The 144,179-nt window shown below is 37.9% G+C and overlaps 2 protein-coding genes across 4 annotated transcripts; both read right to left on the bottom strand.

Moving 5' to 3' along the window:
* Positions 1–18,158: 18,158 nt before the first annotated feature.
* Positions 18,159–74,624, bottom strand: tgfb2 (transforming growth factor, beta 2). The gene is made up of 7 exons (XM_067399896.1): positions 73,552–74,624; positions 41,816–41,979; positions 35,279–35,411; positions 31,129–31,239; positions 28,704–28,872; positions 21,346–21,499; positions 18,159–21,187 (listed from the first exon to the last, which is right to left on the bottom strand). The coding sequence occupies exons 1-7, from the start codon at positions 73,895–73,897 to the stop codon at positions 21,029–21,031; spliced, it is 1,236 nt and encodes a 411-aa protein (XP_067255997.1). The 5' UTR covers positions 73,898–74,624; the 3' UTR covers positions 18,159–21,028.
* A 4,218-nt stretch (positions 74,625–78,842) lies between these two features.
* rrp15 (ribosomal RNA processing 15 homolog) lies at positions 78,843–85,569 on the bottom strand. Of its 3 annotated transcripts, none has more exons than XM_067391817.1 (5): positions 85,431–85,569; positions 84,520–84,815; positions 83,861–83,958; positions 83,567–83,753; positions 78,843–79,261 (listed from the first exon to the last, which is right to left on the bottom strand). In XM_067391817.1, the coding sequence occupies exons 1-5, from the start codon at positions 85,477–85,479 to the stop codon at positions 79,100–79,102; spliced, it is 792 nt and encodes a 263-aa protein (XP_067247918.1). In that variant the 5' UTR covers positions 85,480–85,569; the 3' UTR covers positions 78,843–79,099. The 3 variants fall into 3 exon arrangements, with proteins under 3 accessions (XP_067247918.1, XP_067247909.1, XP_067247927.1); XM_067391808.1 differs by having other exon boundaries at positions 78,843–79,264; XM_067391826.1 differs by having other exon boundaries at positions 78,843–79,264; positions 84,520–84,819; positions 85,431–85,532.
* Positions 85,570–144,179: the final 58,610 nt, after the last annotated feature.

Genomic DNA, 144,179 nt, shown 5'->3' on the forward strand with positions numbered 1-144,179 from the left:
CTTCATGAGGTAATTGGTGCTGCTAACAGAGCTCTTGAAACTCCACCCTCTTTGTAGGAGCAGCAGCTCATTTGTGTTTAAAGGTACACACACAAAAACGGAGCATTTTTGCTCACCCTCAAAAAGTGACAAATTTAACATGCTATAAAAAATTATCTGTGGGGTATTTTGAGCTAAAACTTCTCATACACACTCTGGGGACATCAGAGACTTGTTTTACATCTTGTAAAAGTGGCATTATATGACCCCTTTAAATAGGGTTTAGTACTAACTAAGGCATAGTAAATCATTCAGATTACTAGTTTTATGCAAACAAGTTTAACATATTGTTACACATTAAGTCAGTTGATGAAATGTGGAGTCCTCAACTGTTATAGAGTATGTTGTGATGGTAAGCGGGCTACAAGTCCAGAATACTGTTAGTAGAACTGACATGAATGATCAGCATACACCCAAAACACATTGAGCTTCTCTTCTCTGTACCTCCAGTGAGAAGCTGGGTCACTTCCAGGAGCTGCTGAGTTTTAATTGTTATTTTATACTGTGGTGGGTCATATTTTATATGTAAAGCTGGAATGCTCCACAGGGATCCTAAACTTCCCCTCGCTCAGCGGCAGGCAAGGTTTCTCACAGCAGCAGAGAGACATTGAGTTCCCACACTGAAATGCATCTAATGCACCTCCTAATGTAGAGTATTCAAGAGAGCAGAGCTCTCATATGTCAGTGTGTAGCACTGTACAGATAATCTCACAACAATGATTATACAGTGCTCAGCATAAATGAGTACACCCCCTTTGAAAAGTAACATTTTAAACAATATCTCAATGAACACAAAAACAATCTCCAAAATGTTCACAAGACTAAGTTTTATAAGACATCTGTTTAACTTATAACATGAAAGTAAGGTTTATAATATAACTTAGAGAACAAAATTTTTGGTTTTACTCAAATTAGGGTGATGCAAAAATGAGAACACCCCACTGAGAGGCTCTGGAGCAAAGCTAAATTTTATACTACAAATGTCTAATTTAACAAGAATTCAACCACATTTGAGTCTAATTATTCATTACCCAGGTGTCCAGCAGAAAGTTGACTATAAAAGGGTGTTAAAACCCTCTTCCCATGTCATGCTGTCAGCAATGGCACCACATGAAAGACAAATGTCACAAGACCTGAGAAAGAAAATACTTTCTTTACACCAGAAAGGTAAAGGCTACAAGAAGATCAGCAAAGCTGATCTTTACTTATCAGTCAGAATACTGTATCAAAAGTGGTACAAAAATGTAAAAAATTTGGAACTGCAACCATCTCACAGAGACGTCCAGGTCTTCCACGGAAGTTAACACCTCAACAGGAGCGTCTTCTGATGAGAAGGGTTGAAGAGAATCGGCATGCAGTTATCTAAAGAAGAAGAAAGCTAAACTGGGGTGACTATTTCCCATGACACAGTACAGCGTACACTGCAGAGGAATGGCATGCATGGGTGCCGTCCACAAAAGAAGCTCTTCTAAAGCCCAGGCACAAAAAAGAGTTTGCCAGGGCTCATGCTGACAAAGATGAAGACTACTGGGACTCTGGAGTGATGAGACCAAGATAAATGTTTTTGGAACTGATGGCTTCAAAACTGCATGGCGTCACAAAGGTGAGGAATACAAAAAAAATGCATGCTGCCTACAATGAAACATGGTGATGGCAGTGTCCTTATGTGGGGCTGCATGAGTGCTGCTGGTGTCGGGGAGCTGCATTTCATTGATGGCCTCATGAATTCACAGATGTACTGCTCTATACTGAAAGAGAAGATGCTACCATCACTCCGTGCCCTTGGTCGTCGTGCACTTTTCCAACATGACAATGATCCTAAACACACATCTAAGGCCACTGTTGGATTTCTGAAGAAGAACAGGGTGAAATTGATTCAGTGGCTCCTGATCTGAACCGAACCGAACACCTATGAGGAATTCTGAAGAGACAAGTTGAGCATCACTCTCCATCCAGCATCCAGTCTCTAAAAGAGCATATTTTTGAAGAATGGAAAAAAAATGATGTTGCAAAATGTCACTAACTTGTTCATTCCATGCCTAGAAGACTTGGTGCTGTCATTAAAAATCATGGAGGCCATACAATGTACTAGATGTAGTAGTTTTTGTTGTGGGGTGTACTAATTTTTGCATCACCCTAATTTGAGTAAAACTGAAAAATGTGTAATCTAAGTTATATTATTAACCTTACTTTCATGCTATAAGTTAAACAGATGTTATATTAAACTTAGTCTTGTCAAACTGTTTTTGTGTTCATTGAGATATAATGTTACTTTACAAAGGGGGTGTACTCATTTACGCTGAGCACTGTACTTTCAGACGTAATAGCAACACTTTTGGTGATTTTTCTAATCCAGACTGCATTTTTCATCATTATGTGTGTGATAAATATAATAAGGGTTGTGCAACCTAGGTTAATATTTTGTAGCCTAGTAGCTTTGTGATCTCTGGGATGACATGAACATGCTCTTCTCAGAATTTAATTTGGAACGCATTTTGTGGTGTTTCTACTTTTGACCAGCAAACAAAAATCTGTTCTAAAAACGTTGTGCAAACGTTCCTATTAAATTATGAAAATTAATGTCTGAACATAAAGACTTCCAGTTCCCTTTTCGAGTGGAACTGTCAGGAAATGAACACGGAGAGAGGATCCAAGTGCAAGTAAAACAATATTTATTGACAGAATACGCTGTACAATAACTTCACTCCAAATGGGCAGTCGTTGCAGTGACAGAGACGTGCTGAAGCGATGGCGTGCAGAGACAGATGAACAGGGTGGCGCAGGGCTGCAACGGGTATCAGAAACCAAGGAATAATCCAACCCAGATGCGGGCACAAGACGAAAGTCCAGGGGCCTCATGTACAAAGACTTGCGTTGAATTCATTCTAAAACATTGCGTACGGACAAAGCTGAAAATGTGCGTACGCACAAAAAAACCCAGATGTATGAATCTCTGCGTACGAAAAATCCCACGCATATTCTCTTTGTACATCCCAATTAACGTAAAATTGAGCGCACATGCACGAGCACAACACCCCACCCAGTCTCCTCCCTTAATTAAATCTATTTAAATATGTTAATGAGTCCACTTGGGCAAAAGAAAGTAGTAAGAAAATGGCTAAAGCAAGCGGCAAGAAACGAAACTTTACAGAAAGTGAATTGGAGGTGCTACTATCAGAGGTAGAAACGAGAAAAAATATTTTATTTGGAACTTTGTCCTCCGGAATTAATAACAAAAGGGAAAAAATATGAGTGGGAGAGTTTGGCTGATGCCGTCAATGCGGTGGGATCTGAAAGTCGCACTGTAAATGATCTTAAAAAGAAATGGTCTGATATAAAGGTGGACGTTAAACGGAGAACTGCTGCGCACCGACAAAGTGTGGGCAGAACAGGCGGTGGTAAAGGGGTCGATGAACTTACACCCTTTGAGCAGAGAGTTGCCTCTATTATAGGTGACACTTTACTCTCTGGAGTAGTATCTGCTGCTGTGGGAGACTCGGATTTACTGCAGGACTGCCACGAAGGTAACCAATTTCCATTTGTTTCTACTTTGGTACAAATACCTTAACAATTTAATTTTCAAATGCATGCAATGTAGCGGACCAAAAGTACACCAGAGATTTTACGTATCCATTGCATTTATGGCAATGCGTGTACCCATTAATAAGGAACAGACTCAAATCACCGTTAACATGTGCCTGTGTTTATTTAGACTCATATGGTGCAACAGCCGGAACATCCACTGGCACGCACTCGGAATCCGCCCCTCCTGAGCAGCCAGCGCCCACTGTGGCCAGCGTCTCCAGTGTTTCTGGAGTTTCCGGTGCTCCCCCCAGTGCTGAGGCCCGTCCGTCTGGCCGCGTCTTGACGCATGCAGTTCTGGAGTCACAACAGCAAATCGTTATGGCCATTGGAGAAATTAACAGTCACCTGAAAAATATCACTGACGCACTCACAGACATAAGCCACTCATTAAAGGAATTGGTCAAAAAATGAACTTCGTCTCCAGTTACCATTTATATTGTCGCAATCACATGTTGACGGGCCTGAATGGCTTGTTGGTTGGGCTGCACATACATTGGTCCTGGGTCAGGGTCATCTGGCGGTGCTGCCACCTCACCAAGTGGTATGCCATGCCTGTGCGCAACATTGTGCAGCACACCACAGGCCAGCACAATGCGGCATAACTTGTCAGGGCGGTATAACAGCATCCCCCCAGTCCTGTCAAGGCAGCGCCACCGACATTTCAGCTGCCCAATCGCCCGCTCTACAACTGACCGAGTGCGAGAATGGGCATCATTGTATCTGCGCTCTCGGTCAGTTTGTGGGTTGGTGAGGGGGGTTAACAGCCACGTCTTTAGTGGATAACCGCGGTCTCCTGAAGGGTTGTTGAATAATTAAATGCAAATAAATAAAAATAAAAAAGTACTATTAGATAGAACCATAACTTTAAATGCATCACTCACCAAGAAGCCACCCATCGCGCACCCTGCCAGCTTGGAGCCTCATCCCAACCATGCTGTTGGTTAGGATGTATGAATCATGGGTTGACCCAGGCCACCTTGCCACAATATTTGTTAGGCGCATTTGTGCATCACATATTATCTGCACATTTATTGAATGGAAATGTTTCCGATTCACATATGCAAATTCATCTTCAGATGGCGCCTTTATAGCAATGTGTGTGCAGTCGATCGCTCCGATTACATTAGGGAAAACGGCTATCGCTGCAAATTGCGTTTTAATGTTTGGCTGGTCAACTGCATCATATGGGAACCTTATATACCTGGTAGACATGCCGATGATCCCATCCCATACAGCTGGCATTGCGTGGCTCAAAGACGACTGGTTTATTCCTGAGCGGTCTGCCAGTTCCCTTTGGAAAGAACCAGTTGCAAGGAAACCAAGTGTTGTCAGCACCTGTAAGGGAACGGGTATTGCGTGGCTCCTCGCTGTCTCTCTCTCTAGATTCGGACCCAACTCAGCACAGAGTTCCAAGAGGATAGCCCTTGGAAATCTGAAACGGCTGATAAGCCAGCCATCATCCTGGGCCAGAAAATCATTGTGGTCCCTAAAAACTCGTTCTCTTCGGATTCTGCCATTAGCAATATCCTCTAATAAGGCCAAAGCTGCCATTGCCATAGACTAAGGGTTGTATCAATTTGCACATGCTTTTATATGTTCTTACTTAATTGCATAATTGATAGAATATTCCCATAAGGCTTGTGTGACAATATATGTCAATTATTTTATAAATTGCAAATTAATAGCAATGCTTCCCACAGGTGGTGGGTGCGATAGACTTGTAGAACAATTCATTGTGTAATGTTTGCAACTTCCCTTCATTGCCTGTAAGAGTCGCCAACGGACAAAAACAATGAGAAATGTACGTACGCCAGACATGAAATTGGCATGGAGAAACGCACATTTTCGCGTTAATTTCAGTGTTAGTACATCCGACCGTGAGCGTGAAAGCTGGCGTACGCAAAGTTTTTGTGCGTACGCAAAGTTGATACATGAGGCCCCAGAACTCCAGGAAATCAGGAAGTGAACACAGAAACACGACACCTGGGCAGCCTGCAACGAACTGACAAAGACACCATGTAGACACGCACGAGATATAGCAAACACAGAACAAGACACGTCTGGCAGCACATCACAATCAAACAGGTGGGTGACGCCCATACAATCAGTAACCACAGGCAACACACACCACAACCACACGAGGGCGAGTAAGTGAACCCATGAACCGTGACAGTACCCCCTCTCCTACGAGTGCCTCCTGGCACTCCCAGGAGAGCCTACCTGTTGATAATGATCAATAAGAGAGTGATCCAGGATGTCCCTGGCAGGAACCCAACTCCTCTCTTCCGGACCGTAAGCTTCCCAGTCCACCAAGTACTGGAATCCGTGTCCCCTCCGCCTAGCGTCCAAGATACGACAGACCGAATAAATAGGTTCCCCATCTACGAGTCGCAGCGGGGGAGGAACCGGAACCGGCGGATTAATGTTAGAATGAAAAACAGGTTTAATTTAAGGCACGTGAAAGACAGGATGAATTCTTCAAAGTGCCCTCTAGGGGTGTTAAAAGCAGTCTTCCACTCATCCCCCTCCCTAATGCAAATAATAAGCATTGCGCAGGTCCAATTTCGTGAATAGAGATGCGGCCTGCCCGTTCAAAGGCAGAAGACATCAACGGCAAAGGATAAGTATTCTTTACCGTGATGTTGTTCAGTCCTCTGTAATCAATGCACGGCCGCAGGGACCCATCCTTCTTACCCACGAAAAAAAACCCTGCCCCCACGAGAGACGAGAAAGGGCAGATGATCCCAGCTGCCAGAGAATCAGAAATATATTTCTCCATGACCTCCCTTTCTGGACTAAAAAGTGAATATAACTTACCTTTGGAAGACCCTGGAACTAAGAAGCAGCCCCGGACTTACTGAACACTTCCTTCAGGTCGTGGTACTCCTGGGGCACATTTGACAGGTTCACTGACTCCTCCTGCAACACAGAATGAGACACAGAAGAACAAGCAGACAACAAACAAGACGCATGACAGTGCTGACTCCACTCCGCCACGGATCCCTGGCCCCACTCGATCCTGGGCTTGTGTTCCATCAGCCATGGATGCCCCAGGACGATGGGATGATGAACAGATCTGGACAGGTAAAATGACAGAAGTTCAGTATGATTACCGGAAATGATGACGATTATGGACTCCGTGGCTTGTGTGATGGTGGGTAATTTCTGTCCGTTGAGAGCGAAAACAGATATGGCGCGATCCAGAGGGCGAATAGGAATGTGCAATCGTGTTGCCAGATCCCACTCCATAATGCTTCCTTCAGCGCCCAAGTCGACCAGAGCCTGGCAGATGTGATGTCCCGATACCCACTGCAGTCTCACCAGGAGGAGCGTCGCAGATGAGGATTTATCCAAGGCTAGACCGCCCGACAGTAACCTCGGTCCTACTGCCGGACCTTTGTCTTTTACTGGGCAGTCTTTAAGAAAATGTCCAGCTCCACCACAGTACAAACAAAGTCCTTTCTCCCTCCAGTGTGTCCTCTCCTCTCGGGAGAGCCGAGCTCTCCCCACCTGCATGGGCTCAGGATCGAACGGGGGACCGACCGTGTTCTCTCCGCTGATCCCCACGGCAACCAGTTCCTTGAGACACGCTACAGGCTTCCTGCGTTCAGCGCGTTTGCGCAAACGGCCATCCACTCGCAGCGCGAGCTCAATCAGTCCGTTAAGAGTGGTGGGTAGATCCAGTGAATAAATTTCTTGTTGAACATGGTCGGCCAGCCACTCGCCTCATCTCCTGCGACAGGGACTGGAACGAGGAGCAGCATGGTTGGTTGTTTTCCCACACCGCCGTTCCCCATAACGCCGCTCGTCCAGTCAATAACGTCACAACCAACGCTACTTTAGACTCCTCAGAAGAGAACGTGTTAGGTTGCAGAGAGAAATAAATAGAGCATTTAGACAAAAAAGCTCTACAAGCATCAGGTTCTCCACCATACCTCTCAGGTGCAGGAATACAAGGTTCTTGTTGCGTGCTGGCGGATGTGTGGGGAAAAGACGGTGGGGCTGGCGCAGTGGGAGATGAAAGATGTAATACCTGGGTCGAGAACTCGGCCACCTGCGCCACCAACGCTTGCACGGCACGAGCAGTAGCCATCACCTGCTCGTTCTGCTGATCCATCCATTGAGCGCTCTCACTCAAAAACTCCTGAAGATTCGATGAACTTGCTGGATCCATTCTAGGTCAGTTCGTTCTGTCAGGAAATGAACACGGAGAGAGGATCCAAGTGCAAGTAAAACAATATTGACAGAATACGCTGTACAATAACTTCACTCCAAATGGGCAGTCACTGCAGTGACAGAGATGTGCTGAAACGATGGCGTGCAGAGACAGATGATCAGGGTGGCGCAGGGCTGCAACGGGTATCAGAAACCAAGGAATAATCCAACCCAGACGCGGGCACAAGACGAAAGTCCAGAACTCCAGGAAATCAGGAAGTGAACACAGAAACACGACACCTGGGCAGCCTGCAACGAACTGACAAAGACACCATGTAGACACGCACGAGATATAGCAAACACAGAACAAGACACGGCTGGCAGCACATCACAATCAAACAGGTGGGTGACGCCCATACAATCAGTAACCACAGGCAACACACACCACAACCACATGAGGGCGAGTAAGTGAACCCATGAACCGTGACAGGAACTCAACACTTGACGCAATGGGAACAATTCTGAGTAAGTTGGTGTCTGAAGCACGTGATGGAAACGGCAATCTTGATTGGCCAAAAGCGTATCAGGTGATGTAGTGTCAGCACATCACCGAGGTCATAAATAGACACCTGAAACACACATCAAAAGCTTCTTTGTCTTCAGGATGCCGTTTGTTTGCATGTGTGGGAATTCGTGTTCTGTGAAAAACAGAAAAAAAGAAAAACAGAAAGGAAAAGTCGAGTTCATCCATCAAATCTTCATTAACTGACAGCAGCTTCAATGTAAACATGCGCTGGCTGGACACATTTAACCGTTGCATTCGCATTTCACGTCCTTTGCAGTTTCTTGCGCATGACATGGTATTTGAGTCGCGCATAGAATACAAAACTGATGGGAGCAGCTCCGGTGGAGAATAGTGACTGGATCTAAAACCTTCAGATGACACACAGCTCATATCTCCCTCGCTGTAAGTTACGGAAAGTGAAACCACACACACAAAACCCTTAAGCATAGTGGCTCTCTCACACTGTATGATGTGACAGACAACTAGTTGTCGAGTCCTGTTCCGTTCATACAGCACAAATTTTGCAGTTTTGAGTCCTGGGAATTTACGGGTATGAGTTCATTTATAGAATGCGGTTGTCACTCCCATAAATAACCATATTGTGTGTGAACATAACCGTATTAAGCACTCAAATACAGGACTGACAACCGTATTCTGTAGCTGTGTGAACGTGACCTTTGTGTCATCTGCTTGGGAGTGGAGCCGATTGCCTTCATTGTGAGAAACTCGCTTTGAGAAAGCTCCACTCACATCTGTCTCTCTTCGTGAGTGACAGGAGTCAGGGCAGGAACACATCAAGCCGACGGTCAACCGTCAGGCAGTTTTTGTTCATCGGCCTACTAAGTTTTCTCAGTGTATTCTGCACTGTCGGCTGAAGTTAGTCCTTGTTGGCTTTTTTTTTCTCGGCCGATTCGACATGTTAATTCGCCGTCGGGGCTCGTCTGGCCATCTGATCATTCTGATTGTCTGTTTTGCTACTGCCGCCTGCTGGTTCAGAAAGGCATTTCATCTCACGCAGGCGCAGAACGGACACGCTACTTGGCCGTCGGCTGTCGAGCGTCTGTTTGGTGTGTCAGGGCAACTTTGGACCTAGACGCTGCCGATGTGAGCCAACCCCGCAGTCTGCTTTCGTCGCCACTAGTTGGTGTGTTCCTGCCTTTATGCGCCTGTGCCCCGTGGTTCGAGTCTCATGTCTGCTGGGGCTGCGTGGCGGCTTAATTCATGGGATTCACAGATGGATCTGGTTGATGAGTTTGAGACAGGCTTTCTCTTGCTCATTCGCCAGAATCTGAGGGCCGCATTCTGGATCTGGAAGCTCGCCTAGCAATTTCTTCCAATCCAGATGAGGACCTTTCGGTCAACTGTGGTTCTGAGAAGCTGGGTGGCGACCCAGATGCTGTAAGTGCCACCCATACATCAAATTGTGTGTTTGAAGAACTTATAGAAGTGGTTAACTGTGCACTAGACAAGTTTAAATTAGAATGGTCAGATGAGAAAAAGGAGGTTAGGAGAAGTAAGCTGGATGATTGCTTCATCTCTAGTGGGCAAAGTCAGCAGCTTCGTAGGAGCCATTCTTCCCGGGCCTCCCTACTGAAGTATTGAGGTCTTGGGGCAACCCATACTTGGCAGGAATTACACTATGCACACTATGGCTATTCTGCAGGTGTACCAGGCCGACCTGCTCAATAACCTGGACTCCAGTGAAACTATTGACCCTGAGATATCCGCCGAGCTACATACCTTGCCCTCTGTGCCAATAAGCAGACGGCCTGCTCCATTGGCCATGTAATGGCTGCTATGTTTGCCACAGAGTGGCATCTGTGGCTCAACCTGTCTGGCATCGGGGGAAAGAAAGCCTTTCTTCTGGAAGCCACAGTTTTGCAATTGGGCCTGTTTGATGGAGCAGTCAGTGCTGTCGTTGACAGGTTCCAGGCAGCCAAAAAGCAATCGGCAGCATTCAGGCAGTTCCTGCCTTTCCAGAGCCAGGAGCCGGAATCTTCCTCAAGCCAAACCTGGTCGACTCTTCTCTGGTTCATTTCTTCAGTTGAGTCTGTTGAGGTAAGATGTCTGCGGGTAAAACCATGAGCACACTGGAGAGCCACTTTATAGTAGAAAATGAAGTTGTGCTTTTGATGAAATAAGACACTAACACTGTTTTTACTGTTTAATACTGTAAAGCTGCTTGCTTTTAAAAGCAATTTATTCAATAAAGTACTATATAAATAAAAGTGACATGACTTTACTGGAGTGGGAATTTGCAGAGTGCTAACATTCCCATGTTGCTATGATCAGATGCTTTCTTATGCTTTCTATAAAAAAAATCTTGCTGTTTTCTCATTTTTGTTGTGGTTATTTTGTTATTGAAAGGAAAGCACGCAGAACATATTTACATATTCATCTAAATGCCACTCTCAGCAGAGCAGGTGGTGTTGTTCGCTAACAGCATAACGCTGCTTAGATATTTCAAACTTCGTTTTACCCCTACACGAAGAGCGAAAAAGAACTTTGTTGAGTATATCGGGGCTTTAACACAGATGTTCTTCAAGAATGAATTTCCGCAAACAAATGCATACAAGTTTGGAATAAAGAGCATCTAAAGCATCTTCTGTTGCAGAGTCAGTTTTTCTAGCTCATAACTGCTTTTTCTGATGTGGAAATGCATACAACAGTTCCAGACTGAGCACCGTGTTTGTGAAATAGTCACTAATGACTGCAGCACGTCACCTTTTTTTCCCAGAGGGATTGATACAGACCACCCCATCTCCTCACTTAGCCTCGAGTATGTGCTATAAATACATCCCTCACCCTTTTCCAGCTGTGTTTGTCCTCTTTCCTCCCACGATTTAGGATGTATATGATATGACCATATATGTGTGCGAGGGTTACGAGGGTCCTTAGTTCAGTGGGGGGCCCGGAGTCTGGCCCCGTCGCCAGGCAGACCGGCGCTGCAGGGATTGAATGTCCACAGATCTCTTCCTGCCTCTCTCTATCATGACATCTCCAAGACGCCTGTCAAACTCAAGGGAAGGGCGGGCGGAGGAGCACTTTGTACTCGGATTCTCTGCGATGCTTCACTTGGACTGCCTTCGTGCCCCTTTTCAGTGCTAACACAAAGAGTTACTAATCCGCAGCTCAAAGGAGCTGGCTTTCCTGTGTAATTACAGATGCAATACAAGCCTCTGTCTGCAGGGCAATTACTGCTGACACACATGAGACAGGCCAAGAGTGCTAGAGACAGATGTCAACACGGCATCAAAGGAATTCTTTGCATTTTCATACAAACATTTGAGACAAGAGGAATGATGCTTTCCTCTTATTTTTTTTCTATCTGCATGAATGGACACACAAACAGCTTTTGACAAGTAGTCCCAAAATTCCTCTGTGTGCTAATGGGGTCCCTGCATGGTTTAGTGCTGACATCACCGCTCAAAATGCTTCTTGCTAATTTCATATTGTTGTGTGCAGCCAGCTGCGGCTGAATTACTGAATCTCCAAATCATTCAGATCTCAAGGGACCAGAGACCCTTTCACCTCGAACCTCTCCTGCTGGATTACAAGAGCTTTTTGTGTGTGTGTGCCTGCACATGAGCACTTGACGGAATGAAAGCAGAGAGCAAGGAGTTGGTGAGAGAGAGAAACTTAGACAAAGAGATAAAATAAAAAAAAAGTGTTTTTGTTTTCTACAAGAGTGTGAAACTGCTTTTTTTCAATCCCAATTAGGTCTCTTCTTACAATATGATGAAGACCTGAAATGCACTCTATGTAAAAGTATGTGAACACAAACATTTCTGGCTATGCAAGCTCAATTTTTGTGCATTGTTCAATTCGTAATGTAATGCCAGTCTCTGGCATTTGCGTATTAGCAACTATTTTTCCTTGTGTAAAAGAAGTATCCCTTTTAGGGGCCTTTTATTTGATTAATAATATCTGCAAGTACAGATCTTTTTTTTTTTTTTTAAATATACTTTTAAGATTTAATAAGTGCACATTCAGTACAATTGATTGCACTTTTGGGTTGGCATGGAGAAACAGTTTGTAGAGAATCCTGCTGAGCAAGTTATATCTAGCTACCTGAATAAAAACAATCTAGTTTAATGGCAATTGCAATTTGAAAGGATTGAGAAATAAGATACAAGACCTTCATGAATGGTTGTAAAACAGCACTGTGCACTTGCATAGTGTCAGTGAACCACTTCTATCTGCGTTTGCATACTAGCATAAAGTATGTTTTGGCTTTAGGCCTACTTATTTAGCTTGGTCAATTTAAGTTTGCTTCAAAAGATGGAAAATCTTGGTTTATGCTTCTTTATGCCAGGTTATCTTGAAACATCCAGCTAACTATGTAAGCCTCATTTAAATAAAGGGACCTTGGACTAAAGATTCATGTGCGAGTCCAAAACAAACACGAAGCCACAGCTGAGCTAGTTGCACATCAGTTCTATGTTGCTGGGATGAGTGAGAGTCAGCGTATTAGCAAACAAGATTTATAGCATGAGGAATCAATGTCCTTGATCTTGTGAAATAACTTAAAAACATACTGTGACTTTTAGTACCAAAAATGTTCTAATTAATCCAAGAAGGACATTTACTGAAAATAATCTGCAAAAACATCTTGTCCCAAACCTTTTGCCATCATTTATCTGTGGAGTAGACAGTTGAACAGGATTAAGAAAGGACTTTAAAACTGGGACTGTTGTTGAACTTGAAGGACTGATTGTTTTAGGAATTTGTCACAATGTGATGCAGCTTTAAAAAAGAGGCTGTTATTAAAGGATCACAAACCCAAAGACTGTTTGTGAAAGTAATGAAGCTCTGTTGCTTATTTCACATGTGAGGAGAGCATTTATGTAGAAGTCTTAAAGGCACAGCAGCCTAAATAATGTTTTTTTTTGGCATTACACACTATAATTCAACCTCAAGGAAAAATCGAATAAGAAAATATAGGAAAAACATGTTTACTGTCTCCTGCGTTATCCCCATCTCAGGAAATGAATGTCATATTTTACAATGTGTTGCAAACCATTTTTTAGAATAGTTTTATATATTTTTTTATTACAACAACAAAAAAAAACATTAACAAATGATAATAAAAAAGACAAAACAATAAAATAAATACAGCAATAATAATAAAACCCATTACAAATACAGTATAAGCCTACGTTTACACTACAACGATGTACTAAAAAATGGAAAAGTTTTGCGTTTTTCAAGTACAGATGACAACGTTGTCAAAACGATCCCCGTTCACACAGATCCGTGAATATTATTAAAAATACTGTATTATGCTGACCAGCCAGCAGTTGGCAATGTCACTTTGTAAAGAAAAACTATGTGTCTATAGACCGAACATGTAATATGCATGCGCATTGCGTCACTATTTTTTTTTTACAAATTTTTTCACAAAGTTTACACGGATATGATAATAGTATCGGTTCAAAAACTTATTTTCAAAGGTTTGAATTTTCAGGCCTCCAAAATGCCGTTGTTGAGTAACGATTGGTCTGTGTATCTGTTGGATTGAATTTGGTTTGTCTCTGTTTCCTGTTCTATTTCCTTGTTTGCATTTATTGCCATAGTTGGTCATTGTTTGATTAAATTGTAACACGTTTCTTGATTCTTTGATTGGTTTGAGTTTGTAGATATAGTCCTGGATTTCAGTTGTTCTTGGTCTGATCTCATCTATACAGTGGTAGTTTGGTTTCCCATGTTTGTGTTCATAGATTTCTTGAAAAGTGTAATTTTGAGTTTATTCTGATTAAAAGTTACTGATTGTGCTCTTTATTTATGTGTTTGCAACCCATTGTGTGACAATTAACCTCTTTAATTGTTTATACACTCTGCCTACCATCAAGGTTTTCTAAAAAATCAAACACTTTCCAAACAAACCAAAAGCTTATTTGTCATAAAATAAGTAATCTATAAGTAAATATATAATCTAGGTAATGTTTAGCTTCTACCAAACAAAGAGTTAACAACAATCCTTCATTTTTGGTCATTTTAAAATTCAGAAGATAGATTTGCAATATGTGCAGCTTAACAAATATTTTGACTTATTATCATTATTTTTAACCAGAAAAAGTCCCACATATAATGGAGTACATTTTGCAACCTAATTTTCACAATTGTGTCCTATGTCAGAGTTTGTTCGGCTTTGTTTGATTATGAAAGACTCTAGTGAAGTTCCAAGATGGCATCCGAATGAAAAAAGTCGACACCAGACCCAAGAACTTGGTAAAAACCAGCAATTTTCACACAGCCTATATGTGTGACATCATCCGTTTGCAGAGCATTTATCTGCAGAATGTTGAGTTGAGTCTTAATCAATCCGAACCTAATTCCAGATTGACAGTCTCCAGAGCTTTCTGCTGCTCGAGTCCTAAATAAGGAACCACAAACTCTCGGCTAATGAGCCTGGCAAGACTCCAGAGTTGAAGGGCCACTGGGAGGATATACAGTATCAGAGCATCGTCAGAATAAGCTCAAGGTTTTTGTACTGTAGTTTATGTCTGCTTGCTCATGGCACATCTAAATTAAATAAACAAATGGAGTAAATGGAGATGAAATGTTTAGGGTTTCATCATAAGGCAGTGTAATAGTCTGTTTATGTTCACAGAGGATTTTCCTTTTAAGATTTGAAAAAGTTTATATACACCGATCAGGCATAACACTATGAGCACTGACAGGTGAAGTGAATAACACTGATTATCTCTTCATCACGGCACCTGTTAGTGGGTGGATATATTAGGCAGCAAGTGAACATTTGTCCTCAAAGTTGATGTGTTAGAAGTAGGAAAAATGGTTTTGAGTGAGTTTGACAAGGGCCAAATTGTGATGGCGAGACGACTGGGTCAGAGCATCTCCAAAACTGCAGCTCTTGTGGGGTGTTCCTGGTCTGCAGTGGTCAGTTTCTATCAAAAGCGGTCTAAGGAATGAACAGTATTGAACCGGTGACAGGGTCATGGGCGGCCAAGACTCATTGATGCACACGTGGGGAGCGAAGGCTGGCCCGTGTGGTCTGATCTAACAGACGAGCTACTCTAGCTCAAATTGCTCAAGAAGTTAATGCTGGTTCTGATAGAAAGGTGTCAGAATACACAGTGCGTCAGTTTGTTGCATATGGAGCTGCATAGCTGCAGACCAGTCAGGGTGTCCATGCTGACCCCTGTGGCACCAACAGTGGACATGTGAGCATCAGAACTGGACCACGGAGCAATGGAAGAAGGTGGCCTGGTCTGATGAATCACGTTTTCTTTTACATCACATGAATGGCCGGATGGAGCAAGCCAGTGGAGGCAGTGTGATGCTTTGGGCAATGTTCTGCTGGGAAACATTGGGTCCTGGCATCCATGTGGATGTTACTTTGACACGTACCACCTACCTAAGCATTGTTGCAGACCATGTACACCCTTTCATGGAAACAGTATTCCCTGATGGCTGTGGCCTCTTTCAGCAGGATAATGCTCCTGACACAAAGCAAAAATGGTTCAGGAATAGTTTGAGGAGCACAACAACAAGTTTGAGGTGTTGACTTGGCCCCAGATCTCAATCCAATCGAGCATCTGTGGGATGTGCTGAACAAACAAGTCTGATCCATGGAGGCTCCACCTCACAACTTACAGGACTTAAAGGATCTGCTGCTAACATCTTGGTACAGATCCCACAGCACACCTTCAGGGGTCTACTGGAGTCCATCCCTGGACAGGTCAAGGCTATTTTGGCAGCATATATATACATCATAACGTAATTTACGTCATGCAGTTAGATGATCTTAAAAGTCCATGCTGATTATGTCAGAGATGACAGAGAGAATGATTCATTCCAGTGTCTGTTTCGCTTTAAAACACAAACTCTCTGTCATATTCTGTCATTATATCTGAAGAGCGTGAGCCCTCCCGCATCGCGCTGCTCCTGTCTGAAAGGAACGTCGAAACATCCCACCGATGTATGGCCATGATATGAAAACTATGTTTCTCGGCTGGATGAAGCAAACCAACTTCTTGCTATGAAACTCATTTAAACCTTGGCAATTTGATAGGGGTGTGACGAGACGGGTATCTCACGAGACTCGAGATTGAGTTCACGAGACGAGACGAGACGAGACAAGACAAGATTTTTACACACTATTTTTAAGAAATCCTCAATGGCGAAATACATATTCTGCAGGTGTATTTGAAATGTTTTAACTCATCATCTTGTAATGAATGTCATTCAGTTCTACTTGAGTATGAATTGCAGTAAAACACAACAATACTCAAGTACTGTAAAAGGTTTTGCCACAAACTCAACTGACTGACTTCTCTTCTGTATGATTTCAGTCACTTCAGACCTTACTGTACATGATTTATGAGCTTCTACAACTTTTGACCTCCTAACTGAACTCCTTTCCACAAACTGATCATAAAAACAGTATTAATAAAAATGGTAACACTTTACAATAAGGTCTCATTTATTAACATTAACATATTAACCAACATCAACTAACAATGAGCAATATATTTGCTACAGTATGTATTAATCTTTGTTTACCGGTATGTTAGTTAATAAAAATAGTCATTCATTGTAAGAATATGATAGTTCACAGTGCATTAACTAATGTTAACAAATGAAACCTTTGTTTGTGCTTAATAAGATTAAGAGAAAACTGTTATTCGTTTTTATAGTAACACTTTACAATAAGTGCAACCGCAAATAAAACTCAATATTCAAAGTGCAAACACAATTTTTTCTTTGATACAGAGATGGTTACAACTACACTGCCCAGCCTAAAATAGCTTTCAAATTGAGAGATATTTGCATGCATCATGGAGCCGCTTTGAAAATGCGGGGTATTGAAATCACGTTTGATCGCGCATACTCTTTAAATATGGAGCGGCGGCAACTGTTATACAACTGAAATAAATGTGTTTTTATTTAACACAAAGCAAAAGGACAGTGGAGGCGTAATGTAAATGTAGCGGTGGCATATTCTTTCCTAATCATCCTAACACTCTGTTGAACATTAATCCATAGGACGCGAAAGAGAACTCGCGTGCGCTGTGAGGAAATTTGTGTGTACTTCGAAGCGCGTACACGGAGAACTGCGTCACACCGCGCAAATACTCTCTGACAGATTCACACAAAAATTATTTCAACATGCCCATCTTAGCGAGTATCCTAACAAACATAGTAGGTTATGTCTTAGGAGAAAAACAAGACAGACAATGCATATGTATCAGTATCAGTGTACTGGATCTTTGAATTATGCCTTAAAGGTACAGCAGTCTAATATTCCTACTCTCTGTGTTTTAAAGGTGCCCTAGAATTAAAAATTGAATTTATCTTGGCATAGTTAAATAATAAGAGTTCAGTACATGGAAATGACATACAGTGAGTCTCAAACTCCATTGTTTCCTCCTTCTTATATAAATCTCATTTGTTTAAAAGACCTCCGAAGAACAGGCGAATCTCAACATAACACCGACTGTTACGTAACAGTCAGGATCATTAATATGGATGCTCCCAATATTTGCATATGCCAGCCCATGTTCAAGGCATTACACAAGGGCAGCCAGTATTAACGTCTGGATGTGCACAGCTGAATCATCAGACTAGGTAAGCAAGCAAGAACAATAGCGAAAAATGGCAGATGGAGCAATAATAACTGACATGATCCATGATAACATGATATTTTTAGTGATATTTGTAAATTGTCTTTCTAAATGTTTCGTTAGCATGTTGCTAATGTACTGTTAAATGTGGTTAAAGTTACCATCGTTTCTTACTGTATTCACGGAGACAAGAGCCATCGCTATTTTCATTTTTAAACACTTGCAGTCTGTATAATTCATAAACACAACTTCATTCTTTATAAATCTCTCCAACAGTGTAGCATTAGCCGTTAGCCACAGAGCACAGCCTCAAATTCATTCAGAATCAAATGTAAACATCCAAATAAATACAATACTCCGAGCAATTAAAGGGGCCGCAGCCTGAATCTGTGCATTTGTAATGATGCCCCAAAATAGGCAGTTAAAAAAATTTATTAAAAAAAATCTATGGGGTATTTTGAGCTGAAACTTCACAGACACATTCAGGGGACACCTAAGACTTATATTACATCTTGTGAAAGAACGTTCGATGGCACCTTTAATGTTAATCAAACAACAAAGCACTAAGAAATCACTCTTGACTGAATAGCTTTTGTAACTTCAACAATGTTTTATCTTTATTTAATTATTCAAAGAAGTTTATATGAAGTGTTATTTTATATTTGATTACTTTATTCTATTTCTGTATCTGAAAGCTGTAAAGCATTATTTATTTTATTAGTATCTTAGCTCTCATGTATTTATTTGTGCTGTTTCTTGTAGTTAGATTGTTTTTATTTTATTTTTTATTTGTTTATATAACTTTTCTCTATGCAAATTAATTTTTTTAATAAGTATTTAACTTGTCTAATTGAAAACTAAAGCAAATTATCATTCCAAGGAGAGCACACACACACACACACACACACACACACCATCCCTTGTCACTTAAATAATTTATTTACCACTAGAGCACCACAACAGTAATGTGTTACAATACATCATAGTGGGTCAACAATATCGACATCATCATCATCATCATAGACAACAATAACAATAAACAGCTCTAGTGTGACAATGCTGGTGTCTCCTTCTGCTTCCTGTGTCTGCAGGAAGTCCACTGGCATTCTTGCCCTAATACAAATAAAATAAGTGTCACCTAAAAATCCTGGGCGTGAGTGGACGTTTCTCTTTTTCTCTTCTCTAATTCTGGTTAAGATAAGGACTTAAAAGGTGAACCTCCACCTGGAAGCCACTCACATCATCAGCTCATGTTATGTGGGTGAAGCTATAACTACGAATAAAAACCAGCAAACAATAGTTACAAATAATAAAACAAAACAAAACAAAAAAATGTAGAAATAAAATAGTCAGTGCAATTCTTCATAACAAAGGATCACTTTCTCTGAGAGAAAACAAAATCACAAATTCAGGAAGACACTTTGAGATGTGTTTAAAACATTTCTCCATGAAAACGCTGCTGCAGTGCATTTGTCAAGCTGGCCTCTGCACAACATGTTCAAAAGGATGAACTGGGGTTACTGTCTCTCACTTACATGACCTGTCCGTTACATGTCTGTTCACATTCTTCAAATCCTTTCATCAAAATCTCACTTTACTGACACAACTCTTCTCACATCAATAGCTACGTTTACATGCGAGACATTACTTCTCACGTCCTCCCAACTGGTCAGACTCGGAGCATTTAAAAAAAGCTCTTTCTATTTAGACATCATCGAGGCAAAAATATGACAACTTTACTCATTATAAGCCTGGTTTTGATTGGAATATATGTAATGCACACGAATGTAAACGAATATGTGAATCGGATTGCAACGTTCAGAATCTGAAATTGGATCGGATTCAATGAACTGACGAAAAATAGCGCATGTAAACATACCTATTGTGAATTACCCACCATCGCCTCAGTCTCTGTACCATTCTGATGACATCACTTCCTTTCAACACTGTTGCACCCGCTCTGTAATAAGGGACCAAGGGATGAATTCAGGAAGTTGCCACTTTTGCGTGCTTTATTTCAGCACAAAACCAGCGTGTTATTCACTAACCACCCGTATTCCAGTTTAACCAGGCACTATATGCTCTGGTATAGCTCTGTGTGGTTTTCTCAAACGCCTCCTTTTTGCACACTAGCATAAACGTCTAGTTGTTTTTCTCTTTTAGATCAATTAATGTCATGCTGGAACAAAGCTTCTTGCTTAGCAATGTCGACATGTTTATATCTAGCTATCTGCATGATGAAACATTTGGCTTGATGGCACAGACATTTGATAGAAACTGCCACAATAATGTAAGAATGTGCAATGGTTTTGCTTGCAATGTGTTGGCCAAGCATTCGCGACTGCAGTTGCAGTTGTACTTGTGTAGAGAATGTTTCTGACCTAAATGACTGTTCGCAATGGAACAAAAACGTCCTTGGCTGCTTGGAGCAACATGACTTGTTGGTCTTGGCCTTTTTTACACCATGTAAGGTGGTAAAACTATGTCTTTCTGAGGCACGCATTAACTTTAAAAATATTTCATCTTTCAGTCGCCAACTCTACCCCCTTGCAAAAACCGTTTATTCGTGCCAAACTTGGAGTTCATTTGCAACAGCTACACAGTTTGCGACAAACGCTTGCCAGAAGTTTCCAGCTCTTCACCGGTATTGGTGAACAATATCATGGGTTTTAAATATTATCAAATAGTCAAGCAAACAATATCTGAATTATTGAGGGAAACAAAATCAACAACAACAATGACCAAAAAAAAAAAAAAAAGTGTTTGTTTGAAATAAATGGAACAAGGGATTTTTCTTCCGCTTGCTTCACATATAAACACCTATAACATACTTCCAGTGTTTGCCAAACTCACATCCATAGAGTGATGAGTGGGTGACGTGACACATGCCGACAGTTCACACATCCACACACCATTCAGATGTGTGTTTTTACGTATCATCTTGGTTTTTGAGAGTTTTTGATGGTCTGTACTTGTTGTAGGAACTATTCTGTAGGAAGTACCTTGACACCCTGCCCAGCTTGTTTGTGATTGGGTTTAAATTATTGTATGTTTGTTCGTGTGAATGTGTGTTCTCGGAAATGGAGTTAATCGGTTCCTAGCTGCACTTGCAGGACTTGACAATCATGTTGGAGAGCTGCTCGATTTTGGGGTTTTTGCCGATGTAGTAGAGGATTGTGAGGGGTTCCAGATCCTGAGACACACAGCAAGGAGATGCAGACGCTTCTGGATTAATGGTGTTATAGAGGCCAAGGATCTGAAACGGGACATGAAATGCAGTTATTCAAACTATTTATAATTCAACTTTTGTCTTCAGCACTTAGTAGCTTTACATCTACAGTAGAATCATTCCAGCTCATTCCAACCAAGCACAAGGTAATAAACGATAAAGGTTTTTGTCCTACGGTGTCTTACATTGCTGTGCTGAGTGTCTGCGCTCCACAGATACGGACAGGCTCCTGCACAGAAGTTGGCGTTGTAACCTTTCGGTTCGTGGATCCACCTCCAGCCCAGATCCTTCTTGAAGTCGATGTAGAGAGAGCGTAAACAGCAGTTGTCCTGCACATTTCTGTGGGATGATAAATAGAACTGATGTTTAACCCAATGGCTTGAGGGCCAGAGAAGTTTGGCATGCAAAAATTATTAAAACGGCATATTCTTTCAAATATAAATAATCAATTATAAGCTTAAAATGAGAGGGAAAAAAAAAAACACTTTTCGACAGAAATAACAGCAGTAGAGTTCTCTATACCTCTATGCATATGTTCACAAGACTAGTTTTACATGAATAGATTGGCCACCGTTGTATCCCACAGTAAATTTTGTAGAGGCATTGATTTTTTGTTCTACAAATGCATTTGTAGCACATGTACAATAGTGGTATATGTTAAATGTCAATCATTCAGAATAAAATGAGGCAAGTAAAGCCTTTAAATTTAATTTCAGTTATTGAACTTGAATTTAAAATGGAATTACATTTAAAGAAAATCATATAGCTGCTCAAAATTTAGTTTTTAATAATACATTTGATTTGACTTTTTAAAGTATTTATAAAGTCATAATTGCAAGATATAAAGTCATAATTGCGAGATATAAAGTCAGAATTGTGAGATATAAAGTCAGAATTGCATGATATAAAGTCAGAATTGCGAGATATAAAGTCAGAATTGCAAGATATACAGTCAGAATTGAGAGTTATAAAGTCATAATTGCGAGATATAAAGTCAGAATTGCGAGATATAAAGTCAGAATTGCATGATATAAAGTCAGAATTGAGTTATAAAGTCATAATTGCAAGATATAAAGTCAGAATTGCGAGATATAAAGTCAGAATTGCGAGATATAAAGTCAGAATTGCATGATATAAAGTCAGAATTGAGTTATAAAGTCATAATTGCAAGATATAAAGTCAGAATTGCATGATATAAAGTCAGAATTGTGAGATATAAAGTCAGAATTGCGAGATATAAAGTCAGAATTGCATGATATAAAGTCAGAATTGCGAGATATAAAGTCAGAATTGCATGATATAAAGTCATAATTGCATGATATAAAGTCAGAATTGTGAGATATAAAGTCAGAATTGAGAGTTATAAAGTCATAATTGCGAGATATAAAGTCAGAATTGCGAGATATAAAGTCAGAATTGCATGATATAAAGTCAGAATTGCGAGATATAAAGTCATAATTGCATGATATAAAGTCATAATTGCATGATATAAAGTTAGAATTGCATGATATAAAGTCATAATTGCATGATATAAAGTCAGAATTGCATGATATAAAGTCATAATTGCATGATATAAAGTCATAATTGCATGATATAAAGTCATAATTGCATGATATAAAGTCATAATTGCATGATATAAAGTCAGAATTGCATGATATAAAGTCATAATTGCATGATATAAAGTCAGAATTGTGAGATATAAAGTCAGAATTGAGAGTTATAAAGTCATAATTGCGAGATATAAAGTCAGAATTGCGAGATATAAAGTCAGAATTGCATGATATAAAGTCAGAATTGCGAGATATAAAGTCAGAATTGCGAGATATAAAGTCATAATTGCATGATATAAAGTCAGAATTGCATGATATAAAGTCATAATTGCATGATATAAAGTCATAATTGCGAGATATAAAGTCATAATTGCGAGATATAAAGTCAGAATTGCGAGATATAAAGTCAGAATTGCATGATATAAAGTCAGAATTGCGAGATATAAAGTCATAATTGCGAGATATAAAGTCAGAATTGCGAGATATAAAGTCAGAATTGCGAGATATAAAGTCAGAATTGCATGATATAAAGTCATAATTGCGAGATATAAAGTCTGAATTGCAAGATATAAAGTCAGAATTGCAAGATATAAAGTCAGAATTGCGAGATATAAAGTCAGAATTGCGAGATATAAAGTCAGAATTGCGAGATATAAAGTCATAATTGCGAGATATAAAGTCATAATTGCGAGATATAAAGTCAGAATTGCGAGATATAAAGTCTGAATTGCGAGATATAAAGTCAGAATTGCGAGATATAAAGTCATAATTGAGAGTTATAAAGTCATAATTGCGAGATATAAAGTCAGAATTGCGAGATATAAAGTCAGAATTGTGAGATATAAAGTCAGAATTGCGAGATATAAAGTCTGAATTGCATGATATAAAGTCAGAATTGCGAGATATAAAGTCAGAATTGCATGATATAAAGTCAGAATTGCGAGATATAAAGTCTGAATTGCAAGATATAAAGTCAGAATTGCAAGATATAAAGTCAGAATTGCAAGATATAAAGTCAGAATTGCGAGATATAAAGTCAGAATTGCGAGATATAAAGTCATAATTGCGAGATATAAAGTCATAATTGCGAGATATAAAGTCAGAATTGCGAGATATAAAGTCAGAATTGCGAGATATAAAGTCAGAATTGCAAGATATAAAGTCAGAATTGCGAGATATAAAGTAATAATTGCGAGATATAAAGTCTGAATTGCGAGATATAAAGTCAGAATTGCGAGATATAAAGTCAGAATTGCGAGATATAAAGTCATAATTGCGAGATATAAAGTCTGAATTGCGAGATATAAAGTCAGAATTGCGAGATATAAAGTCAGAATTGCGAGATATAAAGTCAGAATTGCGAGATATAAAGTCAGAATTGCGAGATATAAAGTCAGAATTGCGAGATATAAAGTCTGAATTGCGAGATATAAAGTCAGAATTGCGAGATATAAAGTCAGAATTGCGAGATATAAAGTCAGAATTGCGAGATATAAAGTCAGAATTGCGAGATATAAAGTCAGAATTGCGAGATATAAAGTCAGAATTGCGAGATATAAAGTCTGAATTGCGAGATATAAAGTCTGAATTGTGAGATATAAAGTCTGAATTGCGAGATATAAAGTCATAATTGCGAGATATAAAGTCAGAATTGCGAGATATAAAGTCAGAATTGCGAGATATAAAGTCAGAATTGCGAGATATAAAGTCAGAATTGCGAGATATAAAGTCAGAATTGCGAGATAAAAAGTCAGAATTGCGAGATAAAAAGTAAGAATTGCATGATATAAAGTCAGAATTGCGAGATATAAAGTCAGAATTGCATGATACAAAGTCAGAATTGTGACATATAAAGTCATAATTGCGAGATATAAAGTCATAATTGCGAGATATAAAGTCAGAATTGCGAGATATAAAGTCAGAATTGCATGATACAAAGTCAGAATTGTGACATATAAAGTCATAATTGCGAGATATAAAGTCATAATTGCGAGATATAAAGTCAGAATTGCGAGATATAAAGTCTGAATTGCGAGATATAAAGTCAGAATTGCGAGATATAAAGTCAGAATTGCGAGATATAAAGTCATAATTGCGAGATATAAAGTCTGAATTGCGAGATATAAAGTCAGAATTGCGAGATATAAAGTCAGAATTGCGAGATATAAAGTCTGAATTGCGAGATATAAAGTCAGAATTGCGAGATATAAAGTCAGAATTGCGAGATATAAAGTCAGAATTGCGAGATATAAAGTCAGAATTGCGAGATATAAAGTCAGAATTGCGAGATATAAAGTCAGAATTGCGAGATATAAAGTCAGAATTGCGAGATAAAAAGTAAGAATTGCATGATATAAAGTCAGAATTGCGAGATATAAAGTCAGAATTGCATGATACAAAGTCAGAATTGTGACATATAAAGTCAGAATTGCGAGATATAAAGTCATAATTGCGAGATATAAAGTCAGAATTGCGAGATATAAAGTCAGAATTGCATGATACAAAGTCAGAATTGTGACATATAAAGTCATAATTGCGAGATATAAAGTCATAATTGCGAGATATAAAGTCAGAATTGCGAGATATAAAGTCTGAATTGCGAGATATAAAGTCAGAATTGCGAGATATAAAGTCAGAATTGCGAGATATAAAGTCATAATTGCGAGATATAAAGTCTGAATTGCGAGATATAAAGTCAGAATTGCGAGATATAAAGTCAGAATTGCGAGATATAAAGTCAGAATTGCGAGATATAAAGTCATAATTGCGAGATATAAAGTCTGAATTGCGAGATATAAAGTCTGAATTGCGAGATATAAAGTCAGAATTGCGAGATATAAAGTCAGAATTGCGAGATATAAAGTCATAATTGCGAGATATAAAGTCTGAATTGCGAGATATAAAGTCATAATTGCGAGATATAAAGTCAGAATTGCGAGATATAAAGTCAGAATTGCGAGATATAAAGTCAGAATTGCGAGATAAAAAGTAAGAATTGCATGATACAAAGTCAGAATTGTGACATATAAAGTCATAATTGCGAGATATAAAGTCATAATTGCGAGATATAAAGTCATAATTGCGAGATATAAAGTCAGAATTGCGAGATATAAAGTCAGAATTGCGAGATATAAAGTCAGAATTGCATGATACAAAGTCAGAATTGTGACATATAAAGTCATAATTGCGAGATATAAAGTCATAATTGCGAGATATAAAGTCAGAATTGCGAGATATAAAGTCAGAATTGCAAGATATTAAGTCAGAATTGCGAGATACAAAGTCAGAATTGTGACATATAAAGTCATAATTGCAAGATATAAAGTCAGAATTGCGAGATATAAAGTCAGAATTGCATGATACAAAGTCAGAATTGCGAGATATAAAGTCATAATTGCGAGATATAAAGTCAGAATTGCACGATATAAAGTCATAATTGCGAGATATAAAGTCATAATTGCGAGATATAAAGTCAGAATTGCGAGATATAAAGTCAGAATTGCATGATATAAAGTCAGAATTGCGAGATATAAAGTCAGAATTGCAAGATATAAAGTCATAATTGCGAGATAAAAAGTAAGAATTGCATGATATAAAGTCAGAATTGCGAGATATAAAGTCAGAATTGCATGATACAAAGTCAGAATTGTGACATATAAAGTCATAATTGCGAGATATAAAGTCATAATTGCGAGATATAAAGTCAGAATTGCGAGATATAAAGTCAGAATTGCAAGATATAAAGTCAGAATTGCGAGATACAAAGTCAGAATTGTGACATATAAAGTCATAATTGCAAGATATAAAGTCAGAATTGCGAGATATAAAGTCAGAATTGCATGATACAAAGTCAGAATTGCGAGATATAAAGTCAGAATTGCGAGATATAAAGTCAGAATTGCGAGATATAAAGTCATAATTGCGAGATATAAAGTCTGAATTGCGAGATATAAAGTCTGAATTGCGAGATATAAAGTCAGAATTGCGAGATATAAAGTCAGAATTGCGAGATATAAAGTCAGAATTGCGAGATATAAAGTCTGAATTGCGAGATATAAAGTCAGAATTGCGAGATATAAAGTCAGAATTGCGAGATATAAAGTCAGAATTGCGAGATATAAAGTCAGAATTGCGAGATATAAAGTCAGAATTGCGAGATAAAAAGTAAGAATTGCGAGATATAAAGTCAGAATTGCGAGATATAAAGTCAGAATTGCATGATACAAAGTCAGAATTGTGACATATAAAGTCATAATTGCGAGATATAAAGTCATAATTGCGAGATATAAAGTCAGAATTGCGAGATATAAAGTCAGAATTGCGAGATATAAAGTCATAATTGCGAGATATAAAGTCAGAATTGCGAGATATAAAGTCATAATTGCAAGATATAAAGTCAGAATTGCGAGATACAAAGTCAGAATTGTGACATATAAAGTCATAATTGCAAGATATAAAGTCAGAATTGCGAGATATAAAGTCATAATTGCGAGATATAAAGTCTGAATTGCGAGATATAAAGTCATAATTGCAAGATATAAAGTCAGAATTGCGAGATACAAAGTCAGAATTGTGACATATAAAGTCATAATTGCATGATACAAAGTCAGAATTGCGAGATATAAAGTCATAATTGCGAGATATAAAGTCAGAATTGCACGATATAAAGTCATAATTGCGAGATATAAAGTCAGAATTGCGAGATATAAAGTCAGAATTGCGAGATATAAAGTCAGAATTGCAAGATATAAAGTCAGAATTGAGAGATATAAAGTCAGAATTGCAAGATATAAAGTCAGAATTGCATGATATAAAGTCAGAATTGCATGATATAAAGTCAGAATTGAGAGATATAAAGTCAGAATTGCATGATTTAAAGTCAGAATTGCATGATATAAAGTCATAATTGCGAATTATAAAGTAAAAAAGACGCAATTGCGAATTTATATCACGTAATTCTGACTTTTTAACTCACAATTGTGAGTTTAAATCTTGCAATTCTGAGAAATAAAGTCTGAATTGTAATATAAAAAGTTGCAGTTACCTATAATATTTTTATTTATTTAGTGGCAGAAACAAGCTTCCATAAAAACCTGTAACAGTGTTCTTCCCTCATATTTAAAATATTTGAAAAAAATATTGCTAAATGAGTATTGGATTAATGTAATTTCACTGTGACTAAATCAATTCTAATTCACAAACATTTAAAACATTAATAGACATTTAAAATATTGATGACTCATTCTGCGCTACAGTTTTCTGACCAATCAAATGCTTGGATGAGAATGCCCTTCCCCCTAATATAACCTGCAACTGACTAGAAAGTAGCAAATAATGGTTCACAGCTGTGATGTGTTTACCGTCGACTCGCTATAAAAAAAGAGAAAAAGGATGAGTCCTTGGAGACGTCCCACCCAAACCCTCTATTCCAATAGAAATTTGTCAATACAGGAAATAATTTTTTTTTTTTTTTCTTTTCAAGTGATTTCTTAAAATTTTGAATTCTGGCCAACACTGAAAATCAGATCAATCCACTTTCCATTTTCAATGTCGATTTTTCTCTTTATGATTTGGACAGAAATGTCTGATAGTTTCTCAGCTTGTTAATACTGGATGTTATCATGGAAGTTATGTCACGATATGTCAGGAAGTATAAAATTAACAGCACATTCGTATAACATGATCGTGACAGCAATGGGCTTGACGAGAGAGAATACAGATGATTTTTATTAAAAGACAATCGAGCCACATTAGCTTTAATCTAACAGTGAAAAGTTTTCCAGTTCATTGATTAAGTTCAGTCTGCTTTGATAGGTGGTCCAGTCTGCTTTGATATGTGGCCCAGCGATTGCATAATCCTGGACTGACATCTGGCAATGACAGATGAGCATCTATGGAGACACCAGAAGCACTGTGCTGTTTTAAACACTGTTGTGCTTCAGATACAGACTCTGGGGAAAAGCTCAGTTTAGCTGTTTATGAAAAGGTCCTACCTGGAGCAGAAGGCTGCGTCCAGAGCTCGTTTCTGTCGGTGGCTCTTGTGTTGGGACTCCAGACGGTACGATGGAAGCAGCATCAGCAGCAGGTGTGGAGACTGGCCACTGTGACGGCGCTTTTTAAACATCTTCAGATCCCCTCCGTGCACAAAGCTGTCATCTATGCCTGTAAACCGGGCAGAAATCAGACAGAAATCAACCAATTATACAGGGCATTCCTGCAGCTCAATCAGTAGAGTATGGTGCTGGAAACGTCATGGGTTTGATTCCCAGGGAATGGCATGAACTAGTAAATTGTATACAGTGACAAAACATGAACTGAGTCATTTATTTAAGTTGCATTTTTAGATTGGTGTAATTGAGAATCATGGTTCTGTTAATATTCTCCATAGAAACAATTAAAAGAAACAATTGTGTTTAATATTACTTTTGCTGTTGCAGGACACATCATGGTTATAGTTTTACTGATTGCTGAAATTATTGTAGATTTTATTCATTTGTCTGTTGTTTTTTGATTTTTTAGAAGATACATACAAAAACCATGATGCATATTTCAAAAGACATCACCACTAAGGTATTTTAAAGTTGTCTTTATTTATACTATAGTAAATTAAATGAATCATTCACTAACAAAATATTTTCGTTTATAGCCTTTATTTATGGTAAAATTAAGTGGTAAAAAAAAAAAAAAAAAAACAAAAATATATATATATATATATATATATATATATATATATATATATATATATATATACATGTGTGTGTACATATGTATATGTATATGTACACACAAACACACACACACACACACACACACACACACACACACACACACATGCATGTATATATTTTAACAAAAATATAATCTTTCTTCATCTCTCTTAATCTTTCCAAGTCTTTATTTATACTACAGTAAATTAAATTAATCATTCACTGAAAAAATATTCTAGTTTTATCCTAACTGAACTTTCTACTGTTATATTATAGCTTTTGTTTATGTTAAAATTAAGTGGTAAAAGCAAAAAAAAAAAATATATATATACACACACACACACACACACACACACACACGCATGTATATATTTTAACAAAAATATAATATATTTATAAATGTTATGAAAAATTATTTTACATTTTTTTATTTTAAATTTTACATTATTATAAACATTTCTTATATTATATTTCTACATATTTATATATACATAATAAATATACACAAAACACACACACACATATCATGTGAACGCAAACTTTTATTTTGGATGTGATTAATGGCAATTAATTGTTTGATAGCACTAATATTAAGTAATTTTTTGGCTTGTGTCTAAAGCAAACAGTGAATGACTGTTTATGTCTTTGCGGAAATAAATATTTTGAATTAACATTAAATCAAAATGTAAAATTTGAACAAACCATAAATATAATTTAAAGTAAAATGTCTGTAACAAATTAAGAGTATTTTTTTAAGTAAGTAAAAGTTTTTTTTTTTTTTTTTTTCAGTGTATCTTGAATGCAATGTCAATTTGGATAAAATCTGCGAAATCAGATCTCCCAAATGCATAAATGTAAATCTATACAAAAACAGTTAACCAGGAGAGGTGACATTTTTATAAAAAAACATAAAGCTGTAAAAACATAAAACTGCTGTAAGTGTAGTTGTTAATATTACATTTTTTTCAGTATTCTTTAATGCACACAACATATGGAGTATTTCAGGAACATTAGATGATATTAATAATCATTAAGAGGTGCATTAAAACTCCTCAAACCATGATCTGACTAATTTGTAATCAGGATCTAGAAAGGTCCGTGAGCCGGGACTCAAACTCGGATCGCCCGAAGTGCAACCGCGCTATATGTCGGAGTGCTGCCCACGAGGCTACTGGCTCCGACTTGTCAAAACATTATTTAAATAATAGTAATATTAATAATAATAGTCAAGGAGAAGAATCAACATGTGTCTAGCAAACATAAAAACTTGTTCAATACCGTTGAAAAAAGCAGTATCTGACTCGAATCTGGAAGCTAGACAAAGGGTGGAAACTTTAAACAATTTCAAATATAAGCTAGTTTTCATTTGTGTCACATGTTTTGGTCAATACATAATTCCCATGTCTTCAGTTATGTTGTTTCATAGTTTTGATGACTTTATAGATTATGCCTATTTGTCACATTTTATAATAATAATAATGATTTGGAGTGGTTTTTAAGCATCCTTTTGCTTTGAATTTATTCGGGAGGATTCAGGCCTCAGTCAGACCCACTTCTTTCTGACAAAAAGTAAATATATATCTGATGGACTCTATGAAGAAATAAAAACATTTTTTTCCCCCACTTTTCTTTTCTTTTTCTCCAAGACACACACACACACAGCCCTAACACACAAACTAACACACTCACTCGCACCCCCACCCAAAGCCACCTGCAAAGCGTGTCTCCAGCTCCTCGCTCTTGTTGGGGATGATGTAATTATTTGACGGCACAAATGTGCAGCAGGGACAGTGCAGGCTGATCTTGAATCCATTGTTTCTGTCTGGTGGGAGAGAAAAACAGTGAAAAAACCCCACATGCACAGCAAGGTCAGATAATCTACAGCAGATAAATGAGCTCATCTCTGGATCGGGCCCCTGATTTGAGTGAGTTAGGCTGAGATAGCCCACTCCCATGATCCCTCAGGAGTCACACACCGTCACTGCTGTCTCTCAGCTCCAGCATTCATCATAGCCACTCTAGTAATGCTGAATATCTCCCGCTGTAGCCTCTGCTGTGCGGATGTCTATCGCTCTCCTGCGTAATGTGATGGAGAACCGCTGGGCTCCAACTGTTATGAGCTCATGTATGCTGACGATGATCCTACACCATCATGATTTCTTTTGCCCAGGCCTGTTATTATTGCTACTCTCTTGCACTTTGAAAAGCTATGGTGAAAACTCACTAAACTTTGCATGCATTGAGGATGTGATTTTTTTGAAGACTATGAAAGTACATTTTACAGGGAAATATTATTACTACTTCAAAATGTCATGTTTAATTCAATGTGTTACTTAGCATTTCTTTGTAATTATTTGTGAATTTTAGCAATTTATAAGTGAAAATAGTTTAAAAGTAAATTCTACTTCTTTCAACTTCTTTCAGAAGAACACAATCGGAGATATATTTAAATGTATTCTGCCTCTTCCAAGCTATATAATGGCAGTGAATGGGGGGTGGGGGGTTAAAGCAAAAAAAAAAAAAAGCAAAAATCCATCCATCATAAAAGTAATCCATACGGCTCCAGGGGGTTAATTAAGGCCTTCTGAAGCAAAGCGATGCGTTTGTGTAAAAACATTTTTAAAAATCCATATTTAAAGTGCCCCTATTATGGATTTTTGAAAATGACCTTTCATGCAGTGTGTAATGTAGCTGTATGTGAACGTAAACAGACCGCAAAGCTGTAAAGCTAAAAAAGAAAGTTATTGTCTCTCAAAATAAAGAGTCGACTCTGAACCTCTTAAATGAGTTTTTACTTCGAATCCCATTTCGCGAAATTCACACGTCAATAGTTCACACATTTGCATAATGCCCGCCTTTGATCTACGTGGACATCCCATGAAAACTTGAACCCTCTCAAGCGCTGTAGCTCATTCGTGTGGATAACATGTCGACAAAACGCTGTGCTCTGCGCTGCGAAAGGAAATTCGGTTTATTTTCACTTCCAAAGGATGAGGCTGTGAAGAGTTAAAGAGTGGTTAAAGATGGTTCAGTATCCATTTTATTTGGACCAACTTCCTGCGCAGAATCACAAACTGTAGTGTGATTAATTATTGATGCACATTATTTTATACAGAGTGTTCAAAATACTAGCTATATTGTGCATGTCTGCGGCTAACAGGCTAACTCATGTTATCACTGTCTTACTGATATACTTCTGCTAATCAGCTGTGGGCCACTATTACCTAAAACTGTGTCCATTAATGCAGATTGTCTTTCATTCTTACTACTATGAGTAACGATAAAAGATGGAGCAAGATTCGTTTTACAAAGTTTAATAGTCATTCATGTTAGTTCTTGGCTAAAGTATGCTCTGTTATTGACACAGATACAGTTCCCACACGTGCACCGCAATAAACTAGAAATATACACATCGGTTTGTTGATGGACATACACTTGTTAATGCTGATGGTGAGGAATTACAGTTGCAACATCTCATGATCAACGTCAAACTGAGAAACGTCCTGCTCAAGTCGTCCTTGCGTTGGATGATCAGGTTGAATAACTAGTTCTTCTAATATTTCATCATCGGTTTCGCGCTAGGAGTGATATGGTAAAATCGACACCATCGCTACTATCTTTACAGTGTGTACAATCGCTGAGCTTTAGGAAGGTCTGGAGCTGTAAGCGGTAGACCAATCACAACAAACTGGGCCATCTGACCAATCAGAGCAAAGCAGGCTCGCAGAAAGGAGGGATTTAGAGAAACTGAAGCATCGAACAAGTCGTTTGAGAATCACTGAAAAATGTGGTGATGTGCAATGTATATTATGAGAAAATGGAAGCGTTTTTTTGACCTTTGATGCACGTAAACCTGTTATAGGAGACCTCCAAAACAAAATTAAGAACCTTTAAAATAACACGATAGAGGGACTTTAAAACTTTATTAACTATAATAACCAGCTTCAGGCAGACAACCATACATAGCGTTTTGCAGCGGAAGAGTGATCTCTGACCCGACGCATGACGTAATGAGGAAGGTGGAAGCACAGAGGATAGAGCAAAACAAATCTCCGGTCACGAATTAGACATCCAAAACGAGAATTTTTCAAGAGAGGATTTCGATATCAGAGAAGAGGAGCTTGAGTTTGTTGCAAAGCCCTATTTGTTTAAATCGCGAAAGGCCAACCAGGTGTGTCTCATACGTTCTGAAAAGTGAAGCTGCGGGCTCTTTGATCGCCCCCTGGTGTCTGGATGCAGTACAGGTCATAAACCCCGCCCTCTCAATGCAGTCGAATGAGACATCAGTGAAAACTTAAAAATAAATTCTGCTTCAAATAAAACTTTCTGAAAGATAGTTTTGGTCATTTAAGGTAGTTATCACGCTGATATATATTCAATTGTTTGTTTTTGTGATAATTTAGATTTTAGCTAGCTATTTGATGCTATAAAAACGGGGCGTGTCGTCATGATTTGCAGTTGATTGACAGCTTGTCTGAGGACTGTCGGAGCTTCGAGGGGAGAGTAAAGATGTATTAACTAACTGTTAATTTTCGATTTCTTTGTTATTTAACACCAACAAACTGAGTTGTTCAGCAGTAAACTGTACTAACCGACCTACAGGATCTGACGGATCACTGAACTTTTTTTCTGTAAAATCAAATGTGGGCGTTATAAGCTAATTAATAAATGTTATTAGTTAAAATATCACACCTGAAGTTAACCATGTCGGGAAAAAGCAGGTGATCGTTATCTGGCAGTTACTTATTATTTTTATGGGTATGAAATAATAATTAGCAGGACAAAACTAAGGATAGCTTACTCTAATTACAGCAATCGATCTCCTGTAACGTTAGTTTAAACCCTTTATTTAAAATGGCAGGACCGTTTCTGACGATTTAGAGTTGTATCTAGTGGCATATTATATTGATTTTATCTACTGAATTTGCTGTTTCAAAAATATTATTGCTCTAGAAACAGAATAGCCTGTTATTTTATAGGTAGACTTTTAAATTGTGTATAATTTTTATAGTCTATTTAAAACACATGAATGATGACGCAGTCGTCTGGGCAGAAGTTTGATACCGCGACTCCGCCTCTGGCTCCACTGACGATTCCTTCTGCGCATGCCCAGGCTCCAAGCTTTTTTTTTTGTTGACGTATTGCGTAACGTGTCAGCGTCCATTCTTCGGCCCATTTCGGCTTCAGTTCATTACAATGGAAGGAAGCGGCGTCGCGTCGTCCATCTTTTTTTACAGTCTATGGTCTAAACTTACGATACGCCAACATCCTACCTCATACATCGCGTCACGGGTTACTCTTGTGACGCAAGTCGACTTGCACAGTATGCGTACGGTCGTCTGCCGGAAGCTAGTTATTTTAGATAATAAAGTTTTAAACATGGATATTTTTCTTACAAAATCCCATTGCTTCACTTCAGAAGGTATGGATTACTTGGATAGCTTGTGAGAGCCAGGATAGTTTTAAATATATCTCTGATTGTGTTTGTCTGAAAGAAGAACTAAAAGTAAAACTATTCATTTTATTATTACAAAGTCCACTTTTTAAAAGTGTACTTAAGTTGACAAACAAAGTGTACTCTCTTTAAGTGGCCTTTTATTTCATTCATACTGTATATTATAGCACACTACAAGTGCACATTCAATACAATTAAGCACACTTCGTTTTCACAAGGGACACACCCATGAGTACAAGATGAGTCATCAAAATTTTTGGTCGAGAAAGATTGACTTTTTTTGTCAATGTTTTGGAGAAAACTACCATTAATGTTCAATTTTGGTTTCATTAGGTCTTTAAGTTGGTAGGACTTGTACATAAATATACACAAGACATTAGTAGTAAAACACTCTGACACTCTTTACCTCTGTGCAGCAGCCACTCACTGACGGCCTCCGTCACGTCGAACGACAGCCACTCCCCCTCCATACGGGTGCGCACCACCTTGCTGTCAATGTAGCGCTGTGTGGGTGATGTGAGCTCTTTATGACCTAAAATCTAAAGAAACAGGAAACGCATCAGCATCGGTCGACCACAGACCGCAAACACTGTCATCGATGTGCCAGCCCCCGTTCACCCCGTATAAAGCGGTACCCTGTCCAGTGCCTCAACAGCAGTTCTCTTCCTCCCATTGGAAGCTCCCTGATTGATTAGCCAGGCCTGGGAAATGCTTGGAGAGGCTGTGGTGGCGGAAACAGATGCTGGACAGGGTGCACTGTTATTCCTCTGTCCTTCGTGGCTGCGTGTTTACATTGGACAGCGCAGCTCTTAATGCGTAAAACACTGCTTCAGCTGCAACGCTGCAACGGCTCAGCTTCCTTCCATCAAGCCGCGGAGGTGAACGTGGGATGGAGAGGCTCAGACGGAGGCCAAAACGGAGATACTAATTGTAGGATCCTTAGACCGGAGCTACAGGGGTCTGCTGTCCATAAACCAGGCTTTTGGGCCAATTTGGAATCTAGTTACACAACTGCTGATATGGAGATAAATCTTCACGCTGAACTGCAATAACACTTGATTGGTTTAACAGGAGAGCTGAATCACTAAGATATGAGCGATCTATTCATTTATTGTAAAATACACTGCCGTAAGATTTGGTTTCAAAAGAAATTAATACTTTTATTCAGCAAGGATGCATAAAAAGTGACAGTAAGGACATTTATAATGTCACAAAAGATTTGTATTTGAAATAAATGCTATTCCCTTAAAGAATCTTGAAAAACGTGTCACGTTTTCCACAAAAATATGAAGCATCACAACTGTTTTCAACATTGATAATAAGAAATGTTTCTCGAGCAGCAAATCAGCATATTGTTTTTATTTTAAATTGTACATTTTAACAATATTACTGTTTTTACTACATTTTGGCTTAAATAAATGCAGCCTTGGTGACTTTCTTACTGGCCTGAAACTTTTGAAAGCTTTTCATGCCTTCACTCTTAAAAATTCAGTGTTAAAAACAACACAAGTAAGGTTGAAAATGGACAAACCCAGCAGTTGGGTTAAAGGTTTTCCCAATTAAAATCTGGCTTAAAATGAATGCTAAATAGGTTAAAAATCAGACACATAATTACTAGAAGCAACAACAATAATCAAAAGGTGAACATTTATTAATAAGCAATTTAATAAATGTTTATTGTTTAATTATTATTCATTAATATTATTAATAAATGCTAATTTCCAACATACTTTGGGTTCATTTTAAGCAAGCAATACAGCAATTTTTAAACAATAGTTGGGTTAAATGAAACTACCCAGCAGGTTGGGCAAATATTTAACCCAACTACTGGGTTAAAACAACCCAATTGCTGGGTCTGTCCATTTTCAACCTAACTTTGGTTGTTTTTAACTTTTTAGAGTTATACTTCAACAGCTCTTCTATGATAAACATATTTAATTTCTGGATTAAAATAGGTTTTTATCTTCAAAACGCCAGTCCCGACAATTGTGAAGCAGTTTTGTTGAAATATTATAAATATCTGAAAAAGTTTTGTCCAAGTCATATGACAACTGTCAATGTCACTGATATTCATCAAATAAGAAATTCATGATATTTTAAAAAAAAAAAAAAAAAAAAAGGTTTGCCATTTTTTTTTTTTTTTTGCATCTTTTCAGCATGAATAAAGTACAGGGAAAATAATAGGGAAATTGCAAAAAATATTGCTCTTTCTTCTTTTCAGTTTGAGCTGTTTCACCATTTTTTCATACATCAAACTTCAGACATCAGTCCATTCTTGAAGCAAACTTTTGCCTGTATGTTGATTAAATTGACTGTTTTTCACTCCCATCTTGAATTAGTCAATATAATATGTAGTTACACTATATTAAATGTATTATATAACACTACATTAAAGTTCACTTTAATTATAATGACTGTATTTTCCTGACCAGCTACAACAGATCATTAACATGAGTAATAAAAATGGAACAGGATCAACCACTCCCTTCCTTGCAAACTCCTTTTAAAACCTCACTAACACATTCACCATCTCTGTGTTAGTGGGACAGTGTTTACTGCACCTGTCATGACAGACCTGACACATGAACAGAGAGGAGGGGAGCGAGGTTAAATGGAGAGGCAGGTGGGAGGTGGGGAGCACAGCCCTCGACAGCGCTGGGATTTTATTTGGCCCTCGAGACCCTCGAAACTCTAAATCACCAAACAGCATTCCACACTCACTTCTCTCCACACACACATAAAACCCCGCTGATCGATGGGCCGGAGCTCTACAGCACCCTTAAGATAAATAAACGAACATACGAGGAAAGAGAAGGAGGAGAGGAGAGGTTAAAAAGTGCATGTGTGGGCGCTTTCACACTGCATACACAAATCTGTTTGACGTCAGAGTTTGGTTCACTTGGTTGGTGTGAAAACGGTTTTCTGAACTTGAGTGTGAGTTAGTCCATCTGAAAAGTGACCTGGGTTACAATTGACTCTGGTATGGTTCACAGGCTCATTCATTGCTTGGAATATTTATTTATTATTAACTTCATCTTTGAAATTTCACATTTAATTCAATGCATTACTTGCAGATTCTTCGTAATTATTCGTGAAATGTACAAAACATTTCTGAGTGACGATTTCTTTCAGTCTATTACCTAGAATTCCTTTAGCCAAAATAAAAGTGCACATATAAAACAAGAGTTGATTATGGAAGCTTGTTTCCAAGGAATAAAAAAAAAAAAAAACTTTTTTGTGAGACTTTTTTCCCACAATTTGGACTTTATAATTCGCAATAGAAAGTGTATATCTCACAATTCTGAGAAAAAGTCAGAATTGCAATGTATAAATTGCAAAAAAAGTTTGAATTGCAAGTTTATAACTTTTGGTATTTGTATTTGATGAGAAATGTTTGAAATCTTTGAACCTATTTTTTTGTTGGGATCTATCAGTTTATTTATTTATTTAAAGGTACACTATGTAACTTTTGGCCCTCTAGCATTTAAAAAGAAAACTGCATGCATTTTGTGAAAGAACATTGTTTGGGTGTGCTTCGGCTCTGCGTGTATGTGCAGAAGAATATGGTGCTTTCTCATAACTAAAAAAAAAAAAAAAAACATCCTACTGCTCATAAGATATATAATCAGTTTAGATGGAAAGGATCTCAAGCTGACTAGCTGAATATGTTACTAGCTTTATCCATTAAAAGACACAGTACTTCCTTGAAAATTGTGACCCGTCACGGAAACCAGGGACACAAGTCAGCAGCACAACTTTCGAGCAAAATGAGAAAGAAGCATTTTTTTTTCAAAATTGGTGATTTTCGTTTTTTGCAGAATCTGTTAGTTGAGATCATGAAGAAGCCTTTCCGTGTTTGAGATAGCAGTATTGGTATATTTAAAAGCGTACATTTTGAGGTTGAAATCGGCTTGTTTTTCGGAGATTCTAGCACGCAGTAGGGGCGTGTCATGTCTGTGTGTATTTCCATACTGGGAAGCGTGGCTACTTTTTATGCAGCGCTCTGGCCGGCTCTAGCTGATATCAAAATTCAATGAAGAACCGTGGCCGTTACACCGAAAATGTTTTGAAGTACTTCTTCGACAAGCCGGATGCTTATGAACAAGCGCTCACTGATTCTGAAGACGATCTGAGCGACGATGAAAGCGGCATTATAAGACATTAACTCTCTGGAGTCGGGTAACACGCCGGCACATTTTGCAGGATTTTTTTCACATTGCAGAAAAACAGACTTAAAATACTCCGTCATTTTTTGTCATAGAGACATAAGTAATATATCAATTGAAACTATAGAATGTCTTCTTTTATTTGTGTACACTCAGAGTAAAAACACAATGTTGTGCTTTTTGTCAAATAAAGAAGACTAACATGATGCATGATCTCTCGTCTCCCTCTGAACGAAGTCCAATCTGATAGTTCTCAGAAAATGAACTGTAACTTAGTGAATACTAATCATAAACAAATTATACTTGTGTCTGAAAAAACGTTGAAATGTCAGGTTTTAAATCGTGTAAGTCAAATAAAACAAACATTCTGTGTTTATGTAATCTGTATGAAAAGAGAGCCATGTCAGAAGTCTGTGATTCAGCTCATTATCCGCTAATGCGGCCACGCCCACGGAGCCAGCGCTATTCAGACGCAAATTCAGTCAATACATGCATTCATCGTCTCAATCGTGTATTTATTGTCTTGAAAAGTGTTTTGAATAGCCATAGTTAGCGATCCCTGGCCTCTGTTAGTCCAGTTAGTTCCTGGATTGCCTATTCTTCTTTAACAGGCTTCTCAGCTGAGAAAATTTCATTTCATGATTATAGTGACCAAAATGATCAGGGTTATCACAGAATCCTGTTCAAAAAGTAAATTCACCAAGTTTCATGTGGAAAACCAGCAAATAACAAATAAAATTAGCATCAATATGTACTTTTTCTTTACATAAACATTAAAATAATAACATTAAAAATGATGGGCAGATTTTAAAGGAGTGTCTTACAACAATCTACAATGCACAAGTTCAAATAGAGTTTTGACAAAAAAAGTCACATATTTCAGCCTCTAAATCATTTTTATAAAAGTCAAAAAAGATAAATTACTGACATTTATAATGCACATTAACCTTTATTATTAATAGTATGCGGTCCATGCAGCTTTACAAGGGGTATGGTTTATCTAAATGAGATGTAAATGAGCCCTATTGTCACTCCCAGCAGGTGAGAACAGGCGAGAACTGCAACTTTAGAGGCGTTTTTCTCCTTATAGGGCTTTCTTGAATGCCTAATGGCCACAACTTCAGATTTCCATGTGTCACACATCGTTGGAAAGCTTGGAGACTACACTTTCAGAATCTGTGAATAACTCAAAATGCCCCAGAACCGACTTGTGTCCCTACTTTCCGAGACTGGTCACAATTAGTTCCGTCACACGGTTACAAAAACCATAATGAAATGAACCTTCACAACAGATAATGCTTCACAATGAGCTGTTAGAGAGCTACATATGGCAGTTTATATGTTCAATAAAATACCTTACTCACTTCCTCACAGGTCTTGAATATAAACACTTATAATAGGCTTACCATAGTGAATCAGGATAAGACAAAAACATTTTTCTGCGAAGGATTGATGATGTATTGACTAATTATTTCAATTTAACAACCAAAAAAGTTGCATAGTGTACCTATTAAATACATTAAATTGCAATTTTTACGTACAAAGGGCCTCATTTATGAAACACAAGCAGAACAAATTGTTGTGTAAATTGTTTGTAAAGCCATTCTAAATGTACATTTTCAGATTCATGAAAATGTTCGTATTTTCAAAATGTTAGTTGGTACGAAAGAAATTTACACCTGCTTCCGACCACATGTAAATGGTGCATAAACATTTGAACTTTCTGTCTTCATTTAGGCAAACTGCATTTTGATCATCTGTGTACCATAATAACATTTCATGAGTTTGTCTTTTTTATGCAGCCGAGAGTTGAAAACTTTGGGTACTGTCATTTTTTTACCCAGCTGTCATCACAGTGGAGGAGGGGCCGGACAAATACTACACCGACCAATCATCCTAATTGTACAATGTGAAGTTAATATTGCTTGTTTCTGCATTTTTATATTCATTAATTTTCTTCAAAATTAGATACTAGTAACACGTTACTGCCGTGGATATTTCAAATCATAGCAACCAAAGCGTCTCAGCTTTAAAAAATGCTGCGCCTCCAAAGCTCTCTCAAGCTCCACCAGCTGGCCGATTTCAGAAGAGCATCAGGCATTTTTCAGCTGGCTAAAAACGCTTTGGTGGACACGCATTAAATGAATATTTATTGTTAGGCATAAAACACTTGACTTAGTCTCTTTTGCATTTATGCAATATACTGGAGCCAATCCTGAGAAGGGAGTTCGGAGGATTCCACAGTGTTCCTGGACATGTAATTTTTGTAGCTGTAATTTATAGGCGGGGATTATGCTAATTGTGAATGAGAATTGGAATTTTCTGGAATTCCTAATTATGAATGATTGGAATTCATTAATACGTTTAACGATCAAAGTCGAGTTTTCGGGAAGGTCCGTTTTACATGCAAATTACTCGAAATTTACTCATATATTTTAAGAAAGTTTCAAGAATGAGGCCCAATGACTTGAATACACCTCTTTGATAATTATGTTTTCTGAAATCATTTCTGAAATAAAATTATTTTAAATTTTTGGGGGGGCATAAAAAAAAGGGGGTGATACATAATTTATGATCTCATAATGAAGAAATTATAATAGTTTGGCATAAACTTTTAATATTGTTTCTTAGAAATACAGTAATTGTGTAAAAGTAATTGTGCAGACAAGACTGTTGTACTGCTGCTTTCATGACAGTTGTTCGGGGAGTTGAATGAGCGCGTGAAGTCAAAGGAAATGCTAGAAAGATGAAGGGCTGAGGGACAGGAGAGAACGAACCTGGTAAAGCTCAATCCGCTGCTCAGACACACGGGCCTTTGGGTTCTGCAGTCTGAAGATCCTGAGCTCTGCCTTCACCAGGTTTGAGGCATTTTTCTCCATGGAGCTCACGTCAAACCTCAGCCTCCTGAAGTACGGGTTGTAATGTGTTGGAGAGATGACATCTGGAACAAACAGTGGGCACCGTTACTGACCTGCTGAGACACTTTCTTTATACCTGTATGTGTGAGGTACAGTATGTACAAAGAATCCAGTCTTTTACACCATTGTTTAGTACTTTTGTATACATAGTAGTAGCCTATTAGATGAAGCTTATAGTCAACATGAAATGAAAACTGACTCACCAGGGGAGCAGTTGCAGGAACCTCCCCTTGTGAAAAAGAAGTGTACTTAATTGCATTGAATGTGCACTTGTAGTGTACTTCAAATCTTAAAAAGTATATATACACTTATTTTGATATGTTGATTAACATTCTACAGCAGATGTAAAGTAGTTCATTATAATTTTATCTGTAGAGTGTTATTCGATATTACATTTAAAGTTAACATGGTTACACTTTATTTTGATGGTCCACACTTTACTAACTATAAGTAACTTTGCCACTACATGTCAACTAACTCTTAGAGTATTAGTAGATTGTGGTAGCCTGTTAGTGGACTTTTAGGTTAGGGCGTAAGTTAGTAAATGTTTGGGTTGGATCCAAATGCAAATAAGGTTTATTAAAGATGTAAAAGGAACCAAAATAAACAAGTTAACAGACACCAGGGAACTCCAGGAACAGAAATGAGCAAGCCTGACCTGACAAAGAAAATTGCAACTTCATCATTACAAATGTATAATTATAAATATATTTAAATACATAACATATAGTTTTAATAGAAATGACATTAAAGTACTGTATAGATTTTAGTTGACCATAAATGCTTGTCAGTGCACTTTAAAGACAATTAAAGCTGCAGTCCGTGATTTTCCCTCTTTGTCGCCATCTCTTGTTTGAAACCTGCAATTGCAGTCATATGCGGAACAGTTATCTGTAAGTGTGTAGTGCCTTGGTACAGCTCGTCAGCACGGATAAGTCTAATGTTTGCTGTCAGTCACCGCACCGGTGTGGATACTGTACTTCAGAATCACAGATTCTACGTCTTGAAAGTATGACCAATATAAGAATTTTAACTGGAAAATATCATCTGAACAACTAAGTAACATGTCTGCCACTTTTGTTCTGATCAACTGAGGAAAAAAGCATTAGGCCTACAAAAAATCGTGCTGCCAATGATGATTAAATCTAACAATCGCTTAAATCATGCAAATTATTATTACTGTTATATTGTTCTCAAATCGTAAATGTTAACAACATCAGCATTACTATGACTATGTGTATATTAGCGTTACCTGTAGATTTCAATTTCTGTAGCCACTCCACAGTCCAAAGTCTTTTGATTTTTGACTACGGGTGAATCTCCAGTTGTCACTTATTGATTACAATCCGCCATCAGAATGATAAGTTTAATTATTTCAGCTGCTGTGAGAACAGGCTATAAATGATCCGCTACCAGCAGCATCCTTACATGATAAAACCGATTAGCCTGGACTCCTTCCTTTCTGTTTACGGACGTGACGTAATGACACACAGAGGAACTGCTGCATGCTCAAATTTCCTGCGGAAATCCACCATGTCGCTTTTATTATAAAACATTATTACAAGCTTACCGTTGTGAATCGAGACAAAATAATAAGATGGTTTTGAACACTGGCTGATTATGTACTTGCTCAAAAACTGATTTTGGATCATTTTTAACCAAAAAAAGTTACGGACTGCAGCTTTAAAGTAATTACACTGTAGAAATTGATATTGTGAAGTTGTAAATAAAACAAAGATTACTGGAGAACGTTTTACAAGAAAATACTATTTCACACTTAGTTTAATTCGATGTTACTTGCCACTTCTAGGTAATTATTTGTTAAAATGTACTGGCAATTTCTGAGTGAAATGTGTTTCAAAGTAAATCCTACACCATTTTGTTTTTGTCAGTGTATAAAATTACATATAAAAATGTTCTTACGCCCTACTTAAGTGGGTCAACAAGCACTCTTAAGTACTAAAAATCGCAGTGAACGTAAATGTAAACTATAATATAATAAATTTAACTATATTCATATTCAGTTCACATTCATAAAGAGTACTTCTTTTTCACAAGGCTCTGCATATTGCTCACACAGCTTATGGCACTCAAGGCGTTTAAACCATTTAAAACGTTGACTGTGCAAGGCAGAGTCCTGTAGAGGCAATGCACAGTGCTGCGATGATGTCACCGTTTACGTGCAAACCCTCGTGCTTGTTGGGCAGTGATGTAGTGTGTACACTCAAAGTGTGATGAAACAATAGCGGGACACACCCCTCAGGCCGAGCTGTCACGCGAGGGTCAGCTGGGGTATAAACCCGCTCCATATGCTTCCCGAGTGAACCCAGTAGCCCAACATTCATGCGGTACTCAAAACCATGTGTGAATGTCATGTGCTTTGACAGGCTCCGTACGCACACTGCTCGTGCCGAGAACCATGTGTGGAACGGCGAGATGAGAGCGACACTCCGCACAGTAGCTCAACAAATTAACAAAGACAACCAAAGCCACATGCACTAACATTTGAGGGATACGACAACAGGCCGCCGTGACACCGCATGAATTACGGCGGTGTGATGTCATGTGACATGCAGCGATATACTCCGTTTGCTCAAAATCATCCCTTGTGGGAGTCTGATTCGAGAGGGTTAACACACATACAACGGCAACCATGATCCTAGCATGCAGTAATACAGAGAGAACGCTGTCAGACGGTGTATGATGAGGCCTGAAGCACTAAACGGACCCTGAGCTTTGCACAGAAGCCAGGGATCACAGAGGCTCAACGGTTTGTTTAATAAGCCTACGCAAGTAGGACGTCCGTCCACATGAGACGGACAGAAGAAAACATTCGGCAGCTGCAGTGACTGTAAGAACAATCAGGGCTTTGAAGGAAAGCTGTGAATTTTCACTTCAAGAGAAATAACTTTATTGCAAGGCTTTCTGGAATACTTTATTCTGATTGGTCATTACAAACGTCTTTACTGTCACTGTTGATTAATTCAACGAATTCTTGCTGAATAAACTAAATAAGTTATTTTAAAAAAAACAATATCTTACCGACTCTAAAACTTTGATCGGTAGCATATATGTTTTTTTCTAAGAGGCTGACAATGCATTAGTAGTACTAAATTAAAAATATAGCTGCAAGCAGCAATTAAGGGGCCAAACACAACAGAAGCAAACAAGGAAGCTAACAGCAGACCAACAATGTCATAATGGACTATGATAGCAATTGAAACAAAGACACCGCATGTCAATTTTGAATTTAATTTTGAAGTTTTGAAGACCAACAGTAGTTAGAGCCAATTTCATGTTTTGTACAATTATAGCACCCCCAAGTGGCACAGCCTTCAGAGTGCCCCATACATAAGCGTGTCAAATTTGGTGAAAATATCTAATTTCGTTTATGACTTAGGGTGCTTTCACACCTGCCTCATTTAGTTCGGTTGAATCGTACCAGAGTTCGTTTGCCCCTTTGGTGCGGTTCGTTTGGGCAGGTGGGAAAGCAGCAATCGCACTCGGGTGCGCACCAAAAGCGGACCAAACAAGCGTACCGAGACCTGCTTGAAGAGGTGGTCTCGGTACGCTTTCAATCGAACTCTGGAGCGGTTCGCTTGAGATGTGAAAGCAATCGACCCAGTTAACGGACCAACGAACCAAATGATATCATTTTCATAACGGAAAATATGATTTAAAAATCAGTAATGTCTGATTCTGTGAGTGAGCACATTATTTACAATATCTGAAAGCCAACGAGCGCCTCTGGTGTGTAATTACACTTCTCCGTGCGAGAATGCTGTCCCGACGAAGTCTCAATTCCCGCTCTGCTTCTTTATAAAATTCAAATGGTCTCTCTCGACAGACACACGGACAACAGGTCGCCTACTAGACAGCGCTGGGAAATCCAGAGAGAGAGAGAGAGAGAGAGAGAGAGAGAAAGAGCGCGGGTTCGAATTTGCCGCAGCAAATATGAATTAACTGCGGGAGAGACGGCTACATTTATAAAGTGTTTGTGTGTGTCTCGACAGTTACAAATAAAGCCACAATAAGCTCATGGAGCTAGCTTGTCAATCATTATTTTGATGGATGACGCAGCGAAAACTCTGACCAATAAGAGGACAGTTGTACTCGCATGTGACTTGTCTGAATGCATTTTGGTACGCTTTGAAATGTTGCCATGTGAAAGCGAACCGAACCAAGAAGAAAATGCAACATTGTAACAAATTCAGTCCCTGTTTCGGAACAAAACAAGCGATCCATAGGTGTGAAAACACCCTTATAGACATTTATATGTATGAACACAAATGAAAATTTCCCACACTTGACTTTGATTGCAATTTTTTTGGCACTCACTGTCAAAATTTTGACATTTCGCAATTTGCGTTTAGTTAACGACCTATATTTTCAATTTTCCTATGGTGGTTTCGTTTCGATCGGACGAACGGTTTCTATGATATTCGCAAATGTTGTTTAAACACTAAATCACAACTTTGCACTAACCATAAGGTGAAACCTAGCATGTATGGTATTGTTGGACTCGGCAAGGATTCAGGAGTCCAAGGAGATGACTCCCGTGAAAATAAGTCAACCACATCCGAAGTTATAAGCATGTAAAGAATTTTTTGTCACTGTCCGAAACTTCTCAACCTCCTTCAGGGCATCATGCTGATGACCCATACTGAGTTTCATAATGATATGCTAATGCATTTATATAATACAGTATTTTACTACTACATTCGAAATGGCCAACACCCAAAATGGCCGATATAGGAAAATTGGATATCATTCGACCGGATATCATTTAGACAAACTGTTCAGAAGTTATAAGCAAAAATAGCCATCTTTTTGTATCTCTGGACCAATAGGTGGCGCTGCCCCGACACGCAGTATGTAACCTTAGATCATGCTTGTGATGACATGCGATAAAGCGTTGATGAAATAGAGCCTCATGTCTATTTTCGCAAGCACTACGTAAAATTCGTTTGCAGGTTTTCAAAAACGGTTTGACAAATCAACTTGAATTCCACAACTTTTTGTCACATGGTCCGAAAATGATATGGTTCAACTTTCGTGAAAATTGGAGTAACGGTTTAATTTTTTATTTTTTTTTATTCAAAATGGCGGGAAAATTTTCATGATGAAAAAATTACGTAATCAAATCGTGTTTAATCGTTTTGTTTCTAGCCCTTATGGTTCAAAAGTTATTAGAATAAATATAAGTGCAAGTTTGGACAGTTGGTGGCACTAGAGGGATTGAGTTAGAGACTCCAAATTTGCTGAAAGTTCAGACTGGCCTCTATCAGTGCGCCAAATTTCATAACCTTCCTGCGAGCGGTTCTACATTTTACATTTAATAATTTAGCAGAGATTAAAAAAACAGTCACCCCCCTGAACGCCAGTGGATAATTCTTGAGGGTCATGTGGTTCTTTTGAGATTAAAACTTTTTATATTTAGAGCAGCCTTTTGTTTTCTATGTTCTTTAAAACATCAGTGAATTGAAGTTTTCTAACGTAAAAAAAATAAATTGGAACTCTGTAGGTTGTATTCGGTTCTTCATCTGTAAGAGTGTTGAAGCACATACAGAGGATTTGAAAGTTCTGATGGTTTCTGTGTTTTACATTTGCAAATGTCAGTTCTCAAATGCTTATGATGTCACAAAACAGACGTCTATAAATCTTTGTAAGCATGATCGCATTCATGCAGGCGGCAATTCTAACTCTAGTGCACTTCTCTGAATCGTTCTCCCTCCATCAACAGACAAAGTCTCACTTACAATGAGCCAGCATATTTACATCTTGATTCCATGAAAGGCTCTGCTGTGCTGGTTCTACACTGGACGCTTTGAGCAGGGTTCACTGGAAACCACAGCGCACGCTCTTCTGAGTTCACACACCAGTGAGTGCGCACATACGTATAATGATACTTCTAATCTCTATACACCACAATCTTCCTGTCACTCTCCAATCCACTGGGGAATATGGGCTGACGCAGGAAGCAAACCGCTGATTTACAGAGATTCAGTAGCACAGACTCTATAACCGCTGATTTATACGAACGTGACATAAAAATGATTAGTTACATGTGGTGCCGCTGTGGTCTGAGCAAACTCATCAGAACCACATTAACATACACAAAGAGACTGTTTTATAATTACAGTGAAAACACAGAAAATATTAGAATGTGTATAGACTTTCAAAAGTGATAAGTACTGATTATTTTGCATAAACAAAACAGATTATATAATTCTGCTTGTGGACATGTGGTTTAATTTTTCCTGAGGGCCTCCAACATCAAACTCTTTCAAAGACTAGAGGCTAAAAAGTAATTCATGGAACCTGTTACCACAACTTAAATAAATGCATGGTTGCAAGTTATTGTTTTATTTAAAACTTTCAAGTTGCAAACAATATTTTGTTGAGTTCCGTTGACATAATAATGTTGACCCTTACATCAACTTAATATCGTCTGTACTTTAAACTCAAATTTCTGCGTTAATTGGCTTTTCTTTTTTTTAAGTTGTAGTAACGTAATGAAACTGTCTCGATAACTACGGAAATAAGGCAGTGGATTTCTAGTTCCCAGCATGCTTTATATAAGACTGGATACAGAGAATAAATGTTGAAAGTAGGTGTTAATATATTTGATTTTAGTGAAGGGAAAGACCTGTTAATGTTTAATGCTGTTATGTTTGACATTTAAAAGAGTTTCTGTAATGTTGAAGTTTTCGTGGTTTCCATAAGTTATGTTAGCATGTACTATGATAGCTGTTGCGACTTAATTTTTTTTGAGTAATCAAATAAAAAAACATGTGTTTATGCATCAAACTCAATGTAGCTTGTTGGTTGAACGTAAATTCACTCAAAGTTGTCATAACTCAAAAAAACTGATGCAAACTGTTGTGTTATTATTTTTTTTTTTTGAGCCAACACATTATTTTTTAGTGTACTGATTTAAACTTTTGAAAATTCAGTGATTAGCTCTTCCTTAAAAGTCAGCCAACCAATCAGATTAGAGTATGCCAGATTGAGAATGTGCTTTTAAGGTTTGTGAACAGACTGTGGGCATTTCATCTAAAAGTAAAGGTCATGTGACACATACTCAATTGCATTCTAAATTTCCATCAATTTTAATTTTCTGCACTCAAAAAAACAAAAAAAGTCATAGTTTATTATTAACTATTTGATTTTATTTAAATATTCATACTTTCAAAATTAATTTATTCAAACTGCTCAGCATAAATCTGCTCAGTGAAAACAATTGTTCAGTTAAAAAGTATGAACATGGCTAAAATTTGGCAAGCTGCAGAACAAGCAATATGCAGTTAATTAAAATGAATGAGATTGAAACAAACTGTATATATTAATGATAAATATATAAACCTAGTTATTCTGTATTTGGGTCACTGACGAATAAGGTTTTTAAAAGTGTAAAAAAAAATGATTTAAAATGTTTTATTAAGTATTAACAATGAGATTATGTGGTTTTTATAATCAATTAACACTGCTTTTGTCTTTTTTTTTAATATGGACAAAATTTGTCACCAAAAAAGTCATTCGGTTTAACCAAAATTTCGGTTTTACTGAATGACACTTTTGGTTATACCGAATGAAGATATTTTCAAACAATACTAACAGGCTGATATCTAGCTAGATAATCAAACATTTTATATTTAGTACAAGTTTTTAAAATATTACAACATTTTCCATGTTTTATAGCGGTTGTACCGAATGACCTGATGTTTCGGGACATGTATGATCAAGTGAAAACATGAATTTTTCAAATAGTTAAGAGAGAGTTAGTTACTTTGCTTCATGACAATGTGGTCCTTTGCAGGTGTTTGAATGATGTCACATCCTGTCACATGATATTAACCACATGACTTGATCCAAAATGGTCCCTTTATATTGGTTAATCCAAATGACATCAATGAAATTCATTCTTCCTGACATTGTTTCTCATACTAAAGCAACGACTTCTACACATAATTTTAATACTATTTTGCACTATGTTGATATATGATGTTATAAATCATGCCAGAATAAAAAATATATAAATTTATTACATTTTAAGATATTTTAATCACACATGAAATGACTGTATTGGCCTTTGGACGGTTAAACCGAATGACCTTCTGACACTTCAAAATCTTTAAAATACCTTTATATGTAGCAAAATATGATTAAGCCTTTTGGATTCAATAAAAGAGATCTAGTTGTACTAACTTACACACTTTGGATGACATACCTTTGTTTTGTTTTTTTATTATTATTAAGGTCTTTGGACAAAAAAAACAAAACAAAGACCAGTCACGTCATTGAGCCATTTAAAACACATTCAGTTTATTACTATTCTAGAAATCATAACGGTTTCATTGATGTATGACTGAAAATAATGCATCACATTAAGTTTATATATATATATATATATATATATATATATATATATATATATATATATATATATATATATATATATATATATATAAACAACAAAAACAAAACACTAAACTTGCCAAAAAAAAAAAGCCAAACTACAGCTCACAGGTTTTATTTTACTATGCCAAAGAGAGAGAAAAATAAATAAATAAATAAAATAAAACAAAACTTGATTTTGTCTCTTGTTTTTGCATGTGTCAGCACAGTTCGGCATGTTTCATTGCATTATTATCACAAATAAAACAAACGACTCAAAGCACAAGTATGCAATGCTCACAAAATCTTCAACACATTTTCAATAATATTTGAATAAGAGGTGAAGACGGCCATTTTCCTAGGCCAGACATGACTTTTGGCCACTACTGTATGACCTGGCTTTATAGGCACTGTAAAAAGTGAAACTGGGCATATTTTCTTTTTGATCGTGCAAGAATGAAAATATCTCGCAAGGGCTTAATATTCCCATCTAAGGAATTTTACTGGCTTACATAAGCTCGTTGATAGCACCTCGTTACCAGACACACAAAAAAATGATGTAATATAAAATAGTGTAACAGTTTTTCAATATAGATAACGCTGGAAAAGATTAGTCAGATCTGCTGATGAAATTGAACTGGTTGAACCCGATATAAAGTGCCCACAAAGAGCAATAGCCCTGATGAATGATTCACATCTCACACACACACACTTAATACACATTAATAATAACAAAAAGCCTTTTTTTACATTCCCATAAATCACTCGTCAGGTTTGCCATTGCAAACACTTGGATCTTAAACTCAGGAAGTCTTCATGAGTGAGGACCTCTTGTGATGTGCTCCAAAAAATATGCACAGTGGCTTGATCTCACAAGAGCTTCCTTCCTGAGAGGAAAGACGTTACAGAGCTTCACCAGTTGTTTAGTTATCGAAAAACACTTAACTGACGCTTCTGCACAGTTTCTAATATATAAACCTTAACTGAACCCTCGTACTCACATCTGTGAAGACATGACATCATGTTCGTTTTAAACACTGAAACCATAAGCTGTTTACCCTACGTGGAATATACATCTTGAAGGCATTAAGTAGTTAAATAGACATGGAGACTGAATCCCGGTTACTGATCTGCACTCCTGAACGCTCACTGATCAAACACCTGTGCCAGGAAATGCCTCCCAGTGTCCTCTGCTCCCCCACTGACCCCAGTCTTACTTCCTGTGTGCTGGATTTCCTCCAGGCTTTAATGAAACAGATAGATTAGTGAGCTTGTCTGCTCGATGACACGGCTGTCCGTCCTTCAGTCTCGAAATAACTCCTGTTGCTGAGTGGACAATCTCTCTCTCTCTCCGGCTGGAAAACACTGTCAGATGTGGGGTTGACAGGGCAAGAGTTAGCATTTGAATCAAATTACACATACAGTGCTACGCCTCCGTGACACACACCAACTATACTATTACCTTCTATCTACATTACAGTAAAACGCCCCACTCATTGTCTACTACAGATGTTCCAGGTCGTCAGTCACAGGCCTCATTAGTGGCCAGAACTCTTCATCAGTGACCGGTGAAGAGCTTTTTAACTGGAGTCAGCAGACAAATACAACAGTTGGATGGGAAAGCTATTTGGCCATGTTAAATGAGCAATATCACATGAGAAGTCGTGCGATATCACTCTGTAGCAGCATGGCTGTGATTCAGCCTTAGGCAATCACAGCCGTGCTAATATAGAACCATATTGCATGGCTATGAGTGTGATATTGCGTTTATACAACAGTTCGATGGCACAAGTATGTAAATAAATATGAAACAACAACGGAATGTCTTTAAAAACCCTCTTTTGTGAGGAAATGGATTCAAATCTCAAGTTGACAGTTTAACAGGTGACTTTAGAACTAGTAACGAAGGAACGTCGAGTTACTTTATTGAAGCTTATTGTATTATGTTGAGTATTATAAAAGAGAGATCAACTAAGCAAGTAGTGATGGAAGAAACAAAGCTTTTCAAAGCTTCGAATCAATTGAACCAATTACTTTGCAAAATGATTCACTGTTTCGGAGCATTCGAAACGCCACTCGCTGGTGACCCCTGCTGATCAGAACAGTGTAAATGCAACAAAAACAAACACCCATCACATGTTTTATTGAAAGCAAAATCTATCAAATGCAATTAACTAATCATCTCATAAGATTAAACATCATGTGTCTGAATAATATGTGTTATTTTATCAATTTTCAGGGATTTTTTTGTTTGTTCAATGGATGGCTCAGCTAAACAGGCCAATAAGAGACTATTAAGTACTATTATTCCTTTTAATTATACTAATGTCTCATTAAAACGTTTATAAATGTATAAAACTGATCAGAGATCAGGTAAAACCCATAGACATTTGCTCAATGTCTCACCGCTGGCAGTAAATCCGCGTGATTCATGGGTTCACAGAGATCATCGCTCCCCAGTGGTGAACAATTGAAATTTCAAAAAGGTTTCGAAACAGTTATGACGTTTTACTGAAATCACGTGACTTTGGCAATTTGATACATGCTCCAAACCACTGACTAGAAACAAAAGATTCATAAAGGTTTTGAAGCTTCATGAAGCAGTCTTTCGATGCATCTAGCTGATATTCTTCAGGTCAATCTTAAATACATAATCACAAAATCAGTTTGAATGTCTGCTGATATCTTTGTCTTTGTCCTTTTAACATTTAAGGGGATTTCCTATGACAGCGCTAGTCAATGCATTTATAAGCTGTGTCTTATAACTTTACTTCCTTGTTTATAGCCGGGTTTCAATATAAAAGTCTTTGCTACTGACTCACTGATAAAGTCAGTCTCTGCTGCCATCTACTGGCGTAATAATGTAACTTTCACTGAAGTCGAAATCACAATCACCCACGGACCATTTCTCAATACCAAATATGACTTGTTATTTATATAAAATATTACTTTTTGAAAAATAATACTTAAATAAACAATATTAGTCACTACAAAAGTATAAGTTTGTACAACAGCAAATAAACACAAGCAAACAGTTCAGTCAAAAGTACAAAAGCAGTGCTAGTTATAGTACAGGATTTAATTTAAATAAAAATAGAAAGTTATGAAACTGAACTTTGCCCTTAGCCAAATCGATTTGCTCTGGAACAAGTAATAGATCAATAATTCCAAAGACTGCCCATTTGATATACCTAAAATGAATTATACCTCATGTTTAAACACTATCTACACAAGAGCCAGCAGCAAATTCCCAAAGGACTGGCTGAGATGAAGCTGTTCTCTCGGAGGGTACATGAGCGCTGAACGGCTGTTGATGGCCTGGAGCTCCAAAAACGTCTAAACAAATTGTCAATGTAAAAATGTATGCACACAAGTGCATTGTATAGAATGATTAATTTAAATGTTAGTACATAGTAACTAAGAAACCCAATATAAAGTGGGACCCAAATATTTGTGTTGTCATGATAGTGGACTTTCTAACTTTGATGCACTACCCTGAACACATATTGATAGTTGATAGCACAAGGAAAAACTTTGAACAGTATCTAAGGTAATTCAGTTAAATTATTTTCTTATCAATTAACAACTTTCCAACAAGAGTGGGATTATAATAATGATACTAATCACACTGCAATTTAGTTTGCAAATCAAATTTGTATTTCTAGGTAGCAACAGGTTTCATTTCACTGTAGAGCGACATCTAAACCAATCTATAATGGCTGTTTCACATTGAACACGTAAGCAGAGTGTAAGCAGCAATTTATATATTTTTATTTTTGTGCCCATCAACAGATTTGAGCATTCAAACAGCACGCCAAGGCTCACATCGTTTCGGCGCCAAGTCTGCACTGCTCACACTGAACTAAAGCCACATTGTTCTTGGTAAAATTAGTTAAAGAGTTAACAAGAAAAATGACACATTTCAGCATAAAATCCTATAAGTGAGGTGTTCTGTGTTTCACAGTGACCAGTGCTGCAGCAGAAAGGAAGATCTTTACTGAATAACAATGTAAATTTGAGTCTGTTCCCCATACAAAGCTACCATATGATTGCAGAGGTTTTGGTTACACTTTATTTCGATATAGTCCACTTTGGACATTCTACTAACTAGTCACTTTGCAACTAAATGTCAATTAACTCTCATTAGTGTTAGTGGAATAAGTTGATATGTACATGCAAAGTTACTTAGTCAGTAGACTGTCTGTTGGGGAGCATCAAAATAAAGTGTTAGCAGACAGTCTACTAATACTCTAATGAGAGTTAGTTGACATGTAGCAAAGTTATTTATAGTCCGTAGAATGTTTAAAGTGGACCATCAAAATAAAGTGTTACCATTTTTTTTTTTTTTTTTAGTGAACCATTCCTTTAAACAGCTGAGCAAGCAAAAGAAAAGCTTTCCAACACACAAAAAAAGCCTTTTTGCCTTAAATATCACAAAACAAACACAGGAGCCTACTTATGTTTAACACACAGACACACAGAAAAGTGTTTATATTATTTTCAAAGGTATAAGTTTTAGTTACCGTGGAGACCTATGCCACGACATGTGGCTTCAATAAAACTATGACATTAAGGGCCTTATTTATGGGGATATATTCGTTTTCTCAGTTTTTACAAGCAGTGAATTATGAGGAAAATATTCAAACGTTTGTTCACATTCAAAAGACTTGATCCTGATTTATGAGTTCGAGAAATTGCCGGATGCAACCGTTTGCAACCTCAGAGTCACTTTTACCATTTGAAAATGGAAACTGAGACCAAATACTGGTAGCAATGTGCTAAAACTCTGGGAAGGAGAGCGGAGGGAAAGCATCTGACCTACTTTTGAGCATTTCTCACTTCTGTAAGACATGCTCTCGGATTCCCCCGTTCCCTCAGCAGGACGCGCTGCTCTCGTCCTGTCCTGTGAGGGTCAGAGAGAGAGAGAGAGGAAACAGGAGGCAGCGAGGTGAATGTCGCACTGTAAGCCGCTGCTGGGAAGCAGTGTAACGAAGGGTAACGAAGACAGTAGTGACTCCTAACTAGAACAACATTTCAATAACATGACACTAGTTAAACTGTTTTCAAGACATTGTTGCCTTTTCAATAATGAGCTACTTTTTCCATTCACATCTTAAAATGCTACATGCCCAACTAACAAAAATATTAACATTTTGCTAACATTACCTTTTTTATGTTTTAAGAAAAAACATACTGCTGGGTTCTGCCTGTCGGCTCATTTTTTTGGGTTATTTGCATAGTGTTGGTGGGTAGTTTTGTGTAACACACTGCTGGGTTTAGTTTCACTGATAGTGGAAATGATGCAGCTCCTCACAATATACCCAGCCTGCTGGCTCATAGTAACTCACTGCTGGTTTGCCAAACTGGATTTATCAACGGTCATTTTGTCTCCCGTCTTGAGAGAAAACTTCCTGAGGTGATTTTCCTGAATAACTTTAAGGTTTGTATTCACTTGTGTATCTGATAATTAGCCTACCGTACAGACAAAAACATCTGTAGTTTCAGATTTTTTCAATTACATTTAACGTCCAATAGGTTCACTTGAGTTGCAGACCGAGGGATAGATGTGATGTGGCCATTGAAGTTTCATCTCCCATTAAGAGAGTGTCATGGCCGTGATGTGTTTTGACTAGGGCTATCAAGTGATTTTAATCTAATTAATTACATGATGTGGCAAGTAATAAAAGTAAAAAAATTAATCGCACATCAAGTTTGGCTGAGAAATTACCCCCAAAAGATAATTTAAAGTCATTATTGTGTAAAGCATCAAATAGAGATTACAAAAAGTAGCTTAAGCAAGAAATATTTTATTTGATTCAGCATAGAATTTATTACACATAAATATTTGGACCATTTTTATTTATTTTTTATTGTTGTTGTTTTTAATAATGGAAATATGATTTTTTTTTTTTGTGTGTGAAAATATATACTCTAAATAACAAACTAAAACTGCAAGAATGTCTTAATGATTAAGTCATTCATTCATTCATTTGATTCGTTCAAACGGCTGATTCATTCAGGAGTGAAGCAAAATGGTTCTCTTTATGAATGGTCCATTGAATCATTGGTTCACCCGATTCGTTTCAAACGCATTAAACGCCACTGTGTGTTGCTTGGAGATGAACAGTTCTGCTTTGTCTTCATATTTTTGTTGTCAAAATTCAGCAAAACAGACAATATTGTGTTTAAAAAACCATTAACTTCTGATTTTTTGAACTGTTGTGTAAAATCAGTAGGATCACATTTGAACTCTTTTCTAGATAACTGCTTTCTAGACAGAAAAGCAGCTCTCATGTGATATTGTACATGTTACTCGTGTGATATTGCTTATCTATGTGATGTAAATATGAGACAAAAACTCATACAGGGCATTTTTGCTCTGATATCTTGACTTTTAGGGACATTCTAGGCTCCATCGTGCAATGAGTTTTCATATTCGTCATCAGTCAACTGTATAAAATGGCAGATGACCTATGTAGATCTGGGGCGGAGCAAGTGCGTTAAATGCGTTAATAATTTTAACACGTTATTTATTTATTTATTTTTTTACTGTACTTAATCTAATTAACATGTTAAATCAACATACCTAGTTTCGACACAACCAGGGTTAAAATCAGCTGCCACTATGATTATAATGGGAGAAAAGCTCATGCTGATGGAAGGTGAGACAGAGGAGACAGAAAGCGTTTTTCACTTAGCAAACGTAAACATTGTCATCTGTTGAACCAGAAAAGACATTTCACACCATACTGATACCAGTTTTTTTTTCTTCCCACAGATGCCAGAAGAGCAATGAGGCTGCTCCTGTTGCTCCGGTCACAAATGCTTTATGTTATTAATGAACTTGCTATCAAATAAAATTAATAGATCTAGACTGTTTACTGTCAATTCATTTCATAAATAGAAATCTGTTTATCAATATATGTATAACTAAATAAATTAAATAAATATATAAATAAATAACATTTTGCTGCAAGGAAAATGGTAATAACCATTTATGAGGTAAACTGAACCCAGCTTTTAGTCAATATGAGCTGACTTAGCATGAGTCAACTTACTAGGATGTGTTCTGTGCAATATTTAGCACTGGGTTGCCAGTTAGGCTGTTTTTAACCTAGTAGTTTAACCTTTTTTTAGAGTGTTAAGGGAACATTCTATTGTTCGAATATTATACAAATGTTACTTTTAATGTTCTCTGAACATTCTAAAACAAACAGTAACTACATGAACAATGTATAAATAATGTTTTGTTACTGGAAGAATGTTTGTTCATAACTTTGAGAGAACCTTGTCAGGATGTTAGTCAAAGTTCTAAGAATGCTCCCTGTTAACTGGGTCACTATTTTGGTAACATTGCAATGCAATGTATGATTCATTGTGATGTATCAGTTCATTCAGATGGAAAATAAAAGCACTACCATTTAAAAGTTTGGGGTCAGAAAGAAACTAATACTTTAATTCAGCAAAGATGGATTGAATTGATTAAAAGTGACAGTAAAGGCATTTACAGTTCTGTTTCAAATAAATGCTGTTCTAAAAACTGTATCATGGTTTAAAAATATGAAGCAGCACAACAGTTTTCAACATTCATAATGATCAGAAATGTTTCTTGAGCATCAAATCATCATATTAGGATGATTTCTGAAGGATCATGTGACACTGAAGACTGGAGTAATGATGCTGAAAATTCACAGGAATAAATCACATTTTAAATATATATTCAAATATAAAACATTTATTTTAAATTGTAAAAATATTTCACAATACTACTGCTTTTCCATATATAATGAAGCCTTGGTGAGCAAGAGTTTTCTTTCAAAAACATCTTACCGACCCCAAACCTTTGAATGGAACTGTGTATGAATCATGTTTGTTTTTTTTTCTCTCTAGTTCAGATTGGAGAAAAACAACAAAATTATCATCTGATAGTTATATTAAAATATTTATATAAAAATATATTATTCCTTTAAATAGCTTTGATATTGCCCACCTCCCCCACATATCTTAAATGATATTGGCTGCTTTGTGTTAGTAGCTTATAGTGAAGCTAACTACTTAATTGTAGTTTAGCTTCTTAAATAGTGAGAAACTTAGTTTCAGAGGCTAAAATCACACAGTTGCTCAATACAGCAGTCAGTTTTGTTTAAAGCACCACATAAAAGCATAGTACAGCATACTATAACCCAAGCATCTACCACGTATTTTCAGAACTCAAATTTTGAGAGCGGGTTTGGTTTATATATTTGCTGCATTGCAACTAGTTGTTCACTGCGATTCATTGTTTTCTTTACTGTCAATCACCAATGTTAGGGCTGTCAGCTTTACTCTGAAAACTGGCACAATATAGTGGTACTGTGCAGTCATAAAGTGCGACAAAACTCCTGTTAAGTGTTTGTGCAGAAGAGAAAGAGAGGAAAAAAACAAGCCAAATCCTGCAGATGATGAAAGCGTTGGGAGTTGCTTTTTAGAAATAAAACTGAAATGCAATAAAAACTCAAGACATTTAGTATGGTTACCTGCATTCCACAAATCAAAAATGACTCAACTTGGAAATGGACTTTGGTGACCTGTTCATGCAGACATTTTTCTCTTCCTGTCTGCTGTTGTACGTACAGGACATTTGGAGACTCGCACGACTCGCACCTGTTAGTAAACACTGTTTTTCCGATCTCTGTGGAAGCAGCCAAAGTGGCTTCCAAAAAACTGCTGCTGAGAGTCGAGGCCTTGAGAGGCCGAACGGAAGCCAGATTAAGCAGCGAGGGCAGAGGAGTGGGAGTGGGAAGAGAAGGGAATGCTGGGAAAGAAATGAAAGACTGAGAGAGAGTGGGAGGGAGAAAAGTGACTGAGAGGGAAAACAGAGAGAAATAAAGAGAGGGAATGTGAGATGGAAGTGTTCTTCTCTCCGCCCTGATGCTCACCTGCCAATAGCAAATTGAAAACAACTCTGTTCATAATCCCTGGGAACTAAAAATACTTTTAACCCATACTTCTGAAGGCCCTTCCATGAAGGCTGCTCAGTCCCTGCAGGACTCCTTCTGAGCAATGGTCCAAAACACACACACACACACACACACACACACACACACACACACACACACACACACACACACACACACACACACACACACACACACACACACACACACACACACACACACACACACACACACACACACACACACACACACACACACACACACACACAGAGAGAGAGAGAGAGAGAAAGAAATGACAGGCAAAGAGCTGGAAGAATATATACTGGCACTTTAATTTGAATCCACAAACAAAAAAACAAAAAAAATTGAAAGCGTTCAACTTTTTTTTTTTCCTGAAGAAAATGTGAGTAGTTCTTGCCATGCAAAAGTTGCTGCCACAATGCTAGGGTGTTGCCAATATGCATGCTGCACTGTCAGAAAAAAATGTACAAAGTTTGTACCTTTAGGGGAACAGCAGTTTGTTTCTGGGGCAGTACCCTTAGAGTAGTAATATGCAGGTACTATATGAGGTACTATTATGAAACTTTATGGGTAGGTAATGTAGGGCACAAGCTGTTGTACCCCTACATGTACAAACTTTGCACATTTTTTTATAAGGTTTTCTTGCAAGGGAGTTATGAGTGGTTGCTTACTGACCAAAAAAGTCCATTCTCAAGTCTCTGTGTATATGACTTGAGTATCATATTTGATATATCAGGCTTTTATAAGGCTCATAAAGTGAGAATATGGAGCTCATACTAAAGGAGGAAAAACAGCTATTTTATTCAGAGGTTCAAACTGAGCAAAAACATGCAATTTGGAGTAGATTGCTGGTATTTATATGGACAAAAAGTGCAATGAAATTCTGATATACTGTAATCAATGAGATCTTCATAATTATAACAGTATAACAGACTACTGACATAAAATGTGTATAAATATCACTTGTTACTCAATATCTCCCAATTATATGTCTTACTATATGGTTAGTTTTATGATCTAAAGTAGTTTTTATTGAGGGGGCAAAACATATAAATCAATGAAATACAATGATGATTGAGAGATGAACAAATGTATATACAGTACCGGTAAAAAGTTTGGAAACATTACAATTTTTAAATGTTTTTGAAAGAAGTCTTATATGCTCATAAAGGCTGCATTTATTTAACCAAAAATAGAGAAAAAAACAGTAATATTGTGAAATATTATTACAATTTAAAATAACGGTTATCTATGTGAATATACATTGAAATATAATTTATTCCTGTGATGCAAAGCTGAATTTTCAGCATCATTACTCCAGTCTTCAGTGTCACATGATCCTTCAGAAATCATTCTAAAATGCTTATTTATTATGAATGTTGGAAACATTTTGGGAACATTTTGGGAACTTGTGATACTTTTTCAGGATTTATTGATGAATAAAAAGTTTAAAAAGAACAGCATTTATTCAAAATAGAATTTTTTTTTTTATCAATTTAACACATCCTTGCTGAATAAAAGTATTAATTTCTTTCTAAAAAAGAAAGAAAAAAATTACTGACCCCAAACTTTTGAACGGTACTGTATGTTGCTACTAAAGATCTTTATTTTAAATAAATTCTGTTCTTTTTTAACGTTTTATTCATCAAAGAATCATGAAAAAAGTATCACAGGTTATAAAAAATATTAAGCAGAAAACTGTTTCCAACATTGATAATAAATCAGCATATTAGAAAGATTTCTGAAGGATCATGTGACACTGAAGACTGGAATAATGTTGAAAATGTAATGAAAAATAGTAAATGTAATGAAAAATGTAATGAAAAAATGCTAAAAAATAGTAATGATGCTGAAAATTCAGCATTTCATCACAAAAATAAATTATATTTATTTTAAAAAGTAATAATATTTCACTATATTACTATTTTTTCAGTATTTTTGACCAAATAAATGCAGCCTTGATGAGCAGAAAAGACTTCTTTCAAAAACATTAAAAATAGTAACGTTTCCAAACTTTTGACCGGTACTGTATAGGCTATATATACAGTATCTGAACCGTATCTAAATCTGAATTTTTGTAAATAGCCAGGACTGCCACTAAATGTCACTGGCCCAAAATCCTGCTCCACATTTCTGCATGTTAAAATGTCAGATATGATTATGTGGCAAAATATTCCCATTCAGTGTGTACAAAAAAAAAAAAAAGAAAAAAGAAAAAGAAAGTGATTTTTCTTTGGAAACTCAGTATGCATGGAAACGTATCTCTGTTCCTGCGGCCATCTGTGCGTCCTCTACTTTCTAACCTCCCAGAGCATCTTGATCTTCCTTTCTCGCTTCTTTAGAGGCCCTGGACACGTAGAAGGGCCCCAGATTTCATTCCCACACTGTGCTGAGCTCGTGTTAGAGTATTGTATTACATGAGACCTGGTCTCTGCCTGTAAACAGTATAAAAGCGTTGGAAGAACAGTTGTTATTCTTTCACAATCTCTCTCTCTCTCTCTCTTTCTCATCCTTTACTCAGACTCTTTCTGTCTCACTCCCTTTCACTCTTTCCCTGTTACGCAATGCAGTTTGGCTGTCACTAACTCCCTAGTAGAAGCAGAAGAGGGTCCAGGTCTTGCGTAAGTACCGAGTCCCCCTTTTTCGACAATAACCCCACTCGAGAATCTCACCAAGAGATGTTTGGTGGACCAAAACCAAATCTCTCAAGGCAGCTATGAGGAAACCGAGGTTTTTGTGATCAGGATGTTCTGTATAAACACACAGGCGGTAAATCTGCACTCAGTCTACACTTAATGCTCAGATCCAACTCGATACGTTTCTCCCCAAGCTTTCAAAATATCAACAACTCGCACTCACATCTGAGGGAACCCAAAGAAATGTGCAAAAGTAGACGTTCATAAATAAATAGCTGGTGGATAATCTCACTCAGCCTATGACTAAACTGCAAATGTCTAGTCCACATCGTAGCTCATTCTGGTAAAGAACCGCCAACACATAGACAAGAAAAGACTGACTGACGTGTAAACCAACCAGTCGTAGTTGCTTTTTATCTTCCATTTACTTTATGTAGACTATAGAAATAGCTTATGCCACAACAAGAGGTCACTGTGTGGAAAAAACAAAACACTAACATTCAATAATATGGGGTCAGTAAGGATCCATTAAATTGATCAAAAGTAACAGTACAGACATTTATAATGTTACAAAATATTTATATTTCAAATAAATGTTGTTCTGTCATGACAACTTTTGGAGTGTTTGGCATGATAATGGATATGACAATGTTGATATGTTTGGTCTTGGCGGAATAGATAAGCTACACTGCTGCTGAAGAGCAAGTACAGGATTTTTACTGCCTATAACATACATGACACGCTGCTGTGAGCAAGTAAGACATGCTGCTGCTGTACAATATAGAGTAAATTAAATACCCATGGCAGATCTATACAGGTGGAGCTGGGGAAGGTGGAGAGTTTCTGAAAGCAAGCTGCACTGCCTAGGCAAATTCTACTCATGTATTTGAAAGTTGAGTAGCGAGCTCATTGGCCACTGATAAAGCAGGAACCAATCAGCTGTGTCCTATAGAATATGATGTGATTACAAGCAGGTTGAGTTAAGGAGCTATTAGCCTGTGCCATATAGAGTTTCATGACAGAACTTGTATTTCTGTTGAACTATCTATTCAACAAATAATCCTGAAAAAAATCAATTATCACCATTTCAACAAAAATATGAAACTGTTTTCAACACTGATAATAATGTGAAATGTTTCTCGAGCAGCAAATCAACATATTAGAATGATTTCTGAAGGATCATTAAAATAGAAAACAGGGGCCGTATTCACAAAACATCCTACGGCTAAAAGTAGCTCCTAACTTGCCAATTTAAGAAAAAATAAATGGGCGTGTCAGTCCTAATTTTAGGAGTCCTAAATTTTTTCTCTAAGAGTATTTCACAAAGCATTTTAGTGCTAAAACTAGCTCCTAAATCTGTGAAACGTTAGGAGTAGTCAAGAGGATTCCTAAGTCACTAAGACCAAATCACAAACATTCTTAATCCACCCAAAGACACTGAACACCATTGAGACAATAGCGATAGAGCCTTGGGTGCTGAACACTTACAAATGATTGATTAGATAAAAAATATATATATAATAAGCGTATTTGGTGTGCTGTCCAAGGGGATGGAGGGCTCCGAGCTTGGAATTTTATTCCAAACCCAAAGTTCTCTCCATATCCCCAGCCGAGAGTGGAGCAGGGTGGCGGAGGGCTGCAGAAAACTGTCAAAGTAACTATAGGTGAGTCTCTCTCTAGCTTAAGACTTTGGTCTATTCCTTAGTAAAAGTTGGTCTCAGCAGCTTTGTGAATAGGTTTAAAGAGAAAACTCTTAGCTAAGAACTTTTACTGCTATTTAGGAGAACTCTTAGTGGTAAGATAAAATGTTTTTCTTTTAAATTTGAATAATATTTCACAATATTACTTTTCCCCCATATTTTTGTTCTAATAAATACAGCCTTGGTGAGCAGAAGAGACTTCTTTCAAAAACATAAAACTTGAAATAATGGGTCAGAAAACTCTTCTGCCAGTCTAAAAGATAAGAACCTCTTATTTCATTGACATAACTCAGAAAGCAAAACGGAATATGCACATCTTCTTGTAAATACGCTGCTACTAAGACAGAACCGTTTCCAGAGTATTTAAAAAACATTTTACTCTTGGAAGGTGTCTAAACTCCAAGATTAGAGCTTGCCAGTATGATAAAGTGCCTTCCAGTTTTGTGTGCAATATAAGTACATTCGTGGGGTTGGAATAACATGCTCCGATTGGCTGGCTGTACGATGTCATGCACGTTTTCTGCTGCAGGTTGCTCCATTTGTATGCATCAAAATCACACAAAAAACATCCATGCACGCCCCAGTAGAGCTGACGTGAGTGGCTGTGACAGGGAGCGCAGTGGAGGTTCAAGCGCCCGCCCTTGGCCCACACTCTCTGCTGTGTTGGGTTGTTTTTGTGATGGCCTGTCCGCACGCCTGTGTTTATTTACAGAGGGAGAGGCGCTGGGAGATCTCTCAGAGTCACTAAACATAATCCGTCATGCACACGCACCGGCCTCTTCTGGAACGAACACAAATGCTGACACACTTCTTACACCCATGCACTCCAAACACACTCGAGAACGACTTCAACTTTCTAAACAAGCACAGAGGACCCTGTATTCGGACAAAGAAAAATGATTGAACGTCACTCCAATTGATCACAAAACAAGTGGAAAGTGGACCTTTCTAAAATAAGTTTCAAATGATAAAACACTAAACCTTCAGATTGTTTAGCTACTATTTACTTTCTCATCTATCTATGGTTCATTTAGAATCAACTTGTGTGTTCATATACTGTAGCAGGACAGATATTCTCTGGAATATGTCGTTATTTGGGTATAATTAGCTCCATTTGCCACATGTAACAAATTAGTTTGTGCACCCTGTAATTTTCTCAGAGATAAAAGAGCAACTTCTGTCTACAACTGTGTTAAAAGGCACAAATTATTTTGCTCTAAAACTAACAAAACGGCTGACCTCAGACGAGCAGAAATAGCAACAAAAGCAATACTGTTTCGATGCGGGTTTAAATTTAGGGTGTTTGCAAACCTTTTCATGACTGCATGTTTGCTTAGAGACAAAACCTCACTGTCACAGTGTGGGTAACACTTCATAATAACTTCATCAACATACATTAGTGCGTTATATGACTCTCAACAAATCACTACTTAATGTACATTCTGATGAAAACTTGATTCATACATTTTCACAAACATTCCTTCATTTGGTTGAACAAGAACGACTGATATGTTGAGCATAATGCTTGTTAATGATATATTAGTGAAAACGAGCATTAGTATGATCTGGATCCTTTGGCATTCTCAGTCATTTTACCCACAGGGTAGAATGTGAGCCGTCTGGCGCTGACTTCAGTCATTCTTCATTTTGAGGAACATGTACAAGAGACAACATATATTTACTCAGTGAACTACACTATTAAAGGTATCCTGCTATAGTTCAGTTCATTCACTCATATAAGGCGGGAAGGTGATTAAATCTACACAAATCAAACATTGTACAAACTCCTGTAATGATTAAAGTTCTATAATAAATCATATGAAGCTGTCTATGTGAAAACTGGAAAGGTTTTCTCTGCGATTACGGTGCTGAACAACCATTAAAAGAGTGTAAGAGCTCAAAATATTTCTACAATGCCAAATACTGAAACTAAAGCAATGATCAAGTCAATCTCAGAGTGCAAAACTCAATTTAGCAAATTCACTTTAATGAAAATGTACATTTAAGCTATTACAAATAATGGGGAGCATGAATGATATCCCCAGCGAACAAAACTAAGAATGTTTTGCTAACGTTCCCATTAAGTTTCCAAAATGTTATTTCTGAACATTTAAAATGTCCAGCATACGGAAGAGGATTAGGGCCAAGCAATACAAAAAAAAAAAGGAGATTAAAGTCATTATAATGCAATATTAAACTCTTAAATTTTAAACTTAAATTTTGAGAAAAATATTGAAATACAATGTTGAAAATAAAATAATTTCATTTTAAGAATAAAGTCATTGTGTTGAGAAAAAAATCACTAAATTTTGAGAAATAAAAAACTGAAATGTCGAGAATAAACACATTCAATCAGTGTCATGTTCACTGCATACTGATAGAGGACATGACAGAGTTGGATCACTTAGTCAAAAAGCCTAATGTGGCTTAATGCATTAACATTGATATTAAAAGATCAAATTCTGTGCACATCTTAATAAAGCATTCTATGTAAGCAGATCCCCAGAATATGATCACATCAAGGACGATAACGGTAAAAATATCATTCTAAAAATCATTCAAAATTTAAAAGAATAGCAGAGTTCACACCGCAACTATAACAGTAACGGCACAGAGGAACACTGTAAAAATGTGTAAATGAGTGTAATTTTAACTATGGAAAATAGGTTGACAGTAAGTTCCCGTACAGTGAGAAATTCTAAAAGATCTAACCGGACATGGCTTCCTCTTTTAACACTTATGGTGTCTCAGTATACTTTTATAGGTACAATTTTTAGGTTGAATTTACTGGGTTAAATTTAAATTTTGTAAATTACAGTTTTATACTGTAAAATTTACAGGATGTTCTGTAGGCAAGGCAAGGCAAGTTTATTTGTATAGCACATTTAATATACAATGGTAATTCAAAGTGCTTTATATAGAACCAAATACATAAGAATAAAAATGGAATGCATAAGAAATAAAAATAACAGTAAAAACAGAGAATACCACTATCTGGATGTTAGTGTCAGGAAGTGTCAGGGAGTTTTTTGTTGTCCGTCAGAGCGGATCTAAACGGATCTATCCATCAGAGCGGATCTAAATGGATCTCTCCATGCTGGAGGGATAACTCAACTTTTTTTGTCCGTCAGAGCGGATCTAAACGGATCTACAGACCTGCAGAACCGCAGTGTGCACTACACTGTAAAAAAGAATTGTTGGTTTAACTTAAAAAAAGTAAGTTGCCTGGTTGTCTTAAAATTTTGAGTTCATTGAAATAAATAAAAAATAAAAAATTGAGTTAATACATTGACAGCGCTTGGATTAAACAACAGAAACTCAAAATATTATGTTATCTGAGCCACCTTAATTATCTAAGTTGATTTGACAAAAGAAAAAATGTTGAGATAACAAATCATGAAAATAATTTTTTACAGTGTAAGAATAAACAGAACGATATTGTGCGTTGATGTGGATGCTAATATAGTTGTGGTTATCTTTCTAGTTTAGGTGTGAATGGGCCTGAACCCTAACCTTACAGTCTACTAATGTTCTAATGAGAGTTAGTTAACATGTAGTTCCTTATAGTTAGTAGAATGTCTAAAGTGGACCATCAAAATAAAGTGTAACCAAAATGTTAGATGAACATCTAATTTAAACTTTTCTGGAAAAACGTTCCATGAATGATGTATAAATAATGTTTTTGTGCTAATCTTTTGAGAACATAAAATAGCAGATAACTTTGAAAGAAGGTTCTGTTAGCATTACTGGAAGAACGTTTGTTCAGTACTTTGAGCGAATCTTGCCAGAACTTTCTGAGAATGTTCCCTGTTAGCTGGGTTCATGCTAAGATACTGCTTTTGTTCGGCTAGTTATTAACTGCACGAAAGTTGGTTTAACAGTGTAATCACGAGTGTTATTTTAGTTGCTCGGAGGAGATAACGCTAAGAAGTTTAACAGCCACGTCCAGCTGTTTTTGCTCAATGACTCACTGTCATTTTTTTAACAGGTTAGGTGTGTTAGTGGCAAAAAATATGGTGCTGATATCCAGCGCAAACAGAGAGCATACTTCAGCAAGCACTCAAAGCACGTATATACTAAGTCATATACTCTTGAACAGCATAAACCACACAAAGTCATAAAACGGCTGCAACATAAACCATTTCCTAGAGCCATGGTCCCGTTGCACAGAGGCGGCCTTGTGTTCCTGTGCGTACAGTCACAAGGGAGCTCTGTACTGGGCTCCAAGAGACCTGCGTTTAAAAACAGACCGGTGGGGCCACGGTATGTTAGCATTTATGCATGCATGGACATTTAATACCACAGTGAAAACATACGGACCTGTTGAGCTGTATGGGACATTAGATTTAATGGACGGACGATATTTGAACGAGTTGGTTTGTTTCTTAAATAACGGGGCAGAATAATCCATGTGTCACGAGAGTGGCTGTAAATAACGGGTGTTGTGTGTGTGTTTACTGTTGGAAATTTTACTATGTGAATGATGTATGAGCAATGTTCTTGCTGGTAATAAAGCAGTAAACTAGAAATTGATGCAATTTGGTGAATAAAAATACTCTTAAAAATAAAGATTCCAATTAGAACCAAAATGGGTTTTGGAGCCTGGTTTCATTACACTGCAAGAATTCTATCAGTGCAAGAACATATATCACTGCTCAAAAGAATTCACATTTAGAAATAATAATAATAATAATAATAATAATAATAATAATACTTTCATTCAGCAAGAATGCATTAAATTGATCAAACGTGACAGTTAAAGACTTTTACATTTTACCAACTATAAAAGAATCCTGAAATTATATTAAACAGCGCAACTGTTTTCAACATTGATAATTATAAGGAAAAAAATATTATTCAAATCATCATATTAGAATGATTTCTGAAGGATCATGTGACACTGAAGACTGGAGTAATGATGCTGGAAATTCAGCTTTGATCACAGGAATAAATTACTTTTTAAAATATATTTTAAATTGTAATAATATTTCAAAATATTACAATTTTTACTGTATTTTTGATCAAATAAATGCAGCCTTAGACTTCTTTCAAAAACATTCAAATATTTGAACCGACTTTTGAACGGTAGTGCAACTTGTTCAAATAACCCTATGTAGTATGTATCAAACTCATATCTTTTCTATTGTTGTTTATAATTTCATATGACATCCAAAAATGGAAATGGATGTTAAAAGTGGATTTAAAGAACCCCCATACCAGTATGTATGTCTGAAGAAACCATAATGCACCACAAGGCCATATTCCGCTCTTTGACAAAGTCTTGATTTTGTTTTTGGGGTCTACTAGAACAGGTTTTCATGCTTGAATGTTCAAAAAACACATTATCTTCCTCATATTCTCCATTGTTGCAGCTCCTCTCTTCCCAGTCTGTCAGTAACACTCTGTTTAGTTCCTGTCTCTATGAATCCCCTCCTTCTCAAAAGCACAGTGTGCTCTGATTGGTCGGCTGGAGCAGTGTGTTGTGATCGGTCAAGCGCTTCGAGCGTGTTTGAAAAAATGTCCCGCCCCTTACCATAACCGAGAGTTTCAACACACTACTAACTAACTCAACCAGGCCCCGCCCCTTTATTCTGAGTATTCATTATTTAAATGAGGAATATTGTGAAGAAAACTCAAGACTACAATGGAGGCCTTTCAGGGAGTTCAGAAACAGTGACGCTGATATAGAGAAGAACTCCTGATGGAGGGACTGTGGAACTTTTTCATGCTCAAACAGCAACATTACAAGAAAGTTGAAAATGTAAATAATAATAATAAACTCCCCTTTAAACTCCACAGAACCATCCGGCCAACTCTTAATCAGAAGAGGGTTCACTGCTGAACCAAAGAGCCACTAAGAACCTTTATTTTTAAGAGCACATGAGATTGGCTGGAGGTGGGGGAGAGGGGAGAACCTCTCCAGTGACTCCAGCTCCACACCCCAGCAACAGTGGGTCTCTGGGTGGAATTTTCCATGGAGCATGTGGCATGGTGCGGAGTATACGCACACTGCTCTCTAGTTTAAATAGTGCTGTGTGGGCTCTGCCAGCGCTCTGTCTCCGCATGAGCCTCACTCTATATCTCTCTCTTTCTCTCTCACATATTTGTGTGGCTTCCAGTGCCGTTGTGCCCTGCAGTGCTGCCTGCGAGCGCTTCCTGGCGTCCAACCAAATAAGGCCGATAGGCTGGATGTGTTTATTATCCAACACATTATTCTGACACAGGACACTTCATTCCAAGTCCAGGAAAAAAGTTAACTATGTCCTATATATTCTGTTTTCTTTTCTATTTGCTCTTTGTTTCTTTGCCACACATTGGCTCAGTTCCAAATTCTGCACTGTCTACATAGGCAGCTGCCTTCTAAGGATTCTGAACTGAAATGGAATCTCACAACTGACCGATTTGGAACGCTCTACATAATCAGTCACTACAAATAGCACTCCTCGCAGGAAGTGCATGGGATACTTGACTCACAATTGATTTCAGTAAAGTTTGATATTAGCGTGTTGCTAAGCTAACGTCATTAAACTTTAAATAAAATACATAGCAAGCAAACATTTGGTACATTTGTTCATTTATTTATTATTTTTTTTAGTACATACTTTTTAATTATATTTGTAGGGTACAATGGGGCTAAATTCACACTGTGGTAAAAGGCGCATTTGATTATATTCTCCTCTAAACCTCTAGAAGGTACAAGAACTCTTTGCAGCACTATACTAAACATCCCTGTTTCACGGTGCACATGGAAATTTGGCTGATTCTTGATCTAATATTTAATGTTTTTAAAATGTTGTAGATTTATGTGGCAAATGGGTATCATTACAATTACTGAACATATACAAAAGTCTTGTTAATGATTTTTCAGTTTTGTTCAAGGTAACTAAATCAATATATTTTCAATAACTGAAGAATGTGTTAAAGTTTGGTATTTGTGGTAAAAAAAAAAAAAAAGCGCCCCTGCTGTTGGGACTAAAGGCACAATAATTGACAAAAAAATCTGGCTTACTTTTCCATGTGTTATCATGATACGGTTAGATTCCGATTTTAAAGGGGGCATATCATAAAAATCTGACTTTTTCCATGTTTAAGTGCTATAATCGTGTCCTTGGTGCATCTACCAACCATGAAAACATGACAAAGGACGACCCAGTAACTTTGTTTTGGTAAGCCTTTTTCTGCAAGCATGTGAAAAAAGAGCCGTTCAGATTTCACTCCCCTAGTGATGTAAGAAGGGGATCTTATTATAATATTACCACCCCTTAATTTGTACGTTTCCACCCACAGCGCTGCCATTTTGCAAGCGAAAACGGTGTAGATTAACATGACGGCACATGCTAGTTGATGATTTGAATCAACTCCACAGCAACTACATCAATTTATCCACTAACCATTCAGAAACGTATAATAGTTGTAACTTCTTCCTGAGTCTCTCCATCAGTGTCGACTCCGGTTTGAACAATGTAAGATGAACACCGTTACTGACAATCCTCATTTTGGCTGTGTGAGATTCTCCAGCTTTGTTGTTGTTGAGCTGTTAAAGCTCCGCCCTCTTCTGGAAAGGGGGCGGGAGCAGCAGCTCATTTGCATTTAAAGGGACACACACAAAAATGTTTGTGTTTTTGCTCACACCCAAATAGGAGCAAATTTGACAAGCTATAATAAATGATCTGTGGGGTATTTTGAGCTGAAACTTCACAGACACATTTTGGGGACACCAGAGACTTATATTACACCTTATGAAAAGGGGCATAATAGGTGCCCTTTAAATATCATTTAAGTTGGGTGTGACCATCATGTTAAAACTGTGATATTATGTAATATATAATAAAATATATGCATTGTCACTACTGCAAAGCTTTCAGAATCTTTACTAAAATTTATTTTAGTGTATTCTTAAAAAGAAAGATAAATTCAATAAATAATGATAATCTTCAATTGAGAATTGGGAAGCACATTTTCCTTAAGATTAGCCCTGTTATTCCCTAATCAACATTTCTGTTTTGCTTTGCTTGAGCTCATCGCAATACATTCTGGTATTTCAATATCCATTAGGGACACGTGATACTGCTTTAAACCTGTTGCACACCGCATCGCAGACAACTCACATCACAAACCAGACGAGCCATTCTGTACTCGCATGCTCAAGTTCAAGGCAGACGTCCAAAACAGTGAATCTAATCACCATACAGGCAAAAGTTCACTTCAACAATGAACAAAGTGGATTCAATGCATTTGATTAGAAAATGTGATGCATATTATGCTTTATCCAAGGAAGCTATGATGCCTTAATTCAAATGCGATACGTAGGCAGCTCAGGTTTTGGAGCAGAGCCATTGTGATCTAACCCACAATCTTAAAGTGCAGACTGCCAAAGTTCAATTCTAAAATAATCAGTGCCGTTTCTCTGATCGTTGACACAGGATTATTTATATCCCGTAAACTGACTGGGGCTGGCACTGTGCCATCTCTATTCATATTTGGAGTATTTATACAGCTGGAAAAGCCAAGAATAACAATTAATGCAAAATATACCTCGGGGCATAAAAGATCTCCTCATTTATTATGCTTTCATGCTGTATACTCACATTTGATCTGGGAACTCACAAAGATTACATAATTAATGGCACAATAAGGACATTTAAAAGCATTGATTTGCTTATACAGGACTGACTTTCAAGACACAGTGGGGTAGTATTTCGGTACACTGAGAAGCATTATTCAAACGTGGTGTGAGAGAGAGAGAGAGAGAGTAATGGGGGAAGGAATAAGGATAACATTCTGGTTGCTAAAAGAGAACATGAAATATCTTTTCAAATGATTGCTCAGCCCAGCTAATTGGCGTAAATAACGTAAGGATGGTGCACGAGGGTTGACGTCCTCACTGCAGACAGCTGCACAAATATTGATCAGGGGAGACCACACTATCGCCTGTGATGTGGTGACTGTGGCTTGGTGGTTAAATCTGTGCTGCAACTGAAAGTCTGTGGATTTAAACCCCTCCAAGGGGTGACGCATTGCCACTGTGTGCTTGAAAATGAAGCCTGGTTATTCCAGTGGGACTGAACCTCTAATATGTGTACTAAATGACAAACTAGTCATTTAGAATGTAGTCAAGACTCTGGCAAAGGTTCTTGGATAGCAAAGGAAAATAATCCCACCTAACATTTGACATGAGGTTCACATTATACAATTGGAGTACTCCAGTCTATAACCATCGAGCATCATATTTTCTTTAGAATTATGTAGGATATTTTACAACACAAATTTCATAAAGAAGATAATAAACCACGGACCAGATCTAAAGTGGTATCTAAAGATTAGTGGAATGACCTGCAGAGCATTTTAGCAAGGGAAGTTGAGTAAGTCATTTAGCTGGTTCTTTTATGGAAAGCGATTTAAACAGTGGCGTCACTACCGGTGGTGCGAGTGGATCTGGGGTGCAGTGACAGCCGAAACCACAAGCCACAATGTTAAATGATTGTGGTAACTGAGTAAATGCCAGTTTTCAATTTTGGAGGCTCTCTATACACACACACATATTACATTTATGCATTTTATCAAAATCAAAATTAGGCTAAAACTCAATAAAATACCAAAAAGACACTAAAATATCGATGAAATTGGTACTTTGATAGTTAAAAAGGTGCTCAACATATTGCAAACAAAGTTTGTTATGAATAACAGTGTTTTTTTTTTCCTATTTGCATTCTTTCATTTAGACTGAGGGAGGGTGGGGGTGGCAGGGAGTCCCTCAAGTGTTTTTGCACTGGGGCCCAAAAGATCCTTTTTACACTACTGGCCTTACGCGCACACAGTGATATCAAGGTTTGAGCTTTCAGTTACAAGCCACAATCTTACAGCAGTACTCAACCCCACCCCAGAAACAGGTTTGAAACACTCACTCTCGGCAGGGTAGAAGGGCTGCATGTCTATCTTGTGCACTTCTTTGGCGTAGTACTCCTCCTCGCTGCGCTGCCTCTCGCAGGTGGCCGCTCGCTCGTTGGCTTTCTCCTGCAGCAGGTCCCGTGTGCTGTTATAGATGGCGATGATGTCCCGGGATACTTCCTCGGGCTCGGGGTAGATCTCAGGAGGACTGCTCAGCTTGAGTTTACTGAGGATCTGACCGCGGATGGCCTCGATCCGCTTCTTTTTGAACTGATCCATGTCCAGAGTGCTGCATGTGGATAAACTGACGGCCACTGTGGCTAAATCCAAGGTCAGAAGGAGACTCAAGACGTACAAGTTCATTTTGTGCTTTTGTTTTTGTACCAGAAGCGAGTCTGAAAATGCTAATTAATGAATTGAGTCACGCAGAAGCCTAATCATTTCACTAAAATATATTCAGCCAACTTTTTCCAACCTTTATTATCAATGGCAAACGTCTCTCTTTTTTTTATTGTACCTGCAAATCCATCCGAGGTGCCAACATGAAATGGTCTGTCAGATCCGTTATATGCGGGAGAGAAACTAAGATCTTCATTCCAAATCACTTCATGGTAAGTGCACAAAAGCACGGGGCACTAAAACAGCCGTTGATTTGGCCATCAAAAGTTTCTGCTTCTCAAAGCTCTGTTGATGCAGTTGTTGATGACAGACGCGTCGCCTGCGGGCTTTTTGCGCGCACCTCCACCGCATCAGAGCGCCGCGAACTCTCTCCAAACCGCCGCGCAATCACGCCTTCCACTCGCCCTCACTGTATGAGAAGATGTGGAGGTCCAGGAAAAGCCTCTGCTCACTCCGCAAGTCTCATCGCCTCTCCTCTGACGCACAGGTTTGCGCGTTTGGCACCAGCAGATGCTGAAGAAAATAAAGCTGTACCTGTCTCGCGCGTCCTAAAGTCGAGGAACAGAACAGAGCACGGAGTGATGGGATATATTACTGTAAGAGCAGGTAAAAGCGATTTCCTTTTCAGTTTACGCACTCCTCCATTCCTTCTGGTGGAAAACAACGGTCCCTGTGCCAGCACACACATGCACATCTGAAGGCAGCCGGCTGGAGAGGGAGATTTATATAGGACTGACTTCACCACGTGGTTGTGGTCATCACGGTGAGACCGGGAGATTCGTCAGCGCGCGGGTTTACCGAGCACTTCAGTGTAAATATCTCAGCGTGTCGTCTCTCGCTTCAGCACTGCGGCCAGGTCCTAACGCCCACTGGGTAGGCTACTTTCGCTCTGGCACAGCCCGACTGGGGGACCCTCATTTGAACCTCCCCAAAAGAAAATCAAAGTAAACCACAAAATAACAAGAAAAAGATTTCGAGAAGTCAACGTCTGCATAGGCTATTTCAACTGAGCATAAACGCATAAGGTATATGTCGACAAAACATTGGCTACTGTAAATATTTATCACTTTATTAAAGTGTTACACATACAACAAGGTCATAAAAACCTAAAAAAAAAAAGTATTTCAGATGGTTGACGTTGCAGAATACAATACATACAAACATAAAAAAATAAAACTAACTAGGTCATTTGAAAGTTTGTAATTCAGATTTTATATATTGCATAATGTATTTAACATTGCAGCATCAAAAGCTACGCTAACATGTTTTTAATAAGGTTGGTCATAATTATGCCTTCAGAAATGTACTTGTTTTAGAGTCTAAATTTGACATTGCAAGTCTTGTGTGTTCAAGATGCTTCTCGGAAAGAGGTATTTTTTTACAACCATCCACTTATCAGTTGTTTACAGTATCATGGTAACAGGGTTGATATTTTAAAATCACACACACAAATATTAATCATAACTGTCCACATGTAAGATATCCATCATCAGGCAAACAGTATTGAGGTTTCAGGCATAAAATGTTCACTTTATTATTCCGCAGTGTGGTACAGTTTATATTTATAGCCTTTATAAATTCAATGAAATGAGACAGAGAAGTCTTAATATGAAACCACCCATCTAATCTGTACTGTTATCTCGCTTCATTTGGTATAGTGCGAAAAAAGTTACAAATAGTAGCGTATGGTATTACTACTGTTATGACACAGGCAACTGATAAGGAATGAGAAAGCAGGCCCAGCTGTTGTATCAGCGTATAAATATCTTGCTGATAACCCATTTTGGGAGGTTGCTAAAGTCGGTGGATCACAGGGCCGAGGCAGATTCTCTGTGTGGAACATGCATTTTCCACTCTTCCTCCGTCTCCTTCAATGCACCTGCTTGATTTACTCTTCCATCCCTTGAGCTTATGCTTTAAAAAATCATCATTTGCCAAAGCCTTTTGTACCCGGCCCACACTCCAGTAATCTATCAGGAATGACAGGCCTTCAGAACCCCACCGACGGCCCTACCAACTTGCTGTAAACCAGATGTTATCACTAAATCAGTACCACCAAAGACAGATGTAAGACTGTATGAGAGTGAGGGAGAACAAGGTAAAGGAATAAGCTAAATCATATTAAGTGTAGAGAAATTGCACAACCTTTTTTTTTCCCCCTGCATGGTCCACCTGATTGTTCTCACAATCACTCGCTGTGGACTCAAGCAAGCTGATGAAATGAGGAAGAGGTTTTGTGATATAGGGGATGAGCAGTAAGGGAGCAACAGAGGAGCTTGACCCATTCTAGGGCGCTGTGTCAACATGCCCTGTTGAGGTCGGGCATTCCTGAGTGGCAGGTCACAGTGCTGTCGTGACAAATGGGCATTTTGCGTTGGCCAAAAAGAAGTGCTGTACCCTCTGAGGGTGATAGCGTACCCTCTCAGACACTGGGTAAATATATCCCAACTGGGTGTGTACACATAGCTCGACTGAGAGAGATAAAGAGAAAATCTAGAATCAGCACAACTGTCATTCCGGCAAGGCTGCACCCTCGAGGGTGAAAGGTTAACTCCTGGCAACCCTCCAATCAGAGAGGCCTATGGTGCACTTCTGCTAAAAGAGCCTGTTATATTACAACCTACAATCCCAATGAGCTCAAGAGAATACAATACACCATATGGTCCATATCATGATGGAAAGTATAAATTCAGTAGGAGTTCAGATTTCATGAACAGATCCGGCTTCTCCTAGAGGTCAGAGTGTCAAACAAGCAGTAGAGCACTGCACTACTTTGACAGCAGCGCCTCCTTGTGGTTAACTAAAGCATCACTAAAGCCAAGGGTGTCCAACCTTGCTTCTAAAGGGCTAAACCTATCCGGCTCCAAACCTAATCAAACGCTTGAACCAGCTAATCGAGATCTTCAGGATTACTAGATGCTTCAAGGCTGGTGTGTTGGGGAAAACTGGAGCTAAACTGTACAGGCTCTCCATAGTCTGAATTAGACCCCCTGATTAAGAAACATTTGGAGACTTATACTTTGTGTTTGTGAAATGTTAGTGCAACATGTCTAATGTAATGACAATCAGATTAAAAGTACCTAAATCAGGACTTTTGTGCTCCTGGAGGTCCACTGTCCTGCAGAGTTTAGTTCCAACCCTGATCAAACACCTACTTTCAAGTAATCCTGAAGACCTTTATTAGCTTATTTAGGTGCATATGGTCAGAGTTGAAGCAAAACTCTGCAGGACAGTGGACCGCCAGGAGCAGAATTGGGAAAAACCTGACCCAAGTATCCTGCTTTGGAGCCAACCCTGCTCCTGTAGTAGAATTCACATGTTGGATGACTCCTTTATCTATAACTCGGATTCTTAGTTGAGCCGATGAGTTGATTTATGTGTGTTTGATTATGCAGTCACTAGTCTACTGCAGGCTTGTTTTAGGGCCCAATCCTGCTCCTGGAGCACCACTGTCCTGCAGAGTTTATCTCCAACCCTAATTAAACACCTGAACCAAAGTAATAAAGGTCTTCAGAACCTCTATTAGAAACTTCTAGGCAGGTGTGTTGGGTAAAGTTGGAGCTCAACTCTGCAATGCATTGCGCCTCCGAGACCAGGGGCCTGTACCATGATGGTAGTTGAACAAACTCAGGGTTATAGGATTAGTTTTGAGTTGACAAATCCAAACCACTCCAATCTGGCTTTGTTGGTACCATGATGCTTATCATCAACTTTCTCTGTCAACTCAGGCTTTGATCCTGAGTTTGTGGAGCACGTGCACATGAATGAGTGACATCAGTGGTGAACAACCAACCATATGCCTTACAACAGAGAGAAACTATGATTCACTTCTCGCGAGAGAGCCAGCACGATTCAAAACTCTTTTGCTGAAAATGAAGAATTGAAATGCATTTACACTAATGGAAAATACTTGTCTGTGAAAGAGGACAAATAAAAGAAATTATCTTTCTCTATCAGTGCAAGTGAAAGTTGTGAATTTAGTTTATATAGTTGATAATAGCGATATAGACTCAAACATACAAGGTCACATGTCATATTTAAATGTAGTATATTTGCACCTTATTTATATTACATATGATCTATATATATTAATATTCATTGAAACTAAATGCTTAACTCTTAAACTATGTTCTTGGGTGTAATGAATTAATAAAAATATAGATCATATACTTATACAAATCATATATAAATCATAAAATAATTTTAAGTAATTATCATTAAAACCACACAATTTCATCGTTAAATATTTATTTTTACTATATGACCTTTAATTTAGAGGAAGAGAAACTGGGGGAGTGACTTTATTGTGTTGGGTGTGTCAGCGTCTCTTAGCTTACATCTGATTGGTCCAGTTTTAGTTTGCGATCTCTAAACCAGAACATAACCTGCCCCAGAGCAGGTTAGCCGTGGAGCGCAAGTTACTATAGCAATGAACATCGCTAAAATACAAGTTACTGTCATGGTACCTAAAACCCAGGATTGGTGCAAACTAATCTGAAACTTACCTGGATAGCCAGCTAATCCAGCTTCATGGTACAGGCCCCAGGGGTGCTTCTCATTTATTATTTGCGCATACTCTTCCTTTCCTCGCATCTCAGCTCCGACCCCTTAGGATGCAAGGGGAGGATACACCCGTGTATCATAGCTCATGACCCCTCTGGAAGCTTCCTCGTGGTGCAATTATAGAATTGAGATGCCCTTCAAGGTGGCCGAGTTCGATCAGTTTCCGGGTCACGGTTCAAAGACAAACATGGTTGTGCTGAACAACATGTTTTGTGCAAGAGAATTCTTGCCTGTCGAAAGCATGAAAGTGACCATCTTACACATATGACCACATGATTCTCCATATTGCTCACCTTATGTGTAAAATTATATACTGTATCAATATAAAAGTCAACAGAAATCATGACAAAAATTATTTATTAGCAAAAAACACTGATTTAAATGGCTATTTACAAAAATAGAGCACTGAGATTTGGCTAAACCTGCAGCGCTCTTCAATGCACTCAAAAAAAGACCCAGCTTTACTAGGAGATCAGGGCAACATCACAGATGAGTGTCTCTCCCTACTCCGGTAACATTAATCCTCCCAGTGAGAACTCTGGGTAACGCCTCTGTGCACAGGGCAGATCTCAGGGAATGTGTGCTCTACACTATACACATGGATCAGTCCGATTCACTGCTGTAGTCTTCAGAAGGCTCACGGCCGTCCTCTTTTCCTCCATCCTCTTCATCACTCTCCTTATCCCAGTCCTTCATGGATGCGCCCATCATGAAATCATCCTTCAACACGCTCCAGGATGGATTCTCCACTTTCACCTCTACAGGCTGCTAAGATCAATCAAGAGAGGAGTTTAAAGAATCAGTCTCATAAATCACACACTGCTATGTTAGGATTATTCTTTTACAAGAATCAATTCAATAAGACCTGTAAAGTAAAAAGTACCACCAAGTGGACACGAGTCCAAGAAAAGACCCATGAAAATAAGAAAAGCAAAAGAACTAGGGATGTTTCGATCGGAGTCACTGAATATCGAGTATCTGCCGATACAGAGTCCTGATTCAATACTTGTATTTTCACACTTCATCATTCTTGTACACTGCCTTCTACACTGAATACACATGCACACCTTTTAAATGTTATTTTTCCCAATCTCCTCTAGCCCAAATAATAATAACTTAAGGGACGTAACACTCTTTGTTCAGCTGAAAGAAGATAGTCATATACACCAAGGATGGCTTGAGGGCCATTTTTGGGTGAACTATCCCTTTGAAGTCTACATGATGCTCACAACTCATTCTATGTAATCTGAATAGGGATGACCGAAACCAAAAATTCTGGATGCACTTGGCCAAAAATGCTTTTTAAAAATTATAATTTTAAATTAGCTTATTTTTGTATAATTGTATTAATACTAGGCATGTGACGGTATCAAATTTTCATGTTGCAATAATTGCTGAAGCTTATCATCACCGTATACGGTATCATCACGATATTGAAATAAGTTGTGTTGTCATAGTATAACAGGTTTAAGAACTCCTTTTCTTACAACAAAAAGAACTCTGAACATTTAAATACAGTTCCACAATACACAAAAATAAATGTTTCAAACAGATTCAAGTGCAAAAGAATTATAAAGAACAACAGGTAACATTATAATAAGGTCTCATTATTTAATGGTAGTTAATGCATTAATGAGCAATAGCTACATTTGTTACAGAACATTTTTTGTTAATGTTAGTTAGGAAATACAACTGATCATTGTTAGTTTTAGCTCAAGTCCATTAAAGTCCCTGTAAAGTCAATTCTGAGAATTCTTTCTAAACACTTTATAAATGTTACATATGTATTGCTAAAACACATTACAAAGTGTGTGAATTGAGTAATGCTTAATTGTGAAGTTAGAGCGTTAAACAGTTTTTCACCAAGTCTCTGCTCAGGATTTTTTGGGTGGAGCTAAAACGGGGGTCTAATGACGCACATCGTCCCCCGAGCATAGCCCCTCCCCTAACACTATATAACTGTCGATGACGCACAGAGCGTGGCGCCGCCTCTACAGCGGTTCACTCGCTGTGTCTCGAGCCTATGGTCTCGAGTGTCATTACAGTCATACAGCCCTTTGTACATTTAGCTAGTAATGCCTTCGTCACGCAAATGCATATAACATGGTGGTTATAATATACAATACAGCTCGGTCTTCTTATTTCCTCCCGTCTCGCGGCACCGTCATTTGTCGACTCGAAAACAGTCCGGCAGTAGGCTACGTGCCCACCAATGAGTGTAAGTTACCGAGTTTACGTATGTTATAATTAGTAGGTAGTCCACAGTAACTCTACTAAAATGTGCAACCCTCAAACGTGATTCTTTTGTTTATATGCATCAGTATGTTTGACTCATTAGACAAGTAAGTTGAGACTGCAGCTCTCGCGAGTGGGTGTGGTTTCAGCGCCGACAGCGGACACGCCCCCAGCGTTTGAGAGCAGAGATACTTGCAGATTTTTTTAATCATTCAAATTTGGCTGGGTGGTTAATAACACATTTTTCTGTGGTGTGAAAAGCTCAAAACACATACTTTAAAATGACTTTACAGGGACTTTAAATAATAGTTACAACTTTTGATTTTAGTAATGTTATTAAACATTAAGAAATTAACAGTATTTTAATAAGAAATTTTTTATTGTCAGTTTGGTAATAATAAATTAACATGTTAACTAATGAATCCTTATATCACTTAGTGTTACTGAACAGAACAATTTTAATCAGTCCAGCTTAAAATTAGGGATGGGCATTTTTCCAAAATATTGTATTTGAATATTTGGGCTCGTAAAAAACGAATATTCGTTTATTTAAATTACGTTAAATGAGAAAGAAGTTTTTTTTTATATATTTATCAAGATTTTGTAACCATTTCTGAACACGCTTACGATTAGGTGATATACACGACAAGCTTACATTATATCTTAAGGTTTTATTTGAGTTCAAAGCATTAAACAATATGTGCAAACAAAAATGTAAAGAACAAAAGCATTTAAGCTCAAGCAGCGCGAATGGGAAAAACGCTAATAAAGCAGACAGTGCCAGTTATCGTACAAAACGTACATAATACACTCGGAGTCAGTATATGGTTATCGTGTTTATATTGTTTCACATGTTCATGCTGAGAAAAACAATATCCACATGCTCGGGTGAGAAAACAAGCTGCAGACGTTGCAGAAACACAAAGATATATAATGGTATGCTAGGCTAAGTTTTGTGTTCATAAATATGACTCCCTGAACAAAACTTAAAGTAAGCATATGTCTCAAAATCATTTTGATATCAGATAAGTTATCATCTCGGCTCACCCGTCGTGAATGCAGTAATGGACAGCTGTCTTTCCTCATTCGACGGGTGTTTAGATTTCATGTGCTTTCTCATTATGGTGGTGATATTATGATAAATCAGTTTCATTAATATATTTGATCATAAGTAATTCCATTGTGTAAGATCCTTTTCTTCCAAGTAATTCCAAACTTTGGGAGGCAGGTGACAACATTTTGTGACGAACAAATATAATAAACATGTTAAACACGCTCCACAGCTCCACCCGGTGCATTTAGTTATAACTGCGAGTTTTAGTGCTTAGGATTTATCATGGATTCACTGCATTTACAGCCAGGAAAGCAACATTATAAAATTCGAATAGTATTTTTATTTTTGAATATTAATTACAGAATGAATATTCCACTATTTGTGCACACCCCTACTTAAAATATAAAAATGTTTTAGTTTGAAAATAAGTAGCCTATTAAGTCTTTAAGTATTTGATGCTGTGATGAACATTGTGAATACAAAAAACAATGTCAGCTTGAAGCATTGTAATGCTGCCTTCATGTGTTATCGGAAATGTGATAATTCCCACTGATAACGAGCTCATCGCATTTAAGTTTCTAAATGGGAAGGCGTTCGTGTGCAATTTTTACCTAGGAAATTCGTATTTACGATAATTCCGAGAGCATGTGGAGCAGCGTAAATACTGTTCAAGTAGGGCAGTTGCTTTGTTTTACAAGGTTTCCGGGGTAACCGCTGCATGTCTGCTGTTCCATCAGCACCCTCTGCTGTCAGAGAGTGAATGCATGCTTTCATTCAGTGCGTCTCCTTCTCTCATTCCTTATTTTGACATTATTGTGTGTCCGTTCAAGCGCATGGAGATTCAAAAGAGGAATTAATTCGCTGCTGAACCGATTTTTGAAATGTGCCTCTCTATGTGTGCCCTTTGGGTGCGCGCGGCTGTGTACACAGATAACGGCGCGCGAGTAACGAATCGATGTTGAAACTTGGGAATTAACCTGTGAAACTCATACGTGCTGAACCGTGGAGCCTGGTCCATATGGTTTACGATCCATTTAATCCCTTGAATACAGTGGAGCATCACACCTCGCAGTGATAACGGCTAGAGCAAGAGTGAATGCTGAGCGCTGAACACTGAGGGGCAGGGCAGCATACGGCTCATATTTTCAGCTGTTTTTCTCTGTCATCTAAAAACCAAAAATGCCATTTTCAGTGGCTGAAATTTCCCTAAATCTGAATATTCAGTAATATTTGAGAGTAAAAAAATAAATAAATAAATAGAAAAAAAAAAAATAACAGTAAATGCCATGGACAACTGTGATTAAGGATCTGATCTGTGAGATCTTTGAAAAGGAGCAAAAAAATTGTTTGGTGGTCAATAATTTGATTACCATAATTCTACACTGAATGACATTGCTGTTATTTTAAAATGAGCATGAAATGGCATTTACAACCCATTTTACTTGTGTTAAGTGTATTGCTGAATGGAAAAGAGTATTTATTTTTATTAGACTTTTTTATTATAAAATATTTATATTTAACTTTAATTTATTTCAGTTTTAGTATTTTTAGTACTTCAACCAAACATCTTATTTCAGTTAAACGTCAAGGCATATTTTTTAATTTTTGTTTAATTTTTTGATCTAGTATTTATTTTTTAAATTTGATTGTTTTAGATTACAATAAAAACACTGGAAAACGGAATACATTTTGACTTCATCTTGACTTGAAGAAAGGAAAATGTGCCATGTAAAAAAAGAAGAGGAAAGAGAGAGAGAGTGGGGAAGGTAAAGTAATCTCACCACTTTCTCTTTCTTGGCGGTCGATGCGCGAGCCACATCTGCTCCTCTAAGGACATCAATGAAGTCCTTCTTAGACACGGAGGACAGAATTTTGGATTTCTTTCTCTCTGAGCCCCCAACTTCCTTCATCCTTTCATCCACATTCTTCTGATGTTTCTTCAGCGCGTTGAACAACTGCACCACACCTCTAAAGGCATCACGCAAAGAAAGAATGAACTTCATTAAACTGAAACACTGAAACTAGCCTGTCTAATCACAATAGTGTTGGTAAGCGGGGACTGAATGATGTTTCACCTGGTAGCAATTCTTTGTAGGTTCCTCTCGTGTTCTCGGTCTCGAACTACATCAGGCTTTTCTCGGCACATATTCTCCCAAGCTCGTTTCTTATCAATCTGTCAATTATATATAAGAAAGAAAAAAAAAAAACATGCCCTGATGTGATGTGCCTTTTAACACCTCTGATGCAATGCAAAGAAAAAGGGTGTTTTTCACATCCTCATTCAAATGTTTAGAAGTTCATACTGTGCATTAAACTATTCTTGCCATTGTTATTCACAAATGAACATGTATAACATCATTAACATCTACATTTGCTCCAAGAAAAATGTATTAAATTTCTTTTCATTTACATGCTGATTCTTAAAGAGTTTTAGTACCATAGTGAGTAACAGTTCTGTACAGTTAGTTGCGCTTCTCTTATTTCAGTTGCCTGTTAAGCATTTGGCCTAATTACTCTAATTCAACATTTCTCTACAAAAAATAGCAGATAAAAATGTTTTGCAATGTCACAATTCATTCAAGCTGTTGAAAGCTTAATATTGAATAAAATTACCCCTTTCTAGACTCTAGATACAAAAAAAAAAAAAAAAAAAAAAAAAAAAAATTATATTTGTGAGAGATTTGGTAAAGCTCAGCTTTGCAAAAGCTCATTTTATACCCAATTTTAAGTTCACCTTTTTCTTTCTTTCAAGACGCTCTTTCTTCTCCTTCTCCTTGATCTTGTCCAGCTCCTTGTTCTTCAGGAGGATGCTGGGTTTGCTCTCTGGTGTTTTTTTCCCCAGGACTTTGGCCATGGCCTCGGCCCATCCAGCATTGGGATTTTCCTCAGCGTCTCCATCCTGTTCTTCTTCACTCTTTCCATCCTGATCACCGCTGTCTTCTACCTCACTTCCCACATCAGATCCCTCCTGATCACTTCCTGTTCCACTCTCTCCATCATTACTGACGCTGTCATCAGAAACTCCACTCTCTTCCTCAGAACATCAGAAAAATAAATAAATAAAAAAAATATAAATTATATATATATATATATATATATATATATATATATATATATATATATATATATATACATAAATAATCAATTTCATACATACTTATGACAAGCAGCTGCTGCTTAATTTTACAAGTTACAACCAGTGAAATGTTAAACACAAATGACTGAAATTGCTACTCCTGATCTTAATCTCTTAATCAAAAGTCTTAAATGCTTGAAATTTGTTTTGTATAGTGAACGTCATCTCAGGATGCAGCCTATTAAGTTAGTTGAGGGAATTTGCAGTCGCGTGTTGTACAGTAAAGAGAGAATGACCCTAAACTGTATAATTCTAGGCAGTTAAAATGTAATCCATGGAGATAAGAAAAAGCATAACACTTTGGCAAAGACAAGTCAGATGTCCAACAAGTCACTAATTGTTGCAAAAAAGATTATTATGTATTCTGTGTAGTCTAACGTTACATATCTTAATTACTATAAAATGAGACCACGTTTGAATTACGAATTGTCGTTTAATTAAAGATTAATAATACATATCCTGTTGTATATGCTACATTATAATTCAATCGTAAAAATGAAATTTCTCACCATTTCCATCTTCCACAACGACATGTGGCTTCTTCATGAGCGTCGCCATCTTTACTGATATTTACGAGTACTCTCTAAACAGTCCGTGTGAAACAAGAGGCGCTCAGGAAAGGTTCCGCAGCAATTTAGTTGCGACGTTTTCTTCGTGTAGCCCTGTGACGAAAAATACAGAACATTACAAACCCCCAATGAAAAAATCCAAACACGACGTGGCAAAGAAAAACTTCTTAAGATAGTTAGATAAAATACTGACTCTTTGAGAGGAAGCCCATCCACAAACATTCATAAGTATATAATAATAATAATAATAATAGTACTACTAATAAGAGCCTATTATTATTATTATTAAATTCTTAGTATATATTCAATTAAATTCTCAATCAATAGTATATATATATATATATATATATATATATATATATATATATATTGCACCTTCTGGACACTTCGGTATCACCGTTGACACTTTCAGAAGTTCAGGGAGGCAAAGGTTAAGTACATCTACCCCTCCCCCACAGTCAGGGTCCTTCATCCCCCTGTTCTTACCCAGTAGCTGGCCCTTGCTGGAGACAGGGTCAAAAGGCGTTCCTAGTACGTCATGGGCTGTTAACAGAGAACAAGTGGACATAAAAGAAAAATCATCCCAATTTTCGCTCGCTTGAGTTCTAGTAGTATGGAGTTTATATTGATGTGCTTCCCTTGTATCACATATTGACAGAGGTTATGGGTGAAGAGTATGGGCATTACTGCTATGCTATAGTATTATGGAAGACTGGCTTGTTTTGGGACATGTATGAAGTGTTTTGGTAGTTTTAGTGCATTTTGAATGTGAAATTTTCTTCTGTGCCAAGCTGAAAGTTGGTTAGGAGAACCATGTGAAGACTAGTGTAAGTATTGAGAAATGTGTCCTAGTGATTGTTAAAAAAAAAAACAAAAAAAAAAAAAACCTTGAATTGAACTTGAAAAAATTAATTCCTGATATGTAAAAATATACAAAAAAGTCACAGGTGATGAATGACAAAAAGATTCCAGAGGGAAGAGGAATGTGTCATGTGATTGGAATGAAAAGAAATTGCTAGTGGCGCTTTAAGAAAGTTGGTGGAGAAACAGCAGAAAGATATGTGCAGGTGCACAGAGAAAATATGCACACACACACACACACACACACACACACACACACACACACACACACACACACACACACACACACACACACACACACACACACACACACACACTGTGTGTTTTTATACTGTGCAATCTCATATTCTACGTCCTACCACTACACCTACCCATCACAGAAAACTTTCTTTTTTTCTTTTCATTTAATTTTGGCTGTTAATTTACACAGCAACAGCATTTTGGGTGCCTGAAAACGCAAGCTTTTGAAAACCGGTTTCAAATTGCAAGTTTTTGAAAACAGTGTCCGTGTAAACAACGAAAACGCATATCTGTGAAAACGACTATGTCATGCACATGCGCATTACATGTTCAGTCTATGGTGTTTCATCGCCATCTAATGGCCTGGCAGCAAAATGCAGCATTTTTAGTTGTTTCCATCGATCCGTGTGAATGGGGATCATTTTGACAATGGTGTCATCTGTATGCTGAAAACTCAAAGAAAAAACATCCGTTTTAAGCATATCGTTGTCGTGCAAACTTACCCTTAGAGTCAACATTAAACACACACCAATCAGAACCTTCAGTAGATCATTTTGGAACAATGAATCCAGAGAGACGTGATAGAAAAGGTCGAGGACACCAGAGAGGAGCAGGAGAAAGAGCAGTAGGGAGTGGAGGAAGAGGACGTGGAAGGGGAAGGGCAAGGGCAAAGAGACAAGTAGTTTTGGATGCAAATTCGTGCCACTCTAGTTGACCATGTCCTTGTCTTTGGTATGACTATGAGGCAGGGCAATAAGTTCAGACAAACTTGGGTCGCTTCATAAGATCATAAGAACCTTCAGGGAGACTGCTCGCTACTGTAACTTTTGAGTGCTGTTTTCTGTGCTGTTACAACACATGCATGTACTGTAGCTGTTGCACTATATTACTGTAATGAAAAGAAATGCATCAGATTGCCTCGCATACAGATAGAGTGTATGTATGCAGCCATTTTGTAAAAAGGAAGCTACTGTAATAAGTATTCTGTTTTTGTAGGACACAGAGACGATGGAATGGAATAAGTCTGCCTAGACGTTTCAGTTGATGTATGCCAGGGGTGGATCAGGCAAGAGGATTTTACCCCCGCTGCCTGACTAAGGCCAGTATAGCCTGTGATGTTGATGAGGTTTTCTGGCCTGTCCCGGACCAAAGAAGAGATGCTGGGACAGAATGATTTGTTGTTGTTTGGTTTACTGTGCAGTACATTAAAGGATTAGTTCACTTTCAGATGAAAATTACCCCAAGCTTTATTCACCCTCAAACCAGGTGTATATGACTTGTTTTTTCTTTTTCTGATGAACACAATCGGCGTTTTATTAATAAATATCCTGATGCATCCGAGCTTTATAATGGCAGTAAGCTTTACCAAACATGACGCCAGTTTACACTTTCTTCGTAACTTGAATATGGAAGGCGGTCTGGCGGAAGCTAGATATTTTACTTTATAACTTATCAAATATGGATATTTTTTTTATACAAAATATGGATTTTTTTTTTTTTTTTTTTACACATATGCATGGATGGATGTGGATGTGGATGGAGACACTTTCTTTAGCTCATGCTCGTTTGGTAAATCTTACTGCCATTCTAAAGCTTGGTTGCGTCAGGATATTTATTAATATATCACTGATTGGGTTCATCAGAAAGATGAAAGTCATATACAACTAGGATGGCTTGATAGTGAGTAAAGTTTGGGGTAATTTTCATTTGAAAGTGAACTAATCCTTTAAGGAATAAACATTTGTTGTCTGTTGTCGTGTTCATCATGTGAAAAGGTTTTTGAGGGGGAGAACCACAAGCAACATAACTTATTACTGGTATTTGTAGCATTGTTTTGAATTTATCTCACCAGTGTGTAAGACTATGTTGTAGTGTGGGCATGTTTTTGTGAAATATCAGGACACATGATGGTTAGGTTTAAGGGTAGGGGTAGTGTAGGGGGATAGAAAATATGGTTTGTACAGTATAAAAACCATTACGCCTATGGAATGTCCCCACATTTCACAAAAACAGACGTGTGTGTGTGTGTGTGTGTGTGTGTGTGTGTGTGTGTGTGTGTGTGTGTGTGTGTTTGAGGGCTTGTGTGTTATGTTTGAGGGTAAAGTTTGGTTTTTCAGCAAGACTTAATGATTTTGAGTGGAGAGCTTTATTTTGACCTGAAAATTGGAAGTTTGGGGAATTCAGTGAGAAGTTATGGATTTGTGTTTAGAGTTTTGAGAAAAGGAGGCATAATAAAGTATTTTACTGTCAGAGAGAGAGCTTATAGTCTGAGAGGTTACGGAAATTTTATATTACCGAAGGTTAGAACCACCCGAAAGAGTTTTTGTGTGTCTGTATGTGGGGTGAAAATGTGGAATGGTCTGGATCTCCAACACAAGCAATGTCCAAATATTCACAGATTTAAGTCGCTTTATAAACAGTTGGTTTGGTCACAATACAGAGATGGTGGGGCCTAAATGGCCTCATGTGATAGTCCAGTCATGGATCTTATCTGATGGTGTTGTAATATGTATGTATTTACTACAATTTCTAAGATAAATAATTATTTATTGTCTTAGTATAGTCATGGATCTTACCATTGTTGGTATGTGGTGGTGTTGCAATATGTATGGGTAGATTACAATCTTTAAGATAATGAATTATTTTTGTTTTGTGGTTATATTTGTTGTGTGTGTGCATGTGTAGGTATGCATACATATAGTGAAAATTACTCTCAATTTATTATTTTTTATTTTCTTTGGAGTTTGGTGACTACTTGGTTTGATGAAAGTTGTCTTTAAGGAAGCGGTTATGCTTGCGTGACATGTTTTTGTATGTGAGATGGGGGTGGGATTAAATAAGTTTTCTTCTTCCCACTCCTTTTCGAGCTGATGTGATATAAATTATTTGTTGACATGATCGAAGAGACATGTACCATGTCTTTGGACGTATGTAAATTTGTTTTATTGATGTAATTTTGTTTTTTTGTTTGATTGCTCGAAATGAATAAATAAAGAAAGAAAGAAAGAATAATTTCATGAAATGTGTTTAAGCAATTTGATAAAAAATGTAATAAATGCTGTAGAAGTATTGTTCATTCTTAGTTCATGTTAACTAAAGTAGTTAACTAATGAAACCTTATTGTAAAGAGTTACTAAAAACGTAATTTAGTATGATTTATAAGCTGTTTTCCTTATTTGGGGAAAACAGAGCTGTTGACATACAGAGCTGTTGGCAAAATAGCTGCTGTCTCAGCTGCACAGGTGCACTGAAGGAAATGAGAGAGCTGAAGTGAGTGATATCTACACACTCAAGTGGAAGGACTTTACCTGTTTGCCTGAATCTCCATGGTGTCATCACAGCACAGTAAGACAAAACCCGATTAACATTTAACAATAATGAAAAATAGTCATAAAATTAAGAGATCAGAGCTGCAATTGAAGACTTTGTTAAGGCATACATTTATGACAGGTTGGACAGATGACATATTATAATATCTGTAGTGCTGTTTTTCTTTACCATTGTTCAATTCTGAAATAGGCATGTGTATTTCTATGTGTAGAAATTATAAGATGACCATTTGAAAACTATAGGTGCAACAGTTTGAAAAATATTTTGTGCAATTCTAATTTACAAAAATTTAAACTGAACTGAGTCAACTGACAATCACTCTGACAATGTACTGACAATTCTGTATAATGGATGTCACATAAAAAAAAAAAGTGTGAATAAAATGCATTTAGAGTGCAGTGGGCAGAAAATGGAATCTATGGAAAAGTGTGGAAGAAGATATCTCAGGTTACATCAACTGCATTATGGAAAACAGTTTTGTTGCCTGAAGTTAAAACCTATCTTGTCACATTCATATTTAACTACAGTCTGCATGTTGACACAATATACGCATCATCATGTTGTATGGCCTGTGGGTAAACTGGCTCGACGTGTTTCAATCCACTCTCTTTCCTCTGGATAATATGCATAAAAAAGTGTGAAGTTTCTACTAATATTTTTCCATTTAGCTGATAAAATTAGATTTAATACAAAAAGTTAAAGTCAGCATAAAATGGCAGTTCGCCCTTTCTGTTTTCTAAATGCATGCACGTGACGTCACCGTCAGCCGGAAAAATCAGCAAAAAACACATCTAGGATGGGAAAGAGCTTTGCAATTGACTGTAAAAATAGATTTGACAAGGAATCCGAGATATATTTTTACAGACTGCTGAAAGCTACAGAAAAGAGAAGCAAATGGATTGCTGCAATTCACAGAAACAACTGGACTCCAGCAGAGAAACATGGATTTGCAGTTATCATTTTGTTTCAATAAGTTGAATTTTGGGGTAAAACCATACCCTATATATTGTATTGTTATTTACTGTTGACAACTCATCAATGAAATATCTTATATTCTGTATAATTGGATGATTTTAAATAAACACTGACAAAAACTATACAAGTTTTAGGGCTGGACAATACGACGATATATATATATAACATTGATATAAGTCATCCCCCAGATTTAGACCTAACCTATATTGTATTTATATAAAGTGTTCACAGTCAGATTTGCTTTATGTATTTCCCCAGCGTCGAAATCAGGCAAACACTATTCCTGGCTGCATGTCAATATCCATGGATCTTTGGTAAGTTGTAAGGAACACTATATCAAGTCCAACCTTTAGTTTTAACTAATAATTGTTTGCTTTACTCGCATTTTCGAAGTTTCCCCTATAAAAATCCAGTCATGTAACAGGCTCTTTTGCTACTCAGTCCGGCTGAGGGGTGTGTTCTGGTGCGAAAGCAATGTCACTGAACCCTCTATTGATCTTATTGTAAAGTATTCATTACTTTCTTTTACCTCATAATTCTTAAAGGGTTAGTTCACCCAAAAATGAAATTTCTCACCCTCATGTCGTTCCACACCCGAGAGACCTTCGTTCATCTTCGGAACACAAATTAAGATATTTTTGATGAAATCCGAGAGGTTTCTGAACCACACATAGGCAGCATTGTTGTTGCACCTTTCAATACCCAGAAAGACATTGTTAAAATAGTTAACGTGACTAAGTGGTTCAACCTTAATGTTAAGAAGCGACGAGAATAGGTTTTGTGCGCAAAACAAAAATAACGACTTTATTCAACAATTTCTTCTCTTCGCTGTCAATCTCCTAAGCTGTTTACGTAGTGAACGCAGCGCAGGGCTTCCAGGTTCTACGTCAGAATGCAGACTCAATGTTGGTACATGTGAGCAGCACAATGCATGAGTGTGATGCTGACGCAGGAGCCGGCCAATAATGAGCCAGCGTTCTGACGAACACTGTAAAAAATGACCGTGATTTTAACAGTAAAAGACTGTAAAAATGCTGCGGTGAAAAACTGTTGATTGGTTTACAGAAAGTTTCCGTACTATATACGGTGAATAACTGTAATAGATCTAACGGTACATTTAATGTAATTTTACGGTAAAATACCGTTAAATTCACAGTTTTTGGACGTGAAAAATAACAATTCATTGTAAAATTTACAGTGAAAAACCGTAAATTGACATTCCCACAATTCCCTGTGTGACACTTCACATTTGATATATTTTCATTGAAATAACTCTGTTTCTTCTTAGTTTTTCTCATTTTTTTCTAATCAGTTATGTACATTAGGGTTTTATGTTACATCTAATGTTGTTAAATTAATGTTTATTGCATTTTTAAAATTTCATGCATGTTACCATGATGGTGTTTAGTGTGTGTGTGAATGACACTGTGTGCACCTTCTATATATTAGTATTGTGCTTCTCAGCTTGTGGAAAAGCTGCTTGTGATGAACTTTGATTCATCATGTGACTCTCATCACCACTGTGTTTGGTGACTGTCAGTGTATTATAAAGGTACAAAACAGATATTAGTACTTCATTAGGTTGGTAAATTAACATTATATCAGTTAATGAAATACGTTATTTTACCGTAAATTTAACAGATTTAAAATGTAAAATTCACATGTAACTCCGTAAGTATGTTTACGGTTAGATGTCATTTTTACAGTATTGTTCTGGTAACCACAGCTGCCGGTATTTTTCCGTAGAAACAACGGGATTTTTTTTACAGTGAAGAACATAATTTGATCTTCCAGTGAAATATCAGACTTCTCTCTGGTGATGTATGCAAGACTTCTCCAATCATTTAGTCAGTTTAAACCCCACATCAGCTGCAAACTTGCATTCAGATCTTCCTCTAGCCAATCAACAACCAATGGATATAACCAAGGCCTGCTTGCATTTTCTTTTGTACAATAAGTTCAATCAATCTGTGATTATTCCATTTTGTGAAACTAGTGGCACATGAATTACACATTTTAGTTTTGTGGTAAAAAAGTCAACATTACTGATTTATGTTACTGACTTCATGTTAATAACTTGTAACACCTGGTTCTTAACTCTTTTTCCAGAGACAAACAGCCCGGTAATGGAGTATGGCATTAGTTTTGTGCTTGGAGCAGTTGCTGGAGGTACGCTGGGAGCCACGGAAGTACCAGTGAATCAAATTATGACAGGCATCATCTCAGGAACCCAGCTGGAACCCGTCATATCTGGCATTAAGAGCGTTGGAGCTCTGGGACTGGGCTCACTTCTCGGAACAACTGCTCTCATCACATCAATGACATCGCTGGTAACAGGGGTCATCATAGCCGCTTTTGTGGCCTTGTTTCTTTTAAGAGTGAGGAAGAGTGAGGGATGGCTGGTGGCAGGACTGGCCGCGGCCCTCGCCACAACTTCAAGCGGTGCAGCGTTAGGATCCATCACTGAAAAACTGAGCATGAAGTTCGGGATGGTCAGCCTGGTTTGGGCATTGGGGATTTTCACAGTCTTGAAACTATTAATGTACACCTTCATTAAGTTTACATGCACAAAAGAGGAATTATGTGGAATTTTTACTGAACTTAGCAAGAAGGAACAGGCGGGACTACTTGCTATGGAAGTAGATCGAAGACAGCGGGTAGCAATCGAAATGGAACAGCGGATTACTGCCTCCAAGTTGGAGAAACCGGAAAAGGAAGGTCTAGCTGCTTGGGAGGCCCAACAAAGAGAAAGTGAAGAAAGAGGGAAACAGCAAAGGAAGGCTGTTGAACTGGAAATGCAGCAGAAAATGTCTCGACAACGGCTGCTGAAAGCGGTGGACAAATACGTGGAATTTCTTGCATTATCTGGCATTCCGATGAGTGTGACTGCATTTGTGACCACTGGCTTAGGCATCTTTGGGCTTGGAGATTACAGATTTGTTTTTGTTGTTCTGTTAGTTTTGGTGTTGTGCATGTCATTTTGGCTCATGAGATCACGGCGTTTGAACTTTTGGATGTTTATGGGATGCATGGGAATGTTTGCCACATTTGCCATCGCTGTGCTGACTGTTCATGCCGGCCAGGAGGTGGCAGGCACGTCTGTAAAAATGCGTAGGGCAGGAAAAAACATAAGCAAGGAGAATGTTGGCATCTGGATGACCCATGAATCCTCCGTACAAGCGATTTCTGCAGGATTCTTTGTGTCAGAAGTGTGTCAAGTTGCTTTAGGGGCAACAGTCGCTGGTCCAATGGCACGAGAAGCTGGAGGAAAGGTGATTGTGGGGGCGTCTATAATTGCGGTGGTTGTTTTGATGATAGTTAAAGTGTCATCGCTGATGCTGGGAGTAGGTGGTACGGCAGGGGCTTTGTCGGGGGCTGTTGGAGCAGCTGGTGTGTCCATGGGAGGCGCTGCAGCTGTAGCAGTGAAATCGTCCTCATTGGGAGAAACAATTGCGACCACCGCTGGGATGATCTTTGGGTTTTTGGTATTTGGAAAGTGGGACATTGTTAAAATAGGGCTTCAGGTGTGTGTGGCATACATTTTTGCCATTACAGATCTTTACTGAAATGTCACAGTGTTCTTTTTATTATTGGGAAGAATGCCTCTATAAACTTTATAGCAGTGTGCTTCATATCATGATTGTGCAGTCATGTTTTAAACATTGTGTCTTGTTATTACACTTTGATGGGGGTTTTATGCTAATATCTATAAGTTACTTAAATTGAAAGATACACAACAAAAAGCATATTCTTAGTATCATATAATGAGAATCTTTAACTTGTTTTCCAGAAAAAAAAAATCTTAACCCTTTAAAGCTTACTGTATCGTCTGATACACAGAATTCTAAAGCCTCCAACCTGATCAAAACCTGTTGCACAGAATCTACTTCATGCCTTTTGTCGTCTGATTGATAGTTCAAAATTTAAATATCATATTACAGAGAAATAATATTGCAGATATAGAGTGACAAGTGATAATTATATGATTTTATGTAAGTAGTCTGTTATATATTATTTTAAGTAGTCTGCTATACTGTTATAAAGATTTGATTTACATTTACATCTCATTGATTTACATTACAAGCTATCAGAATTCAGAATCTTTCTTTGTGTCCATATAAATATCAGCAACTGTACCTAATTGCATGTTTTTGGCTCATTTTGAGCCTCTTTTTTTATTTTTATATTTTGTCTGAAGGTTCAAATGTTATTATAGATTTATATTATTTCATATTTCAGGCTTTACAGGGTTAAAACAATATCCAATTTTTGGTAGACAAAAAAAGTTTTGGATATTAAGACTTAGTGTCTTACAGAAGTGTAATTTCACTTGTTTAAAATACATAAATAAAGGAAATAACAACTACACTTTACAAAATTGAACAATAGTATGGTGACAAGTATCAAATATTAAAATTAATTTGTCAGAATCATAGTTTTCCTGTTGCCAGTGATAAAGACTCAGAATTCAGTTATTCTTTTAATATTGAATTTTGGCTGGAGAACAAGTGAAAAAAAGAAAGAAAAAAAAACTTTAAAAAATTAACATTACTTTATATTCTTCTTTTGATATCACATGAACAGTAATTTCTAACCTTACTGGTGATATAATGTGATATACAGTACAGTCCAAAAGTTTGGAACCACTAAGATTTTTAATGTTTTTAAAAGAAGTTTCGTCTGATCACCAAGGCTACATTTATTTAATTAAAAATACAGTAAAAAACAATAATATTGTGAAATATTATTACAATTTAAAATAACTGTGTACTATTTAAATATATTTGACAAAGTAATTTATTCCTGTGATGCAAAGCTGAATTTTCAGCATCGTCTTCAGTGTCACATGATCCATCAGAAATCATTCTAATATGCTGATTTGCTGCTATAGTGTCCTATAGGTTGACACATGTCAATCAATCCATCTGGCATTGTTTTTACTTATTAACCCCATCTTCACAAGATGAGTAAACAAGAAATAAGATCTATTTTTTCTCAAGATTGACAAATTCAAAACAATAAGTGACCACTAGAGGGTGGAATACACCATGAAAACCACTAACCATTCAGTGCCAGTGTCTTCTACCGCTTGACAGAAATTTACAGTGGTAACATAACATAATTTCTTAAGATAACCCAAATATATGAGTCAATTCAGACAGAATTTGCACTTATTATGGGCTTTTCTGATACAAAAACACTCTGCTTTGATTAGTTAAACGTGTGTTTGTTAAAGTTGGCATGAAACTGAATTTGTGATAGTCTTTTCTGCCCTGTTGTGAAGTATTTTCTAGTGAAACGGCTTCTGGAACAAGAGCAAATTAATGGCAGGGCTTGATTTTGTCCGTGGGGAATTGATTGGATGGTTGTGGTTTGCTATTGGTGGATCTCATGTGATTGACAGGTTTGCCCGCCCTCGTCATCAGAGAAGAGAAGAGATGCTGCAAGAGGGAGGGGAAGTTATTTTGATTAAAGATTACGAGAGCAGATGAATTAGAATATATAATAATGTGAATAACTATCATGAATATGAAAATTTACGTCAAAATGACTTTATGAAAGATTTGCACAAAATTAATTCTGCTTGTGTCTCATGAATGGGGCCCATGGTGTGATGATGAATAGATTTTTTTTTTCCTTCCATCAAATAAAATGAAAGAAGAGGAGAATAAGATGGAACATATGCATAATTATTTTAAATTATTGTCATATATTTATAAGCTTTTCAAACTATTCAAATGCCTTTGTTTTGTGCAACTTGAATTTCTTTGAATTATTCCTGTCATTCCAGTTCAACATCCCGTATTCACACTCATGAACTGAAAGCGAGGCCAGTTGTGTCCATCTCTGGTGGTCTGTGCTCTCCGGGCAAACAGCCTCATTCTTTGGGTGTTTGGCATGAATGACAGATACATGTCAAAACACATTATACAAATATGTCCATTCCATTCAAATCGAATACTGAATGCTCACAAGATGCAGTTTGTCACTGTTGTTTTTTTAAAGGACATCTCCTGTCACTCGGCTCTCTGCATGCGCACGTATGAGGCGGGCACAAGCTAGGACTGAGCATGCTCAGAATCTTCACACAACAGCATCACTGTTCACATAGCAACAAAGCTTGTTTGTGTCACTCTAGGGTATCATTTTGTTCTGTTTCTTATTGTAATTTCATGATTCGATAAACCCATCTGATGCTGTTGCCTAATTGGTTACCTAGTATGCTAACTTATGGAAGAAATAAATAAATACAAATTTAAGGGGCTAAATGTTTGGTCATGGCAGAAATTATGCCAGGAACAGTCGTGATTTATGTATTTTCATACCATAAATATTGAAATTTGACATTTTGTGTTTATATTATTATCATAGTTTTCACATATGGTATTTAAAGGTACAATTTGTAAAATTTTTGCAGTAAAATATCCAAAAACCACCAGGCTAGTGTTATATATTTTGTCCAGCTGATTACTAACAATATCTCTAATGTTTTCAACTACTTGTAAATCATGAGAAAATTCCCATTCTAAACAGTGACACGGGGCAGTGCAGTCGCCTGTCAATGACGCAGTTACCTTTGTTACCGCCTTTACTGACGTAGAAACCACATGACAACAGTGCCGTGGACAAATGCGGAAGTAGAGTCTAGCGTCCAGCAAACCACTAGCTCGCTTCAAGCAGTTCCTTATTTACTTCTTGCACGTTTTATGGTGGATTGTGTTACTTATTTATGGAACATAATTACTGTTTACCATCTGCCGCTGGTTCTGTCGACAAGGACAGCTCCCGTAAACTCATGACCGGAAAAGCGGAAGCGGCGCCGGCGACTGTTTCATAATAAAAGTCCCGCTGTTCGTGAGGCGTGTGTTGATCGATCGCTCCAGCTCCTCGTTCAGCTCCCGCAACACTCAGTCCTGCTCTGCTTCATACTACAGTAACGTTAATAATCGCATCCACGAACATGAGTTCTTCCAGACTCCAATCCCTATTCTTTTGCACTGTCCGTTGAGATGGAGACTACATGTCCCAAGTTTCCACTCTAAAACTTTACGTCATCAAACTAGGCCTTTGTTTTGAATAGGCTTCTAGCGACCTCTAGCGGAAAAAAATATCACAAATTGTACCTTTAAGGAATGATAATTAATATTTTTATGATGATTTTCCAATTTTGAAAGTCTGAGTCTGGACAAGAGCACAACAATAAAATATATACAAAGCATTTGAAAAGTACAGCAAAAATAAATGGTGAAGACATGGTGAAAATTTTCCATGATATTTTTATTGTGACCTTCATGTATCAAAAAGGAAGATTTTTTTTTTTTTTTTTTTTTTTTTTTTAGATAAGCTGTTACTATAATTTACTATTATAGTTTTTGTTAATATTTTGAATTTAGTTTTATTTTTGTTTTCTGTTTTCACTTTAAATTTGTTTACAATTGGTTGTTTTTTTGTCATTTTTATAATTAATTTTAAGATATGTCTACTAATAATTAATTTTATTTATTTTAGTACTTCAAATTACACTAAATGAAAATTAAAAAAATAAATAAGTGGTTACCCTTTTTTATGTTTTATTTTATTTTAATGGTTTTAGTTAATGATAACCCAGAAACAAACCAACAAACAAACATAACTTGGGAATTAAAACACCCAAGGATGAAAAAACAAACAAACTATGTGTTAGTAAGACAAACAGAGGATCCTGATGCACACGTTTACAGTGTTCATGTGAACAGTCTGTCTTCATTGGGACATAGACACATATTTTCCCAACAGATGCTTCACCGCAGGATCTTTCCTGTGCTTTTGCACATTTGAGGCAAGGAAGAAAGAAGAGAATAGGCATGTGTTATTGATGTTATTAGCTTTTATAACCCAGCAAGACAAAGTTGAGAGGAAAGGGCCCTTGGTTACACTGTTAGTGATTTGTTAGAAAAGTATTTGTGTTGGCCGCAGTACAAACGTATTGCACGACTAATGCCTTATGTTAATAATATGTAATGTATTACAACATTGGTACTGGACTTTCTTTTACAGCTCTTTCCACAAGCACAACATATTTTAACACAAGTGAAGAACTGAAGAATGTCATAAAGACCAAGAAAGAGCCGCTCCCTCGTTCAGGTCCAAAGGCTCAATGATCTGCACAGCATGTTCCCACAATGCCTTTTCCCATCCATACAAAAGAGAAATCACCTTTGAGAAATTGCTGGTTGTACAATAAAGCAATTATCTTTACTAGAAATATTAACTTTTTAAATGAACACATGGATCAACTGGAAACGATAACAGGTTTAAATGACTTTAAACACTAATTTTGTTACACAAATGGAAGCTGTAATACCAAGTTGTATGATTTATGACAATCATATCAATGAAATTAACTGACAAAGAAATCAAAATGGATCACAGTCTAAAAGCAATGAAGATGGAAATGTAAAGTGGTAACAGTTTCTTTTGATGGCTCGCTTTGACATCCTGTGGACTATAATAGTATATGTGTCACATGCATGTCAACTAACTCTCATTAGAGTATTAGTGAACTGCTTAATATCTGCTGACACTTTATTTTGATGCTCCCCAACAGACATTCTGCTGACTACAAGTAACTTTGCAAGTATGTCAACAGGATGTGTAAGGGGACCATCAAATAATCTGTAGAAAATGACACTGTTGTCAATGGCTCAGTGTGTTTAGTAGCGTGATCTGGCCATGTGATATGTTTTGTCTTTGTGAATGGGAAATGACATTAGTGGAATAAAGGACCTGATTGTCATTGTGCAAAGCCCACTGGAACTTGGCAATGAATCACGCTTGGCGAACTCATTGAGGGCATCTGACTTTGATGGTCCATTGTAAAATAAAGCTTCATCAAAGGCATCAATTATTCCTTTGGAATGACTAATATGTCTGGATAGAGGCACGAGATGCAGATGAGAAGCTTGACATACAATCTGTAGAAGCAGACATGTTTGTGTCATAAAAGGTATGCAGTGATTTACATATTCAGTTTAATGCTGTTGTGTTGTTTGGGGGAATGTCATGCATGAAATACACTGAAAAAAAAAAAGACTGTCATTTATTTAAAGTGTATTTTATATTGGTTTAATGGAAAATCATGGTTTCCATTTTAAATACAAAGTTCTGTCATTAAACTCTAGATAGCGCAGGCTAATAAGTCCTTAACTCAACCTGCTTGCAATATCACATCATTCTCTATAGGGCACAGCTGATTCGTTCTGATTCGTTCACTGTATCAGTAACCAATGAGCTTGCTGCTGAATTATTATGGGGTTTATGCTTTTTTTTGCACTTTTCCATTTTTTTGAGTAAGTAACATGACCAACTGAGAAAAACAAAAACAAAAAAAAAACCAAAAAAAAACATTACAATAAATTGCGTTAACAATGGTGATTAAATCTAACAATCACTTAGTTCAGATCACGTCAAACCATGCAAATTATTATTATTGTTATACTTTGTTCTCAAATTGTTAATGTTAACAACATCAGCATTGTGTGACTGACTATGCATATTTAGTGTGTATTAAAGTTACATGTAGAATTCAGTTTCTGTAGCCACTCCGAAGTCTTTTGCTTTTGACTACGGGTGAATCTCCAGTTGTCACTGATGATTGTCATTTGGATCTTTCTGGATTACAATCCGCCATCAAAATGTCAAGTTTAATTATTGCAGCTGCTGTGAGAAAAGGCTATAAATGATCTGTCACATCCTCACATGCCATATAGCCTATTAGCTGGGACTAGTTCTTTATGTAAACAGACGTGACGTAATGACGCAAAGACGAACGGCTGCATGCTCGAATTTCCCACAGAAACCCACCAGTACCACCCGAATTAGAAAACATTATTACAAGCTTACCTTTGAGGGTTTTTTCCCTCCTAGGACTTTTTCCCCAGTGCTAGCACGCTGGGTTTTTCTCCTAGGGTTTTTTTTCCACCCCTGGAAGTCAGCCGACATTGGCCTAATGTAGCACCATCTTGTATATGTTACATATTACCACGCTTGTTTGTACAGCTTATTTTTAACCACTTCCCTTTTTCTGTGCTTCTAATATGTAAAGCTGCTTTGAAACAATTACCAATTGTAAAAGCGCTATATAAATAAATTTGACTTGACCTGACCTTTGTGAATTGTAGTTAAGAGAGGGGCTTTAATTTAGCCAATCATATAATATTATGGAACAAACAAACACTGTAAAACCGAACAGTGAAATTAATTAAATTAAATGAGTTTGTTTCACTCAAATAATAATGAAAGTTCATTGTAATTAATAGAAAAAAGTTGCATGAACTCACAATTTCATTCTAGTAAGCTGAACTTAATTTGATTAAGTTGAGCTGCAGCAGATTTCTAATTCCCAGCATGCTTTGCGTCAGACCGTATAAATAACTGTTGAAATTAAGTGTTATTTTGTTTAAGATTAACATGTGGAGATATAAGTTAATGTTTAATGTTGTGTTATGTTGGGATTCAGGGGGTTCTGTTATGTTAGTTTTGTAGGGTTACCACTGTGGTGAAAAGTAGAGCCTGTGGTTAGGTTGAGGATGAGCTGCAAAACATTTAAGACCACATATGTTGTTTGATTACATATATGCAAGTATGTAATGACAGTCTCTCTGATAGTTATAATAGCATGTGTTATGTTTATGTAAATTAACTGTATGTATTTAACATTATGATGAGTTGGGCAGGGGATGCTGGTGACGAGATTGTTAGTGAGAGACAGCTGTGCACCACACAGGCCTTGATCCGCTTCCATGGCTCTTAGCCCCGCCCCACTTGTCACAAAAATTTTAAGTTCTACCAACTTTAAAAAAATGAGTTTACTTAAATGTTTTGAGTATTCTGAACTGATTGGGTTTTACAGTGTGGTTAAAATGATGAAGGTGTGATCATGTTACCAAGGCATTAGGAAACAATCTTGACTCTACCTAGTTAATTTCTCCAACAATGCATCATACTATGGTAAGAAGCAAATTATATGGGGAAAAGCACATCCTGACCAGTTGCACATAGAAAATAAGCAATTACCAAATTCAAATGTCTGTTATGTAACCAATTACTTTCTATAATACATTATTATGCATGAACACAACTGACACAGTTCTGCATATAAAGCCATATGAAGTATCTTCCATTGGTTTCACTGAATCTGATCACATTTGTAAAAAGTATATATCAAAAGAATTTTAAGTTTCTTATTCATGAATGAATGAATTCTCTCTTTGCAGTGCTTTCATTTCTGTGGGGCTGAGTCCAAGTGCCTACATGAGCAGTCGCACGTTTGCAGTGGCTTGGTTGGCGGAGATCCAGTCTATCAGCTGCCAGTAAAGGGAGGGTGAAAGTTAATGCCACAAAAGGCTTCACTGGGGGCACTGATGAAAACCGTATAGAGAAGAATGCTTACAAGATAACACAGAACTTGACTGGAGTTGTACACAGGTTTACTCACAGCACAAAGTGCACCCCTTGATAAGGGGTGACATGTTTATTGTGAGACTGTATTCATTATGGAATCATCAATGTGGATTGTGGCCTGATACATATGAGCAATCTGTTCATTTAAAGGTTGAGTTCTTTCTCCAAGATGATTGGTCTGGTGATTCGCAAGTTTGATGATTGGTATGATTGTATCAGTAGCATCACTTACAAGGTGTCTGATTAATCAGACAGGGCTTGTTTCAATACAGGATGTGATATTGCTGGAAGGAAATGACCAATATTGCATTCACTGGTTCAAAATAATTCATTGACTCAAGACTGTCAAAATCGAGCCATGTAAAAATGTTTAGAAAAAAAAGGACAGCAGTGTATCTTGCTTCTGAATTAGTCGAGACACAGCATAATCAGGAAGATACAGAAGAAAAATAACGGGAGAAATTGTGACACTTATTATGCTGACCTGAAATTACATAGGCATATTTGAAAAAAACACACAACAAAACTACTAAAACTTGAACTAAAATGAAAATGAAAAAAAGAAAATATAAGAAAGAAAATATAATTCAAAATATTAACAAAAACCATAATAGTATAACTAGTATAATAGTAAAATAACATTGGAACACAAATGGTCATTAGCTGGATCAGTTTGAAAACGTCTCAGGTTACGACTGTAACTATTGTTCCCTGAAAAGGGAATGAGCGGAATGTAGGCTTCAGCCTCAAGGCGCCATGGAGGAAACAGGTCACTAATGGATTCCTCCCCAAAAACTCACCACCCAAAACACAATAAACTTTAAGTTAGCTGGGGATAACCCTATGGAAAAGCGTTCCTGCAGGAACTCTAGCAGTGCACCAACCGGGCAGTTAACTGAGACCAGCTGATGATTCTCACACCACTGAGTGAATAATCTCCACTAAGAGGGAGCTCTGGAGGGAAGTATGGTCTCCACAACCTCAGATGAGAGGACTGAGTCTATGAGTTGAGCCCCCTCAAAGACCAAACCACCAGCTTCCACAACTCTGGGTGGGGGTGAAAGATTCAACCCCCTGCCTGAGACAGAAGGTCCCTCCTGATCAGAGTCTTCCAAGGGGAGCCATCGAGAAGGGACATAAGGTCAGAGAACCAAGCATGGGCCAGTCGGAATGGGGCTACTAGCAACAGACGGGCCCAGTCCCGATGGACTGTCCAGAACTCCTGGGAGCAGAATGATCTGGGGAAAAGTGTACAGATGTAGCCTCAGTCACAGCCTTAGAGGAGCTGGTGATTTAGATGGTGCAGATCTAATATTGGACGAAACTCCTCTGGAACGATAAAGTATCGCCAGTAGAACCCGGATTCTATCTCGGTTGGGGGAACACGTTCTATGGCCCCTTTGTCCAAGAGAGTTACTACTTCTTGTTCCATTATCAGAGCCTGCTCAGGGCCGTCATCAGTTGGAAGGACGCTGTTGAATCGAGGCTTGCGAGAACCAAATTGTATTCTGTAGCCTCTTTCTACTGTGTGCAGGTCCCACTGAGACATATTTGGCAGAAATTTCCAGAAAACCGGATGGTCTACTCTTGATACTGGCCTCTGGTATCATGCGAGACGTCCCCTCAATGCCCTGAAGTGGATAACCGGCAGGGATCAATCGACCTGGCTCCTATAATAACCTCCTTGGAGGGTGCGAGTGGACACTGAGACATGAGCTCACTGGAAACCCCTGTGCCCTGAAGCACCAAGGGTGGCGGGTTGGCAGAACAGTCCCCTGAGGGCACAGAGGAGAATATAATGAGGTGTGGGATCTGATCCCCCTGAGGGATCTGCCCTCAGAGGCCTGACACCATGAGCATCAGGACCTCTTTGCTGAAGCCTTCTTTGCGAGAATGACAGTCCTCAGATCCAAAACACTCTCTTTTTGCAATGTTCTATACGAAGAGCTAGCTGATGGCTGAGACTGCTCCTACCCAGCAGCCCCTCAGACCTGATCTCGTTGAGGGAGGCAGCGTCGAAACGTTGCCGCTTGCTTTTTCGCCTCCTGAGACCTCTCAATGACATTATTTATAGAGTTGCTGAAGAAGCCAGAAGCACAGAATTCAACAAAAAGGATTAATATTTTTCCTTCAACTCAGATAAAATGAGTCGGAGATGCCTCTCTGCCACTAGGGCTGCTATGGAAGGACCAATGGCTGTGGCCATCTCCTTGGCAGCCCAGAGAGACAAATCTGTGGCCCGATGCAATTCTCAAATCTGGGACCAACCCCTAGCCTTCATGCAGGTCTCAAAGCAGGTCAGCCAGGTATGCCCACAAAAGTGACATAGTATGCAGACACACACTGGCCTGACCTGCTGCCAGAAAAGCCTTACCAACCAAAGGCGAGATGTGGAGGGTGGAGATCGGGAAAAAATTGTAGGAGATTGAGATTTAACTGGCAGGAAGCATTCGTCCGGTTTGCATTTGGGACGAACATCCTGCCTCTCGGCTGTCCAGTCGATATTTAAGTAGCACAAAGTTAACCCTCACCCTCAAGAATTGACTGTGCATGCTCCACTCCCAAACAAACAATGCACAAATCACGTGTATCCCCACCTATGATGTAATGAGGGCAGGGAGAAACACACGATTTAAACTGTTGTTCGCCATACTCCTGTCTAAATGATGTAACATAGTGCTTTGACAGACAACAATAAATAGACAAAGACAATTCAACACAGAGCACTTGCTGAAGTCACAGAAGCTGAAATTGTGTGGTCCAGGTGCTCTTTATAGCTTCCTGGTCATGACGTCAGCCCGCCTGCAATGTCCTGCCATTCCAGTGGACTGATTTCACACAGGCATCAAGACGCAATCACACGTTCCCATAGTGTTGCTACTATGACGCAGTGCAAGTTCCCTTGAAAGGGAAATACGGTTTTGATTTGAATTAAATAAGACACATTTATGATACTTTTGTAGTCAGAGGCTACATCCACACGAAGCTGTAGCTTACCCTAAACCGATCTTTTTTTTTCCTCGTCTCAAAAAATATCTGCGTCCACATGAAACCACTGAAACGACTCAAAATGATGTAGTATACATCCCAGACCATTATGTGGTGCTGTAATTCTGTCACAGAAATGCACGTAAAGCAGCGAAGAAGACTTGGAGCATGCTCACAAACCTTGCGCGCTGAATACAAACTATAGCAAAGCTTAGAAATAACACTTTATTTTGGCTCAGTAGTTTCTGCAGCATGAACACAAGCCTGTAGAGTCTGCTATTGCTGTTGTTGGTGCTGCTTTGTGGTGTTATCGCTGTCTGACTAGGGTCGACATGTGGAATGATGACATCATCGTTTCAGAAAATATACGGATTTCCCCATCCACACGAAAATGCAAAGACAGCCTTTTAAGATTTATCCTCTCTGAGACCCGGTTTAAAAAAATAGCAGTTTCACCTTTCGAAAACGCTGGATCCATGTGGATGAAATGCCTATCCGATAAAAAATGTGTGCGTATTCACAGAAACGCGTCTCCGTGTGGACGGGGCCAGAGAGACATTTAAAAAAATTATATGAATAAATTTATATTTAAATAGTAGTTATTAAGTCTGATTATTGTCAAATATTATTACTTACATAGATGAATGTGCATTTAAGAAGTAAATGCATATTGCACATGAGCTGGGAATTTTTGCTTTAAGGTTTTACTTTTATATGCCACACTGCTTTGACTTTAGAAATCTTGTGTTAAATGTTTGAGGATGATTTTATCTTCTAATTTAATACTGTTAAAACTCAAAAAGTATTTCTTCACTACAGAAACATACTATAGGTATGGCTTGATAATGGATCTTAGTCAAAGGAGACATTATTCAATTTTACATGAATAAAAATTAAACAAAACATTGAAAAAACTTATATGGAAAAAGTTTACATTGAAAAAAAAATCGGGTTGTGAAAATTAGGCACCACATACCACCTTATGACAGTAGAACCTATACTGACTATATGTCTATCTCTCACAGCCTCATTTCCATCAAATTAAATATGGTGTCTACCATTACTTTCATTATCTTTAATGAACATTATTACATGATATTATGCTTATCATATGGCTACAACCAGAGCACCGCTTAATATCACCAGGTTCAAGCTCTTTGAACCAGGAAGAATGATTTCTTCTTTTGTGGCATCAGAATAATTTACCCCATATCACTTTTAACTTGTGATGATTGAGATATTGTTATTTCTTCACTGTATAAGCAAATTATTGTGATAACATTTTATTTACATGTATTTATATTTTCAACAAGTATTTAAATTGCTACATTCAGGTTTTATTTGCTGTTTTTGTTTGTTGTTAGTACTACCAAACTGTGCAATGTCCAAAGTCTTATCTTACTATCTAAAATAATTTGATTGTTATCATTGTGATGTTGTGCATGCTGAATGTTTGTGTGTTTCAACACAAATCCTATTGAGGTCATTTGCTAGGTATTGTCAGAACTTTATGGATCCTGTATCAGCCCACTTTCTAACAAATGTTAATTGTCCACAATAAAGATGTCATTTGGAGCGTTGATACATCATACGTTTATACTACAACATTAAATGTGAATCAGCGAATGATCAAGATCAAAAAAAAGACCAGATTTACACAATTAAGTCAACCATAATGTATTAAGGACATTTGTAAGTGTCTGTGCAAAAGACTTAAACAACACTCTTCTTTTACTGATTATACAGGTGCTAGTCATATAATTAGAATATCGTGAAAAAGTTCATTTTTTTATTGTAAATTATTTTTAAAAATGAAACTTTCATATATTCTAGGTTCCCTACATGTAAAGTAAAACATTTCAAAAGTTTTTTTTTTTTTTTTTTTTTTTTTGATGATTAGAGTGTACAGCTAATGAAAGTCCAAAATCCAGTATCTCAAAATATTAGAATATTTCCTAAGATCAATCAAAAAATGGATTTTCAAAACAGAAAAGTTCAAGTTCTTTAAAGTATGTTCATTTGTGCACTCAATACTTGGTCGGCAGCACATATTACAGCAAATGACTTGCTCCTAGCACAAATTACAGCATCAGTGAAGTGTGGCATGGAAGTGATCAGCTTGTGGCACTGCTGAGGCACTACTGAGCCTTCAGATCATCTGTATATTGTTGGATCGACTGTTTCTCATCTTTCTCTTAAAAATATCCCATAGATTCAGGGGTCAGGCATGTTGGCTGGCCAATAAAGCACAGTAATATCATGGTCAGCAAAACACTTGGAAGTGGTTTCTGCACTGTGGGCAGGTGCTAAAGTCCTACTGGAAAAGGAAATCAGCATCTCCATAAAGCTTGTCAGCAGATGGAAGCATAAAGTGCTCCAAAATCTCCTGGAAGATGGCTGCATTGACTTTGCACTTGATAAAACACAATGGACCAACACCAGCAGACGTCACAGCCCCCCCCCCAAATCATTACTAACTTCAGAAACTTCCCACTAGACTTCAAGCAGCTTGGATTCTGTGCCTCTCTTCCTTCAGACTCTGGGACCATGATTTCAACATGAAATGCAAAATTTACTTTTATCTGAAAAGAGGACTTTTGACCACTGTTCACTGTCCAGTTCTTTTTCTCCTTAGCCCAGGTAAGATGTTTCTGACGTTGTTTCTGTTTCAGAAGTGGCTTGATAGTCCTTTTCCTGAAGATGTCTGAGTGTGGTAACTGTTGATGCGCTGACTCCGGCTTCATTCGACTCATTGTGAAGCTCTCCCAAGTGTCTGAATCGGCTTTACTTGACAGTATTCTCAAGCTTGTGGTTATCCCTGTTGCTTGTGCACCTTTGCCTACCCAATTTCTTCCTTCTAGTCAACTATGCTTTGATACATCACTCTGTAAACAGCCAACACATTCAGTAATGACCATCTGTAACTTACTATCTTTGTGGAGGGTGTCAATGATTGTCTCCTGGATCATTGCCAAGTCAGCATTTCACCCATTAGTGTGGTTTCAAAGAACAAGTGATACCCAGAATTTATACTGTAGGGATGGTCATTTAATGAAACTCAAACGTAAATATTCTAATATTTTGAGATACTGGATTTTGGACTTTCATGAGGAGTACGCTCTAATCGACAAATTAAAAAAAAAAAAAAAAAAAAAAAAAAACTTTACATGTAGGGCATCTTGTATAAATGAAAGTTTCATTTTTAAAAAATAATTTACAATAAACAACTTTTTCACGATATTCTAATTATATGACAAGCACCTGTATTGCTTTGAGGCTTTATATTTCTGTATTTTGACTTGCTTCAGACAATTTGTGTTTTTGTTCTTGAAATAGACTGTAAAGAAATGTGTATAAAAGAAGCAAAATATTTGTCTAACTGCAACAATTGTTCATAATCATTTAACATATACACAGTGAATGATACATTTTTTCCAGAAAGGTCATCGGGCAGTATGGGGAATTCCAGACTTTGCTGATGAAGAGTTTAGACTGTATGTAACAGCACATGGTGGGTGCTTTATAGTTCTGCCAATGGTTGAGAGCAGCAGGTAGGTTCAGGGATTACAGCAAAAAAAAAAAAAAAAAAAAAAATCACATTGCCTCACCGTGCCACATTGCAGTTAGGGAAGTAGTGGTGAGGTCAGTGCCTTAAGATCATCTGGACCATATCTCTTTTCTTTTAGCACCTCCTCCTCCCTAACACATTCCTGCCAGGGCCCTGAGATAATGGCAGCTGTGCAAGGTTAATATTTAAAACAAGAGGATATCTGCTGAAGGTCTGTTATGGATATTATGGCTAAGGAGGTCACAAAACTGATTTTGTCCTCTATAACCTCTGCATACTCTTAAGCCAAGCACACAATACAAGAGTAAAGCTTGTTACAACTGCATACATTTAAAAAAAAATCTAATTTTTTGTTGGCACACTCTGATGTTATGATCCTAAAAAAAAAAACAGTTCTTACTCAGATATACATACATAGCAGCGCAGGAACTGATTCTTGACAACATGTCAATAAACTAGATTGGAGGGATTGTTTGTGGTCGAGTGACTTTTATTTGAGCAGAAGCTAACTGACTCTTTAATGGCATGTTTTATTTTTTGGCTTCCCTAAGCTTCTCCCTCTTTTTTGCGCTATTTTTTAATTTCATTGATCATGCATGATGATGAATCTGGTCGGCCAGATTAGGAATTAGTTTGAAATTGATCTGTATTGTTCTGTGCACACTACAAGAATTTCAGAAACAGACCTTTGCTGTGGAACTGCAATGTATGTTACAGATTTACAGGAATAGTTTACCCAAACAGGACAATTCTGTCGTCATGCATTTACCGTGCATGTTGTTTCGTTATTTTGGACCCCATTGACTTTCACTATATATATATATATATATATATATATATATATATATATATATATATATATATTATCAACTTTTGTTTTTCCACCTAAGAATACCATACAGGAGTGCATTGCAAGTTACTAACATAGTTCAAAGATTTGGTGTTTCCTGAAACCATAGTTCAAACAAACATTCGCAAACTGCATCGCAAACTCGGCAGCTCTCGAGCTGTGGTTAAAAGCATAGTTTCTTGTTTTTATGTGGACTTAATAAATCGTTATCTTGAGCAAAATAAGCAAGCTGACATTAAGTAAAATGTATATCTTTTATTTCGAATATATACAATTATCATTTATATATTTTAGTTTGTCTATTCCGTTAAAGCACTGTTTTTGAAGAGTGAGCATGTGCGTACGTGCTCTAGTACATAAGAACAATCATTAGATTTAATCTGGAAATAAAGCAAAATAACTGAGGACAATGAGAATTAGTCCTCTAATGCCATGTCCGTAATTTATAGCAGAAATTCAAGCATTAATTTGATCTCAAACGGATTCATTTAAAGAAGTTATTACTCCACCACCTGAACGACAAGTTTGCGACAATACGGTTTCGGGAAACAGTCGTGACGAACTAGTTGATTTGTTCAACGATGCATCGTACTATGGTAGTTCAGCAGCGAGTTACATCGTTGTTCGGGAAACGCACCCCAGGTTTGGAATGAAATGAGATTGGGTGAACAATTTTCATTTTGGGATGAGCTATCCCTTTAAAACAAGAAAGGGTAGAAAGTTTCAGTCTTGTACTGTGCCCTTGGCTATAAGATTCACTATCACAACTGTGTAGAGAGCATACTGGAATTTCTTGTAACAACTAATTGGTAAAAAGATAATCAACAACATTTTGTTATCAGTTCCCCATCTGTCCCTATCTTCCATATCTATTTGCGGTTAGACTCGACAGCCACAGTGCACCCCAGTTCCTGTCTTCACAGATTTTCACAAGGAGCTCACAATGTCATGGATGGCACCTTTTACTGCCAGGAAACGCCTCACAGGTTCGTCTGCCCTCGACAGCAGGCCAGCCAGGGGATACTCTGTTTCCCAGGTCGAGAAGGTGATTGCGGTGCACCTGTGCCCACAAAAAACTGCCACCTGGAGGAACCTTTTGAATATCCCCTGGCTGCCCCACTGTCAAGGTTAGTAAAGGCAAAAGAACCACACCCCGTCTGCCTTCCACCGAGGTCTTCCCCTTATGGCTGCTGCAGCTAGCAGCCTGGCCCCAATGGAGGCACTTCTTCAACCATCGAAGGCCGATTCCATTGCAGGCTCTTGGAGCAAGGTAGGTGTCTCAACACCTTTACAGCCACAGCCACAAGATCCTTCCTGACGTGGCATCCCCTGCTTCGTCTCGTGCGATGCTTTCACCACTGATATGTTACTGATATGATAAATCAGTCATATAAATTTGGTGATGCTTGCTAAGCATCCCACAAGACTTTAGCATTGTGGCAGCATGTTTTGTATGGGTAAAAACAATCACATTTTCTTCTTAAATTGCAAAAAAAGCATGCGTTAGTTCGTCCAGACAACATACACTCGCACAGTACACTCATTTTATTTCTACAATGGTAAAAAAGTCAAGTTACCTCAGTCAAGGTAGATTGCATATTTCTTTAGTACATTAATTTTGTCACATGACGAAGACAAAAGGTGAATAAATTGATAATAAACTTGAAATGGTGACCAGTTACATGACCAAAAAGATTTCATCATCCACCAAGGATGCATTTACTTGATGAAATATATAATAAAACCAGTAATGTAATTAAATATTATTACAATTTAAATGATTTAAAATGTAATTTATTCCTGTGATCAAAGCTGAATATTCAGCATCATTAATCCAGTCTTCATTGTCACATAATCCTTCAGAAATCATTCTAATATGATGATTTTGTGCTTTTTACATTACACTTATAACATATTAAAACAGAAAACAGTTTTGAAGTGTAATAATATATTACTGTATTTTTTAAAAAACATAAATGCAGTCTTGGTGAGCATAAGGGACTTGCTTCAAAAACATTAAAAAATTGGTAACATTTTACTGTGTCCTTGTTAAACGTTACATGTACTTATTATAGTAATAATAACTGTAAATTATGTATAATTATATGCAACTAACCCTAAACCAAACCCTATTCCTAATCCTAACACTATAGTAAGTACATGTTGTTAATTATTATTACTCAGTAAGTAACTGTATAATTACAATGTATCAAGTACATTGTAAAGTGTAACCCAGAAAAAATAAATAAATAAATAAACTTTTGACTGGTAGTATTCATATATAAGTTAACCTAAAATCCTAATGTTGATATACTGTAAACAGATCCACGAACACACACAGCAAAATCTCCAGAGTTAAATCAACTCTGCTCAGAGTACATATGGTCCTTTTCTAAATAGTGTTAAAATAACACTGAAGCAGAATTAAAGTTAATGAGATAATTAAACAATTAATTATATGATGATTGTGCATTAGTGATGAACACCTGCTGTTAACAAGCAGAATCACTGAAGAAAAGAGAAACACAAGAACTACAACTTACTTCTGGCCACAGCCTTATTAATTGATTAATTATCTCATTAACTTTAACTCTGCTTCAGTGTTATTTTAACACTATTTAGAGAGGCGCCATATGCACTCTGAGCAGAGTTGATTTAACACTGGCGATTTTACTGTGCAAAAGTCAGACAAGTCAGATATCCGTATGACTTTGTCTTGACTGCCCCTTTGGTCTGCAGGGAGGTCTAAACCACTTTATTTCATTACTTCATCACATGTGCTGTCATAGCTCATAAAAACCAAAGACAGAACACTCTGAGGAACAAGCTATTCTGTTCTGCCTGTTCCTCACACTGTCAGCCAAGGGACACGATCAGCTGTGCATAAGAATGTGCAAGACTAGAGGTAGAAATAGCCAACCTTGATAAACACCTTTATAAATAAACGTACCAGTGGATGACATTCACATTGGAAAGATATGCTTTGCCAAAGCTGAAACCTTGTGCTTTGTCATAGCCGTCAAGGAATGACACATGTGGACAGCATCCCTTGTCAGGTTTCTTGCAACCTATACTTCCATCTCTGAATCAGGACTACCAAACAAAACTGCTCCCAAGGGCCATGTAGGTTACATAATAGAGGACTTTAGAGGACAATAGAGTCCAAATGAAACGGATTAGTGACTTTTCTTCCATATTATGATATGCATCTGAGTGTGATAGGTTATCAAAAAAGTAAAACAAAAGAATAATAATAATCAAAAAAGTAAGGTGGGAATTGGTTCTTTGCAGCAGTTGCTGATTGGATGTTGAGATGTGGGTGTGGCTCTCAAAAGTGAAGGCAGATGAACGTGTACTTGCAGGGGCGGGGTTTAACACTGCATAATTTGAATCCTCCATTTGTCATACGTATGATATTTTGATTATTATTACAAGGCCAAAAAGAAAAAAAAGAACAAAGAAAAGAAAAGAAAAATAAGAAATATGGATGTATTTTTCACAATACGATCAATAACATGCATTTAGAAAAAATGAATTTTCATTTCATCACAAGGCCCCACCTTTTACGGTCCTGCTCTGAATTTTCAGTTTCCAAATGAACAAATGTGACCTGATCCAGCAAAATGAGTCACAGTGACCCAAATTTCAAAATTGAGATTTTGGTATTTATAAGCTTTAAAATGATATCCTAGTCAAAGTCATACCTACCTTGAATGGTTTTAAAGATATACCCATTTGAATTATGGTCGTCTGCCCTCTTTTTCAAATTGAAAACCTGAGTGTGGCGACCAGGGCGGGCGAGAGCCGTGAGGGAACGGCGCGAGGCCGGTGACGCGAGTGTTAATGAGCTTCACCTGGGAGGCGCACCGGCCTTGAGTCCCTCACGGAGGAGCTCCGGGAGCATAAAAGGAGGAGCGACTACCGTGGAGGACGAGAGAGGACCAGGCCTGGACTTTATTTTATGTTTTATTATGTTTGTGTGGCCGGCAGACGTCCGCGAGGGTCTGCCGGCATTACTTTCGTTTTGTTGTTTGTTTATGTTTGAATTAAAGTTACATTGAATGTTCGACGGTTCCCGCCTCCTTCTTCCCATATCTACTAACCTTGTTACACTGAGAAAAACGCTTTTAAAGTTTTTTGCCCGTTTTTTGTTGATATCTTTCAAAATCCATTGCATTAAAAGGGATAAACTATTTATTTTACAGTTTAATTTGATGAAGGACATTTTATATATATATATATATATATAAATGCTAAACCAGGCTGAAGCTCAAATTATTTGATTTATTTGAATTACCATATTAAGACCTGAAGGCTTTTTTAGATTTTTTTTTTTTTTTTTTTTTTTTTTCTGAGCAACACACACAAAAGTAAAGACTCATAACTCCAAAACTGTAGCAAGGAGAGTCAAAAGGTAGGTATCATTTGATAAAACACTTTTAAAATTTTAAGAAAATATAAATTACATTACATTTTGACATTTTCTTGCTGAGAAACAGCTGATAAAAGACAAAAATATATATACTTTTTTAATTTTTTTTTTTTTTTTTTTTTTTTTTTGACATGGAATAACTCAGGAACACAATAAAATCGCTAAAAAAATATTTTTTGGTGATGCTTTTCTATATGTGAGCTGCATCTGGTTCAAATTTCGTGGTGATAGCATAAAGAATAGTTCTATTCTAATAGAATAGAAAAATTGTTGTTCATTTTTTCCGCCGCCAGGTGGCGCCAACGGGCGGTAAACTCCGGTTTAGTGGTGCTTCTCAGCACTCGTTAGGAGTTTTTCAAAATGGTTAGATGCGTTAAAAAGATGAGATTCTAAGCTTTAAAATGATATCTATTTTGTGTTATTCCACGTTGGAAAACGAACATGGATGGGTCCGGGAACATTGGACACTGCATCCCGGAGAGATGAGAGACATGTTTTTATGTTAAATCATTCCGTGAGTAATATCTTGTGATCAACGCAATATATTATATTGATTTTGGATTCATTTTAATCTTGAGAGTCTGCTTTAAATATTGATGTGCCCTTTTTATGATCTGTGCATTTTTCATGAAGTTATGAGCACGTGAAATATACATACTTGTGTTCAGTTAGCGGCTGTGCTATTTTTGTTGTAAACGCATATTACTCAGACTCATTAGAGGGTGAAAACAACGCAACAGAAGCATGTTGGAGGCTTTATGTGAAAGCATAAAGTCTCTGGTTATGTAGGCCTATGCAAAAAGAATTTTTGTGCTACCTATATGGATTCAATTTTTATTGGCTTTTAAAGAGAGACACGCAAATGGGAGTTTTATTTTATAAGGCGCGCTAGTCTGACAGGAGGATGGCTGGACCGATCGCGTGCCTGTCAGTCGAAACGGGGCTTCCCATTGTTAAAAAATCAGCGTTTAGGTAAGTGTGTTTACATTTCTAAGCATTTCTAAGCCATATTTGTAGAGCAGAGATAGTGACGTTTCAGGGGATACCGGGAAATGCTCATAAGTGACGAGAGGAGTTTAGAAGTTCATTTCCAGCGAATTTAGTAAAACCATGTCAAATTTATTTGCCATTTAAATACCTTTACTCAATTATCTGGACTACGAAACTTTGGGAGATTATTTTTGAAAGTCTGTTCTTTGAAATTAGCTTAAAAAAAAATCGATTTTTTCATTGTTTTTCCACATTATTGGCCCATGTCTTAAAATAGAACGTTGAGACTTCCAACTCATTTCGCCAGATCGGGTCACAAATGTGTTGCTGACTTTGGAAGTTTCCATCTATGTTTGTCTGTGTACACTTGATAACAGCTTGATTAACTGTGGCCCAGTCTAACTTTAGAGGATATTGAAAGAATAAGCACTAAAGAAGGAACATTTCAAGGTTATGACGCAAAATCTCACACATGGCCTTGACCTTATTTCTCCTCTTCTTTATGTGTTATCCTATGTTTGGGTCAGTAAAACATCTTCTTTTTTTCTTCTTCTTGAGCAGGAAATCAGCATATTACAATGATTTTTGAAGGATCATGTGACACTGAAGACTGGAGTAATGATGCTGAAAATTCAGCTTTGATCACATGAATATATTACATTTTATATATTCACATAGACAACAATTATTTTAAATAATAACATTGTTTCACAATTTTCAAATAAAATCAAATAAATGCCCTGGTGAGTACAAGAGGCTTCTTTCAAAAACATTTAAAAAAAATTTACTGACCCCACATTTTGGAACGCATACTGTGTATCAATGTTTTTGGGAAAAAAAGTCTCTTCTGTTTACCAAGGCTGCATTTATTTAATGAAAAATACAGTAAAAAAAAAGGAACATTGTTTTCTATGTGAATAAATTGTAAAATGTGATTTATTTCTGTGATAAAAGATGGAATTTTCAGCATCATTTCTTCAGTGTCACATGATCCTACAGAAATCATTCTAATATGCTGATTTGATGCTCAAGAAACATTTCTTATTATCAGTGTTGAAATCAGTTGTGCAGCTTCAGGTTTTTGTGGAAACCATTCAACTTTTTCTATACAATAACAGTTCACACTGACCATAATTATGTAGCTCCAAAAAAGAATACCATAAAAGCATCATAAATATATTGTTCATGTGTTTTATGTGTTCTACCTTCTCAAGTCACGTGGAGCTTGAGTCTGTTACAGATATTCAGTCTTGTTCGTAGTTTTGTTTTCATGGACTTTTAGTTTGTATTCATTAGTCACCTGTTCCTTTGTTTGATTTTCCCACTTCTCTTGTGTTTTCATGGTTACTAATGTCATTAGTATGTTTAGTTCAGCTGTGTTACATTAATTACCCTGTTTGTCAGTATACTTAAGTTCAGCCTTTTCCTATGTTTAGTTTCCATTAGCGTTTTTTTTTTTTTTTGTTCAGAGTGTATGCAACTTCCTTTTGTTCTGTTTTATGCTGTAGATTACTACTAAATGGATAATGCTGCTAAATTTGCAGCAATTGCCCAAAAGGGCTTGGGCTTTTTTAATTTTATGGAGCAGTTCTGCTCTGGTCTTTCCATCACCTGCCCCTATGATGACGAGACCGTGGATCGGGCCGAGCTACCACCACCCCTCCCAGACAACTCATGACTTGCTTGGAGGGAGGTGTCATCAGGTGTCTGGAGAGCGTCTGTCCCTGATCCAGGACACAGTGAGACCCAGAGCCCAGTCAACCACCACCCTTGACCACAGAGACTTTGCGACAGCCTCCCGCAGGCGAAGAGCGATGAGTAAGCCAGAGCCTGAAGAGGAAGGGACAGTGCCGACCATCACCCTGGAGCCGGAGCCCCAGAGTGAGTCTGACCAGGCGTGAGAGTCAGCGACCTCAGTGGTAGAGGGATTACTGGTGTAATTGGACATCGAGACAAGTCGATCGATTTAGACATGGAGGTGCTGCCTCCCACCTTGTATTATCTACTTGTTCTTCATCATTGCTGTTTCAAGACAGTAGTGAAACTGTATCATCGACATTTTGGGAATTGGAATTACCATCATGGATCCCATCAAGCTTACCTCTGTCATCCTCCCAGCAAAGCTCAGCCAGCCCTCCATCCCAGCCTCAGCTGGATGCCTGCAGCCATTCGCCTTCCCTGGTAATGGCTTGCTGTGATATGAAGCTTTGGTTCAGGCAATCACTAGCCTTGCCTGAGCAAGAGGATCCTTTGCTTCTGCCTCTGACCTCTGGTCCCTTCACTTCACCTCAGCCCATCGACCTGTTGGCTCCACCTTAGCTACTCCAATCCTTGGCTCCACCAAAGACCCTCGGCTCCACTGGGTTCCCTTGTCCCACTGGCTCCACCTTGGTCAGTTGTCACCCTACTTTCACCATGGACTTATGAACCTTCCGCTGCGCTCAGTTCCTCCATACCTACGGCTACATTGGGTTTTTCCTTCCCTCCGGCTCCGCCTCTGTCCTCAGTCACACTGGCTCCGCCTCAGTCTTTGGGCACTCTGGTTCCGCCTCAGACACTCGTAGCCATGACTCAGCCTAGGTCTTCAGTGCCAGCGGTGTCGATCCTGTCCATTGCCTCTCGGTTTGCGCCCTGGGATCATTGCCCCTTCAACACCTTGGCTCTTCCCCTTGACTCTGCCACAGGCTGTCGTCACTGCCATGCTCTGGGTCAGCATTAGCGGGCATCAAACACCATTGCCGCTGGGGTTTCATCATCCTCCTGTCACCATCCCTCCGCCATTTCCTGACACCATCACTTCGCCATCTCCCCATCCTCCTCATAAGCCGCCTCCTATTCCGCTTCACGCCACGAGGTCGCGCCTTCCGGGAGGGGGCATAATTGTTACAAATATTCAGTCATGTTCGTTTTCTTGGCTTTTTAAGTTTGTATTCATTAGTCACATGTGTTTCTTTGTTTGATTTTCCCACTTCTCTTGTGTTGCCATAGTTACTAATGTCATTAGTTTGTTTAGTTCAGCTGTGCTGCATTAATTACCCCATTTGTCAGTATACTTAATTCAGCCTTTTCCTGTGTTTGGTGTCCAGTCTCACCTTGCTCAAAGACACAACGATGATAGTGCACAGATCTTTACAGCACACCATCCTCACTGGTTGCTATCTCTTACTATCCTCCAAAGAGCATGTGCTTGTATAAATCAATTTTGTTCTTATTTTGGCTGAAAGAAATGGAAATCATATCATCCACAGCAGTAGCCATATCATCCACAGCTTAGTGATTTCATTTTTGTTGCAGAACAAGGATGAATGTCTTGTTTAGTCTTAATTGATGATAACTCTCTCTTACTCTCTCAAATCTGCCTTTATGCTGCTTACACTGCTATTGAGTTTTAATGTTTTACATGATAATAATGCTTCAAAAGATGTTTAATGCTTTTTACAGTACAGATTGTTTTAAAGCAGCTTTACAGTAATAACAGGAAACTCACGCAACAAAGTTTTCATCTGTACAACAGCTGCTAGAAGAAAATAGTGTCATTGTTTAGAAAAAAATTAGATTCTCAATTTGATTTTCCCAAGATTCGCCAATGTTATGTCTCTGTTTCTGACAAATAAAAAAATAAAATAAAAATAAAAATCGCATTTCTATTTTTCAATGATGAATGAATATATATAGCTATGGAAAAAATTAAGAGACCACTTAACATTGATTTCTGAACTTGGAGTCGTCTCTTAATTTTTTCCATAGCTGTATATATATATATACATATATATACATATATATATATATATATATATATATATATATATATATATATATATATATATATATATATATATATATATATATATATATATATATATATATATATATATATATATATATATATATATATATATATATATATATATATATATATATATATATATATATATATATATATATATATATATATATATATATATATATATATATATATATATATATATATATATATATATATATATATATATATATATATATATATATATATATATATATATATATATATATATATATATATATATATATATATATATATATATATATATATATATATATATATATATATATATATATATTGGCACAAACATTAAGATAACTTGGCTAGGTGCAAAGAAATGCTTGACGTTTAATATCACAAAATGTTTCCTACATTTTAAAATTTTTAATTTTAAAAGTTTGTTGTAACTGTCCAACACATAAATAATTTTTGAATTACTATGATATACAGTACAGTCCAAGAGTTTGGAACCACTAAGATTTTTAATGTTTTTAAAAGAAGTTTCATCTGCTCACCAAGGCTACATTTATTTAATTAAAAATACAGTAAAAAAACAGTAATATTGTGAAATATTATTACAATTTAAAATAACTGTGTACTATTTAAATATATTTGACAAAGTAATTTATTCCTGTGATGCAAAGCTGAATTTTCAGCATCGTTACTCCAGTCTTTAGTGTCATATGATCCTTCAGATATCATTCTAATATGCTGATCTGCTGCTCAATAAACATTTATGATTATTTTCAATGTTGAAAACAGTTGTTTTCAGTGCTTTTTTTTTCAGGATTCCTTGATGAATAGAAAGTTCAAAAGAGCAGCATTTATCTGAAATACAAAGCTTCTGTAGCATTATACACTACCGTTCAAAAGTTTGGGGTCAGTAAGAATTTTTATTTTTATTTTTTTGAAAAGAAATTAAAGAAATGAATACTTTTATTCAGCAAGGATGCATTAAATCCACCAAAAGTGGCAGTAAAGACATTTATAATGTTACGAAAGATTAGATTTCAGATAAACACTGTTCTTTTGAACTTTTTTATTCATCAAATAATCCTGAAAAAAAATATTGTACACAAATATTTTGTAAAATTGTACACATTAAATATTTCTTGAGCAGCAGATCAGCATATTAGAATGATTTCTGAAGGATCATGTGACACTGAAGACTGGCGTAACGATGCTGAAAATTCAGCTTTGCATCACAGGAATAAATTACTTTGTGAAATATATTCAAATAGAAAACAGTTATTTTAAATTGTAATAATATTTCACAATATTACTGTTTTTTACTGTATTTTTAATTAAATAAATGTAGCCTTGGCGAGCAGACAAAACTTATTTTAAAAACATTAAAAATCTTAGTGGTTCCTCTATCTATGTATGCAGAGGCATCTATTAACTAAAAACAATTAATTACCCCAAATACTAAGGTCTTTCTGAAATCAAATTACCTACCACATGGGGGAGCTATAACATAATGGCATGAATGCATCTGCCTTGAATGATACCTCTCAACAGGATTGCAGACTTTTCATTGGGCCTGTAGCAAGATCATTTTGGGGGGAAATCAAATGGAAGTGAAATTGTCAAAATCATTGACTGAAAAACAGCAATATTGAGACATTTGTTGCATGTTTCCAATGCTGACACAATGAGCTTGTTTACAGGAACACCAATATGATAATAATTACCAAAAATATTCCAAATAAACCATTTTACCAGTTTGCAAACCAAAACTAGACTTTATCTATTTTATTTTTTTTTTAAAGTCAGGTTTTTCCTTGGTTGTATATAATTCCCATCCCGTACCGTGAAGCAATTACTTTGGACATATATATTTGGATTTATATGCTGTTTATATTATTTGTGAACTGTATTGGTTGTGAAAACAACATAGATTAGGGACATTTGACACAGACACATCTTAATGCAGAGCTAGTGAAGCATTTGTAGCTGCACAGTATGTACATGCACCATAATGGTCAAATTACATTTGCATAAATAATGCTATGGGATTAATTCTTTAAATATAAAATTTTGAACATAGAAATATAAAATTATGGAACTGCCAGTAAGTGGCAGCAAGTCAGTGTCTTAATGATTGAGTAATTGAATTATTCATTCAACCAAAATGACTGGTTCATTCAGGAACAAAGTGAGGGACTGTCTTTATAAATGAGCCATTGAATCATTCACTCAACCGATTTGTTCAAAACCGTGGATTCATTAAATAACCAAACACCATTGTGTTGACACGCAACACTTCTGCAGTGAATTTGTTTGGAACTGGAAATATTGTGGATCTGGAAACAATATGTCTAATGTTAGTTGTGGAATATTAATTCTTGTTTATTGAATTACAAAATCAATTTGTAATTTACTGAATGTAAAATCAATATCACATTTGCAATTTCAGGAAAACGGTACTCTTTCTCATGTAATGTTGATTAATCATTGTATATTATGTTATAAACAAAAAACACAAGAACTCAGGGACATCTCTTTGCCCCCATATCTTGAATTTTGTGAGAATTTTGGTGCCATTTTTGCCAGACGAATAAAAATGCTGGTGAATTGCTTCTCCAGGTGTTATAGAACTTTTTAATTCCATCCAACATTTTTCTTGTTTAAAAATCCTGTTTCACTCAGAAAGTCACATTACAGAAGAAAAATTGGTTGTGAACAGCATGTCATGTGGACTTAGAGACATTTAGCCAGGCCTAGATTTGAATCTCACTTGGCTCTTGCACCACTGTGGACACCTGTTAAGGTCACTGAGCGTATTTCAGTGTGACAGCTCTAGAGATGGTGTGTGAGGTCTTTTGTGACATGGTGTGAGGTCTCTGCCAACTGATTTTAATGGCTACTTTGCAAGTGAGTAAGCTTGTGTGTGCAGGGGTGGTTGAACCTGTGTGTGTTAAAGCAGAAAGAAACACTTAGGTCATAGGTTTAAATGAGGACAATTCAAGCCTTTGACCTGTGTCATCTGTGTCCACATAGCCCACCTACCATGTCATGGTCTAGGATATGTTAACCTTATAAGAAACCATTAGGATGCTAATTCTGCAATGCTCAGAAAAGACAGCTTACATGCTGTTTCTAGAGCCTAAAAAGAGTTTGCCCATTGATTTTCTTCCTAGAGAAATTGTTACTTAGCAATAACTTTTTAACTTTTCAAGACAGATCTAACAAACGCCGAAATTAAATAATTTACAATTCTTTACTTATATATGCTACTGTAGAGGCAACAAGTCTGTAATTTCAACTTTAATTAAAAAAAAAAAAAAAAAAAAAAAGTGTGTAACTGACAGATTTTCAGTGAAATAACACTCCATCAGTCACACCGGACAGAAGCAACAGGTTGCAACAAGTTGAAAGTGCATCACTCCGATTCTAATAAATAAAGCTGTCTCCACTGGAAGTATATATACACACATAGATGTATGAATTTATGCCATCATTTTATTAGGTATATATTTAAGCATATAAGAAGTTTATACTTTTTAAGCAGGTAAAAGGCCTTTTAGTATAATTCCAAAAGTGTCCCCCTTCAGGCTTCAGCTCATGGTTCATGTGTCTTTACTGTAAAATCTTTACTGATTTTTTTTTTTTTTTTTAAAGTTAAAGCAAGAATAACTTTTATATTGTTTGTAATATTTCAAGATGGACTGGATTATCCAGACAGTACTTTTTTTTTTCTCCCCATGTTAAAATGTGAGTACCAAATATGATTGTTACAATACAGACAGGTCGGAGACTGGAGAATACAGTTAATGGTGGTTTATTGAACACACACACTCACTCACTCTCACTCTCTCTCTCTCACACACACTCACACACACACACACACACACACACACACACATGTTTGTTTTTGTGAATTGTGGGGACTTTCCATAGACTTCAATGCATTTTACACTGAACAAACTGTACATTCTATCCCCCTACCCTGCCCCTACCCCTAAACCTAACCCTCACAGGAAACTGTGCAAACTTTTACTTTTTCACAAAAACTCATTCTATATGATTTATAAACCCATTTACATTGTGGGGACCGCTGGCTGGTCCCCACGATGTAGGTGAACTCAGGTTTATATTACATCATGGGGACATTTGGTCCCCACAATATAATATAAACAAAAGCACACACACACACACACACACACACATGTTTGTTTTTGTGAATTGTGGGGACTTTCCATAGACTTCAATGCATTTTACACTGAACAAACTGTACATTCTATCCCCCTACCCTGCCCCTACCCCTAAACCTAACCCTCACAGGAAACTGTGCAAACTTTTACTTTTTCACAAAAACTCATTCTATATGTGTGACGAGCAGGGCGGGCGAGAGCCGTGAGGGAACGGCGCGAGGCCGGTGACGCGAGTGATAATGAGCGTCACCTGCGAGGCGTGCCGGCCTCGAGTCTCTCACGGAGGAGCTCCGGAGGCATAAAAGGAGGAGCGACATCAGTGAAGGACGAGAGAGGACCAGGCCTGGACTTTATTTTATGGTTTATTATGTTTGTGTGGCCGGCAGACGTCCGCGAGGGTCTGCCGGCATTACTTTCGTTTTGTTTGTTTATTTTATATTAAAGTTTTGTTGAATGTTCGCCGGTTCCCGCCTCCTTCTTCCCACATCTACTAACCTCGTTACAATATGATTTATAAACCCATTTACATTGTGGGGACCGCTGGCTGGTCCCCACGATGTAGGTGAACTCAGGTTTATATTACATCATGGGGACATTTGGTCCCCACAATGTAATATAAACAAAAGCACACACACACACACACACACACACACACACACACACACACACACACACACACACACACACACACACACACACACACACACACACACACACACACACACACACACACACACACACACACACACACTGGAAACACAGGAGAAGACTTGGAGACAGGTAAGTAGATCGACTGGAGTCCTTGAGGTAAGCATGGAGGTAAGTCCTTAATATGAACAAGACCGGATGGTGACTGAGCGTGTGTGAGTGTCTTTTATGTGGTGGCTGATTGGCGTGCTGATTGGGTGCAGGTGCGTGTGATCAGTATTTGGGTGAGGGAGTGCGCTGTGATTGGACAGTGGTGGAGACTGTGACAGTGATTCAGGTGAGTATCAAATATGTTCAGGCTTTTGAGCAATGTTTACTTTTTTTCATTTCTCCATTGCACTACATGTTTTAAAATGACAGAGCTTTGATCATAAAACTAAGCATTTAAATATCATCTTACTAAGGCATATTATTAGGAGATATAAAGTGACAACAGATATTATATGCTTTGTTATACTGTTATAAACATCTCATTGATTTACATTACATTATATCATAATAAATTAGCCATAAAAGCCTGATGTATCAAACACAAAAACAAAACATAAAAGTTAAAACATATATGCAGCCTTTGTTTTAGATTTTGTTTTTCAGATTTTGTCTAAAATTTCCTTTAAAAATGATTTTTTTTTAATTTCTCATATGTAAGGCTTTACCAGGTTACAGTTTTTTACAGACGCTAGGACACATTTCTCAATACTCAGGTCACTTTTGCAAAACTCTTCACACAGTGGGAACAACAGAAGTCTATGTGGGCTAAACTGAGGATCAATTATCATTGCTTTGGCACAAAATGCATTCAATGACTACATCTCTCAAATTTCATGAATTATTTTCTCACTCAGACACAACAACTGCCAAAACTCTCTGTACGTACAGGCCAATTTGCACATGCTTACATACTGTTTTCAAAACTGTAAAACTTATGTTCAAAACAACACCATAATACAAAACTGAGTAAGACAGAAATATGCTGCATTTCTACAGTAATATTGTAATGAAATATATGCTGAATCTATAAAATCAAATACTATCAAAGCAATTAGATGTAACTGAACACCTACACAAGCATTCGTTTTTCAATTTCATTATCATCCATTCAAAGAGGAAAACTTCTGAATAATTTTATACTGTTATGTAAACAAGGTTCATGTAACAAACTGCAGTGAATTATAAACAATAGAGAGTGTTATTCTTGTTTTGTCAAGAAATTTTACAAAAGAAAACACTGTATGATGATACCTGATGTCAGTGTTTTTAGGTCAGAATTTTATGACTGACAAAGTGTGTTTGCTGGGCGAAAACCTTTGCTAGTGTTCTGGAAGAATGAGCTGATTTGAGACCTGAATACAGTGTTTTGGTAGATTTAGTGCATTTTGAATGTGAAATTAACTGCTGTGCCAAGATGAAAGTTGGTTAGGAGAACTGTGAGAAGAGTTTAGAAAAAGTGGCCTAAGTATTGAGAAATGTGTCCTAACGATTGTAAAAAACTGTAAATAACTTCTATTACCCAAATTAAGCATCAAGCTTATCTCACTGGTACGTGTTAGTGACCATTCCTAGATGAATTTCAATGGCAAAGGGAATTAAGCAACAGGTGTCTACAATATAATGAAGATGTCACAGTTGGTAGTTTTCTTTTGTATGATCATGACGTTCGATGACATTATTCACAAGGCTTCATACAGTCATAAAATAAAACACACAAAAAAGTGTTTTTTACTCTATATTATTATATCATATGCAGTAATTATGGTGGCCCAGCAGTGGTGTAATGTAATGAAGTAATAATACTGTAATGTTACAGTCATTGAGTATTTTTGGGAGAATCTGTATACTTTATTTAAATTTTTAAATTTCTGTCAACTTTTACTTTTACTCCACTACATTTCCTAAATAAAATGTAAACTTTTACTCTGATACATTTTCCTGAAGCATTTCATTACTTACTACAAATTAAAGTAGGAAGAACACAGACTGCAAGCAAGCATGTGCAAACAAGTGCTCGCACAACCTGCAGTTGATTTAATTTCCTCGCGGTTTTGTCCATTGCTGGAGCAGCTGAGAAGAGTGTGCGCTATCATTATACAGTACGAGAGCGACCTCTAGAGGCGACATAAAAACTAACACTGATTCCTCGTAGAGTTTGTTTTGACACGTGACGTGAGGCTGCACGCTGCACAGAGCGGGTCACTTCAAAAACGGATTTAAAACACAGACAACAAAACGACTATGTTATACAGTGTACACTACAGTACATGTTTTCATATCATTATAAAGTAATCATTTTGTTGACTAGATGCTACATTAGTGGAGAACAGTAGTATGTTTGCCGTCAAGGCTGTGGATGCTAACATTAGTAGTACCTCAAGCGGTTAAAACAATGTGACAAAAACACCAACTGTTTAAAGGTGCCCTTGATTCAAAAATTGAATTTACCTTGGCATAGTTAAATAACAAGAGTTCAGTACATGGAAATGACATACATTGAGTCTCAAACACCATTGTTTCCTCCTTCTTATATAAATCTCATTTGTTTAAACGACCTCCTAAGAACAGGGGAATCTCAACATAACACCGACTGTTACGTAACAGTCGGGGTGTATGCCCCAATATTTGCATAATGCCAGCCTATGATGTTCCCAACATTATAAAAGGCATTAGACAAGGGCAGCCAGTTAACGTCTGGATCTGCACACAGCTGAATAATCAGACTAGGTAAGCAAGAACAATAGCGAAAAATGGCAGATGGAGAAATAACTGACATGATCCATGATATCATGATATTTTTAGTGATATTTGTAAATTGTCTTTCTAAAAGTTTTGTTAGCATGTTGCTAATGTACTGTTAAATGTGGTTAAAGTTACCATCGTTTCTTACTGTATTCACGGAAACAAGAGCCGTTGCTATTTTCTTTTTTTAAACACTTGCAGTCTATATAATTCATAAACACTCCATTCTTTATAAATCTCTCCAACAGTGTAGCAATAGCCGTTAGCCACGGATCACAGCCTCAAATTCACTCAGAATAAAACTTTTAACATCCAAATAAATACTTTACTCACATAATTCGAAGCATGCATGCAGCATGCATGACGAACATCTTGTAAAGATCCATTTGAGGGTTATATTAGCTGTGTGAACTTTGTAAATGCGCTGTAATATACTCGACAGCTGGTGTGGCAGAGAGCACGCGATTTAAGGGGGCGGCGCCGAGTGTAAATCAGTGCATTGTTAATGGTGCCCCAAAATAGGCAGATAAAAAAATTTATTTAAAAAAATCTATGGAGTATTTTGAGCTGAAACTTCACAGACACATTCAGGAGACACCTTAGACTTATATTACATCTTGTGAAAGAACGTTCTTGGGCACCTTTAATGTCACGATTGTTACTATTCATTTGCATTAGTTTATATCCATTTGTTTGCTGTTATGCACTCGTTATCCAGCGAAGTTGCATGTTTAAACTGTATCCTCATCATGCAGCCGACAGAAACATATATCAAAAATGTATTCAATTTGTTCTTTTTTTTTTTTTTTTTTGGCACTGTAACATATTTTTATTAGATAATCATCCAGTTTTCTAAAATAGAGGCAAATAATGTGTGAAAGTATAATAGACCTATGCTATGCCTTTGTGTGTAAAGATGGTAATTTTTTGGATTTATATGAAATGGTAACACTTTACCATAAGAGTCCATTTGTAACATTAAATATGGTTAATACAATATTGTTCATTGTTAATTTCAACATTTACATTTTAACATTTTAACATTGTCTCTTACATTAGTTATAATGCACTATGAATTAACATGAATGATATATTAGTATTTTTGCACGTAGGTGATTTTGAATTAATATTTCATGTCGATATACAGTGGTTACATACTGTTAAAGCTAATCGTGGTATTGATATCACTGCCGACTCTGTAGAACATTCGCAAGGTAAACTAACTTTACCGAACTTAGAGAGCCCCCTAGTGGTCGGGAGCATTTCCGTTGTGTTGTGGCTCGGTATTGTTGTTTTGTGACTAGTTTCCTTTGTGTTGTGGCTTAATTCCGTTGTGTTGTGAACTTATGTTTGCTTTTTTAATTTTGTAGTGCTATTTAATACTGGGCCACCTTAAGTAATAGATTTGTGGTTCATGCTGAATCACGAAATGCAATGTATGAAAACTATTTTGTGTTCTGATTCGGCTTGTTGCCGTTTGGTTTGGCTAATATCCTATTGGGGAAAACAGTTCCAGAACTAAGGCCGCTGTTAAAGAGAGCAGTCACTGTCATGCTTTACTGGAGCAGCAGCATTGCTAAATAGTTTGGTTAACCAACTTATTGTGGTGTGTACAACTCAGCATCTACTGGGACTCAAAAAAATATGCTGTAACATGAATGTTACAAAACCCGTCTGGCTCAAGTGATCGAGGTTTTGACAGCAGACCAATTGATGATGTAGGACATGGATAACTAGGCAAATGCATCATACAGATTGTCTTAATCTGCTGGCAACCATACGACGTTTCTGTTGAAGCTCATAATCACACAGGGTGATTTTCTGTAATTGCTGATTCTTGCAGACTGTGCTTTTACAGGAACATTACAAGAAGGGAAAGTGAGCAAATTTGGTGCATTTGAGGGTTGCCGAGCATTGCAGATGACAGCTTCGCTTTTCTCTGTGCTTTCAACCATTCATTAACCTCTGAGAAGCATGAATTTGCCCATTTTATGTTATGACCATTTTCTTGTAATCAACAAAAGCCGCCCACGCAAAAATGCATCTAGACGCATTTAGACATAACTGCATGGTTACAGATATAGTGCCACCCATTTTAAATAAAGAACGAGAGAAAGAAATGTAATGAGGAAAATCATGCAAGGAAAACCAAAAGTACAAGACTGATTCACGAATATTACCAGGGCATACTCTTTCATGTACTAAAACATTTAGTAATTAGTTATGTTTGCTAAGGCAACCTATTACTTTTGCTCAAACCCTAACATTGCGATGACAAGTTTTGTACACTTGGTTATTTTTGTATGTTTGCCTGTCTTTTCCCACAGCCTCTTGTGCTATGATTTAGTTAGTAGCTATGTTTCGATCTGAAGTTGTGAATTTAACTTTTTCAGTTGGAATATCACATAAAGCATTTGCGAATAAAGCATGTTTTCATCCCTTGTTTTCAAGAAAAAAAAATCAAACAAACAAAAAACAATTAACTTCCCGGGAAACTGGTGTAAATTATCAGTAATAAAATAATGAAAAGTTGCTGCAACTGGGGAAGCATATGACTCATTTTCCCTAAACAATAAATGACTTACACCCCAGAGAGTGCTGATGAAACACAATTACAAACACTGTCATGTTATCTTGTGTTAGAATGCCTGATTGTTTGGTAATGCAATCATATGAGACAGTTCTGGGAGGTAATTATACTAAAATGTTTTGATGAGACTTTGGCCCAACAATATTTTAAATATTTATGTGGCGACCAGGGCGGGCGAGAGCCGTGAGGGAACGGCGCGAGGCCGGTGACGCAAGTGATAACAAGCATCACCTGGGAGGCACACCGGCCTTGAGTCTCTCACGGAGGAGCTCCGGGAGCATAAAAGGAGGAGCGACGACCGTGGAGGACGAGAGAGGACCAGGCCTGGACTTAATTTTATGTTTTGTTATGTTTGTGTGGCCGGCAGACGTCCGCGAGGGTCTGCCGGCATTACTTTCGTTTTGTTATATGTTTATTTTGAATTAAAGTTTTGTTGAATGTTCGCCGGTTCCCGCCTCCTTCTTCCCACATCTATGAACCTCGTTACATTGGTGCCGAAACCCGGGAGGAAGGAGGGACATGCTGTCGGAGAGCCCTCGCTGCTGAGGGGGATCGCTGTGCTGCGGAGTTCGGGCAGCGCGGAAGTGAAGACCGCGAGAGGCTGCCCGAGGCGGTGGTACTGGAGCCTAGTGAAAGGTGGGACGGAGACCCGGATGCCATGCTCCTGGGACGAGGTGGGGTGGCTGCCGTCCTGGACCTGGAGGGAGCGGAGGAGTCGCCGCCGTGGGCCGGAGCCTGCTGCCGTCCGCCATGAAGGGGACTCGCTGGGGACGGGGGACTCGCTGCCGGCTGCCCTCAGTCGGAGGAGCCATCGCCGGCCGCCAGGAGGCGGTCGAGGATCGGGCCGTCCACCGAGCGTCCAGTGCCACCGCATGGCACCGCGAGAAAGAGCCTCTTGGCAGGCTGAGGACCGAGCGGCAGTGTGTCGGGGAACCGGACCAAGAAATGTTATACTGGAGGAACGATCTGAATTCTGAACTCCTTGCTGGGCCTACATGAAACAGTCCTCAGTGAACCTCTCTCTGTACTTGGTCACATGCTCTCAGCTGCCATTACCTGCCAACATTAGCTGAAATTTAGTAGTATCTCACTGTGTTAAGATATGGACTCAATTTAGAAAACACACTGGTTTGCATAGGTCCTCTACCCTTTCTCTGATTCTCAATGAGCATAAGAGGAGTCCTAAATATGAAGCTGACTCACCAGTGTTCCTCGTCAGTTTTCAGCATCCCTGTCTCCTTACACTCACCTGGTTACTATCCTAACCAGAAATACGGGGGGATACTCTGGGTTCAGGCCAAATACCGAACTCGGAGCTCTCTCCTCAGACAGCACACCAAATACGCAATCTTTTACTCTATCTGATTATTGTAATTGTGAACACGTGAAATTAATACAGGCTCTGCAAGCCAGGCCAGAGGTGCTTGGGAGGGGGACTGGGGATTTGAGCTGATCTCACTCACACATCATCTCTATGTGCAAGACATGGCCAGATACAGTGCAAGATTCTACATAGGGTTTACTGTACTAATGCTAAACTTGCTAAAACATACCCCTCTGTCAGTGATGCATATAAACGGTGCAAGCAATCGCCAGCAGATATATCATTCATTTGTTGGAATGCCCTAAGTTATTTGATTATTGGAATAAAATATTTAAAACTTTGCCTTTGCCATAAATCTTGATACAGATCCACTTCTGTTCAAGTTGATGACAACCTTTCCATACCAGTTCAAAAGGTTTTAGCCTTTACTACTTTACTAGCGAGACGTCTCATCTTTTTGAAATGGAAACACTTCTCACCCCCTTTCTTTTGATACATGGCTGAAAGAAGAGTTCACTTGCATTAAATTGGAAAAAATCTGACTGTCACTCACCGGTTCTTTAAGGACCTTTGACAAACTGTGGCGCCCCTTCTTAGATTATTTGCTGGCTAACTCTCAAGACACTTAAGCTGAGCATCTCTCTCTGTTTTTTTTTTTTTTTTTTTTTTTTTTGTAAAGAGCAATGTTTGTTAGGATATCAATATTGTGTTGTTTTTTCTCTTCTTTCTTTTCTTCTGGGAAGTTGTAGGTTGTTGATTGAGGGAGGTTTTCACTGGGGTATTAACAGTGTGGAATGATAATTTCATAAAATCAGTGCTGTTATTATCTCTTGATTTGATGTTCCATGCAGAACAATCTAATAAAGAAATTAAATATAAAAATATGTGGACGGAAACGTAGCTAGTGACAATATCCCTCTAAAAACATGATGGATATATGTGAGAGAAACAGTGTTTAAATGACACATGAGTAGGAATGGTAAAAAGCATTATTTAATGATAATTGGGATGCAGCCTGAGAGTGAACAAGATGTGCCACACATATGGTATTGTGTACTTAAGGGAAAACTCTATTTGCTTCCATAGGCAAAATCTCCCCACACTGCCTCTGCTTGGTGATGTGTGGCCCATAGCAAACATCGCTAATGGAAGTAATCTGTCAATATAACATTCACTTATGCCTGTTTGTCACCCTAAGCAACACTGTCTGAGTCAGCAGTGTCAGGTAACCTGATGTATTCGGACCAGCCATGGAGACAAAAGAATGAAAATGGGTATACATGTAATTATGAGCTTAAAATCATTCATAATAATCAATAGAAATGCAAGATTCTAAACTAGGTTTATTAGGGTAAGGGAAAAAAGGTTAGGTTAGGGGCTAATTGTGGATTAAGAAGTATAGCCTGTGTAAATAAATGCACCTTTCTGTGGCCAATACATGTTGTCTTGTCAGACACAGGCCTCCTTTATCATTCATCATTGATCCATCAGTATTCCAAGGGGTTACGACTCTAATTACTATTGATTTTTTTTTTTCTTCTTTTTTTTTTCAAAGGCATGTAGGCATATCTTCTCCAAGCAGAAAATACCCAGAATTCCCAAACCAGTTAATTTACCATCACTGTTTGATGCCATTGACGACTGGATACAATGTAGTAGTAGATGTCAAGCTGCTTCTTGCCAACCTGTAAGAAATTCATTGACATAGACCTTAGTCAGGGTAGCACCATATTTATTTTTTTAAGGGAATTAAAACGAGGCTGTGAGGGATAGAATACGATGTGTTCAATGGATAGTACTGTTGTTTAACAATTACCGGTTGTTCGGCTAATTCATTGTCTTTCCGATAAAAAAAAAAAATGTTCAGAAGACAAAAACAGTTTTAAAAGTTGTGAGTTGAGAAATTTACATGATCTAACTATCTCAGTACTTTATTAGGATATTTGGATTGCTGTTGATTACTATATTTAGATTGTTTGCTGTGTTTGGATGCTGTTGCAGGTTTCCTGACTAGCTGAACCAGACTGGTAACCCCACTGCTATTGGCAGTTTGTCATCAGGCCATCTTTACATCACCTGTCTTGGTTTATTAATAGAAGAAAATAGTTGAGCCGCTTTCTGAAGTCATGGATGCCAAAAAATAAGAAATCCAGCCTAAGATGTTCCATCCTGTATTTGCTGTTTGTTTTTATTTGTTATAACACATCTTGTGTAGTCCAATTTTGACAACAATAATCTTGAACACTTTAAGAATTTGCGAAATTCAAAAGACAAGCTTTCTGTTATATATAAGTTCCAGTCGATGGTGTTTACAAGGGCCATCTGAAACGTTCTGGGGTGTGTTTCCCAGAGCCAACTATATTCGCAAGTTCTTTCCTTACCAATGGGGTTCAGTGGAAGTTGTGACCATAGTTGGCTAATGATGCTTTTGGGAAATACACCCCTGCAGGGATATTCTGGATGGATTCCAGGACAAGTGAGTCCAGTCATGAGGCTGGATATGCTAAAAGTAGCATAGGCTGCCGTGATACTTTCAGATGTCATGGATGCTGGATCATACACAGGAATCTTCAAGAGTCACCTTAACTCTCAAAGTGAAGGGTAAGCAAGATAATGCCTGTTGTCATGCTGTCTTATTATGTTTCCTTTTCCAAACCCATCTCTCACTGCTGACATACACACAGAATTGAATTGGTGCATTGGTTCTCCTTTGAAACTAGTATGGCATGAAGAAAACAAAACACACTGAACACTGAATGATTTAATGGAAAGCAACAAATCATGAACCCATTGTGGTGACATCTGATGAAGCCGTATTTACAGCTTTACCAGGTGTTAATTGCTTTCCTGGTTATATTTGGTGTTGGCTCAGTCACAAGATGATGTCTCATGTCTCACAATCTTCAACTCGTGACGTATTGGTAAACCTAAACCCATTAAGGGATAGTGTCATGGAAGGCTCTTAATATTTGACATTTGCTTCTGTAAATATTCAAAGCTGTATGCTCTTTACAGATGGATAAAGTAGATCCTCAAGGTTTCAGTGAGCAGTTGAGTGAGCAGGGTGCCGTGGTGGCAGTCTGGTCAGGAAATGTTCCTCGGTGTGGTCTGACTGCTGGCTGACCTCCAGGAGATGTTTATAGACAATAAGGGCAAGGTCACCTTCTCAGAGCAACGGAGAACTCACACGGTCCATGAAGTCAGCAGTCACTTGACCACACTGAGAATCTCTGACGTCTACAAATAAACAGACAGGAGCCACGTCGCATATTGGACAACAGAGAGGCGTTCCCCAGTACACAAACTTATAGCTTCCTCAGGCATTTGAGACAGAGAATGAACCAGAGAAATTATCAGGGATGTCCTGTTAATAAAGTATGTAGGCTTTCACTCTTCTTTTCTTTTCAAAATATTCTATTGCTAGTATCTCAGCCTCTAGTGAGATAAGTTCATGGGCTCTCAGGGAATGCATGAACTGATAAAATGTATACATTGAATGCAATGTAGGTTGCTTTGGACAAAAGCATCAACCAGTGACATGAATGTAAATGTATTAATAATAGGCATTCTGGTATGGCTAAAAGTGCCCACTTTTCATTAAATCAGTTCCTGAAGGATGAAATTTTCTTCCATAACTTTTTTGTCAAGTCAGATTTATTTGTATAACATTTTGTACATTTTGTTTCAAATCAGCCTTTCAGAAAATCATGATGTTACTGTTAATGTACAATATCTTAACATCTTCATGCCTTATAGTCACATTTAACAGATCAGAGCTGGGCATAATATAGGGTGTGTTCATACTTGTCAGGTTTGGTTTGTTTAAAACAAATTCTGGTGCGATTGCTCTGTTAGTGTGATTCATTTGAATAAGTGTAAATGCTGCCATCTGAACCCTGGTGTGCACCAAACAAGACCTGAAAAGGGTCGTATTTGTGGTGCCCCTGGAACACAATTACAACTGAGGGGGACACAAAATGGACTACATGATTTTTTAGAGAAAGCAAAATCAGGTTTGTCTCTTGTTACCTTACAGACTATACCAAATAGCACAGTTACAACCACCCCAGAAATTATCAGTCATTCAAAGCTGGGGAGGAATTGTGGGTGCTTCATTAGGTTCATGGATGACTCAGATTTACCCCTGGGCCTTTGCCAGGGCATGCCTATGTTCTGAGAGGTCAGCCAAAAGAAGATCTACCATTTATGGAGAGCAAGTAAATTGATAACACAGAGAGATAATCTAATATGGTGGTGATATTTGCACTTGACAGAGGTGGAACAACATGGGAGTGGGCAAAGACTGCTGACTGAATGACCTCCTTTAAAAGTAAAGGGGAAAAAAAACCCCACCAGATTCTACCTTCGTTATATCCCACTCAATGGTCATGTCAAATATATACTTTTATCCAAAACAACTTACACTATTCAAGCTATACATTTTTTCAATTAATTTCATACCCTGGAAATCGAACGTGTCAGGATACGTATGTAACCCGGTTCCCTGAGAGAGGAACAAGATGCTGCATCATGGCTTGATGCTATGGAAAATCTCAGCTGTTTGAGTTGGTGTCTAAAGCACATGTTTACATGGCAACCAAAGATTGGCTGAGCGTGATGACATAGTGACGTAGCATAGTACGTCACCGAAACCATAAATAGACACCATGTCAGAGTGTCACCAGATTCTAATTGTCTGAAGGAGACAGCCTTGATACATACATAACCAGAGGTCTTCCCTTTCCAGTGGAACCACTGTCTCCATGTCACTGGACAATACCTGCCCAACAAGGCTCCATTTCTGCACAGACAATTGTGAGTGTGGGCTAAGACCAGATCAACCATGAAGGACCTGAGACCCTGGGGATGAATCTGTATCCAAACTATAAAACTTGATGAATGTGTGTGGAAAGAACCATCTTGGCACATCACAAACATCTTGCAATGGTACATCCCTAGCAAGAGCTTTGGAAGGTGCAACACTTCTAGTGGGGTGGGCCTTAACCCCTAAAGGCAAAGCCATTTCTTGCACCTCATAGGGATCCTGTGTCAGTGATCCAGTGTGAGATGTGCTGCTTGGTGACCGCATTCCCTTTATTGCTGCCACTAAAGCAGACCAGGAGCTGAGAAGATTTAAGCCACTGTCCTTGGCTGCATTTCCCAGAAGCATTGTAGGCCTAAGTACATGTAGAACCATTGCCACAGGAAGGAACCTGCAGCTAGCAGAGCCATCTGGCACTGCATAAGAACTGAGACACCAGAGGATGTCTCCCTACAGAAGCCCCATCTAAAGGTATGTGGCTAGTTGAGATGGCCACATATACCTTTAGCGTAGATGGTGTCAACCCTGTTGACAAGCATTCTTGAAGGAACTCCAGCAGTGAACTGACCAGTCTGTTGACTGGGTTCAGTTGGTGTTGATCGCACCATGACACAAAGAGTTGCCATTTTAGGGCATACAGCTTCCTAGTGGAAGGGGCTCTAGAACTCAGAATTGTCTCAACACCCTCAGTTAAGAGACCAGAATCTATGAGCTGGGACCCCTCAGGGGCCAGTCCTCGAACTGGATATGCAACACAGTTTACTTCAGGGTGAGCACAATTTATTGTTATGGCACAATAAAGCACTGGCTGTAGAACCTCTCTGGAAGGGGTACTCTGGGAGGTGGAAATGCCTGCTGAGGGCCCTGAGAAAGATTGGACACATGATTTTGTGTTGTTTACGGACCTCCCTCAGGGGCCAGGGCTCTTGAGTTTTGGGACTTCACCATCTTGGAGGATATAACAGATCTGAGATTCTGTATCCCTCTGGATGACTGTGCCTGAGTGTGCTACCCAGTCCCCTTTTTGTTCAAGGACCCCCCATGTTGGCCTTCTGCACCTCTGTCCTGTCAATAGCCCCTGACCTGGAGTGGCTGGTGGAAGGTGCCGGCTTCTGGACATGGTGAAGGATTAATTCTCTGAACACAGCTGACTGCTTCTTAACCTCCTGGTATCCGTTGAGGACAGTATTAACCCTCTTGAGTCTGAGGCCGATTTGGGGCCTGGAGAAGTTTTGACATGCCCTGACATTTGTGCTTTTTTCAGTTGTTCATAAACATATTAATGGAAAAAGTGTCATAACACTGTATTCAGCACAAACTAGGCTACCATAATATGTGAGAAAAATGTATGTACATGTTTGTATTTTTGAAGGAATAATGTTTGCGTGGTTATTGAAAAAACAAAAAAACTTAAGTCACTGAAATAAGGCCAAAAAAATTATATTATATATGTGTTCACAAGACTTCTGAGTATTAAAGATTGTAGACTAGAGTTTTTGCTTCAAAATTATGTAAAAATTATCCTACCTACTCGTTTATATAAAACAATAGAGAGATTTAAATTTTGTAAGACACTTTTTTTCAAGAAACACAGTATGCGTGGAGGCGTGGATCATCATGAATAATGGGTGATTTACACCTCAGAAGACAAAATAATTGCTTAATGAGTTTTAATGACCTGCATATTAATGAGGCCTTTCAGTCAGGTAAGCTGTAAAAAAAACCCTCTGTGATCATGTCTCTAGCTCATCATGGTGTATATCAAACATACAGGAAAAAGAAGCAAAACTTAATTTAAACTTAAATTAAAAGATTAAAAGTATGCACATTTTTTAGACATTTAGACATTTAGTCATTTAGCAGACGCTTTTATCCAAAGCGACTTACAAATGAGAGTAGTAGAATCAATTAAATCAACATGAGAACAACAGTATGTAAGTTCTGAGTGAAGTCACAGTTATGTCAGTAAAGTGCTCATAGCGAATTTTTTTTTTTTTTTTTTTTTTAAATAAATAAATACACAGATAGGAGAAGAATATTAGTCAAGGTAAGTGCTACTACTACTGGGTCAAGTGCTGACGAAAAAGATACGTCTTTAGCATTTTTTTGAAAATGGCTAGAGACTCGGCTGCTCGGATAGAGCGTGGTAGGTCATTCCACCAGCCAGGAACAGTCCCGGAGAAGGTCCGTGAGAGTGATTTGGAGACATTTGGAGAAATATTAATGTATTCTCATATGTTTATGTCAATTTTCTATACAGAGGAGTAATATTTATTCAGTATTTGTTGTCATCACTATAAGCACTGGATACTGTGTTTTCAATTCATACTTGCAGCCGGAGGGCGCTCTGTGCACATTTAGTCCACAAATATCTGCTAAAGAGGCTTCCAGAGATCACTAACTATGGCTATGTAAAACCCTTTTCAAGACAATAAATACACAATTGAAACGATGTATACATGTATTGCCTCAGAATTTGCATGCATTAGTGGATAATGAGCTGAATCACAGACTTCTGACATATCTTTTTTCATACCGATTACATAAACAGAGAGTATTTGTTTTCAATTTGACATTTCAACGGTTTTTTAGACATAAGTCTCATTTTTGTGTCATTAGTATTCACTAAGTTACAGTTCATTTTCTGAGAACTATCAGATTGGACTTCATTCAGACAGAGACGAGAGATCAGGCATCATGTTTTTTTCTTTATTTTGCAAAAAGCACAACATTTTGTTTTTACTATGAGTGTGCACAGATAAAAGAAGATATTCAATAGATTAAAATGGTGTATAACTCTTAATTGTATGTGCAACATTGCACTGAAAAAAACCGAGGTGGTATCGAGGTGTTAACTGCATCACGAACAGGTTAGAAGGCAATATCGGGACATGCAGAAGGAAAGCCTTGTCTCTTTCTTTGATCCCTGTGAGGTTAAACCACAGATGCTGCTCTGTAACAATCATATCAGCCATTGAGCGACCGATGTCTGCTTGGTCACAAGGAGGGCGAGATCTGGGGCCTTATGAAGTTCTTTAACTGCCTCCGGGGCTAATCCCTTGCCATAATCCATCTCTTTAAGCAGGTCAGCCTGGTAGGCCTGCAAAACAGCCAGAGTGTGTAGGGATGCACCAGCCTGACCTTCTGCCACGTAAGCCTTATCCACAAGGGCCAAAGTGGCCATACAAGGCTTGGTGGGTAAGGCAGGATTCCTCCACAACAATGCCCTTAAGGGGGAGATAGCAAACTCGGCAACATCCCGTACTTGTGTCACGCATGCCAACCACCGTAGAGTATGTTGTGGTGGCCTGTGATTTAGATTTCTCTAAGACCTAGACACCCCAGTGTGAGGGTCAGGGAAGAATGGGAGATGTGAGTGGGAAGGTTGCTCTTGGCCAGATGTTAGATAGTGATCACTACATCACCACATCGCTACATCAAGTGAAGTAGTCCCATAGCGTCAAGCTATGATGCGCCGTTGAATTCCACTTTGAAAGGCAACATATTACTTTGGCATTGCTTGAGCTACATAAAGGCTTAAATGTATAAATTATAAATAATTTAAAGGAACACTCCACTTTTTTTGAAAATAGGCTCATTTTCCAACTCCCCTAGAGTTAAACAGTTGAGTTTTACCATTTTCGAATCCATTCAGCCGATCTCCGGTTCTGGCGGCACCACTTTTAACATAGCTTAGCATAGTTCATTGAATCTGATTAGACCGTTAGCATTGCGCTTAAAAATGACCAAAGAGTTTTGATATTTTTCCTATTTAAAACTTGACTCTTCTCTAGTTACATTGTGTACTAAGACCGGCGGAAAATGAAAAGTTGCGATTTTCTAGGCTGATATGGCTAGGAACTATACTCTCATTCCAGCGTAATAATCAAGGAACTTTGCTGCCGTTCCATGGCTGCAGCAGTGCAATGATATTACGCAGAGAACCCAGAACCGGAGATTGGCTGAATGGATTCGAAAACGGTAAAACTCAACTGTTTAACTCTAGGGGAGTTGGAAAATTAGCCTATTTTCAAAAAAAGTGGAGTGTCCCTTTAAGTCACATTTAACTAAATGCCATTTTATTAGATGCAAGATATCAAATAAACTGGTATCTAAAAAAATGCATCAGTCTTCTCTCAGAACTAACTTGACTTTTCATAATATTTATTTTAGTGGATGTATTTGTCAGGATTATGTTTTGCTTCCATAGCTATGTTTCCAACCAAAGTTACAATTTTAACTTATGTGCAAAATTGGAATAATGCATTAAGGATTTGTAAACAAAGCAGCATTTCCATCCCATGTGTTCAAGAGAACAAAATTGTCACTTCCTGGGAAATTGGCGCAAATTATCTGTAGTAAAAATGCCACTGTGGCTCATACCTTGTGTCTATGTTTCATAAGGCAGGAACACACCAAGTCGACGGTCGGCCATCGGGCATTTTTTGTTCGTTGACCGACTAAGTTTTCTCAGTGTGTTCCACACCGTCGGCTGAAGTTGGTCCTCGTCTGCTTTTTTATCCCAGCCGATTCGACATGTTGAATTGGTGTCGGAGCTCATCGGTCTGTCGGGCAATCTGATCATTGGGCCTCATTTATCAAACGATCGTACGCTATAAAACTGTGCATACGCTCGTTTCCACGCAAAATTTGCCATTTATCAATATGAGCGTGAGCGGTGGCTACGATCAAATCTCACGTCAGGTCTCAGCTTACGCACGTTTTTGAGTCAGCAGGAATTTGAGTGCACCATATTAAATCTGGTGGAGAATTGTTATGAGAACATTTAGATTATTTTCAGACAATCACTCACTAACCGATCATTAACCATTAAACAACAGAATGAAAATGTCAAATTAAAATTAAATTAGAATAAATGAATGTCTTAAAATACCACAAATTTTGTTTGTTTGTTTGTTTGTTTTTTCTTTCCATGGATTTAGCTTTGGATGCACAAATGGCAACATCAAAAGAACATAAGGATTTACACATCATACTCCTCCAAGGCAGAGAAAAACAGAATAGCCTACAAGGAATAAAAAAAATAGGACTACACGAAATAAATTTCACTGAAATAATTAACAAAACAAAAAAGAAAAGCTGTGCATCAAGTAGGGCTAGTACAGGCTACACTCATTGGACGGGTTGTATTCGTTTTCTTTATTTTATTAAAGGTGCCATCGAATGAAAAATTTAATTTACCTCGGCATAGATGAATAACAAGTTCAGTACATGGAAATTATATGCAGTGAGTCTCAAACACCATTGTTTCCTCCTTCTTATGTAAATCTCATTTGTTTAAAAGACCTCCGAAAAACAGGCGAATCTCAACATAACACCGACTGTTACGTAACAGTCGGGATCATTAATATGTACGCCCCCAATATTTGCATATGCCAGCCCATGATCAAGGCATTACACAAGGGCAGCCAGTATTAACGTCTGGATCTGTGCACAGCTGAATCATCAGACTAGGTAAGCAAGCAAGAACAATAGCGAAAAATGGCAGATGGAGCAATAATAAATAATGACATGATCCATGATATCATGATATTTTTAGTGATATTTGTAAATTGTCTTTCTAAATGTTTCGTAAGCATGTTGCTAATGTACTGTTAAATGTGGTTAAAGTTACCATTGTTTCTTACTGTATTCACAGAGACAAGAGAGCCATCACTATTTTCATTATTAAACACTTGCAGACTGTATAATTCATAAACACAACTTCATTCTTTATAAATCTCTCCAACAGTGTGTAATGTTAGCTTTAGCCACGGAGCACAGCACAGCACTGTACAAATTGTGAATAAAAAAGAATGCAATAATTTACAAATCACATAAACTTATATTTTATTCACAATAGAATATAGATAACATATCAAATGTTGAAAGGGGGACATTTTGAAATGTCATGCCAAATATTGGCTCATTTTGGATTTCATGAGAGCTACACATTCCGAAAATTCCTCTCAGAGTGGCAGTGTCTCGCAGAAGTCAAGATGGGCAGAGGATCACCAGTTCCCCCAATGCTGCGGCGAAAAATAGTGGAGCAATATCAGAAAGGAGTTCCTCAGAGAAAAATTTCAAAGATTTTGAAGTTATCATCATCTACAGTGCATTATATCAACCAAAGTTTCAGAGAATCTGGAACAATCTCTGTGCGTAGGGGTCAAGGCCGGAAAAAACATTCTGGATGCCTCTGATCTTCGGGCCCTTAGACAGCAATGCATCATATACAGGAATGCTACTGTAACAGAAATCACAACATGGGCTCAGGAATACTTCCAGAAAACATTGTCGGTGAACACAATCCACCGTGCCATTCGCCATAGCCGGCTAAAACTCTATAGGTCAAAAAAGAAGCCATATCTAAACATGATCCAGAAGCGCAGGCGTTTTCTCTGGGCCAAGGCTCATTTAAAATGGACTGTGGCAAAGTGGAAAACTGTTCTGTGGTCAGACGACTAAAAATTTGAAGTTCTTTTTGGAAAACTGGGACGCCATATCATCCGGACTAAAGAGGACAACTTGTTATCAGCGCTCAGTTCAGAAGCCTGCATCTCTGATGGTATGGGGTTGCATGAGTGCATGTGGCATGGGCAGCTTACACATCTGGAAAGGCACTATCAATGCTGAAAGGTATATCCAAGTTCTAGAACAACATATGCTCCCATCCAGATGTCGTCTCTTTCAGGAAAGACCTTGCATTTTCCAACATGACAATGCCAGACCACATACTGCATCAATTACAACATCATGGCTGAGCTGAAGAAGGATCCGGGTACTGAAATGGCCAGCCTGCAGTCCAGATCTTTCACCCATAAAAAACATTTGGCACATAATAAAGAGGAAGATACGACAAAGAAGACCTAAGACAGTTGAGCAACTAGAAGCCTGTATTAAACAAGAATGGGACAACATTCATATTCCTAAACTTGAGCAACTTGTCTCCTCAGTCCCCAGACATTTGCAGACTGTTATAAAAAGAAGAGAGGATGCCACACAGTGGTAAATATGGCCTTGTCCCAACTTTTTTGAGATGTGTTGATGCCATGAAATTTAAAATCAACTTACTTTTCCCTTAAAATTATACATTTTCTCAGTTTACACATTTGATATGTCATCTATGTTGTATTCTGTCACGGTGCACATAAAAAAAACAAGAAGATAGGATCCAATTGCAGCGGTTGTTTATTGGGGAATCCAGAAACATATATCCAAAGCCAGGCAAGGGGTCAAAATCCAGAATCCCAGTCCATAAAACAAAAAGCCAGAGAAACAAAGAGCACGTAACAAAAAACAACGAACCACAACCAGGGACAGACACAACTGAGATTAAATAGACAAACACTAATTAACAAACACAAAACAGCTGGGTGCAATGATGAATGGTAATTAGTCCAGGGAGTGTATATGGGAAATGTAGTTCATGAAATGAGTGAAACAATGAGTCCAGGAAGGAGTGCCCTCTAGAGGCTGAAGGCACTCTCACAGGTGATCGTGACATTACCCCCCCTCAAAGGAGCGGCTACCAGACGCTCCACCAGACAAAAAACAAAAACACAAAAAAAAAAAAACTCAGGAGGGAGGTGGACAGGAGGAGGATCAGGGGGAGGGATGGTGGGCCAGATCCAGGGTGCCCAACTGATAGCCAGGGTGGTGCTGGAGGAACTAACCAGGCTGGTTCCAGTGGTTCTGGAGTCCTGGCTGATTGCCAGGGTAGTGGCGGAGGAACTGACCAGGCTGGTTCCAACGGTTCTGAAATCCTGGCTGATTGCCAGGGTGGTGGCGGAGGAACTGACCAGGCTGGTTCCAACGGTTCAGACGGCCTGGGCAGTGGCGGCAGGGCAGAAAGCCTGGGCGGCGGCGATAGGGCAGAAGGCTTGGATGATGGCGGCAGGACAGAAGATCTGGGCGGCGGCGGCAGGGCAGAAGGCTTGGACGGCGGCAGCAGGGCAGAAGGCTTGGACGATGGCGACAGGGCTGGCCAAGGGTGCTTCGTGGCCGTATCAGGGAGAGCGGAGTACTCAGGGACGGCAGCGGGTTCAGACTGGAGCTGCTCTGGGACGGCAACTTGTTCAGACTGGAGCTGCTCAGGGACGGTAGCGTGTTCAGACTGGAGCTGCTCTGGGACGGCAGCGTGCTCAGACTGGGGCTGCTCTGGGACGGGAGCGTGCTCAGACTGGGGCTGCTCTGGGACGGGAGCGTGCTCAGACTGGGGCTGCTCTGGGACGGGAGCGTGCTCAGACTGGGGCTGCTCTGGGACGGGAGCGTGCTCAGACTGGGGCTGCTCTGGGACGGCAGCGTGCTCAGACTGGGGCTGCTCTGGGACGGCAGCGTGCTCAGACTGGGGCTGCTCTGGGACGGCAGCGTGCTCAGACTGGGGCTGCTCTGGGACGGCAGCGTGCTCAGACTGGGGCTGCTCTGGGACGGCAGCGTGCTCAGACTGGGGCTGCTCTGGGACGGCAGCGTGCTCAGACTGGGGCTGCTCTGGGACGGCAGCGTGCTCAGACTGGGGCTGCTCTGGGACGGCAGCGTGCTCAGACTGGGGCTGCTCTGGGACGGCAGCGTGCTCAGACTGGGGCTGCTCTGGGACGGCAGCGTGCTCAGACTGGGGCTGCTCTGGGACGGCAGCGTGCTCAGACTGGGGCTGCTCTGGGACGGCAGCGTGCTCAGACTGGGGCTGCTCTGGGACGGCAGCGTGCTCAGACTGGGGCTGCTCTGGGACGGCAGCGTGCTCAGACTGGGGCTGCTCTGGGACGGCAGCGTGCTCAGACTGGGGCTGCTCTGGGACGGCAGCGTGCTCAGACTGGGGCTGCTCTGGGACGGCAGCGTGCTCAGACTGGGGCTGCTCTG

Source organism: Chanodichthys erythropterus, chromosome 2 (assembly GCF_024489055.1).
Source record: "Chanodichthys erythropterus isolate Z2021 chromosome 2, ASM2448905v1, whole genome shotgun sequence".
Taxonomy (NCBI): domain Eukaryota; kingdom Metazoa; phylum Chordata; class Actinopteri; order Cypriniformes; family Xenocyprididae; genus Chanodichthys; species Chanodichthys erythropterus.

Coding starts and splice junctions, on each gene's coding strand:
- tgfb2 (XM_067399896.1), bottom strand. CDS start 73,897: ATGAACTTGTACGTCTTGAGTCTCCTTCTGACCTTGGATTTAGCCACA. Junction 41,980..73,551: donor GCCCTTCTACCCTGCCGAGA/GTGAGTGTTTCA, acceptor TGTTTGTTCCAG/ATGTCATCTCTCCAACACAT. Junction 21,500..28,703: donor GACGCAGCCTTCTGCTCCAG/GTAGGACCTTTT, acceptor ATCATCCCACAG/AAATGTGCAGGACAACTGCT.
- rrp15 (XM_067391808.1), bottom strand. CDS start 85,479: ATGGCGACGCTCATGAAGAAGCCACATGTCGTTGTGGAAGATGGAAAT. Junction 84,816..85,430: donor CGTTGTGGAAGATGGAAATG/GTGAGAAATTTC, acceptor GTTCTGAGGAAG/AGAGTGGAGTTTCTGATGAC. Junction 83,959..84,519: donor GTCTTGAAAGAAAGAAAAAG/GTGAACTTAAAA, acceptor TATAATTGACAG/ATTGATAAGAAACGAGCTTG.